The 144,179-nt window shown below is 37.0% G+C and overlaps 11 protein-coding genes and 1 long non-coding RNA gene across 15 annotated transcripts; 8 read left to right on the top strand and 4 right to left on the bottom strand.

The window, feature by feature from the left end:
* Window positions 1–464: 464 nt before the first annotated feature.
* LOC132859881 (uncharacterized) lies at window positions 465–3,119 on the top strand. The gene is made up of 2 exons (XM_060890850.1): window positions 465–535; window positions 1,590–3,119. The coding sequence occupies exon 2, from the start codon at window positions 1,695–1,697 to the stop codon at window positions 2,298–2,300; it is 606 nt and encodes a 201-aa protein (XP_060746833.1). The 5' UTR covers window positions 465–535; window positions 1,590–1,694; the 3' UTR covers window positions 2,301–3,119.
* A 6,809-nt stretch (window positions 3,120–9,928) lies between these two features.
* On the bottom strand, window positions 9,929–15,642 carry LOC132859864 (uncharacterized). The gene is made up of 3 exons (XR_009649767.1): window positions 15,597–15,642; window positions 13,106–13,266; window positions 9,929–10,098 (listed from the first exon to the last, which is right to left on the bottom strand). It is a non-coding gene; the product is annotated as an uncharacterized LOC132859864 (long non-coding RNA).
* Window positions 14,008–15,639, bottom strand: htr1ab (5-hydroxytryptamine (serotonin) receptor 1A b). The gene has a single exon (XM_060890830.1). It carries the CDS (start codon window positions 15,542–15,544, stop codon window positions 14,303–14,305), a length of 1,242 nt encoding a protein of 413 aa, XP_060746813.1. The 5' UTR covers window positions 15,545–15,639; the 3' UTR covers window positions 14,008–14,302.
* A 5,539-nt stretch (window positions 15,643–21,181) lies between the features above and the next one.
* Window positions 21,182–26,696, top strand: rnf180b (ring finger protein 180b). The gene is made up of 8 exons (XM_060891491.1): window positions 21,182–21,296; window positions 22,027–22,098; window positions 22,532–22,618; window positions 23,259–23,583; window positions 23,696–23,883; window positions 23,992–24,205; window positions 25,086–25,211; window positions 25,731–26,696. Exons 1-8 carry the CDS (start codon window positions 21,279–21,281, stop codon window positions 25,922–25,924), a joined length of 1,224 nt encoding a protein of 407 aa, XP_060747474.1. The 5' UTR covers window positions 21,182–21,278; the 3' UTR covers window positions 25,925–26,696.
* Window positions 26,697–27,386: 690 nt separating this feature from the next.
* rgs7bpb (regulator of G protein signaling 7 binding protein b) lies at window positions 27,387–32,643 on the top strand. Of its 2 annotated transcripts, XM_060891288.1 has the most exons (6): window positions 27,387–27,731; window positions 28,641–28,807; window positions 28,921–29,051; window positions 30,975–31,119; window positions 31,643–31,713; window positions 31,823–32,643. In XM_060891288.1, exons 1-6 carry the CDS (start codon window positions 27,579–27,581, stop codon window positions 31,912–31,914), a joined length of 759 nt encoding a protein of 252 aa, XP_060747271.1. In that variant the 5' UTR covers window positions 27,387–27,578; the 3' UTR covers window positions 31,915–32,643. The 2 variants fall into 2 exon arrangements, with proteins under 2 accessions (XP_060747271.1, XP_060747272.1); XM_060891289.1 differs by lacking the exon at window positions 28,641–28,807 and having other exon boundaries at window positions 27,664–27,731.
* Window positions 32,644–35,265: 2,622 nt separating this feature from the next.
* c6 (complement component 6) lies at window positions 35,266–47,998 on the top strand. Its single transcript, XM_060891286.1, has 18 exons — window positions 35,266–35,473; window positions 36,277–36,435; window positions 36,519–36,675; window positions 36,816–36,960; window positions 37,876–38,023; window positions 38,164–38,302; window positions 38,415–38,609; window positions 39,573–39,813; window positions 39,901–40,023; window positions 40,386–40,552; window positions 41,124–41,349; window positions 41,730–41,898; window positions 41,986–42,103; window positions 42,444–42,576; window positions 43,169–43,363; window positions 44,411–44,498; window positions 45,566–45,798; window positions 47,624–47,998. Exons 2-18 carry the CDS (start codon window positions 36,290–36,292, stop codon window positions 47,803–47,805), a joined length of 2,805 nt encoding a protein of 934 aa, XP_060747269.1. The 5' UTR covers window positions 35,266–35,473; window positions 36,277–36,289; the 3' UTR covers window positions 47,806–47,998.
* A 1,375-nt stretch (window positions 47,999–49,373) lies between these two features.
* On the bottom strand, window positions 49,374–60,824 carry c7b (complement component 7b). Its single transcript, XM_060891287.1, has 18 exons — window positions 60,675–60,824; window positions 59,975–60,039; window positions 59,196–59,271; window positions 58,962–59,103; window positions 58,266–58,410; window positions 57,863–58,001; window positions 56,529–56,663; window positions 55,312–55,555; window positions 54,433–54,546; window positions 54,174–54,340; window positions 53,266–53,494; window positions 52,741–52,912; window positions 52,572–52,659; window positions 52,349–52,475; window positions 51,581–51,769; window positions 50,777–50,864; window positions 50,019–50,200; window positions 49,374–49,641 (listed from the first exon to the last, which is right to left on the bottom strand). Exons 1-18 carry the CDS (start codon window positions 60,678–60,680, stop codon window positions 49,472–49,474), a joined length of 2,478 nt encoding a protein of 825 aa, XP_060747270.1. The 5' UTR covers window positions 60,681–60,824; the 3' UTR covers window positions 49,374–49,471.
* Window positions 60,825–70,333: 9,509 nt separating this feature from the next.
* ghrb (growth hormone receptor b) lies at window positions 70,334–84,486 on the top strand. The gene is made up of 9 exons (XM_060890384.1): window positions 70,334–70,683; window positions 73,890–73,979; window positions 79,190–79,322; window positions 79,487–79,659; window positions 80,299–80,483; window positions 81,413–81,554; window positions 81,648–81,738; window positions 81,902–81,971; window positions 82,914–84,486. The coding sequence occupies exons 2-9, from the start codon at window positions 73,898–73,900 to the stop codon at window positions 83,736–83,738; spliced, it is 1,701 nt and encodes a 566-aa protein (XP_060746367.1). The 5' UTR covers window positions 70,334–70,683; window positions 73,890–73,897; the 3' UTR covers window positions 83,739–84,486.
* A 2,969-nt stretch (window positions 84,487–87,455) lies between these two features.
* On the top strand, window positions 87,456–96,945 carry LOC132860090 (coiled-coil domain-containing protein 152-like). The gene is made up of 8 exons (XM_060891155.1): window positions 87,456–87,636; window positions 87,764–87,869; window positions 90,809–90,877; window positions 90,957–91,021; window positions 91,669–91,771; window positions 91,955–92,082; window positions 95,430–95,525; window positions 96,554–96,945. The coding sequence occupies exons 1-8, from the start codon at window positions 87,577–87,579 to the stop codon at window positions 96,677–96,679; spliced, it is 753 nt and encodes a 250-aa protein (XP_060747138.1). The 5' UTR covers window positions 87,456–87,576; the 3' UTR covers window positions 96,680–96,945.
* Window positions 96,946–98,500: 1,555 nt separating this feature from the next.
* On the top strand, window positions 98,501–108,493 carry nim1kb (NIM1 serine/threonine protein kinase). Of its 3 annotated transcripts, none has more exons than XM_060891158.1 (4): window positions 98,501–99,931; window positions 104,797–105,092; window positions 105,567–105,835; window positions 106,710–108,493. In XM_060891158.1, exons 2-4 carry the CDS (start codon window positions 104,816–104,818, stop codon window positions 107,457–107,459), a joined length of 1,296 nt encoding a protein of 431 aa, XP_060747141.1. In that variant the 5' UTR covers window positions 98,501–99,931; window positions 104,797–104,815; the 3' UTR covers window positions 107,460–108,493. The 3 variants fall into 3 exon arrangements, with proteins under 3 accessions (XP_060747141.1, XP_060747140.1, XP_060747139.1); XM_060891157.1 differs by lacking the exon at window positions 98,501–99,931 and adding an exon at window positions 102,220–103,690; XM_060891156.1 differs by lacking the exon at window positions 98,501–99,931 and having other exon boundaries at window positions 104,591–105,092.
* A 1,008-nt stretch (window positions 108,494–109,501) lies between these two features.
* Window positions 109,502–110,884, bottom strand: LOC132859778 (growth arrest and DNA damage-inducible protein GADD45 gamma-like). The gene is made up of 3 exons (XM_060890723.1): window positions 110,685–110,884; window positions 110,359–110,563; window positions 109,502–110,232 (listed from the first exon to the last, which is right to left on the bottom strand). Exons 1-3 carry the CDS (start codon window positions 110,825–110,827, stop codon window positions 110,119–110,121), a joined length of 462 nt encoding a protein of 153 aa, XP_060746706.1. The 5' UTR covers window positions 110,828–110,884; the 3' UTR covers window positions 109,502–110,118.
* Window positions 110,885–114,433: 3,549 nt separating this feature from the next.
* LOC132859780 (growth arrest and DNA damage-inducible protein GADD45 gamma-like) lies at window positions 114,434–115,122 on the top strand. The gene is made up of 3 exons (XM_060890724.1): window positions 114,434–114,585; window positions 114,678–114,882; window positions 115,009–115,122. Exons 1-3 carry the CDS (start codon window positions 114,485–114,487, stop codon window positions 115,120–115,122), a joined length of 420 nt encoding a protein of 139 aa, XP_060746707.1. The 5' UTR covers window positions 114,434–114,484.
* The last annotated feature ends 29,057 nt before the right edge of the window (window positions 115,123–144,179 follow it).

Raw genomic sequence — 144,179 nt, forward strand, 5'->3', positions numbered from 1 at the left:
CTATCTATATTTGTTCAGACTTCAGGGTCCAGCGCTCTATATGGCTCTCCAGCTTACATTCAAGCTGCTAGTTATACACTGATAGAGCAGGTTTACTCAACTAACTACCCATGTGTACAGCATGACTGAGTGTTGCTTGTGGTCACAATGACCAGTGCTTAATACTGTTTGTCCACCAGTGCATGTATTTTTACACAATTCACTTCATGGTGATATTTGCAGTAATAAAAGCAAGTTATTCCTGGAACCATTTCCTTTGTGTCTATCTCCTGACCACCCTTAATACTACATTTTATTAAGACTTCTAACTTTTAGAAGTTAGAAATTTGAAATAAATAAATTTAGCCATGGCTAGCACTCAGTTATCATTTGCCTATTTTCTTTATATGCCAGTGTGACCAATAACAGTCAGGAATGTGTCTAAGGAAATGCTCTGTTTCCTGAAAGCTGTGTTTCCTCCCATCCAGAGAGCTCCGGACCTGACTGTTTCTGATGGTCTCTACATTTAGGAGCTGGTTATAGCACGGCCACTCAAGTAAGTCGAGCTCTTTTACTACACTAAGTCTTTAAAAATGCAGATTTTTGTGTTTTATTATAGGTTTATCAATAGAATTCCACAGTGCTATTGAAATCTGGATTCTGATTGGCTGTGCAGTGTTGATTCGTTTTCTGTAATTCTGCTCTAAAAATAATGCAGTTGTAGTGCAAATTATAGGTTTGTATTATACTGTATGCTCATTCTAATATGTTTTTGTTGCTATAGTAACCTGTGGGTAGCAAGAGATGATTTAGCAGTGTAAACGATTGATTAACCATAATAAGTTTTGAAAAACAATGAGAGATTTGGGAGTTCAAAAAGCAAACCCACAAACTAAGAAGAGCTGTAGTTTTTGTCATGAGTTAAAAAAGTATGTAGTTAAAAAAAGAAAAAAAGAAAAACCAAGACAATGACATACAGCTTTGTTATGCCTGGAATCCAAGGAGACTAACAATCAAATAGGAAAAAAAAATTAACATATACTCTAAATCATGTTTGTATGGCCTCATTAACCAGAAGCTCTCGGATCCTGATGAGACACTAAAATAATGCTTTATAAAGACAGGTGCACTTTCAGTGTAAATAAGCTGCAGATAAAAGACTCATGCTGTGTGCCAAGTATCTAATTACAGTGATTAACAGTGAGAATTTTTCCAATTAGATCTAGCTTGTTTGTAAATAAATAAAAAAGCCACAAACATATCTCAGTTCAATTATAACATTCTATATTTAGAGAATTTTAAATGAGGTCATGTTGAAAAACTTTTAGGTCTGCCTCAATATATTTATGTGTGTGTGTGTGTGTGTGTGTGTGTGTGTGTGTGTGTGTGTGTGTGTGTGTTATAATATATTTCTTATCTGGTGAACTTGTCTACCTGTGAGCATTAACTATCTTTCCTCTTGTGAAAAAGGTGTAATTAAACTGTCCAGTAGGAACAGAGCTGTGTTTATGACATCAGAATGAATCTACTAGGATCTACTCCAATGCTTTGGTTGTTTTCCATGCAATTTATTTGCTTTCCTAATTATTCTGTTGTGATCCTATTTTTAGAGGGGCTAGGCTTAGGCTGAAGAAGCTGCTCTCTATGCTCAGCTACTCCAGCCTCTATAGAGTCACCAGTCTGCAGTGATGCGTCCTCTGTAGTGGAAACCAGCCATGCCAACTGAATCAGTCACTGAAACGACTGTGGAGTGTTCTGAACGGCTGATACATCCGCATGTAGGACACAAGTCATCCACAGAGGGTTCCCCATCTGACAGATATAAGACCTTGACTGTTTTCCAAGCTTGCTGGGATGCAAACGTGGCCTTGGTGCTTGTGGTTCTTGCCGGATTCCTCATCTTGGTGCTGTTTTACTGCGTCCTTCTCTTGCGACACAAACTGCGTTTGGCTCAGGCAGGAAATTCTTTGGAGTACTTTGGCTTCTACCACATGGCAAACTACACTCTGAAACACCCACTTGAAACCCCAGGTTTATCTTTCGTGAATATGGATTCCCTCCCTGTGGAAGCTCCTTCTTGTTCTCCACCTCCAACTGTGGTTTCAAGTCATCCAGTCATCCCCCCACTCCTCCCCCCACCTCCACCACTTTCATCTCGACCTCCCTCCATTGTGCCTCTGCCGCACCCCATCATCTACACTACCCCACCCAGCCCTCAATCTGACGCAGAGGTATATTCCCGCATTGGCACTCTGCGGCCCTCTAGGCACTCGAGTGTGAGTCAGACGCAGGTGGTTCTCTTTGAACATTCATCCCTGTGACCCTTCATTGAGGAACTCTGGCCTCTGTCTCTTCCTTGACAGTGTTTGCTAAGAGACTGCCTTTCACAGTCCAGTCGTTCAGGCAACTTTTAAGTCATGTGTTTGTTTGCTTTTTTATTTTTGGAAACTTGCATATCCTTGTTCTGTGGTACTATTATCTTATATATTTTCACATGGACAGAACTGTGTTGAGGCTGTTTTGACTGTTGATAGTATAATTTTCACTTTGGCTTTTTTTTTAGATTTGCACTAAAGCTAAAGGTTGTCACAAACAAAGGATGCTCATAGCCTCTAGTTTAACACTTCACAAATTATATATATCTTAATATCACACACTCACCTTACAGTGCTAAGATTTAATTTATAAACTGGGAGACATAATGCAGATAATCCATAAGGGATATAAGGTGAACGCAAAGTTAATTACTTTCCTGTAAAGGCACATACTAGAGTGTTTTATTCCATTAAACCACAGCAATTTGCCAACAATTGGGTTTTTTATTAATTAAATTATGTAGCTATATGCAGTCACACTTTCATAAACATTTTCCTTTCTCTCTTAATAAGAGTTAATGAGACAAAAAATAAACAGCTTGTGATGTTTTATAGATAAAGCACAAAACCAAAAAACTTCTATCCTGAGAATTTGTACATGCCACATGTACTCATTACTACAAAGAGTTCACATTCTTTCTATAAAAATGTAATAAAATTCTCCGTTCAGAAAACTTCCCCATCTCATTTTTTGTTAAATTAGTGCACTCTACACTTTTTATACTTATTTTTTTAGATGCTTTGTTGAACTACTGTAACCAGTTTTTTATTTTCATTCATTTTATTCTTCTATGCACAAATTCAGATATTGATTATGCTACAGTGGGTATGTTAGCTTTGTGGTAAGCATGTTTGCCTTACAACTCTAGAGTTTGAGGTTTTTATTCCCTATGCCATGTGTGTGTGAAGTTTGCATTTCCCCATGTTTTGGGGTTTCTTGTTTTCTGGTTTTCTCCCCAGTCCAAAGACATGCATTGTACTTTGATTGGCATCTCTAAGTTGTAAATAGAGTCTGAATGGGTGTATGAGTGTGTGAAATTGTGATCTGTGATGCAATGGCATCCTGTCCAGGGTGTCCCACACCTAGTGCTCTGAGTCTCCTGGGATATTCCCTGATAACCCTGTGTAGAATAAGTGCAGAACATGGATTAAAAGATCTAAAAAAGATTTTAACCCAATACCAAAAATTATCTCATTCAGCCCATTTATTAATGATTATTAAATCACAGGTTCTTTTTACATTTCCCTTAATGAGGGAAAACCCTTACTGCATGGCGTTCTCATCCCTAATAGTCCTGTGCATCTATTGCCAGGCAACCAACATTCATTGTCTCTAGGAGAGACATCTGGTCATATGGCAGGTTATCAAATACCTTCCATCTCCAAGCAGAGAAAAACTCCTCAATCGGGTTCAAAAAAGTTGTGTAGGCAGGGAGGAATTACATTATCATATGTGGGTGTGCTTCAAACCATCCTTTCATAGGGTGAAATGGTGGAAGGCAACATTGTCACAAATGAAAGCATACAGAGTCGTGTCAGGCCTCAACAGCCCTCTCTCTTCAGATGGGCCAACAGTCGCTATGTGGCAAAGGACATCAAGATTGGAAATGGCAGAAACATGATGGCTTTTCACACTTGGATAGTTAACCTTGGTTATAATAAACCCCGGGTTTAGTATGACACACTGCTAATATGTTAACAACTTATCCTGGTCATTTATAATCTGACAATTTACACTCTGCATTCTTAATCCTTTTCTGCACCTGTAATCATATAGTTGACCAGGTATCTCATTACAATTATATTTAATAAAATTTCTATTCAATTCAATTTCAAATTATGTTACATTTATATAAAATTTGTACTTATATTTGCTGTGGATAAGATGCCCGGTAAATTTGAAAGTACATAAATTGCAAGCATGAAACATTCCTCTACCTGGTGCGTGAAAAGACAATAACCTGAGTTTAAACACAGTGTGAAAAGCCCTATAGTGATATTGATGCCTCTGTCATATATGCCTTTAGCCTCTTTGATCCATTCTTGCATATAGCAACTAAAAGGTGGCATCTTTAATGGATAAATAAGTACTGATCACTGATTGAAGAATTGTGCAAAGGAGTGTCACACAGGTGCAATGGAGAATCATAATTCTGCAACTAATAGCTCTGCTGTACTAAGAAGATGATGTATGCATCTCACTTTATTAAGTGTGTCTCAGCAATTGAAAAAGACTGTAATATAAACATGTGATTTGCAGATACACTGATGTCTTATCGTAAGGGGGGCATTGTGCATGTTTTTGTAACTATGTACTATGTGTATGCACACTATTTCTTTAAAATATTCAGTTTCTATATGATTTCTAGGACCAGTGACCGTATTCCATTTAACAGCATTATTACTGACTTTGTTTTTGCTCCAGAATGCTCCTCTTATTTCCTTTTGTAACTCTGGCTTTCCTTCAGAGGGTGGGATTTCCTGACGAGTGTTCCATTGCATTCTTTTTCACTTCCTCTGTTCTGTCTTAAAGGAGAAATTCAGCAAAAATCCCAGGCCACTTTTTAGATTTTAGGTCACACCTCCTACACAAGTCTGATGTTGAATTGTGGAGAGGAAGACAAAAAGATCTACAACTGGTTTTATCCATATTTATAGATAGCAGTGTGTCTGTCATACTGTATTAAAAAATCCATACCAGCAAGTCTAACAAAAAAGGTTTAGACACTTAATATTGATTACACATGGCACAGCAATTTACAAGTGATTACAGTTTGTTATTTGTTTAAAAGTAGCATTGCCTTTATCCATTTGTAGTTTAATTTTGTAAAACATCAGTTCCGATTTGCATTTGATGAATTTCTTTTAACAACTGGAAAATAAAAAAGGTGAGAAAAGGTGGAGAAATAAACATTTAATAATGTTTCTTTGTTTATTGCCTATTTGATTATATATAATTCATATTTTTGTGAAAATAACAGCAGAAAGAATAAGTTAAAGGTTCAACACACTATCAATAATGCAACACATCTTCAGTGGCCCACACTGGGAAAAAACTTCAGTTGTTTGGAATAACCTGTCAAGAACAAAAGTTTACACCCCCTACTGTTAAAAAAAGGGAAATTAAAAAAGGGAAAATGCATCTACTAAAAGATGCTCCACAATCTTGATGAATTTACAGTAATGTGGATTACAGGTTGGATATTTTACAGTGACCTCTCCATTATTGTGTGATATTAAATGTGTGTGCTATATTGTGTTTGGGTTGATACGATCTTTATGTAAGGGATATGGAATTTATGTGTGTGTGTGTGATATCCTGTTTTCATGAGTGATATGATGTTTATAAGTGTGATATTATGTGTGTGTGTGTGTGTGTGTGTGTGTGTGTGTGTGTGTGTGTGTGTGTGTGTTAGAGTTTATGTGTTTTTTTATGTCTGTAACATTTTGTGATATTGTATTTATGGTGTTTCATAAGAATACTGAGACTGTTTTAATCCTCAAGTATTTCATGCTTTTTCTACAATAATAACAGATCTATTGTTCTTCTTTCTTTTTCAGTTTTAAAAAAAAATCCCCACCATGCACAGGCCTTTCACTTTAAGCTTGGAGACAGCAGGCCTTTATCCAGTGAAACCTTTCAGTAAATCATCAAATACTGGCATAGGTTTAATCGTATTTCTGATGTAAACATGGGGGAAAATGTACACAGCTGTTTGATTAGATCAGGTCCTCCCAGATCTGAGACCACCTCACCTACTCCCAAAGCATAATGCTTTAGAATGGAACAATCTATCAAAAAAGCTTCAAAAAAGCAGGTATCAACCAAAGGAGTAACTTATTTGGATTTCTTCACAAAAATAAAGAAACTAATTCTGCCTGGAAAGACTGTGATTCTTTTCAAGTACAAAGAATGTGAACTTTAGACTTGCTTTTCACCAATTAAGAACAATGTCAAAGAACATAATAACAATGAGCACACCTGTAATTTGGTGATTAAATTTCAAACAGAAATTTGGTTCAAATGCCAAAACGTGCACAAACTTCCAGTCAGAACTCCTGACTAACACATCTTTGTTGTGAGACACTTCCTTGTCTGCGCATTAAAATATCACGTTTGCTTGTGTGTAGTTTGTTTTCAGGGTTAAGTGTTAAGCACATTTGATTGCATTTGTGTAAGCACCAGCACAAGGAAAACTCAATATGCTGCTTTCTTCTCTGTGACTTATGACTTGTTTGCTAACAAATCAATTCAACAACTGACTTATAACCTACCATTCTCATAAACAGACATTCCCAAAAGTAGTGTTAGGGTGAACACACTAACCCAAAATCTACTATTATAGTAAACAAGCTAACCAACAAGCTAGCATTTTACAAAATTTAACTTAATTTAAATTAAAATGTTAAACATCATCATAGTAAACAGTCTAAACCATAACTACCATTACAGTACACTGGCTAAATCATAATTTAGCCTATGAACATGAGCTAGCATGAGTTATGAAAAAACAAATGAACAACACTTAAGGGTTCTACATTTTTTAATAGTGTATAAACTGTGCTTATATAATGTCAGCCAATAGAGATTTTATTTGCATTATGAAGTAGTATTAAAAATGCATTAAAAAGAAAAACAATTCTGTACCGATTTCATTTATATAAAGATGTACAAATATAAAATTTATATAAAGATGTACAAAAAAAATTTTTTTTTTATTTTTTCCCAAATAGACTCCAACGTTTTTAGCAAGCGTTGGAGTCTATTTGGGAAAAAATAAAAAAAATAATGAAAAGCAAGAATTAAAAGATTGTCACCTATGACAAGCCTTTCATTTTTTCATGGTGCCACATGGTGCATATGTGAATAGTTTAATTGTTGTAGCTAGCACAATTGAGTAAAGGAACTCAATGCAAACTTACTGTAAACTGAAACATACTATTGAAACTGTAGTCTCATAGGCAATACAGTAATAAATATGAAGCTTATATTTTACAATATATAGTCATTTTAATACAAATATCTGATTAGCCAATGCATAAAAACATGCTGATACAGATCAAGATTAATTCAATTAATGTTCAGCATTCAACAGATTAAATTAACGTTCACATCAAACAAGTGTGACTTTAACTGTGGCATGGTTATTGGTATCAGATGCTAGTATAAATATTTCAAAAACTGCTGATCTCCTGGGATTTACACACACAAGAGTCTCTAGGATTTATACAGAATGGTGTGTCAAATAAAATCATTGTGTGAGTGACAGTTCTGTAAATGGAAAGCCGTATAATCACTGTTTACAACTGTAGTGAGTAGAAAAGCATCACAGAATGCACAAAACAACAAACATTGAGGTGGATGAACTACAACAGCAGACGACCACATCTTCTGAAGCTATCATGGGCACAAATTTACGGAAACAGGGCAGATGGGGCAAGATTAAAAAATAAATCAACTGGCCTTTGTCCAGTCTTCAGGTGAGTCTGTATTCACCCATACTGCAGCTAAAATCACCGAGATCACACTTTTACTGATTGGTTTACTGATATATTTTTTTACATTCTGCGGCTTCCACGTGATTGGCTGATTACATAACTGTTATATGTGCAGTCGTACATGTGTTCCTAATAAAATGGACAGTGAGTGTGTCACACAGCAGACAAGTCATTTGTTATCTTTAAACTAATAGCAGATCTGATATAGAGCTCTGTGTCTGTTTTATATTATTTGGAATGAGCACATTTCTAGCACATGTGGGAATTGAGGGGAATGAGACAGCTGATATTGCAGCACTTGACAGGGAGATGTCAATGTACCGCACTGTTTAACAAAGTGGAGAGTAAAAGCCTGGCTGAAGAAATGGCCTTACAACAAGTGACAATTGATGGGAGGTAAAAAATAAAGACGGACAACAGGATTACATACTACCCAATAAGCTAACCTGAGTCACATAGAAAAAAATTTGAGTAAGTAGGTTCAAATGAGGAAGAAGTTCAAATAAGCAGATGATGATTTGGGCATTGCATTGTGGGCAGGAATGTTACTAAACATAATGGAAAACATATTACATGTATCACAATAGAAATTGTGAACCTCATTTTCCGAAGGCAAGCAGGAAGCAGCTTTCCGTAGTACAACTGGTGCTTTGCAATTCTATTTAAAGTTGTACCAGTTGTACTTCGGAAAGCTGCTTCCTGCTTGCTTTTGGAATGCAAAAAATGTGTGGAGATCTGTGTGATAGCATTTTAAAAACAAGATGTGTCAACGTCCATTCTGGCGAGAGTCAAAAAATGCTCTCCTTTCAATTTGATAGCAAACAATTTAAGGCACTGAGAAGATCAACATTGACAGGCTAACATATCAAGAACTACAGTAAACAGGCAAACCAAACTAGTATTTCATCAAAGAGGCTAGCCAAAAAAGCATTATATCAAAGAGACTAACCAAACATCATTGTACAGCATTTACAGCATTGTAAAAAAAACTTTTTAATTAGCAAATTTTTAATTTGCTTTTAAGCGAATAGACCAATCATACATACTGTAACAAACAGTAATGTAATCAGTCTAATCCACAACCTAGCATTAAAGGAAACAAGTTAAGAAGGAACTAGCATAGTAATAAACAAGCTAACTCATATCTATTAGTATAGTAGTAAAGCTGTATAGCTATATAGTTATACTGTATAGTGACAAACAGCCATTATGGTGAACAAGAAAATTCTATATCCTAGCATTATATGTAGTAAACAGACTTGTATATATAAACTAGAATTACAGTAAACAGGATCTATCATACTAGTAAAAAAGCTATCATGTAACATTACAGATTAATTATGAATACAGAATTATGAAATTTACAGCATAAATTAATGAAATTTGCAGTAAATAATTGTGAAACAAATAAACTTTGGCATATTTACAGGTGATTGCCATACATTTTAGAGCATAAGGTTTACTAGGTTTGCAGTAGTATACTGTACATTACCCAGATTTTTCATGTACTATAAAGTTGATTCAGCTATCTGTACAATATAGAACAAAATGCAATCCACTACATTTACTTTTATTCAAATCATCTTTCAATAACATTTACAATATAGCTCAAGGGTTCAAACATTGCAGTATAGCAGGGCAGGGTTTTGAAGGAAGAGGAAGAACCCCAGGAAGAGGTTTTATGTGCTGTAGTTTTAAACATTGAGCCAAGCATATACTCTTCCATAAGATACTGTTTGCGTTTGCTTGTAATAAAAATCACAAAAATTACTAATCCACTAATTAACAAATGTTGACACCAAGAGATTTTTTTTTACTGTAGTCACTTCTACAAACTGTCTGAAACGTTACTGTCAGTCCACTGCTCTATTTGTAAATACAGGTATATTATGCAATTGCATTGGATAGTTTTGGGCTCAAATCAGCTGTCTTAATTTGAACTGAAGAACGTAAAGCAATCACAACACGGATCACAGCTCTTCATTCGGTTTGATGCCAGAGGGCAAATTCGAAGCCTCTTATCTCCATCTCTAGGTCCTGAAGGTAATCACACACTTCTTGCATGACAGCTCGAATCAGCAATGAAGCTTTGAAAGGTAGATGACTTGAGGTGAAAGAGTTCTGCCTTTCGTTCTTTCCTCTTCCAAGTGCATCACCCGCCATCGGCTTCGCCACCTGATGAGCCTTCATCTGCCTTCCGAGTAGGTGGGCGTGGAGCATGCTGGGTAATGGGGATCAGGCAATGCTGAGAGTAGCAACACATTTCAGATGTCAAGAGATAAAGCATTTGCAGGAAACATAATGCTCAAGCAGATTAGACATCAATTTCTGAAAATTTCTATGCAAATCTGTAAATAAATCTTGACTCAGATTTTCGCTCAAAAAATAATTACACTAGTGCTGATGAATTCTCAAACATGATTGGTTAGAAGATGTTGACTAATTGTCTATTCAGCTGTTCTGCCCATTCATTACAACAGATGAACAACAGGTTTATATGTATGTCTTTGTTATAATGTTATTCTTTCTATAGTAACAGCTTATTCATGTGGACTTGTATCACATAATCTGTGGCTAATTATAAACTTTAAATTAGATTAAAAAACCATGCTGTTATTTAGCAAATCAAAATCACTAACATAGATAGTGAATTAACATTTATAGAAGTCAACAGCTGTTTGTAACAAGAAGTAAAGCTGTAATAAGTTTTCCAGGACAGAGAACTTACGCTTTGCATTTTTTGTCTTACTTTACTTCACAATACAGAAAAACAGAGGATGATGAACAATTGTCTGTAGTTATAATGTAATGTTATCAGAAGCTACATTGTTCCATGGACCTTTCCCCAACATTAACTGTAACTATAAATGGGTGAAAAAATGTACGACTTGTTCATTCAGCAGTTACACAAGGCTGATCTACATTAGGAGCACTATGTGTCTATTGCATGTAGCCATGTGTGAACCCTGTGTGTCTGTCCAGTTGGTGGTGCCCACGTGACACTCGCTTTATTGTTCTGTGCTTTTGATCAGATAATTGCCCCTCAAACCTGCAGTTTTCAACCTCTGAGTGTCACTATGGAGACCAGCATATCTGCCAGCTGTGTGGAGTGGCTTTTAGTGGTTTCAGCTTGACCACTGGAGTGACTCAGGAATATGAGCTTTGCTCACCATGAAGTCATGTGAGAATGTGAATCAGCTGGGAATATATATATATTTTTTTTACACCTGAATGTTGATAACAATGCTGTATGGAATAGAATAGAGCATAACAAAATAGAATAGACACACTCTCTTTAGACACTCTACATCTAAAAAAGATCATCTTAGAAATCTTAATTTTATGTAAAACTCTAGTTTCATTTCTCTCATGGAAAAATTACATGCTTTGACAATTTTACTTATTGTGTATTTTATGATTATATGTTTTTAATGTGAGAAACATGTAAATTGCACATGTTTATTCAAGTAATTACCTGTGAATAATAAAATATTTTTACCATGTGGAAAAATAAATAGCGAAAATAATCATGTATAAAACAATTAAGTTATTAAGTGAATCAAAAACAGTCTAAAAAATAAATTTACATAATACAGAAATCCCAGGAAGGATAATTTTTAAAGGATCATTTTTTGAGAGTAATTATGTATGTGTATGTAAAATGTAAAATTATTATTGTAAAACAATCAATTTACTTTTCCAGTAACATGTTTAGAGTGCTATAATATCTTGACAGATATTATGATGTTACTTTCACAGTATAGTACTGTATGTAAAGAGACAAGAGAAAGAGAGTCAAAAAGCTTTTATTGTCATTTCAACCATTAGAGTTAGTCCTAGCCACTTAAAGTGCATCTGTGTAACGGAGTGCAAACAGTGCGAACAAAACACAAGACAATACACTAAGACAACATACAAAAGCAGTCCTGGAACTGCTTAATATAATAGCAGCAGTTATATGAGGTATTGTAATGAATTGAAGTATTGTTTTGTAATGAAGTGCAAAACAGCAATTTACTGAATGTGTAAGACAGCATGTGCAAAGAGCAAAAACGGTGTGTAAAACAGCATTTAAACAGTTTGATATGGGTGTGTTGTTATGCATGATATGCTTTTAATAATTAACTTAAATTTTGCAAGTTCAATTCTTGCAATTATAAATATATCACAAAAGAATTTGGCTGATGCTTTTATCAAAAGCAGTTTACATTTGAGGCAGGATATAACTGGTGGGATTTGCTCAATGATTCCACCATTGCAGCAGTGAAATTTAAATACACGGCCTACTGATCTGTAACTCCAAACCTGGTACTGTAGCTCAACTACCTTGAACCACTTCTACTTACAGATAAATATTAATGCTTTAAAAAATCATGCCTAAAATGTTAAAATCCCACAATGCATTGCATTTAGTGGATTTTTACTGTTATCCAGTATGTTGCTCTAATTGACCAATCAATTCCAATCATCTAAAACTTTATTTAGAAATGTATTTTGCTACCAAATAAATGCTGTAAATTAACAGCATTTTTAATTGGAAAAGTGTATGTGGTTCTTGCTTCAGTGTTTGGAATTTACCAACTTATTAAAATTGATCAAACTGGTTAGTGATTCTAGTGCTAATTTGTTGGTTGGTGCTGTATTTCTACTATCCCCATGAGCAGATAGAGGGGTTCTGCTGCTCTGATGTCAGTACAGTGTCATACTGTAGGTGTTTAATAGCAAAGCAAAATGAAACATTCTGTATCAGTAGTAAGGATCAGGTTTGGTTCCTAGCCCCTGTAAACTACACAACGAGAGTTTTTTTTTTTTCTCCCACTCACAATTTCCAGCTGTATTCAACATTTATTAAGAAATGTATTAAATGTGTAAATGTAAGTATTAATAAGAAATGCAGAAGTAGTGGAAAGACACCAAAAACTAGACTCAATGTTCTTTAATGAAATGGAGCTGTTTGTACAATGCAGCTGTTGTGCTGAGCAGAGATGCAGCAGCAGAGCTGCAACTATGACCAGTTAGTAGCATACAGATGGGGAGGTGAGAGACAGATTAAAAGACTAAAGCTCTGCTGAAATTACTTATAAAATCAATCTTGGATGCCACTAAAATTCCTGTGTTAATTATAAAGATTAATATGCAAAGTGGATTAAAAGTACTTCCTTTTTTTGGATTTATAGCTGTAGAAACACAATTATTGTACTAATTAGAACCATTAAGGGACAGTAGTTTGTGTTTGGTGAACAATAAATTACCTTGTATACTTGACTTTGACCTGAAACCATTTCAGTAAATATTTGCATATACTCCACCGTCATGTATCACCCGGCATTTTGGAAGCCTGATCATGCAAAAATAAATTAAATTGCTTCATCTGTTGTTTGCCCTCTGCTTGCTTTTTGCCATGGGGATGGAGCTGAAAATGAGACAGAGATGAGTTTTCAGTGAATAAATTGAGCTTTATCAGTATATAAGCCAATTTTCTATTATATGTTCCTGTTTTCCTAATTATTCAAATAAATTGTGTAAACAGTTTAGGGATATAATGTATTTTTGAGAGCACTGGAAAATAGCAATGTTGCACATCCATGATCTTTTAAAAATATAATAAAAATTTAATAATATAATTTATATACACCACCACCACCACCAAGTACAACAACAACCACAACAATGACAATAACATTAATAATAATAATAATAATAATAATAATAACTAATCATTAATAATTAATAATTAATTGTTAATAATAACTAGCAATTCTTAAAGGAAACAATGCCCACAACTGATGACACTATATAATTCCAACTAAAGATATTGTTTAAATGTTCTCCATTATCTTCAACTTTAGTGATTATTAGTTATATCAGATTTGTAACCATTGTAAAATTGTAACCATTATGATAAACTAAACACAGGTTGAAGTGTGTTATATAAAAATACAATAATATAAAATAACATAAGCCAATAGATTTATGTTTAATGCATATATATATATATATATATATATATATATATATATATATATATATATATATATATATATATATATATATATATATATATAACTCTTTAACTGCTGATCACAATTTAGATTTATTTGTTTTGTTTTGTTTATTTTATTTCTAATCTATTACACAAAGAAGCACAGAGATGTCAAGAATTTAAAGACAGTTTATTTCACAGCATGAACACAATCATGCTTCCAGCGTGACATGAGCAATATGGGGTTTCTTTATACACAGTATTATACATCTTTTCTGAAAACAGAAACAAATTTATAATAAAAAATAATAAACGATGAGAATAATGAGCCATTTCCACCATGGGATAAACGTCATCATTCTTTAACCCACTGAAGGAATGTTTTACTATAGATTTTCCTGCCAATTCAGCATATGAACAATAGATTTTAGTCCCGATATGATTCACAAAGCAAAGCAATCCATAGTTATTTTCGACAAAAATGACATTTGATGATTTTTTTGAAGGCGCTTTGGAAGTCCTTGTTGAAGTAGGCGTATATGATGGGGTTGAGCAGCGAGTTGGAGTAGCCGAGCCAGTTGATCACGTCCTGAAGCCAAACGGGCATCCGGCACGACGGGCAGAAGGGCATCACTAGGGCTTTGATGAAAAAAGGCAGCCAGCACAGAATGAATGTGCCCATGATGATTCCCAGTGTCTTTACGGTTTTGCGCTCTCGCGCCAGCGCAAGTTTTCTCTTCGCCTCCGTGTTTTTCTCGTGGCGGTTCTCGAAGAGCGGTGCCGAGCTCGGTGTGTTAGGCAAAGGCAGGTCGTGCTTTGAATTGCCGTGAACTTCCACGATCTCCACAGACTCGCCGTCGTCCGTGTGCTTCACCGCGCCGTTGAGGCACGACGCCGGCTTGGGCTCCACGCTGCTCCTCCAGCTTTTCCCAGGCTCTCCACCTGCGCGCTTAAACAGCGCCGGGGACACAGTCAAGCATGTGACTTTTTTCTTCTCTGTCCTTCGTACCGTCTTGCGGATTCGAAACCTTGCTGCTTTAAATATGCGTCCGTACAAAACGAGCATAAGGATGAGCGGGATGTAAAAGGCGCAGAATGTTGAGTAAATGGTGTACCACGGGTCGTGGCTGATCGCGCACGCTTCCGGGTTGGCCATGCCTTCGGCTTTGCTTTTGGGCTGCGATTTCATAATCAGCATGGGTGGTACTGAAATCAAGAAGCCCACCAGCCATGTAGCGCCGATTAGAATCGCCGCACGTTTCAGCGTCCTCTTTTTCATATAGTCTATAGGCTCGGTGATAGCCCAGAAGCGGTCCAGCGCAATGGCGCACAGATGCAAAATTGAAGATGTGCAACACAGAACGTCCAACGAGATAAATATATCGCACGCGACCTGCCCAAGTGTCCATTTGTCCAAAACTTGGTAGAGGCAAGCCATAGGCAGGACGAGTACCGACACCATAAGGTCTGTCACTGCAAGAGATCCGATTAGATAGTTGGCCACGTTTTGGAGTGACCTCTCCAAAGCTATGGCCGCCACGACGCATGCATTTCCAAACACCGAACATAGGATAAGCGCACCGATTAACACAGACGTCGATATTTGATAACTAAGCGGCACCTTAGCTGTCAGTGACACTTTATCACTTTGGTCCTCTAGATTGCTGTCGTTTTGGAACAAGGAAGACGCGTTCTCTGTTTCGTCCATGTCGCTGTTCACCAACGAGCGCAAAAGTGGGGAAAAAGCGTCGGTCACCTACCTACTGAACTCCTTCTGCAGGAGCACGCACGAGCAGCACATGAACATCGTCACTGACGGCTTGGAACGAGCGCGTGAGCTTTTATAGCAGCACCGGATCATACGTCAGTTACCTACGCAGGTGGATCAGAGTTCATTCTTTGCATCCGCGCGTGCGGATACCTGTCATCAATAACAGACGTCGTGGAGCAGCCTATGATATAACACCAAAAATGTCATATACACGATACATACGGTCTCCTGTGTGCACGGCTTGGTAGTTACTATACAAAGGGTTTATAATAAAGGACAATTTATTTTGTAACCCCAAAGTTTACAGACTGAACTCCGGGGCCAGCGAGATTTACAAACCTAAACGTGCAGCTGCTGCCATCTGGTGTAACAAGTACTTTTAAAGTGTTTGTGTGTCTTTTCATTTATTCATTCATTCATTCATTCATTCATTCATACAATTATTAATTTATCTTCAACATCCGCTTTATCCTGGCCAGATTTACCAGTGAATCTGGAACCTACCCCAAAAACACAAAAACAACCAGGATGATACTCCAATCCATGACCGATCTACAAATAAATAAATAAATAAATAAATAAATAAATAAATAAATAAATACTAGTCCTGTTGCTGCTGCTACTACTACTACTACTACTACTACTGATAATAATAATAATAATAATAATAATAATAATAATAATAATAATAATAATTATTGCTATTATTATTATTATTATTATTATTATTATTATTATTATTATTATTATTATTATTATTATTATTATCAGTAGTAGTAGTAGTAGTAGTAGCAGCAGCAACAGGACTAGTATTTATTTATTTATTTATTTATTTATTTATTTATTTATTTAATAATAATAATAATAATAATAATAATTATTGCTATTATTATTATTATTATTATTATTATTATTATTATTATTATTATTATTATAGTAATAATGTCATTGACCAGTATATATTTACATCTACCATATAGTGTGATGAACAATTCGTCAGTCATTCCATTCCTGAATCCTCAAGTCCCCAATACTGTTCTTCAAAAGATGAATATGACACAATAGAGTAGAATTTCATATTTCATTTCCTGATATTTACATATATAGCTGTAAAATAACTTAGAACCTCTGCTGGCATATGACCCATTGATTGAGCAAAGATACTGGAGCAGATAGTCTTAAAATACCTTAAAGTAAATCATATGTAGTTGTATATCCATTACTTGCAATAACTACAACCCAGTGGCATCACTTAACTGATGCAGCTTCTTTTAGGTGTTTGTTTTGGTCGGTTTCTTCCTTTAGTTTCCCTTCAGGAGGTGAAGTGCTGCTTAACTGGTTTAAGGTCTGGTGATTGACTTGGCCAGTCTAAAACCTTCTGTCCTGTATTCTATTAGCAGTGTGTTTGGGTTATTGTTTTGCTGCATGATGAAGTGCCTCACCTTTACATTGCATGCATTTCTCTGCAAATTGGCAGAGAGAATGTTTCTGTAGACTTCTGAATTAATTCTGCTGCTACCATCCAGTGTCATCATCAATAAAGATTAGTGATTCTGTTCCAGTAGCAGCAATAGCACTAGCACAAGCACTAGCACTAGTTAATGTCTAAAATACTGGAAAAGCTTGTGTCTGCTCAACTGTGCACCTTCTTACAGGAGAACAATATCTTTGAAGAGTTTCAGTCAGGTTTCAGGCCCCATCATAGCAGAGAAACTGCACTTGTTAAAGTTACAAATGACTTGTTCTTGCACAAGTCATGCACTTCGAACCAAGACTGCATGTCACTATTAGTTCTACTTGACCTTAGTGCTGCATTTGACGCTATAGATCACATTTTCTTAGATAGCTTACAAAATTACACAGGTATTCAGGGACAGGCTTTAAGTTGGTTTAGATCCCACCTGTCTGATCAATAACATGTTGTAGAATTAAATGGTGAATCCTCCACTTTACTGCCAGTTAATTATGGGGTCCCTTAAGGATCAATTCTAGGACCTCTGCTTTTCTCAATATACATGCTTCTCTTAGGGAACATCATTAGGAGGTATGGGATTAGTTTCCATTGTTATGCTGATGATACCCAGTTATATATCTCATCAAACCATATGAATAGCTACATTGTCTAAATGAACTGAGTGCGTTAAATAGATAATGTCCTGTAATTTTTTGTTGTTAAACTCTGACAGAAATATCTCACATTTCAACTTCAATTTAGAGGGATGTACTGTAACTTCTAGCTCAACAGTGAAAGACATGGGTGTTATATTAGACAGCAACTTGTCTTTTGAAAATCATATTGCCCATATTACAGAAACAGCCTTCTTTCACCTTAGAAATATTGCCAATCTAAGAAACATCCTATCTTTATCTGAAGCTGAGAAGCTAGTTCATGCATTCATGACCTCTAGACTGGACTATTATAATGCATTACTAGGTGGTTGTCCTGCATCTTTAATAAATAAGCTACATTTAGTCCAAAATGCAGCTGCTAGAGTTCTAACCAGGACAAGAAAATAACTCTGAGATCACAAAACCCAGGACTTCTGGTAGTTTCCAGAATATCAAAATTTAGTAAAGCCAGTAGAGCATTTTTGTATTTTGCTTCCAAACTTTGGAATAGTCTTCCTGATAGTGTTCGGGGCTCAGACACACTTTCCCAGTTTAAATGTAGATTAATTGTAAGACTTATCTCTTTAGTCAGGCATACCCATAATACATCCCATAATCAAGTGCTTTAATATATCTGATCAGATGCACATTATCATATAGTGTTTGCCAATTTTTTGAACAGCAGCTATGTTAATTCTTCTCCACTGTTTCTCTCTTTCTACCCATCCCGAGGCATCCAGAAAGTGTACCAGCTCCGATTGTCTCCCGTGCCATGAAGATTTTGGACCTCCACTTAGATGAGGACAACCCTGGGAGGATCCTGAGGCATCTAGAGATTTACCAGCTCCAGTTAGCCTCTGCTTCATGAAATATTCAGACATACTAAGAGCTGATGCCAACTCCATGTGGTCTTTGAGTACAACAACCTCCTCATCAATACAACATTTATCAGACTGTATATTTATAATCAAACCATCCAGTGTCAGCCAAATGAGGATGGGTTTCCCTTTGAGTCTGGTTCCTCTCAAGGTTTCTTCCTTTACCATTCAAGGGAGTCTTTCCTTGCCACTGCCACCTGAGTCACCTCAGACTTGCTCATTGGGGATAAATACAGATACATTTAAATATATCTTATATTAATCTTGAATTTTTGTATTATATTATATTTGTTTTATGTTTAAAATAAATTTGAATTTGAATTTAGTCATGTGTTGGTTTATTTCTACTGAAGGATGGACAAACTCCATAGAGCAAAAGATGGGCTACACAAGAACAGAACTGTGTATGGGGAATAGGGATAGGAAACATTTATTAGGTATAAACCCTGACAGAAACATTTAGCATGTTTGGTCTTATGCAGAGGTGGGTAGAGTAGCCAAAAATTGTACTCAAGTAAAAGTACTTTTACTTCAGAATAATATGACTCAAGTAAAAGTAAAAAGTAGACATCCAAATAATTACTTGAATAAGAGTAAAAAAGTACTTGGTGAAAAAACTGAGTACTGAGTAACTGTTGAGTAACGTCTGATTTATTTTTTAACACGACAACAATCAGACAGACAAAAATACAAAATAATCTTTAGGCAAATTATGGCTCATCCAATCAATAAAATAAATTAAAATTAAGTAATTACAAAATAGCCTAAATTAAAATAATTCAGGTAAATTCTAGTACTTAATAAATAAAATAATAATAAATAAAAAATAAAAATGCACAAGTAACACAAATTTACAAACTTTTATACTTTTTTACCAGGCAGAACTAGAACGAGGCAGCCCATAAATTCTCATAAACTGTGTGTGTCTCCAGTGACAGAACAACAGAAGGAAAAACACACACACATTTCATTTCTTTTGTGTTGTGATCGTTGCACATTTGATGCCTTGATGAAAGGGCAATAATAATGAAATACATCTCTACTCCTTTAATTAATTTCAGGAAGCCTCTAGTACTTTCCTTAGTTTCAGGTAAGCTAAAGCTTCTGGTTGCAAAGCTGTTTTTGTTTCTCAAAATATCTTCCTTCATGTTCATCAGAACAAAGAAATTTATACAGGTTTGTAACAACATGAGAGTGAGTAAATATGGTGTCAGAATTGTTTCGTTATTCTGAATAAAGAATGCTTTCTGTGCATTTGTGGATTTGAAACATTTCTAACGTCAAGACGTGCACAAGAATCCACAAATAGGTGGACTCCGCCCACCGTCGACTCCAGCCAATAGACCGTGCCACGATTGGTCAGCGCCACGAGACCGTTGTCCGATTGGCTTGAGTAGACGGTGGGCGGAGTCCACCTATTTGTGCATTCTTGTGCACGTCTTGACGTTAGAAATGTTTCAAATCCACAAATGCACAGAACGCAATCCACAAATGCGTGCATTGATTCACAAATGAGCAGGAAACCATTCACAAATAAATGCAATTAAATATATATTTAGAATGTTTTTTTTTATTTGCAAATCCCATTTTATTTATTTGTGAATTTAATTTCTTTTTGTGAAATTTGTAACATATATTTACGGTTTGCTTATTGTGCATTTGTTGATTTAAAAAATATTTGTGAAACTCTTTATATTTATTTGTGGATCATAGTATATTTATTCAGAATAACGAAACAATTCTGACCCCATAAGTAAATGATGACAGAATTTTCATTTTGAGTGAACTATCCCTTTAATTAAATATGTGTGTTCGGCGCTGCAAGAAACGACACGTCTGATGTCATCTGTTTGTCGGCTCTTGCGGCGCTGAGTAAAGTTGAGCACATAAAAAAACTCGAAACAGCTGAACTCGACAAAACTGCTGTGTTGCTAACTAACCCGTCCAGCCGCTGAGATTGAGTATGGTAACGTGACGAGACTGCACAACTACGTTTGATTGGTGAAACAGTCACGTGGTAGAGCCTTCTCTATCTAAGTTTCTCTATCTGTCAAAACATTAAAATTGATGCGTAGAATAGCAAAGAGGTCAAAAGAAAAGTAACGAGATCATTGTAGCCTAATGTAGCGGAGTAAGAGTACAGTTTCTTCTTCACAAATCTACTCAAGTAAAAGTAAAAAGTATAGTGATTTAAAACTACTAGAAGTATAATTTTTTCAAAAACTTACTCAAGTAAATGTAACGGAGTAAATGTAACTCGTTACTACCCACCTCTGGTCTTATGTATTTCAATATTAAAAAGAATCGCCATACTGTGTCATCCTATTTAATACTTGTACTCTCTGTATTGTTTCACATTGTATGAATTGTCTTATATAGTCTGTTTTGTCTTGTCTTGTCTGTTTTTGTCTTGTATAGTCCAAGATAAATGTATAGTGTCATTTATGTCTGTACTTTTTATTTCACCAACAGCTGGAACCAATATGCCTGATTCTGATTCTGATCCTTGAAGTGATCGGTTAATTTCGAATCGCGTTTTAGTCGATGTTTTGTCCCCATACGGCTTCCGTATCATGCCTGTTAGGAAAGTGCCGACTCAACGTGTTATTTGTTTTTAGCTGGCTTGCTAGTTAGTTGCTTCAGTTTTGTCGAGGTCTTTCTCGACAAAAAATCTCGTCCAAACAATGGCTTCGTTTGACGCGGTATTTACATTTTGATCTAACCTTACATTATTTATTAACCTTACATAATTTTCTCTCAGGTGATTGACAATAAGTATTTTGATACTAGTATACTTTATCTGAGGCGTAGATTAGAGAGTCCTAAAGTTTCCCGGATATTTAACTCATGTGGTAGGAAAGCTAGCAGTGTTTATTTTTAGTATGTAGACTTGTAACAAATTAACAACATGGTGAACAGGTAAGAAAGACTACCATCATTTGATGTATTATAAAAAAAAGGCAAGAAACACTTTTTAGCTTAATTTGTTAAAAATGTATTTAATTGAATCTGATTTATTGTTGATTGATTGCTGGTTGCTCTTATTCTTTGTATTGGAGCCTTATGAAATCTAAATAAAACTTTGCCTATTTAAATATGCTTACACTTGAACAACCAAAAATCTAGAGACTTTAGATGTTTTTAATGAAAAATCGCTTTTTCAGTAGAAATACCAAAAAATAAATAAATAAAACACTTGTTGGAAAACTGTTCCAATGTATTATTTTTCTTCCAGCATCTTAAGAGCTAATTTCAGTCTTTATCTTTTTATGAATAGAACTTGCTTATATGAAATAAATTAGTGAGTAAGATTTCCTACACCTGTCTGTCACCTGTTTCTCATCAGAGCCTCTAATTCTTTAATGTGGCTAATGAAGAAAATTCTGCTTTTGATAATGGTCCATTTTTGTGTGTCTGACCTCATATTTTCAGTTACAGCAAACCTCAGTCCTTCGCTGTAAAAAGTGCCGAAGATATGTTGGAGACTCATCATTCCTTCTTTTAGTGAGTTTGTTTTTGATCCTGAAAATTTGTGTATATTTTCAGTTGATGAACAGTGGGAACTAAAATGAGAGCATTCACACTGAATCTCTGCACACTGGAGCCACACACCGAGGAGTAAAAGCTTCAGAATTGCAAATGCAAGAATAAGCAGTTTACTTCCATGTGGATACACAGGGGCTTCATTTGTCCACCTTCACACCGATCTGTGTGTCTGCAGCTATATAGTAGTCTTGCTTAGAGTCAATTAAAGACCTTTAGCCTGTAAAATAAAGTATATAATTGTGGGGCAGGAATTGCAGGCATGGCGGGTATAAGTCTGTATGTTAGAAGGAATCATCTGCTTTAATTTAATAAAAACTTGTTTGGATATCTCTGTGCTTGTGACGTTGATGTAGTGTATAAAGGCTGAAATTGTCCCTCTTTCTCACCACAGGCCTCAGCAGAGCTCATGGCTAAATGCACAGTGTGGCATATGGATCTTGATGCTTTACCTGATTGGGTTCTGTCAGTTGTTAATCAGGTGCTGCATTGTAATGTTTTCATCAAGTCATTTAAATGATCATTTCAAGATAGATGTCAGACAACTTCAGATCATGTGACTTAAAAACATAACAAACAATTAAGGAATAATACACAATGGGGTGTGAGTTACTGTTTCCACTCTAAAGATTGTTATTTGCTTATAACACATGCTTATAGCACATCCCAACATATTTTTTCCCTTTTTATTCTTTAAATATTAATTTAATGCTTTTATCTCTGTAAAAGGGCAGTCAGTGATTAGAACAAATATGTTCATGTAAACCTGTAATTTGCGATTCCTTTCAGGATTTTGTGGACTTCTTTGTGATTGTTCAGGCTAAAATGTTTGATTTTTGCTGCAGCTTTTTCCAAAATTTGCAATTGCACCTTTAGAGTTGGTTTTGCTTTTTATGAAGAAATCTACTTGAATTGGTCAAATAGCAAGAATAGGATTCTCCTTTTAAACTACTACCAATGAAGAAGACACACATAATAATTTGATCATTTGAATGTCACGGAATTTTTTTTTTTTTTTTTTTTGCGATTGCAAAATGTGTAAATCCTAGAGGAACTGATTTGCAGCTATACTACTTTCATAATTGCTGTTATCGAAAATTAACCAGTACTTGTTTTGACAGGTTCACTGGACAACAGGGAAACTGAACTGCCAGCACTGTGGAGCACACCTTGGTGGTTTCAACTTCATAAACTGTTCACGGTGTCCCTGTGGACATGACACAACTGTGCACCTCGTTAAAAGCCGTGTCGATCAGATTGTAAAGCATGTGGTCTACTTGAGCAGACCAAGCACAGCTAGAGTACGCACAGGGTTTCAAGTGAAACCCAGAGATTTAGAAGGACCAGAGGACAGATCCCTGGGCCATGATCCAAATCAAGTCACTAATGAACTACATCCAGAGCCTGAACTCCTGAGCAGACAAATCCAAGCACCTCATTCTAACAGTGAGTCATCTGTCATCCCTCTGCACCATCCCCCCTTTCTTTGCCTCTCGTTTGTCCTGTGAACGAGCTATCAGATTATATGCAGAACCAGAGCCTCTTGATTCTTTTCCAGCATCTACTGTCACTGACACGGTCACAGGACAAGCGGACATCAGTGATGGTGTTACAGATGAACCACAGGACAATACCTGTGCCACACCTGTAAGGATGTTGTCCAAACGGGAGAGGAATTGCTTAAAGAGCTTGAGGAGAAAGCAGAGAAAGAAGGAGCTCTGGCTTCAGAAACTGCTTGAGGAGATGGTAGTGGTGAAATGTTTTATACGTGGTTTCAAATGAATATTCACAAAGGTTGGACGTGATGTCACTGTTCCTATAGTGAACTTCATATATGTATGTGTGTTTGAGCAGAGTGTGAGCTGGAAACAGACTAGCGGTGATGAAGACGAGAAGGAGGGCTGTATGTGTGCTGTGTGTCTGGACATCTACTACAAGCCCTACATGTGTCAGCCCTGCAGCCATGTGTTCTGTGAGCCCTGTCTGAGGACACTGGCGAAAAGCCGGGAGAGCAGCACACCATGTCCTCTCTGCAGAACTCTCGTATCGCATGTGATCTTCCAGGAAGGTCAGCAAAACAATGAAAGCAATCTCTTTCAACAGAGTAGCATTGGGACTTAGATTAGTTAAATATAACAGGAACATGCAATGACATTTAAATCTAGGTATTTGTTCTAATTTTCTTCTGCTTTAGACTATCTGCTTTATGCTTAATAGTAATATGGTTGTTTCTTAGTGTTTTACAGTAGCCAGGCTACTCTAGCAACTATAGTCAATTTCAGGAAGGCTAGCTTAGTTCTTTATATATAATTAATTAAACTGTCATTAAACAGACAAGAGCTCCTCATAAAGTGAATTATGAGGTTTTGGCATCATAACTGCTAACTTGTATAATGATGTTTTTAGAGATTAAATTCAAGATAAACCATAAAATTAAACTAACATTGGACGTCTATAAGTACAATCTCTGTGCCAATGTGCGTGAAAAGGGTTTATATGCAAAAAAACTTCATATGTTTACATAATAATAATAATAAGAAGAAGAAGAAGAAGAAGAAGAAGAAACTAATAATACATACCAGCACAGGACTAAAGGAACAGCTTCAGTTAAAAACTGCAGTGGTGAATAATGGCACAAGAGACTGGCACTGTGTGTAAATGTTGATGATGGGTCTTAGCTGCAGTGTGAGTTCAAATGAACAAACAAGCTTGTAAAAAAAATCATACAGCTTTATGCAACAGAGCAATGTATGTTTGATTTAGTTGATTTGGTTTCTTTTAGCAGATTAATTTAATAGTGTTGGTCTTGTACTCCAGATCAACTTAAATGGTTTACGACAAAATTATTTATTATGTTTTAAAAATAATAGAAACAGAAACATTAGTACTCTTTAAGAATGTGCTCGTTAGCCATTTCTGAATGAGTCGTGCATGCGGTTGTGTTTCAGAGCTTCACCAGCGCATCAGGAGCCACTTCCCCAAACAATACAGCATGAGAAATGAGACTTTCAAGAAGACCAACTATTCCAAATTGCCTCTGCCCAGCTGTCCCAAGCGCTTTCACATTTTATGGGGTTTGTTATTAGAGAGATCTTTGAAGTTTAAAATATTAATCAGATGATTTTCCCTCTGTTTGCTACTCACATCAGTACAATATTGATCATATAGGGTGTTTAATTTTTTGTTGTTTTCTATAACAGCAGCTCTGAGAGTAACACTGCTGCAAATCACGTTATAAATTACTGGTCTGTTAAGCACAGTGTTGTTCTTGTGGTGATTCACAGGGACTTGTATAGCAGACCCTCAATACAAAAAGTGTAAGGTGGGGGTCTAGTAATTTATGCAAGGGGCTTTGTAAGAGAAAGTGATAACGAGGTAATGCTGTACTTTTTACCAACACAGGAAATTCTTGGTGATGTTAGCTTTAAGTGAGATTAAAAATGGGGGCTGCTGAGAGAAATTACTACTTATAGCTGCAAAAAATGTTTCATAACCTTAAATGTTGCTATAAATAAATAAGTTGTATAAGTAGTATAAGTTTGGTAATTACTTTATTTAACTGTTTTTATTAAGCATCATTCTCCACTTTTCAGGACTGCAGGGACACAGAAACTCAGCTGGTCAGTGGCAGTTCCCACTCAGAGCACTGGGAATGCACGTACTGGAACTGGGAGACATTAGGCACTGGACCTTTCAGACTAATATTATCACCTTCAGATTCTATTTACACTTGGTATTTTTCATTTTTATCATCATGTGTGGCCTTTTCTACATCCTCCTTTGGTAATATGACAAGAACTTTACCATGCCAGAAATGTACGAGGCAAAGCTGCAGTCAAGTTTTTATACAGTTCAAAGTATTTTTAATTATATATAGTGGTGAAAAAAAGGTGTTATTTTTATTATTATTATTATTTATTTTTTTTTATTAATAGTGACTTTGTGGAGTTTATATTGCTAAGAATCAAGATAGAATAGAATGTATTGGTGGTTTAAACTACTTCCTGATCTTTATTTTTTTTGTCTACACCAATAAAATTAGTGTAACAGCACCTGGAAAGAGTAAAATCAGGAGTCAAATTCCACAAATGGTGAATTAGCTATGAATTAAGTGGGTGGGAAATAAAGACCTCTACCACTGTATCCAGCACATCACACAAGAAAAACTTCAATGTTTAATTATCCCAGTCTGCCATTGAACCATTAGTCAGTCTCTTGCACACCAATGTGTTCTGCCCAGTGTTGGGCTGAAAAAGCAGGAGGCAAAGTCTCATAAGGAAACCTAATGTATTCAGGATGCCTGTTGGTTTTAGACAGCATTACAATTGCAGATTGAGACATGCCATGTAGGTCACTTATCAGTCACTTAGTAATGGCTCTAAAGTGTTTCTTTTAAAGTATTAAAAGATGCTGTCATGGCTAGTGACTAGTTTCTTAATTTATGATTTGTAAAAACTTTATTTTTTATATTTAATATTTATTTTATTAAAGCCTTTAATATGAAATAAAATGTGTGTATTTAAAAATAAACAAGCAATGTAATTCATAAATACTTGTAATTCACACAAGTGAGCAGTTTTTTTTCTTTCTTTGCTGCCTTTCATAAACTACATAAGATGTTTCCCAAAATACAAAATAAAAATGTATTTCCAACCTCTACTGTATTGTCTTCTTGAACATCAGTAAATGAATGTTTAAATGGTTGCAGTGAATATTATAATATGTTTATAGTGTGAAAAAGTCTTAAAACCAGACAGGCATCAAATATGAAGTTCCTGGAACAGCTCATGAATCAGGTAATATAAATACAGTGAGCACCCATGTAGCAGTTGTTAATTAAAGTGATAATAAATAGATGAAAATTAATTTCATTAAAGCTTAAAAATTTAAAGTTGGGGACCCTGTAAGATGTGTGTAATGCCACAATAACATTAGAAGACCTTCCTATGTAACCTCAGGACTTAATTTCAATAATGTTTTTAAACCACCACAGGTTTACATGAAAGGCACGTCCCAGCTGATGGAGTGGTGTTCAGAGTGGAAAATAAATTATTACATCATGCAGTCTTCGGTCTATAGAGTGTGTATTGCTGCAGCAGTGTCGTGCTGACAGGCTGGCTTAGATAACACGCTTCTCTTCTCATCAGTCCTTGTGCCTTAAAGGACAGAAGCATTTCACACAGACGGTTGCTACTGTCGGTTCGCGCGTGCGTGCGTGCGTTTGTGTGTGTGTGTGTGTGTGCGCGCGGTCGCTGTGTGCGCCGCTCGCTTCATCCGAGGAAGAGATGCAGAGGAGTCGAGCGCGTCCGTGCGGCTCGCCATCACGCTGAAAAAACGAAACTGCGATTACGACTCGTTACGACTCGACGACCTCTGCTGAGCACGAACACGCAGGCTAATTCATTGGCGCGGGGGGTGGTCTAGTCCGTGGACGCGTATGCATGTGTTCCGCACCGAACGGGCGAAAGAGCCGCCCCGGATCCGCAGGCCGCATGTTTCAGCTGGGCAAAGCGGCGCGCAGCGAACCCGAGCGGCGGGAGAGCACGGACAGCGCCCGCAGGGGAGGACAGCGGGCTCTGGAGCACTGCAGAGCGGTGGGTAGACTGCGGGAATACCGCAGTGTTAACGTTGCATCATTCTGTCGGCGTTTAATTACGCTGGGGTTTTCAGATTTTGCAGTGTTTTCCCAAATGCGCACTGCCGCATTTGTCGGTAATTGTAGCAATCAGTAATAGACTATATAATGACCGATGCTCCCTGATGTGATTGTTGTCAGCCTTGTTGTTGGTAATGACCCTGCTACGGGGTGTCAAATGAGCTGTTCATTAATAATAGCAAGGTGTTTGGTTGGTAATTTGCCACTGAGAATTAGCTTTCCCAGTATCGTGACTCACGCAGATTAATTTTCATGCTAGAACGCATTCATCTGGAGATGTCACATCCACAACGTGATGCATCCAGCCTTGATATGTCCTGGGAACTACACTTTATAACATAGCATCGAGTAATGTTTGTATTTTATGCCGTGTGGGTTACGATCATTTACATGGTCATATCGGTGCATGTGGACAATAAAAAACAGGCTAACCATTACCAAACACCAGGAATCGATCAGAAACCTGTGATTGGCTGTTTTGTTTGTCTCAGGCCACTGTTTATTGTCGTGAAGTAACTCTGTGGGAACGACAATGTCAAGTAACATTGCACAAGTGGTATACTGAATCAGCTGAGACACTGATTACAGATAACCACAAGCACCAAAGACGTACACCATAAGGTTCTCTGTATTACCTATAAACCACATCTATGCCCACAAGGTCACCAGACAGTGGCTGATCTTCTAAGAGCTTCAGGCCACCGTTGAAACCATTAAATGCCAGAGATAATTAGCTGATGCTCCTTCAGGACCTATCAGAAACCCAAGATAAACCATTTAATGTGATACTAATGGTCACGGTCCTGCTGTGGACATCACACTGATAAAGCTGTGTGTTCATGTTCAGGCGGTGCAGGAGTTTAACACTCTGGTGGCACTCTACCGTGAGCAGGTCATCTCCATAGGAGAGATCACGTCCGATTGTCCAGCTCTGAGGGCACGTATGCACAGCACACGCACCAAAGGCTGCACGGTGGCTCAGAGCGCCTACCAGCACCTTACACTCATCTCTGGGTAGGAAACTTTGCACTCATTATTAGTTTCATGCCCTGGAATATAATACAATGTGCATTTTATATGTGACATATATATATATATTTTTTTATTATTTTTTTCTCGACTCGTAGGCCAGAGGATGGCGAAATCCACCCTGAAATCTGCAGGCTTTTCATCCAGCTGCAGTGCTGCTTGGAGATGTACATCACCGAGATGCTCAAGTCCTTGTGTATGTTGGGTGTGCTGCAGCTCCACAGGAAAGGTGAGGTACTGCATGAGTACAGCAGGGGGCGGCAAAGTATTCGAAAATGAAACGAGTTAAGCATCAGTTTGGCCTTGTGAAATGCTCAATTGCAGCAATACTCGAGGTGTTTATACCACGCAGTGCACAAAGCTCCCTGCAGAAGTCATTAAAATTGTGTTTTAGAAAAGCATGCAAGACATCACACCCAAGTGAAACCCCTTTTCTTTTCTCACAGGCAAGGTATCACAACATTAGCATGGTCATAAGTCCTGTTGTCCTTGTCTGATGTAATTAGGATAAAAACTTTTCACAAGGTTTTTGAGAATAAACATGAAAACCTTTACTCTTAGGAAAATTATTCTTTAAGGGTTCAGCAGATTATTAAAGGTTCTAATTTTTCATAAAGGGTCCCACTGTTGGAAACCCTCTGTTGTAATCTTCAATTGTGCTGAGAGAGATAATTTGAAGACCATATAAGGATTCTTCGTATTACATGTCAGTTCAGACAGAGCTAAAAAAATCCAAATCCAGGGGTCATTATTTCCTGTTGCCACATCGCCATGTTTATGAGTTTCAGTTTTTTTCTTGCATGTCTTCCACATGTCCTCCAGGTTCTCTGGTTTCCTCCCACCTTCTAAAAATGCTTATTGTTGTCAGGTTGGTTGGCTAAATTAAATTGCTCCTATTTGTGAATGAGTGTGTGAATGGTCACTGAAACCCATCTAATTAACCCATTCTAACCCACTGATACATAAAAAGAAGAGGTTGATTAATTTTCTATCATAGCTCTGACAGTAGTGCAACTGCAAATCACTTCTTTATATGATCACATTTGTTGTAACACATTACCATTTCTTTAGTAAGCGCTCATGCACAGGTTCTTCCATGTAAATCCATGTAAACTCTGTTCAAAGATGTGTAACTAATTTGGATCCCTCCAAAGACATCTTCATTCTTGGATTTTTTGGTAACATAATCTGTATTTAAGAGAGAAAAAAGATTGCTGCTGTAAGACTACTGTACTTCATCACACCACATTGTATTCAATTATTTTCATATAACATGTTTCCTATAATCATGTTTTGATGTGGTCATGGTGGCTTATAGTATAACAAGTTTGGGGGTTTGATTCCTGCCTCTTGCCTGTCTGTGTGGAGTTTGCATGTTCTTCAAGTTCTTTAGGGGTTTCCTCCAGGTACTCCAGTTTCCTCCCCAGTCAATGCGTTGTAGGCTGATCTTTAAAATTGTCAGCAGTGTGTACATGGGTGTGTGAGTATGTGTGAGATATTGCCATGCGATTGGTTGGTATGCTGTCCAGGATATCCCTCTCCTTGGGCCTTGAGTCCACTGTTATATACTCCAAGCTCCCACCAACGCTGTTTAGTATAAGTGGTAGAGAAAATGGATGTATGAATGGATAATGTTTCTGTCTGTTTTATTCATTTTTTTGTGAGGTGGAAAGGAAACAGAGAACTCAAATTAAACCCACAGAGACACAAAGAGAACATGCCCCAAAACACAGCAACCCATGTTCAGTACTACACTATTGTAGAATGTATTATAAAATAATTATAAAATATTGCAGTTCAAAGATTTTTTTTAGGGAAATGACACTCTATGCACTAGATCAAATTATATAAAAGTTTCTTTTAAATTATTTAATTTAGATTCTATCTAGATTTCAGATTTTTTTAATGCAGTTACAGTCATGTGGCCAGCAGATGCCGTATGTGGTATTTTATATTTTAACAAGTCTTGTTTCTGCATTAAGCATGAGATTTAGAGTAACTATATCCACAAAGTATTCTGGTGTCTGGCTCTACAACTGTCCTCAAATCATTGACTCCTTACTGTAGACTCTATGTGTATATGCATATATACACAGATATATGTATATATACACAGATATAGTGCTCTGCATCTTTTTTTAACTTCATGCAGGAAACGAGTCGTGTCCTGAATCAAATGCAGACTGCAGGGTGGACGAAAGCTCTGATGTCCCCATATTGGAGGACAGGTCTTCATCACCTGTCGACTTCCCCCATGAATCCTGGCTTGTATGCACAGATATTGAGAATATAGAGAGGTATTGATTTAAATAAGTTCTGATCTCTAGAAGTCTCCATGAATCTTTTTTTAATAATCAAACATTTTATTATTAATTCAGTTCAGTATACTAAAAGTAGTTCCATTTAATTAGTCAAAAAACAAAAGCTTTTTTCCATTATTTAATTGTCAATAATCAGTGAGTGTAATAAATGTAAGTGTAATAAATCCTTAGAAAAAACCCTTTACATTAAACACTAAAAAGTATCATTTTATAGCACAAAGATTTTCAATTGCTTTTATCAACTTTTTACTGGATTACAATTCCATACAAACATCTAGTTTAAATAAAAATTTAAATGACTAAAATTTAAAATGTAATGACTAAATCAATATACTATATAATAGAAATAGAAAGATAGATAGAAAAAGATTGATCGATATAATCCATTTTTATTTTTTTTTTGTTTCAACGGTTTACAACCGTTTGATTTTGCAATACTTAAAAGCTTAGATTAAAGTGCTATTTTTATTCTGACTTATTATGGTAATATGTTTTCTAGTGACATGCGTGAGATGAGAAATCTGCTAAGCAAACTCAGGGAGACCATGCCTTTGCCACTGAAGAACCAAGGTTTGTGCTAAAACTGCATTCACTTATAGTATAATGACAGTTAAATCACTAAACTCATTTATAGTGTAATACTAGTGTAAATTCTCAGGTCTCTTCTCCTTGTATGTAGATGACAGCAGTTTGCTAAACCTGACACCCTACCCACTGGTGAGGCAGAGGAAGAGGCGTTTCTCTGGGCTCTGCTGCCTTGTGTCGGGATGAACCACCCACAGTCTTCGCCTCTCAAAAAGCAACTTCAAGTTCCACTTGTCTAATTCGTTCACTGTAAATGTGCAGCAGCAATCTAACTCTGTCACCACCATCACTACAGACTACACTACATTCTTTACTAGAGAGTGCAAACAGAAATGCCCTACCCAACCTCCATTACGCCACCACACTCTGCCCCAACCTGCCTAGCCACACCCTTCCATACACCAACACACTCTGCCGCAGCCTGCCTAGCACACCCTTCCATACACCACCACACTCTGCCCCAACCTGCCTAGCCACACCCTTCCATACACCACCACACTCTGCCCAACCTGCCTAACCACACCCTTCCATACACCACCACACTCTGCCGCAGGCTGCCCTGCCCCGCCCTCCAATACACCACCACACGCTGCCCCAACTTGTCCAGCCCTACCCTGCCATACACCACCACACTCTGCCTCAACCTGCCTGCCCCACCCTCCCATAGTTCCACTTGTCTAATTCGTTCACTGTAAATGTGCAGCAGCAATCTAACTCTGTCACCACCATCACTACAGACTACACTACATTCTTTACTAGAGAGTGCAAACAGAAATGCCCTACCCAACCTCCATTACGCCACCACACTCTGCCCCAACCTGCCTAGCACACCCTTCCATACACCAACACACTCTGCCGCAGCCTGCCTAGCACACCCTTCCATACACCACCACACTCTGCCCCAACCTGCCTAGCCACACCCTTCCATACACCACCACACTCTGCCCAACCTGCCTAGCCACACCCTTCCATACACCACCACACTCTGCCGCAGCCTGCCCTGCCCCGCCCTCCAATACACCACCACACGCTGCCCCAACTTGTCCAGCCCTACCCTGCCATACACCACCACACTCTGCCTCAACCTGCCTGCCCCACCCTCCCATACACCACCTCACTGCTCCAACCTGGGCAGCCCCACGCTCCCATACACCATCACACTCTGCTGCAACCTGCCGATTCCCACACTCCCATACACCACCACACTCTGCTGCAACCTGCCGATCCCCACGCTCCCATACACCACCACACTCTGCCACAACCTGCCTATCCGCACGCTCCCATACACCACCACACTCTGCCACAACCTGCCGATCCCCACGCTCCCATACACCACCACACTCTGCCACAACCTGCCGATCCCCACGCTCCCATACACCACCACACTCTGCTACAACCTGCCGATCCCCACACTCCCATACACCACCACACTCTGCCACAACCTGCCGAGCCCCACCCTTCCATACACCACCACACTCTGCCACAACCTGCCGATCCCCACACTCCCATACACCACCACACTCTGCCACAACCTACCGAGCCCCACCCTTCCATACACCACCATGTCCTGCCCAACCCCAAACTCTAAATTCTATAGAGACCTTTCTCAAAATCTGTTTTTTTTTTTGTTGTCCTTTTGTTTTCTGTCATTAGTGGTACACATATGAACACACAAAAAAATAGAACCAGGCATACTGTATTTTGTAAACGTAATACCATTTTTTTCTCCTTGTTTTTCGTCTTTGTCCCAATCTGCAGTCAGGAAGTTTGTCCTCAGCGATAGTGAACATATGCAACGATATTCAGTACAGGCTCCATGACTTTACTCCAGTTTAGTTCAGTCACTGTGCAAGGCTTCTTATTTAGTCTTCCATAAATGGGAAAAGTATACAATTCCAATTCATTTTTAGGGCACACAAGTGCTCTGCACTAAAGCCATTACTTCTTCATTCTTAACATGAAGACAGAATAGATTTATGTACATAATACAGTGTAATGTATACAAAACACTCAAGATGATTCATGTCCTGTTCTCTGGTTGTTTAACACATTCATCTGTGTGATTTGTGTGTGTTTTATGAGAGTCTGCAGCATGCTTTTAGTGTCCAGTATATTAGGTATGCATAGATCCAACATCCATCATTTAAAGGCCATTTTATAATGATAATAAACTTTTTTAATTATAAGCTGGTCTGTATGTTTTTCTAGGCTCTTACATCATATACAGTATATACTCTTATTATAAGAATGAGAATTTCTCTTCAAGTGTACAGTTTAGCATCATGCAAGCCACATACCTTAATACAAAATATGAGAGCTTGGAAACATTGGAGGTTGCTATACTTTTTTTTGTTGCAGTCTTTGTAACAGACTGCTGCAGTAAAGCACTGAACATTTAGAAAATACACTTTTACCAAGACCACAGCTTTGAGCATGTTTCCTCTACTGGATTACAGCAACTACAATCTATCATGCCACTGCTATAGCTTTGGTTATTTCAATGCTATAGAATCATGCTAAGGTAGGGGGTATAGAATTAAGGTATAACGTGGACTGGATGTAAAGTATTGAAGGTCATTTGTAGGATAATATGATTCGTATACAAATGTCGTTAGTGAGCAAAACTACTACTTTCAAAACAAATGGTAACTTGATACACTATATGACCAACATATGTGGGTCTTCACAGAACTCACATAACATAAGGTTTGATGCACATAGATGTCTAGAATGTCTTTATATGCTGTAGATTTCCCTTTACTGGAACTAAGACATGACAATGCCCCTGGGCACACAATGAGGACAATAAACACATGGCAGATCCTTGACGTCAACCACAATGATCACCTTTGGAATGAATTGGAACACTGACTGCATGTCAGATCTCCTCACTCAACATCAGTGCCTGACCTCACTAACGCTCACTAATGGCTGAATGAGCACAATACAAAAGCTAGTGGAAAGTCTTCCTAGAAAAGCAAGGGATGGATAGATCTGAAATGGGATGTTTAGCAGGCACAGTCCACATTTTTTCTATATTTACAGCATTTAGCAGACACTCTTATCCAGAGTTACTTACATTTTTTATTTCAATTTATAAAACTTAGGGTTAAGGACCTTGCTCATGGGCCAAGCAGTGGCAGCTTGGGGGACCTGGGATTCAAACTCATGATCTACCGATTAGGAGTCCAACACCTTAACCACTAGGCTACCACATCCCAGCTCCTGCTATATAATGTAGCTATAAACACTGATTCCTATTTAGTTTCACTGCAAGACAAAATAAAGAAATATAAGACACCAAACATGTTTTGTTCATAATTGATAATCTGTATGTGACTCCATGGAGGAGTATTTTATTCTCTCTTTACTTCCCTCTCACTCCTTTCCAATATTGATGTCCAAGAGGGTCAGAGGTTAGAGGTCGTGCAGAGTAGGACCGGGAAGAGAGCTTCCAGCTGCTGGATTTACTGGAAGTTGGAGGTCTGGCTTGATGGAGGGGGATGGAGGAAGAGGGGAAGAAAGTTGAAAAGGAAGGACGGGGTATAAGGCACTCTGGCTTGTTGCTTCTAACGGACTCTCCTTTAATCTGAGCCTCTGCAGTCAGTTGTCTTGTGAAAAGGACCAGAAAAAACAAGCAATGAATTGTGAATAAACATTATTCAGCTGTTATTTTTTGCAGAATAACCTAGAACTTAACCATAAAGCTAATCTCGACATACAAAGTGGGAGTCTTCAGTATATGGTAAGTCAATGACTATTTATCAATATTCTGTTAAAATTTTAAAAATGCATATCTAATGTAACATTTCTGTACTTTTCCTCCAGCTCTTCCAAATCATACTGTTGCACTTCTTTAGTGCATATTAATAATTAATAATAGCTGCTTCTCTTACTTCTACAATGCACACTTTTCTTAGTTTTTGGTTTTTATATCAGCAAAGAGGAATAAATCTGGAATGGGATGTTCAAAAACCACATATGGGAATAATTGACCAGGTGTTCAATAACTTTTGGCCATATAAAAAAGTTTGGCCATATTGTTGCTGATATAGCCATTAACCGTTGGCTGTGAAATATATGTACAGTGGCAGACTGAAAGCAAAAAAGGCCATGTAACACAATCTTTGATTTTATGATTCTTATCATGCATTAAATAAATGAATTTTTTTATTTTGTATTGCAACTCTGTGCATTTAGAAAATCACTTTTCTATTTGTACCTGAATTGGTAATTGTAATTGTACCACTTTTTTCCTCTTGATTTGTTTTATAAAGAAGAGAGTAGCTGAGACTAATTTAAATGTATAAAATAATGTGCACAAAATTAACAAAAGTATTTAAAAGTTATGATAATGTCCTAAACCAATACAAATACAGATAAAAATATCTGCACTACCTTTTGTAGTTTAATTTTATGTTAACCCTATAAACCAAACTAAAAATACAGCTATGGATGTTTGAAGTAGTAAATAGATACAGATAGTGGTACTGTGTTAAACACCTTTAATCAAAATGTCTATTTAACCCAAAATCTGCTCTTCCCTAGAATTTGTGTACTTATGGGTCACATCAGGTTCCTTTTTGCATTCCTTTTAATCCTGGCCTCTGCCAAGGCCATTTCTGGGTGTTACTGTGATCATTATGCATGGAGCCCATGGACTCATTGCACCAAGACTTGTGAGCAGGGGACTCAGGAACGTAGCAGGTATGGTTTATTTAACATGTCATATTTTTAACTTGAGTTTTGTCATTCCTGATTTTTTGAAAAGGGCACTGACTATTTTACAGAAATGTCCGGTATGATGAACACTGGAGCAAGAACAATTGTGCTCAGCTGTGCCAGACACATGAGCGCCGGACATGTAATGTTGAACCATGTCCCATAAATTGCCAACTGACAGAGTTTGGACCATGGTCAGGGTGTTCACCCTGTGCCAAAAAAATGGTAAGTAAAAATAGTCCAGGTTGTTCTCTCTCTCTCTCTCTCTCTCTCTCTCTCTCTCTCTCTCTAACTTTATCATTGACATTTCCAATGTGAATTTACCATACTCATTTCCTCCTGACATCATGTTATTTATTTAACAGTTCAGAACCAAGTCTGTCCTTAGGCCAGCTCAGTTTGGGGGACAGGACTGCAGTGAACCTCTGGTGGAAGAACGACCTTGTCATCCTTCTAAAGAATGCGTAATTGAAAAACACATCTGCAAGGACAAATTCACCTGTGATAATGGTACTTACCTGTTAATACAAAACTTATTGTCCACTTTGTTCCAAAACATACCAAAATCTTCTGCTGTCCAGTGTTGGTGCACATATACCAATATAGCTTCAGATTCCTGTTTTTGGCTGACAGGAGTGAAGCCCAGTGCAGTTCTTTTGCTGTTGTTGCCCATCAATCTTCAGAGTCTTGTGGATTCTGAGATAATTTTGGGCATGGTATAGCTTTAAAGAATGGTTATTTGATTAAGACTTCATCTAAGCGCCATCCGATCTGGCTATTCTCCCCAGACCACCCTCAATAAGACCACCCTCAATAACAATTCAATGTTTGTTTTTAGAGATTAGCAGTTCTGAATTAATTTAACCACAGTCAAAGTCAATGACATTACATATTATTTCCATATTTTGACATCTGATGTAATCATTAGCATTAATTCTTGACCTGAGGTATAATTGACCAGGTGAATTTAAGATACTTTCATGCATTATATAAATGATTTTGCAACTATGTGCTTTTAGCAAATCACCTTTTTTTATTTGTGGGTTGATTTAAATATGTTTTTTTTTTTTGTCCTCTTGTTATACTTAATAAAAAAGAGAGGAGCATTAGCCTTAAATCTTAACCTGTAATGATTTTATATCCTGCATTGCTGCCACATGACTGTCTGATTGTATAATTGCATGATTAAGCAGTGTTCCTATTAAAATGGCCAGACAGTGGACATGTGTCATTCATGTAGGAATTGCATGCACTACTACAGTATGTTCATGCAACTGCTGAGATTACCAGAATCCCAGTAATCATTATCTTATTAACTCATAAGTGAGACATTTTAGAGCAGAAAAGCAATAATATATGTAACATAAAATTCATACAAAATGCTACAATGAGAAAATAATTATTTTCCAAAACTTTTTTCAACAGGCAGATGTATAAAAGCTATTCTTGAGTGTAATGGGCAAAATGACTGCCTGGACAACTCTGATGAGAAGAACTGTGGCAAAATCAAACAAGTGTGTGCTGTAAAAAGAGAGTTTAACCCCTTACCTGGAGTGGATCTGATTGGTAATGGGTAAGAATCATTTAGACAGCAGATCTCATGCATTTAACATCATAGCAGATGAGGATGAGATGGTGAGATGAAGTAACAATTGATAACGCAGATTTTGAGGAATTAATGTGACAGTTGTTTCATTCTGTGTTGGACTGCAGGTTTGATGCTGTTGCAGAGAAGATGAGAGCCGCCGTCTTAGACAATTCCATCATGGGAGATGAATGTCGTTTAAACCGCAGCAAAGAGAACAGGAAAATCTACCGCATCCCAGCCAACATCGAGAGCTATGAAATGAATGTGAGGGTTTTTTCTCTTTTCCTTTTTTGCCTGTGCTTCCCCTTACCCAGTATAATTCTTTTAATTACAAATACACTATGGACTTTTTTTTATCACTACTATGATATATTAGGTGGAAACTATTGAGGATATTAAGGTGAACCTGGCAGTGCACTCTGAGATAATCACCTTGAAACAGCAACTCTCAAATTCTGGAATAATTTATCCGCCTGGCTATTCCTTGAATATTCCCATTATTCTGAGCATTTTCCGAAACTCTGCTCAGTCCAATTCCTTCAAGAAAGAATTGAGTGCATTTCAAAAACAGGTAAGGAAAATGATGTAATATGTTATTTTAAGAGTTGCAAAAACAATTACAGTGCTGACAGAATTACAGAATTACAGTCTACAATTTAAATTCAAATAAAATGTAAAATTGTATTTGTCACCTACACAGAATTATGTTAATGAATTTATGTTCGGTTGTTTCTGTCATAAAAGTAGAATAAAAATAGGATAAAAAATAGAGTTACAATATAAAATAGAAAGAAGTACATGCATAGTAGCAAAGGGAAAAAAAATGATTATGGATTGGATGGCAGAACAGTATAACTATTGTGGATAAAGTCAATGTAATGTGTGCTGTGACAAAAATCTGTCTGAGGTAGTGAGTGTTGTGTATGGCGTTTGTCCTGGACACAAGCAAAAGATAAACTCCTCAAAGATAGAAAACAGATATTATTATTATTATTATTATTATTATTATTATTATTATTATTATTATTATTATTATTATTATTACTTGTAGTAGTAGTAGTAGTAGTAGTAGTAGTAGTAGTAGTAGTAGTAGTAGTATTATCACCATCATCCACCTAATCATCCATTTTCTGCACCGCTTATCCCAGAGTTTATCCCAGGATTTAAAATGTAAGTCAGCCTTGTCTTTGGACTTGGGGAGGAAATTGGAGATGCATGGCAAACATGCAAACTACTAAGCTACCCTGCTCCATTTTTGTTATTAATTAGTGAATAATAAAGTACTTACTGAGAATGAATGAATGAATGAACCAAATACATGACTAAAAAAAACGAAAGAAAAAACTTTTCCAAAATAACAGTAACAAATGATAGGAGACTTCCATAAATCCATAATGAAATAATAACAATTTTAACACATTCGGAAAAATCACAGTGGCATTTTGAAAGTTTTTTTTTGTATGCAATCATATTTTGTATTAAAGATTTGAATTAGAATTTCTAATTCTATAGTATTTCCTAACATGCGTTGCAGGACTCTGAGTATTTCAGGCTACACCAGGAAATAGTCACATCCACTTTCCGAACAAAATCATCTGACCTGTACCTCTCACACTCCTTCCTTACCTTCCTCACCAACCTACCTCTGGACTACAACTATGCCCTCTACAGGCAGATCTTTCAGCAGTTTGGGACTCACTACTTCAGCTCTGGTTCTCTGGGAGGGCGGTACGATCTGCTTTTCCAATATAGTCGTGAAGAACTCAAGACTCAGGGTATCTAACACATTGGCATTGTTGATATGTTCGACAACACTACATGCTTTATCTTTTAGCTTTGCTTTTGTTTTCTGCCATTTTCAGGTTTAACACAGGAGCAGAAGAAAAGTTGCATCCGAAATGAATTTTCTCTCTTCCTGTTCATTTATTATACAAGTTCACATAGCAATAGATGTGGTACAAACACACAGACCACCAAATATACAGGTAAATGTCTAAGTGCATATTTTTAATTATACACATTTAACATTTTATTTGTAAGAATTTATTTAGGGTTTTTATTAGATATTAGATATTAGATTTATTTGTGCTATAACCCCAGGTTTTATCCAACCCATTGTGCTATTTACACACACACACACACACACACACACACACACACACACACACACACACATACACACACACACACACACACACACAATGTGTCTATAGCAGGGGTCTAAGAGGGCAGCGTAACACCAGCCTAGCTGAAGAAATGTCTAAACTTCACAATCAACACCATATTCACCAAACGTTTTCCTTTATACATATGCATGCATAATGCATTTTATTGGGATCTGCCTCAGGTTCATTTTTACAGACATCAGAGAAATCTATATCATCTGTGAAGGGAGGAAGAGCAGAATATGCTGCAGCTCTGGCCTGGGAAAGGAAAGGTGCTCCACCAGACAGCACGACTTACAAAGACTGGATCAGTTCCACTATAGACAACCCCAATGTCATAGACTACGAGGTGAGAAATGTTCCGTTCAGACTAGGCTAGATTTATTGTCCTCATTAATCAAACTCACACACAGTAAGTAAAAACCTTCCCTTTCTGCAGAACCTAAAGTTCAGTAGGTTGAGTCAGAACTGATCCAGCTCCACCTACCTGGATGGAGCCAAACCAAATGTCCAGAGAGTGGAATGTTGCTTCTCATGGGTTAAGGGCTAGGGAAATATGGGAGAATTTAGATTTTTCTCCTTTCATTCACTGATTGTTGTATTTTTGGTTTGTTTAGTATATGCAGTGTGAAACCTAAGCAAAACAAGAAAAGCACACTTTATTTTTTGTGCAAGCAAAGCATGGGAGAGGACTGAGCTTTAAGCTGGAGCTTCCACTAGCTAATAGATTTCTCAGTACATCTTTGTATACCCATGTATCCTACTTATGTTTTTCATAAGTAGGATACATGAGTATACAAAGATGAACATAAACATATACAAAAATATACAAAAAAACATACGTTATAACATTCATATATAAACATGTTCATAAGTTTGCTGTCATGTTCATGTGGTCATTTCCCTACATTTTTACCCAGCTGAAGCCCCTGGTTGATCTTGTACGTGGTATTCCCTGTGCCGTGACTAAGAGACGACACATGCTGAAGGCTCTGGATGAGTATCTGGCATCCTTTGACTCATGTAAATGTGCCCCATGTCCCAACAATGGCCGTCCCACCTTGGTAGGGACGGAGTGTGTGTGTATCTGCCAGACTGGAACCTACGGGGCCAATTGTGAGAAACGGGCCAGGGACTACACTTCAGGTTTTTATTTTTTCAACTTAATTAGGTGATGTACAGTAAATGACTGACTTAAGTATGTGGTAGATATGTATAGATACTTAGATATATCTTCTTTCTTTCTGTCGAGTTATGTCATATGTATGATATTACAGTACTTTACTGAACATATGTTTAACAGGTGATTGCAGTTGATTGTAAAGTACTTTAATGGAAACCCTGCTGCAAGTAATTTTTTTTTGCAGTGCACAAAGTTTCTTAAGAGATATATAGATGATTCTAGTTAGAAATCCTCTGTTAAAAGCATAGAAATTGAAGATTAATTTCCTGGATTTTATTATAGTATAAATAATCATGTTCTTATGAGTGTCTGTTTGTTAATGCATGTATTTCTCCATGCCCAGAGGCAGTTGATGGCTACTGGAGCTGCTGGAGCTCATGGAGTGCCTGTGATTCAACCTTAAAGAAGCACCGGACACGCTCCTGTAACAACCCTGCTCCTCAGAAAGGAGGGAAACCCTGCCAAGGCCCCGAGTTTCAGGAAGAGGACTGCCCCATCTCTATCTTTCAAGAGTAAATGGTGCACTCCGTTTTCAGCAACATGAAGAAAGTAGCTGTGTTTTTCTAAAGCACTTTCTATGTCCTCTCTTTGTTTCACAGGAAGGATGTGTGCATCAATGATGATGAATTTGAGTCTGAGGGAGAGAGTGAGAGCATTCTCCCTTCTGGAGCTTCTGGATGTGCCAAACCCAAACCACCTGCTCACAGCTACCTGAGGGTCTCGCTCTCTCTCTCTCTCTCTCTCTCTCTCTCTCTCTCTCTCTCTCTCTCTCTCTCTCGCTCTCTCTCTCACACACACACACTACATTTGATTATACTTGTACTGTTAGAAGTGCTTTTAATTAGGGTCATTTTATGTTCACATTATGATAAATGTATCCAGATTTTGAGTAAGTGAATGTTTCTCTTCTTAGACACACAGATGTGTTGCGTAATTGAGCTCCGTAACAGAGTCTCCGTAACATGTCTTAATGCTTTTATTCACTAGTTATATCTCTCTGCACCTTCTTTTCCAACACCTTTTCCATCACCATGTTATTCTTCGTCTCCTATTTTAGATCAATAAGCGAGTGTATGATTTTGGAGATCATGAGGAGTTTGTGTGCTTCTCTGGATTCGAGCTGGAAGGTTACCAGCTCATTCACTGTAAGAAGGATGGAACGTGGGAGGATGCAAAGGGCAGCTGCATCAGTAAGTCCATGAAAATCAACTAATCTTAAAAGCACATGATCAGCCATGAGATTACATGTTTGATTTCAAAAGGTGTCTGCGTTTATTTCTCACTATAAGGCTATGAGCCCTATGTTGCTAACAAACTACAGCAGAAAATGAAGCACTATTACAGGAAAATAATCAGTCATTTTTATAACTGCTTGAACTTAAATATTTTATTTCTTACACAATTTGATATATTGTTGAAAAACAAAATCTGTGTCTTAATTCTTTAATGAATATTGTAGTTATTTGGTTATAGTTATAGTTAATGTCTTGGAATGCTGGTGAAACATGTAAGTTCATCTCTTACATTAATTATTACTTACATTATAGCAGGTATAAACAGTTCCCTGATTTAATTTATGAGCCTGTTTTGTGGCTGTCCCACAACATTAAATGTAACTATAAGGGGATAAATAGTTGTAAAAAAAATTATAAGTTAATAGTAATTAATAGTCAGCAAAACACCTGGCTATAGGAAAATGTACCATATCCAATCCATTAAAGTCCTCTAGAGGAACTGTCCTGTGCAAAATGATGACCATGCTCTGCATTCACTTGTTTCCAGAGAGGTTGTGTTCCAGACCTATTGTTCCACATGACATGAACATAAGCCCAAGTAGAGAGGAATACAGTATTGGCTCCAGTGTCTTTCTGATCTGCTCGGACAGTGCCACGAGTCCCTCAGGACCAAGTTACTTCACCTGCACTAATGCACTCACCTGGGAGCCGTCCATCCCTGATGACATACACTGTAAAAATGGTACAATTTCAATTCCTAACATGCTGTTTGCTTAATCAGTGTTGTTCCGTTTCTGTTTAGTGCTTGTTTATCTGATTGCATGTCCAGTGAGGTTCAGTAACCTTTGAGGAAGCGTTTGCATTTCCATTGCTGCAGGATGTAATATATCCACACAAGATAAGAGCACATTAACACTGCAAACACAGAAAATTTTTATTTTTTGGAAGAATAATGTGTTAACCCATATGTAACTTTCTAATCAATTTTAGTATTAAAAAAATAAATTACTATCATATCACCACACCACTCCCCACAGGGTTCATTTAGCTTTGTAGCATTAATTATAGCATAATCTCGTAACCATGACTGAGAAAGAAATCTCCTATTGCAGGTTTCTACACAGAACTTTAAAGACCTCTCTAAGAAAAAACAACTTAAAATGACTGGTTTAATTTTTACTTTTATTTTACTTTTGCTTTTAACCAATCAGTGCTGTTAAGTACAGCAAACTCAACAAAGGTTCTAAGCCATTAAAAAAAAAAGAAAAAAAAGGAACTCAGCATGATTTCTGAACTCTAGAATTTGTGGTTGAAGATTTATAGGATTTTGATTGATCATCGCAACAAATTACTTGATTAGATTCTGCAATCGATCAAAAAGACGTAGGTGAATTTTTATAGAATTTATAAGGATTTTTCATTGTAACCATGTCTGAAATAATTTTCCTCTTAGTACATTGATGAAAAACTCAATCACAGAAGGGGCCGAAATTTAAAACATGGTCTAAGTTGTGGGCCAAACCAAATAACCATTTATTCAACAATTCAAAACTGAATATGATTTTTTACAGAAATGTGAATTCGAACAGTCAGGACTAATAGAATTATTGATAGCCATTAATAATAGACATATGTCATATGGATGTGGCTCGCAGGCCTTGAGTTTGACATGTCTGTTTTAGAGATTTCTATGTTTTTTAAGATATCCCGCAGAGGAAACCTGCTTATAGGTGTGAGTTGTTATTCCATTTGATTAAAAAATATAACAGACCTTATTATTTGGCCACAGATGAGGTCTTTATACCCGACAGCAGCTGTGAGAAGGGAAAGTGGCGTGTGGGTTCCACATGTGTTTGCATTCCTCGAGAAGACTGCAGGTAAGTGCAGGTCAACGCACCACCAAGCTGTTCACCAAGCAAATTCTTAACCTTAGGCTTAATTATGTTGGCTTTGTAGAAGCCAACATTCTGTTTTCCTATTTCAGCTTAGACAAAAATTTATCAAGAGTAACTCCTCCTAGGGCTTTCGAACCACATGCACCAAATTCGGATATGTTGTACACCCTGGTCTGAAGTTTGTTGCTATTACTTTTCTAAGCGATCCAAGTACCGGTACTTCCTGTACTGGGTCTCAAAGTGGCCTTTTTCCCCATAGACTCCCATTATAAACTTTGGAGGTTTATTACTCGGCAAGCTTTCGAACTATCTACACCAAACTCGGCCAACTCCTTTAGGGTGATACTCTGAACAAACTTTTAAATTCGTGTACCGACTGGCCTTCCGGTTGTGCCGCAGCCCCGCCCCCAAAATATGCAAAATCAAAAAACTTTTTACAACATGGACATGTGACATAAAACACTCAGAACAATGAGGGGAACTTCCTCACGTGTATTCTGATGACGTCACATGACGTCACGTGATGTCACGTGAAAATAAAAAAAATTGCGGGTATTCTGATGACGTCACGTGACGTCACGTGATGTCACGTGAAAATAAAAAATTAGCACAACATGAACATGTGACATATCAAAACAGTCAGCCCAATGAGGGGAACTTCCTCAGGAGTATTCGGATGACGTCACATGCTCGTCTCCACTTGCCTCCAAATGTTTTGGCACCCTATCTTTCTGTCCACTTGCCTCCAAAAGAAACACTGACCCTTATGTCCACTCACCTCCAAAAAGCACTGGCCTTTGCGAATACTTGCCTCATCAAAGCCAACATCAAAGTTTGTCGCGACGAACTTTACAAATCTAGTTGTATCCTAAATTAGCAAATGTATTGTGTATGTTATTATGTGTTCTGCTTCGAGTTGGGTCATATCCAGCCATACTGGTGTGTTAGTATAGCTCATGTGTTATTCTTAATATTAGCAATTATTTTCTCTACATTATTTGGAGAACCCGAATTTATATATGTGTTTGGGAAAATCCATTAATCTCTAGGAAGTATAAGAGCGACATTTGTGCTTTGGACGTGACAAAAGACCACGCCGTGATGATGTCCTTCTGCTCCTTTCATGCCGACCGTTGCCATGGAGACAAGCTGCACTTCATTAATGATGGTCCATGTAAAGGTGATGTGAACTGGGCCAGATTCAGGGCTAGAATTTCTGAGAAGAGCTCGGTGCAGAAGCCATGTGGATCAGACACCTGTTACGAGTGGGAGACCTGCTCAGGTACATGTGCTCACATGAGTAACATGGTACACACATTTCTGCATACAAGAGTCATTTATATACAGTAATTAACAGAATGAATGACAGATGCATCATGTAAAAACACATACGATGCCAGCTCTAAGTGTTAATTCACAGCTGAGGTTTTTTCTGTGCAGCAAATCATCTTATTAGCATTTCGTTCATATTAGATAGTCTTTCTGAATGAGGCAATACAATCAATACTGAAGAAGTATAAGTCACTTCAATGGACATCAGAAGTGATGGAGTCATTCCTTTAATTCAGTTGCTGATGGTTGGATTTACAATTGTGATATATAAAACATTTCAGAACACACATATACATCTTCATGTGCTATATGTTTATGTCAGTATTTTTTCTTGTGAATGAGATTTCATACCTGATTAAGGCCATTTAACTAACTGAATCATTTTAACCACTATGGTCCTATAATGTCTCCTTGATCCAATATGCTACAGTACAACTCTAGTTTCTTTATATATTTGTGATCAGAGATGGCATAAACATAGACAAAGCACTGTTTAAATTATGAATGCAACAGTGCATAGCACTTTGTGGATGCACTATATAAGTCCTTCTTCCCCATTAAAACGAAACAATTGTTGTTGGTTCAGACGTCAGGTTCTTATACTGTTCCACAGATATTTAGACCTTCCCTACTCATACAGTATACAGTTAGGGAGAAACGTGCAAGCTTACATGATATCTGTGCAAAAAGGTTTATGTTGTCTTTCTTTATTTTGAGTTTATTTTTTATTTCAGAATTAGAATGAAAAAAACTTCTGCAGTTTTCTAATTTGAATTTCTAGCATATTTTCAAAATAATAATTCTAATAAGATACCTGTAGGATCTGTTTTATAGAACAAGATTTCTGAAGAATTCTGAAGGTGCACATTTCCGCTATAATTTTTCTTTAATATATAAATAGTACTTTGTGTTTTGCAAATTACTTGAACTCACCTAAATGTAGACATTTTGCAGAGAATATAAACTGAAGCTGCAAACTGATCAACTTGCTGTAGCATCATTAACAACATAGGGGCCAGCAGAGAGAGTAGTGATGTCTTTTTTCAAATTCCAATTAAAATTTTATTTGTCATATACACGTACGACATGCAGTGAAATGATTTAAGATTTCGCATATCCCAGGTTATTATGAGCCTGGGGTCAGAGCACAGGGTCAGCCATAGTGTGGCGCCCCTGGAGCAGGTGAGGTTAAGGGCCTTGCTCAAGGACCCAACATTGATGTCTCAGCAGCTTGTGGGCTTGAACCCCGACCTTCTGATCAGTAACCCGAAGCCTGACATGCTGTACCACTAAACTGCTCGTTACATTTCTGCCATATAAAGTATAATATGCTATTTATAACACAGCACTAACTAATATACTACCTAACAAAGGTAAAGCAAATATAAAGAACTAGCTAATGTACTAGCATAGCAAATACATTATATACTAGCATACATTAGTACCTAATGGAATGTGCTAATATAACTAATTAACTAGGTAATAAATTTTTATAGATAAAGGACTAGCTATTATACTGTACTATTAGATCAGCTAATACTGTGGTTTAACTAATGTGCCTGCTAATGTGTAGCTAATTAAGTAGTTATAACTTAATTAGCTTAAATAGCATTATAACTACTTGACTTTTAGCATAGACAACAGCTAATATATTTTCAAACCTAGTTGATTAGTTAATTTTCTTTTTATTATCTAAGCACAATACCCATCATTCTATTCGCTATTCTATCTATTCATTTTTTGTTATATTTTTGTTTCCATGTGTTGATCCCCAGCATCAGGTATGTGCATGTGCATACCTCCCAGAGATTGTCCAAAGACAGATGAACAAACTTATTGTGTGAATGTCGTGAGACTTCAGCGCCAGCGGACCTTCAATCTGTGTAACATGGCTGCTATGAAGTGCAGCGGCTTTGACTTGGAAATTCTTCATGAAGGTGTATGTTCAAGCCCTTAAATCGATTTATACTAATTATTTACACACAGAACCTTTTATTCATGACATAGCCATCCTCTATGTATACCTAATCACTCATTTTCTTCTGATAGCACTGAGATAACAGTTTATAAACACTTTCACTTTGAATTTGTCCGTATGAAATATTTATGTGGAACAATATTGTGAATAAAGTTTTTTAAGTGTAAACCTTCCGAGTGCTAAATATGACATCCTTTATTATTCTTTACCTCTGATACCTAATTCTTTAACCCTAATATTTAGTAAATAACATGAAAACATGAACTTTAAATAACAGAAATAAATAACAATTTTATTACAATTTTATATATTGTACATTTGAAAGAGGCCTTCAGACTCACACTGCATTCACTGTCAAACCAGAAGAATACTATATATTTATTAGAGACAATGAAAATGCATTGAACGCACTGCAGCATTAACAAAACTCTTATCAGTCCTTGCTAATACTATCTATTGTCATTAATAACTGATCAAATATTAAATACAGACTAATGAACAGTAATAAAGATGAAAGAAGATGGAGAGAGAAAATGAAAGAAAGAGTAATTATTACACTCTGGTGTAATGAGAGTGATGAGGAAGTTGTTTGCCAACAATGTAGCTGTGAAGAACCTAGAGAACTTGAGCTTCGTGTTAGACATGACTATATTCAGACACACGTACATGGTTGCAATGGCAGAATCAGCATGTCGTATTAAGGCTTTTCTAACACACTTAACCCTATGTAGAGGAGTGTTTCGCACTTTTATTTTAGAGGTGGGGTTAAATGCAGTGTGTTTTTTACCCACTCTGGCAAACTGTGGTGCCAAATATGTAAAGTGTGAATTGATGCAGTGTCAGGCTGGATGCTTAGCAACCGGCACAGAAATTGAACAGGATGTGCTGCATATCACATGCTTCATACAGTCACAGAAACCCTGTGTGCTGTGTAAACAGTAGTCATAGCATTTGAGGAAATAAAATAACATCAAATGGTGACAGAGATTGAGCAAAGAGGAGACTTTTTTTACAATTATGGTCTGAAAAGTCCTGGCTGGCTATCAACCAACGCCTGGTCAACTACAAACTTAAACAAAAAGAATACAAAGATGTAAAAGATAACAAGCACAGTAAGGCAGACCTGTCTTTTTTAAATTTTAGACAAACCTTTATTTAAACAGGTTGCATGCTGTATTTATCTAATTATGGTTGTTGAAAGTGCAAATACGCAAATAACATAAACTCAGGGTTTGGGAATGTACAGTGAGAAGCATCATTTTATAAAAAGCCAGGATTAATTGTTAACGCCGGGTAAATTATGAGAAATATATAAGGATATCCCCGGATTCAGTTTACCTGTGGTTTAGAATAAACCAAAGATGAAAATCCCTATTATGTGTTTTAATACCAGCATAGGACTCTGCAATATCTGCAAAATCTGCAATCTTTGCTGATCAAAACAATAAAATTAATAACATCCAAAACCATAGCATGTAAAGCCGTCTTTATACTAATCAATGCTGTCTGATACAAATTATTACGTAATAAAACAAATAGTCACAAGATACAAAACACAACTTTTATTTGCAGCCAAAACAGCAATGACACAGCAGGAATAATAAAAAAAAAGATAGAGATCATATGAAAGTTATGCTGATTTAGTTCAATTTATACATTTTCCAATGTTGATGACTCTGATGTTGTTTCCTAAACACCTCCAAGCCCCAGCCTCACATTCTGTCATAGACTCATGGCTGCCGTTGTCAACAGAGACACAAAGGTGAGCAGGTTCTTCTGGACAATCCTCTGGGTCTTTACAACTACACCCCACACCTGAAAACATACACAGTAGCATTCAGTTCAATCTCGGCCCTCTCTGTAGTGCCTGTGTGTTTTATATAATATTTTATACCACTATGTCAGAAAGCAGATGCAAATCACTGAAAATATTAAGATTTTACATAAACAGACTAAAAACGTGTGGATTTATTTAACATTAATGGAAAGAGTCATCAGTGTCAGTGATTTGTAGCAGTCAGAGGTGAAGCTGTAACTTTTAAGTCTTCCAACACTAGTAAAATATCTTCAGGACATAATATTTTATATGTTTTTTACTAAAATGACAAGTTTTAAATAAAAGTTTTACATTTGGCAAAGAGGAAAAAAAAAGGAATTCAAATATTCTTAAAATAATAATCAGAAAGTCATACCAGTGCACTCCTCCCATGGCTTGCAGTCCTGACAGGATGTGACTTTGGTCTCTTGCCAATCACACGCAGTGTCCTGGAGGAGAGAGAGTGTCCGGCCCAGACACTGCATGGCACCAAGCTGACACACGCCCATTTGTTTCACCAGGCCTGGACGCACAGAGGCACACACTTGCAGAGAAGTCCTGTGGAATGAGACACTCAGAAATAATACAGGTTTTTCTTTGCAGAAGTATATACAATAGCTATAATAGGTCCACAAAATAAATGTTTTGCTCAGGCATCCAAAAAGGGCATTGTTAATAACTAACAACCTACTACACAATATATGTATTCGGATCAAGGTCTATGCATAAGACTGTGGCAAATATCTGTATTGAATCATTACAGTAACATGTATACAGTATAAATATCTATCTATCTATCTATCTATCTATCTATCTATCTATCTATCTATCTATCTATCTATCTATCTATCGGTATGCATGCATAAATTTATGTTTGCATTAGTAGTTTCAGGTTACACTGCTACTACGGACTTGCTACTGTTTTGCAGGTAAACTCTGACAACCTCTTTGTGATTTTCTTTCCTCTGAAGTGTTAACTGGGCTCCAAAAGAACTCTGTTTCACTTATCCAATAATGCATAAAACATCAAATAAACAAAAGTCAAAATTTCCACATAAAATATAGGGTGGCTAAGACTTTTGCATACTACTATATATGACATGATACAAGAACTGAGCCTACAAAACAGCTTACCCGCATTCATATGGCATTTTGCACACACATTGGGCCTGTCCAGGTTTCTCCCACGGCTTGCAGCCCTTGGGCACCTTTAACTGGACCACTAAAACACACAATCCATTTCAGTGTAAGAAAATGAGAGGATATTATTATTTCACAACAACCGAGATACACTCCTGCACTCTTCTAAAAGGGCTATGCCAAAACATGTGGATAAATAATGGCTGTTCCACTTAAAAAGCAGCTGTGCTCTGAGCTTGGCCAACAGTATTTGGAACATACATGTGACTTTCTTAGCTTTTACACTGCTTTTTTTAGGATGACAGGACAAATATTGCACCAACTAACAAATGTAAAACACTGTGTGTCTCATAGTCAGCAGTCCAATTTACAGATGTGTGTTGCTAATTTAACATAAACTAGTTTAAGTCAGTTAGTGACTAGTGAACCTTTGTGAGGTTCAGCAAAAGGGAGTCAACACTAGAAAGTAATTTCTTATGTCATTATATAAATCTAGAGGGAAAAAAGCCTTTGGATTAAGTCAAAATAGTATGAGAGGAACATGAATTATTATATTAAGTATTTCATTATTTCAACTTAATACATAACATCGCATTATCTATTTTATAATAATAATTACATTTTTACTGCATGCTGCTTTTGATGAAAATCCTAAATCACAGTTTGTGAAAAATTAATGAAGTGCTATAGATTCATTTCTGGCTTCTGATGAAGATTCAGATATTTTGTAAGGTACAGTTTCAAAACTGGATTAAAATACCAGCTAGCCAGTGCAGGAAACCTACTTAAATTTTGTACCTGGGTTGCATTTAATATTGTTGGGTATTGGGGACCAGCTGAGACTGGCACGGCAGATTATCTCCTGCTGTCCCTCGAGCTGCATGCCACTGGGACATGACAAGGACACTGTCTCTCCTATCGAATACGTCTGCTTCAAGGGTGAGGCTATGACATGATTCAGGAGTGGTGGAGCATCACATGAAGTTTCTGGTACAAAGCATAAAGGTTAAATTGAGGTTAAATTTTTTTAATCACAATCATAATCATTTCATTTCACAAATAAAGCTGAACTATATCTGAAGTTACAGTATAAAGCTAAGACCTTTTTATGTTTTAATATTAATACAGAAAATTAGCATAATGTTGGTGACAGTAAGGATAAAAATATAGAAAATAATGAATTATGGGGTGGTTTGACGAAGTGGAGACACTCCAATACTTTTCCTATAACAAGATGTCCGTAGGTATGATTTCTTTCTCTTAAACCACAGCAGATTGTTTACAATTACAAATGATTTATTGATGTTGAATGCTTATATGGTCAGTTCCCTCTCTAGTCTCTCCTTTTTCTTTCTTTTTAAGTTAACAAGACAATCGCCTGTCATTTGTGGGCCACACCACTGTTATAGAGGGTTTTTTTTATAGACAATTAATCAACACATTCTGACAAATCAGAATGCAATTCAATTTGTAAAATCTTTGCACTCATTCGAAGTGTTTTTAAGATTAAATAATCTACAATTCTGAAACCCTTCTGCAAATATACTGTTCAGTTTTCTGACTTACTCTTGCACTCTGTTTGTCCTCTCTTCCAGTTCAAGCTCTCCGTACATTCAGCTACAGGATCCCCGGCATATCCTTCAATGCAGGCGTATTCAATCTTACTGCCAACTGCATAAACATCTTTAGGGCTCTAAATAGTGAGGGAACAGATTAGTAACAGGTAAGCCAGTCTTCCAGTTTGTTTATCAAAATGTTGTGTTGCATCATGACAGTTGGAGAAGCTCACCAAAACAAACCCATTTCGCACAGGAGGTGGAAGCTTGCAAGACTTTACCGGGGTCAGGGATGAATCAAAACAATGTGGCTCCATAAATCTAAAATGTCAATCACTGTATTAAGGCTGAATATGATGTAAAGAATAGCGTTTTACAATGAAATACTTTTCACCATCACACCTTAAGTGTTCAAGGTCCGGGTCCTCACAGGCTTTGTGTTCGATGAAAGGGCCTACACAATGTTTGCCCCCGTTTTTCGGTACAGGGTTATTACATATGCGAGTCCTTGATTTCTGACCCTGAGAACAAGTTCCCCAGGCTGACCAGCAACTCCAACTGCCATGAACAACTCCTGCAAAAAATAGTGATGTTCAAAGAAAGCAATCAATGGCGGTATGGTGTGATGAAACAGAGATCTTTTACCCCACAAAGTTTCTGTCCTATAATATATTATAATTCATATAATACTACAGCAATTTTGCACCAATTAAAATTGATTTCTTTATTAAAGAACAAAACAACATATCGGTGAATCTTTCTATCCTTTTATAGATACATTTATTGTTGAAACTTCCAGTGTTAGATAAATGCTTTTCTACAATATTTATCTGATCATTTCAATAATGATTGGCTTATCTCTGCTGAAAAATACCACATTTAAATCCTTGTTAACACCGTGGCAAAAAATATCATACTCAGCTATACCTGTCTGTTCTCCAAGGACGTGACCGTTTTGGCAGGATGTGCCGCTGGTGTCGGGTTTGCACACACAGGTACACACTCCATCACTCAACACAGGCCTGCCATTGTTGTGGCAAGGCTTGCAGTGGCATGGGCTTTGTTCCTCAAGGTAGGCCTCCAGTGCCCTCTTCAGGTGGAGCTTCTTCAGCTGTGCACATGACACCTCCTTCACCAGCTCATAGATTGGCCTCAGCTAAAGATATTATGACAGAAAAAGCTATAAATTTATTCTGTCTGGAATATCTACTCAAATCAAATATGAAAGATATACTTATACTTACGTATAAAATAAATTTTAGAATATATATTATAACTGACCTCCTTTTATCCTCTGAACAGTGCTGTCATTCTCTCTCTATTTTATTTATTTTTTTGCCTTCCTGTAGCCCACTGCACAATGCATTGATTAATATTTGAATTTAAATCAACTGTCGATCAATTGTATAAGTGGTGGAACAATTTTCTTTCTTTTTTAAAAAACACTTCACAATACTGTCAACGAATGAATGAGTAGATTTTCACTAGCCCTTAGATTAAAATACAAAGAACTACTAGTTAAATGCTAGTTCATTTGTAAATACATTAGAAGGACTTCACAATTAACAAGCATCAATTAACTGAATATTAAGCACCAATTACTAAATAGTTCAATATAATAATGGCTGTAATAACTACTGATTAATTACTGATAGGTACAGGAAAAATGTGTACAAAGAACTACTTATTTGTCCCTGCTAAATTCCTGCATAACTACCTATAAGTTGATGAACAGTATGGTGAAGTATTACAGGAATTCAGAATTAAAAAATTATCCTTTACTTGTATGTTAGAAAACAAATTGCTGAATTTTATTACATTTGTTTAGACAATACCTTTGATTTGATGACCTGAGGGAAGTCCTTGACTGAGCCAGCCCATTTGGCATACATGGCATAGTTATTCTCAGGGTTCTCCATATCCAGCTGGCCTAAACCAGCCACGTAAGCACCATGACCTCCAATTATGCTGGTCTTCACTTGCAGTGTTTTGCTGCTTTGTTCTGTGAAACAACATTTAGAGATTAAATTAAGCTGCAGATTTCTTTGTTACCTTGTGGAATGTACAGTACTGTATGAAAAGAAATAAATTAACCATTGGAGCTCCTAAGTGACTGGACCAATTTCTCACACTTGGTCGTTCTCTTCTTTCGGAACAGACGTCTCTTGACACGTGTGACACACTTGTGAAAGTCAGTATCTGTTTGACCTGCATGTTGAAACAAAAAAGATATTAACTACATTAGAACCAGTGGTACATATAAAGAATAAAACTACCGTTACCATCCCAAAGCTGATTATTTACTTATAACAGCAGTCGACAAAGCTTGATTTACAATGTTTATTAAAGAGCTGCTGTTGTTAAAAAAATGATGTTATGTTATGACTAATCAGATTTGAACATTTAAAACTGTTGAGGTATAAATTCCTATGTTGTTAATGTCAAAGAATCATTTCATAGGTTAAATCAGGAGGTACACATTTATATGAACTGGCTTTTAAATAGTTTTTTAAGGGTTTATTGGATTCTTGGTCCTAAAAAGCCACTTGGATCCACTTGGAAGCCTCCCTAATAAGAAAACCCTCTCTTATAGGTTTCTCCACTGAACCTATGCAGGGTTTCTACATTTCTATGAAAATAGGTTAACTATTAATTAATCGGATATTAGTATATCAGTTTGTTAAACAGACATGCTAAAGGTCCTGAGTCAGTAATTTACAGTGGAGCTAATATGAAAGGTATTATTACACTAAAGAGTTCTTTGCCTTTCAAAGAACATGGGACCCTCTCTGACCCCTTTGACATGGGACCCTCTCTGACAGGTTTATAGTGTTGAGGGAGTTATATAACTTTTGTATTACAAGTGTCTTATGAGAGTGAGCAGCATTCTGTGAATTTTAAGTGTTTGGGTATAACTGGATGTATGTCATCCCCCTCCGCTCAAATGGAGAACAGCAATTAAATGACACATACTCATTTCACTCATAAACTTGGAATCAAACTCCAGCAGGACTTGATACTGTCCACCCAAAGAGCCCTCAGCCATGAAGTGTGTGCCATAGAGTTGCAGGATTGAGCGGTAAGCTGCTGGATCGTAGGTGTTGGGAAGAGCAGACAAAGCTCTCCAAAACTCCTCAGAGAGAGGGAGGTACTCTGGGATGTTATTCTGGAACTGAGCTACTTCCACTTCGTTCTTGATAATCAAGAGCTGGTAGGCCTGGGGGAAGAACAGCAGATTTTTTTGTCCTTGTAAATCATTGGTATATATTGGTGTGTTTTTGAAAATCATGACTTTATTATCTAAAAGTTATATATCCACAGTAAGACAAGCTGAGCGGTTTTACAGCTACCTAAAGTGAAAGAATGCAAATTTCATAGTAAAATTTTGTATCCAACAACTTTTCAGTATCCCAAAACTCAAGCTTATCATCTCAAGATTTCTGAAGATAGATTGTTCGCCTGCAGAAACCAGAGTTCCTCAATGGTTTTTAAATGGCTACATGTTCTTAAGGTGCTAGATGGATAGATGTAGATGTATACAGCTCTGAAAATGAATTCACAACAGTAAATCATTTTTTAAAGACCATGCCTGAGCAGAGCTAGTTTGAGTCCCAAAAACATATATGCAGAACCCTGAATGGCACATTTGAAATTCTTATCACATGCTTGGAAACATTTTTTAATTACAAACTCCAGCTTTAAATGAAATATATCTTATGTAATGTTGTAATGTAGCCTATAATAGGGTTTCTAAACCTTTTAGGTGTTGTTCAGTTGTCTCCTAAAGGCTTTGACATGGGTATGTTACAGCTTATGCCATTAAAAGTTCAACTTTTGACCTTGTAACTTTGTTGTGAAAAGACAGTGGTGCATCTACACGTGTTGTCCATCAATGCATTCACAATGAAATCAGTGGCCAAACAATGAACAATTAACAATACACACAACTTCAGTTATTCATTTCTGCATTCAGTCATGGTGAAAATGTTCACAATCATTAAATAATGAAATCAACACATTTTACAAAGTGACCAAAGTCTTAATGATTAAGTTGAACCACATCAAAAGAAAGGCAGAATTTTTTGTCACTGCATATAAGGTATAATTAAACAGTGTTAAGTACTTCAAGTATTTTCAGTTTACTAAACAAATCACACTGAGTACATTACAATACATTTACATTACGTTACCTTGTCCTGCTTCAGTTCATTGTGGAAGGTTTTGTGATCATGGCCTCCTTGGATTTTATAGCGCTGCTCTACATGGTCAATGTAAGACCAGGAGCTGGTGTAGAACTCATCACTAAAGTCACTGTCAACAGCCACCTGATAAAAATATGAAAAAATTGATTTTAATAAATAAGATATTAATTTTATCTTTAAATTGTGAGCTAGCTTTAGTGTTTCTCTATACTGAAATAATCAATCATGAATTAGTTAGTGCTCCAAATAAACTAAGTAGGTCTTATTTAAGCTTACAGTATGTACGCTCCATTTAAGTCAAATGCTGCTGATTTTTAAACTGCTACAGGCAGCACAACATTTTACAGTATAAACAAACCTGACAAAAAGTATACCTGACATACTGTAGCTGCCCTGTTATTTTAAGTTTATATCATCCCACACATAACAGACTTATATCAAGATAAATATGACAGGTGACTAAACTTGATATCAAAGTTTACAAAAAGAGGGCTTGTAAAAGGTGACACCTGCTGGATGAAGGATATCAGTATGCAATTTAAACGGGTTATGAATGTCAGTTGTCATAAACATGTATAGCGGTCTAATGTAGCCTTATAAACAATGCACTAGTTCATTAGGCTTTTTTTAAGAAATTAAAGCAATCCAAATTTTACTACATGTTAAGCATGAAAATATAATGAATGATATGTTTACTGATAAACTATGGAACACTACCAACTCTTTTTATTGTCTTTTTAAAAACATATAAGAGTTTTAACTGAATAACAGAACATGTCTGCTTATATATACAATTATGTCATAATATAAAAAGTTTAAATTATAAGGATCTAATGTGGCACACTGAAAACGGTCAGACTCGCTTGGATTGTTAACATATTGTTGACTTTTTTTTACACCTTTCCATAACACAGATGTAGTGACAATATATGTATCTGTTTATTGCTTCAAATGCTATTATCAAATCTGCGTTTGGATTTAAACCAAGAGTTGGTGTGGCCTAAACCAGAGGTTATTATTATTATTATTATTATTATTATTATTATTATTATTATTATTATTATGAACACTAGCACTGTGCCTTTAGAAACACTAGTGACCATTCATATGTTGAAATGTGAGCACTCTCTGCTTGATGAGTGAATTCCTGCCACATGCATATGTTATATCTAACCGTTCACCCACATGAAAGTAAAAACCTCCCACTGATGACCTAGAATTGAACTTGTATGTTTAAAACACAATATCTGTTCAATCCAAATATTTAGATTCAGTTACACTCAGTATACTTGCAGTATATTCATTACACAAAGCTTTCTCACCTGAAAGCTATATCTGAGGATACTTTCTGAGAGTCTGTAAAAGTCTCTGTGGTCCCCACTAAACAATTTCCTGCACTGGCCACCGAAGCTAAGGGTGTTAATAACACCAGCCTTCAGCTTGCCTGTCAACACATCAACCCTGTGGAATACAGCAGCAAGTAAACATTATAAATATAAGTTTTCTAGTATGCTAGAACACACATTTTACTTTAGGCTTTAAAGGAATGCACCATTTCTCAAATTAATTCAATACACCCTCCGAGTTCACCCAGTGATACTGTGTTTAAGGGCATTAAAAGGTATATTGAATTCTTATTTGTGTTAGTACAGTATGATGTGCTATATGTAAAGTAGAGATCAGGTAAATTTTCTTGAAGTATTTTTAATAAGTAATGTGTCCTACCCTTTTCCAGTGAGATCAGAATTGGGTGGGGTTTTATGCAGGTTACACATAAGAGTGTTGTATTGTGTACAGTGTTGCTCATCTAAACCATCCTCCTGGCAGTCCTGATCACCGTTACACACAAGAGTGGAGCTGATACACTGACCTACACACACACACACACACACACACACACACACGTCTTATTTTCACAATGTGTTTAACTGTAATAGATTATCAACAAAATCAATCTGCTTTTTAGCTTTAAACTGGCTTTGAGTCTGAGGAAGTCGAGTAAAGGAAGTATGTGTCACACAATGAATGTCAACCTCTTTATGTTCTTCACTATGTAACAGAATGTTTGGATTCTGAAGAACGTTCTGTCCCAGACAAACAAATTTTGTCAAATATTGGTATGATTTCACCAATATTTCAGATTTGTCTCCTAAATTTGGGATTATACCAGAAAGTGATGCAAAAGATAATTTAACTAATTTACTAATTCTATTTAAAGAGAGAGAGAGAGAGAGAGAGAGAGAGAGAGAGAGAGAGAGAGAGAGAGAGAGAGAGAGAGATTACATCCTAAAAATGTTGTATGAATGTAGTATTCAAACCATTTTAAGTTTTTAGGTACTTTTTTCTTAACGTTTTTAATTACATTTTTCTTATTTATGTAAAACTTCTTATCTTATCTTATCTTTTTGCAAGGTTTAGTACCAGAAGTGCAGCGGAACCGATCTCCACATCCTTCTTCCAGGGGACAGCTTTTAGTAGGCACACAAGCTTGTCTTTCAACAGCCTCCCCTGTGCAAACACTCCCACCGAACTGAGGGAAAACTTGTATGGAGCGAGTTCTAACCTAATAAAAGCCAAATACAAAGGAGAGAACATTTGCTTTATTGTTTTGATGCTTTATTTTAGCCATTTCAATCTCCACTTGATTCTGTGTACCTGTGTTTTGGTGCAGCCATCACACTCTGACCAGCCTCCGTAAGAGCCCCATATGCAGTTTACAGGCTGGTCACATCTGTCAGAGTTAAACACAAAACTGATTCAAAAAAACAAAATATTTTATGGATGACCAAACAATCCTATCTTCACCCAAATGTCAGTTAAGATATTTTAGCTTACTAAAATGAGCTTCTTTTATTTTTGCAATGTTGCAATCAGGCTATTGTTAACCACTAGTGTAGCACTATGGTGCTAATGGCTTTGTGGAGTAGTTCAATGTCTCAGACAGACCTTTAAACAAAGCTGATCAGCCAATTCATTTTGGTGTCTGACGTTTGCTCCTGCTGCTAAAAGACTAATAAACTAAGGTAACAACTAATAGAAGTTACAGCTACCAGCTTCATGCAAAAACAGTTGCATGATAGAGCAGAATAAATCCACATTCAATTCTCATTACCTGGCTCGTTTACCAGTAATATTGAGTTTAAATAGAAAAATGATTCATTGAAAAGACCTGAGTCATCTTCCTAGAAGAGCTGACTTGAGTACCTGTTCTGGATAACACTGGACAACTCCACAAAGCCATTTAAAGCACAATAATAAACTGGCGCTTAATATTAGCACTAAAGAAGTAAAGAAGAAACTATTAAACAGCAAACATATCTTGACTGATCAAATACATGTGCAAAAAACAAATTTGTTTTTTGGACAAGCTAATCTTTTAAAGAGATGTGAAATTGCCACATTTAATTTTCACAGAGTTGCTTTTTTTAACCTACCTGATATGTGACAAAGACATGAGCAGGACTAGCAGGGAGGATGAAGTGTCACTTATCAGAGGTTTCTGGAAACACATACAGTGATGAAGCACACAAAGCCTTCTATTCTTTGCAGAATGAACCACAAATGAACCAAATATAAGGCTTCTTAAAGAAGGTGTTGCAGTAGGAAAAGGACAGTGGAAAAGTTCCTGAGGTAATTCTGGGGCACATACTATATTTAAAAGGAGTGTATAAAACAATATAACAATTAGTGTAGAATAAAACAATTAGTGTAAAGAGCTCCACAATTAGATCTACTTGGGTATGTACTGTACAAGTGAAATACAAATATTTTTTACTTGAAATTATGTCTGACCTGTTGTCTCAAACTTTCAAATCCAATTTGCAATGCTCAATTCATATAAAAAGGTACAAACTAATAATTTCTTTTTTTTAAAGATTAATCTTGTATAAAATATAAATAATTTTTTAAAGAATTTTAGTTCCAGTCAACAGTTACGTTATATTGACTAAAAAACAGACAGTTTCTCTTTTTGTGACATTAATTAAACTGTTTCTCATGTCACTGAGAAACTACATAGTGTAGACTCCTATGTCACAAACGTTACAGCTTTACTTCTGACTGCTAAAAACCTTCCATAAATGTTAAATTACCACCTGCTTAAAGAAAATATAATGGTTTGAATTCAGTACTTACCTTCATGCTAGAGGCCTGAGTTACTTTGTTATCTGTCAAAAGCAGAACAAGGCCAATCTCATATAATAGCTACTCAGAGATTACCCAACCCAGTGATTCCCTGCACTTACTCAATCCAAAGGTTTGTGTTTTTCTTTTCCTGTGCTGCTTTTTTTGTTTGTTTCTGAATTGGCATCAGCATATTTTCACAATCTGTCCTCTGAGCAATCTGAGCTGTAATTTCCAGAACATTTGTTGAACTTAGCAGCATGTGATGAAGAGTGTAACGTAATATTTTTTTTTTCCCCTGAACAATTTGGAACAGCCAGATCCAGACTTGAGCAATAACTGTTTTTGTTGGATGATGGGGTCAGAAGTCTAAAGCTAGTAAACTGAAAACTGCATGAAAAAGAAGATAAAGATCACTTTAATTAAATACCATTCTAAAAATAATTTAAGTTCAGGACAGTTTATGCAGAAATATAAGACAAATACATTTCTAAATACAGAGTTAAATCAGGCAGGGTTACGCTTCTGGAGCCACTGACAAAAGACAAAATAAGACATCATACAAACAAAGAAACAAACATAGAAACAACAAAAAGTGTACCTATTTATATCTAGCATGTATACTGTATATACTGTAGATGGCATAATACATTTTGTGTTTGTTCTGCAAGCCCCATACTAATCTCCTTCAAACAAAAGCCTGAAAAATCCTCTAGCTAGCATGATTTAATTTAAGATTCTTGGGAAAAGGAACCTTTTCGAATCTTTATCAGTATCTGTTTACAACTTGTTATCTGTTCCGTCTGAATGTATGTGTATTTGATTTTTATCTTTGTTTAGAACTGCCTGCTATATTTTATTCTGAATTTAGATAGTGCTATTTCCCAAACTATAAGCATACACAATGGCAAGGCCAAATTATTTGTGCTATACACCAAAGACATTGGACATGAGACAAGACTTTAATATTTCAGCTTTCATTTCCTGCTATTTACACCAAGATGTAATAAACAACATCAAACATAGAACCTTTTGTATCAAACCACTCAATTTTTAAGTGAGCAAAAGTATAGGAACAAATAAATCTAGAAGTAAAAGTAACACTTTTGGCTGCAAACGTATCCCTTGTTTGCAATAATCGCATCAAGCTTGTGAGTCACTGGCATCATCAAATTGTTGGTCACTTCTTTTATGATGCTTTCCAGACCTGTACCACAGTTTCTTTCAGTTGTTGTTTGTTTTGGTGGGTTTCTTTCTTTACAGTCTCCTCTTCAGGGAGTGAAATGCTGTTCAGTTGGGTAAAGGTCTAGTGATTGACTTGGTCAGTCTTAAACCTTCCACTTTTTTCCCCTGATGAAGTCCTTTATTGTGTTGACAGTGTGTTTTGAGCATTGTCCTGCTCATGACAAAGTTCCTCCTGATTAATCTGGATGCATTTCTTTGTAAATCGACAGACAGAATAATTCTGCAGACTTCTGATTTCATTCTGCTGCTTCATTCTGCTGCTATCAATATGAGTGCCATCATCAATAAAGATTAGTGATTCTGTTCCAGAAGCAGCCATGCATGAATGACACAACCTCCACTGTGCTTGACTGATGACCTCATACTGTATGTTTTGGATCATAACAGATCATATCTTCCTCCACACTTTTGTAGCCTTCTCTTTATTCATTTGTGAATTCCAGGTGGCTTTCTGATATTGCTCATGAGACGATTAAATCTTGTGCAATAGCCTCTAAATTTCTGCTCTCGATGTCTTATTTGAACAGTTGATTGTTTATTATCTTCACCTGTCATGTGAAGGTTGTATTTCACATCACTAACTTTTCATTTTGGGATTTTTCTTCACAGCTTTCACAATATTTCTGTCATCAGTTGTTGCTTTCTTGGCTGACCTGTTCAGTGTCTGATCTTTTTCAGGACATATGCCTAGACCCTATGTTTGTGCAATGCCTTCCAATTGATTTTCACTCTTTTCAGAAAGGTTTTCTTTTCTCAGATAGATAGTGTTCTGATCTTCATGTTGGCTTATCTAGTTTAACAACAAATGGAGGTTAAACTGAAGGCAAAAACCTTGAGAAGCTGTTTAATTCTATTTATAGAGCTATATAGCACATCTACATAACATCTTACTAGGTTCTGTATTAACAGAAACAACAAACAACAAAACTACACTGAGTGCAGGCTCATCAAAACTATACAGTTGAAGATCGGCTAAATACCAGCAAATAAAAGCTAAAATTCTAAACTCTAAGCTACTTCTCATATTCATCTTTTCATTTCCAATCTAAAGTCTACAGCAAAAACAAATGAATCGTTCCCATAGTTTCGGATGAGAATGTGAAATAAACATAGAAATTAAGTATAAATTAAAAGCCTAAAACCAGCATGATCATAGCCAAGAAGTTACTGCCACAAGCTCACAGTAATGAATGTGATCAAAGGACCTACATACTTGCACCTCATGCAACAGGAAAATAAATAATACATGTAAACCCATCTTACTAGGTTCTATATTTATAGAAACAACAAACAACAAAACTAAGTTGTCTCTGTATTTGTGTTGAACACAAATTGTTGTTCATTAACAGTTAGGACTACATGGGAGCATCAAAATCAGAAAGCAGCCCTTAGACATTTTATTTGTTCTTTCAAACTTTTACTACTATTACATAAAAAAAAATAAAAAATAAAATAACAATTTTAAAAACAGCAAAAAAAAAAAAAAAAAAAAACTTACATTTATTTTAGGTTAATGAACTAAACAAGACTACACTGCCACCTAGTGGACATAGTGGAAAGAAATTATTAAAGCAATTCTATCTTCTATCTATCTATCTATCTATCTATCTATCTATCTATCTATCTATCTATCTATCTATCTATCTATCTCTCTATCTATCTATCTATCTATCTATCTTGGACTGGGGAGTGTGCCAATTTTAGAAAATGTAATAAAAAGGATTTTCTGAACTTGTGTAAATGGGAGTTATTAAATTAATAGATGTTTTATGGAGCTGTCTAAGCTATCTATGTATAATTTTGGTAGATATTTTATAAGTCTACACTTATGAAATCATTTTGACCATTTTCCTATCACAGCAGATCATGTTGTAATGTTTTATTACTCTTAAACCTTATATAACAATTTAATAATAATTAATAATTTTTTTCTTTTGTATTTTGAACTTTTTACCTGTTCATAGTAGTTTAGCTGATAAGGCTCGTATGCTCTCACTGCCAAAAATAGGATCGGTTTCTGGACAGGGAACCAACCCAGTCACTGTGGGTTGCAAAACCAGTGCATGCTCAGTGTTGCATCAGGAAGGACATTCTATGCAGAATTTATTTTATGCAATATGCATATTTATTTATGCAAAACCTGTGCCTAACCATCTATATCATGGAATATCTGCAAAACATGCTAGTTACTGTTATCACTAAAGTTATACATACATACACACATATAACAGTATAATTATTATACATACACACATATAACAGTATAATTATTTTTCTTCTTATTAATGTTATTATTATTCTATATCTTTGTATATAATGTTTTACACACACACACACACACACACACACACACACACACACACACACACACACACACACACATATATATATATATATATATGTGTGTGTGTGTGTGTGTGTGTGTGTGTGTGTGTGTGTGTGTGTGTGTGTGTGTAACATTATATACAAAGATATAGAATAATAATAACATTAATAAGAAGAAAAATAATTATACTGTTATAATACCTGATCCATCCTGATGCCCAACCCCTGGCTGGAGTCTTGCATCCCAAATAGATCTACATGGACGGCCCATTAGCCCATGGGACTGCTGTGGATAAAACTACTTGGAGACTATCACGCAGTCTGTGATCTGCCTTTGCAGATTTGTTCTCAGGTCTTCATCAGTGAACATTTGAAGGAATTAGTGTTTATAATGTGTATATAAAGTCTATAATGAACTCAGAAATTAAGTTCCTCAGGAGCTCTTGACTGCATAAATCCACTAGATTACAAACTGTTGTAGAAAGGACATTATTTACATTTATAATGTATACTGTCCAGTGTCACCCAAATGAGGATGAGGTTCCCTTCTGAGTCTGGTTCCTCTCAAGGTTTCTTCCTCATATCATCTCAGAGAGTTTTTCCTTGCCACCGTCAGATATGACTTGCTCATTAGGGATAGATGTTTCAAATTTAATTTTTTTAAACGTTATAATTTTTATTTTGTTTTTATAAAGCTGCATTAATGTAATGTCCATTGTTAAAAGTGCTATACAAAAAAAAATCATTGCATTTTCACTTATTGAAATTTGTTTCAAAGTAAACAACATTAAATTCGACCTTAATCTCGAAAATTAACTCTATATCAGTCCTCTACTCCTCTACTTTTCCAGGTCCCATTTTCCTGTGCTCAGAGCAGGCCGAGTGATTTCCCTCTCACATTGTCCAACATGATTGGACAGGAAGCCATGCTGAATCTGTGTTGTAATAACACAATGTTTACTCCATCATTAAAATAATAGAGACACATTGCTCATGCTGCATTGTTACTGGAGGCTGTGAGATGTGAAAATTCACTCCTATTTTCAGCAGACTAGTGACGAGATTCTCTAGTACGCTCCTCAGATATAAGCCTAGAATAGAAAGATGGAAATAGACGCAACATGTGTGTTTTGTGTGGGAACAGCGGTAGAGGAAATTACAGCAAAAACAGTAGCTTATCAGATTGGAATAAGTCCAATCATATGACTTTATAAATATGAGGTCAGTTGCATAAGGTGGAAATGTTACAGTTCCTTTGTGTATTTTATAATGCAGTGATTTATTTTGCAGTGATTTGATTTAAAAAATCAAAAGTAAAATAATTTAATGGAAATTAATTTTAGCCTATAGTGTTGTGTGAAATGATACTATGATACACTTCCACTCTCAATTAATGTGTATTACTGTGTACTAGTGATTTAATAATTCTATATTGTGTGGTGTTTTTTGGTATGTTCTTCCCATGTGCTTCCTACTTAGTCTCTGTTTTCCTTCTTTACTTCTTTACAACAAGCAAAGATAAACTTCCCCTAGTTAAGAATACAAGTGTCCATTTATATATATATATATATATATATATATATATATATATATATATATATATATATGTATATATATATATATATATATATATATATATATATATATATATATATATATATATATATATATATATATATATATATATATACATATATATATATATATATATATATATATATATATGCAATAAAAAGTTTTTAGGCTGATGGTATTTACATATGTATGTGTGTGTGTGTGTGTGTGTGTGTGTGTGTGTGTGTGTATGCGCGTAACTTTTCCCCTATATATTTGCATACCTTCTAGCAGCAAAATAGAGTCATATGGAATTTTCTGTCATTGCAGACATCTATCTGCCGTCTGTAGAAACACGTTCTTCTAGAAGGGGAGGTGGAGAACCAGCAGCTGCTGCATTCCTACAGAACACACAGACACATGACACAAATCCACAAAACAATGCACATATTCAGAGAGGTCAGTCTGAATAGTAAGCTCTCGTTGCTTTAAGAATAAACTAAAAGATTAATTTGCTTTATAATTGTAAACACATGGTAAAATAGATTAATAGTAATTTGCTAATAATGGCAGATACAATGCTATAATAGATGAATGACATGTCATTTTCTTTAAAGTTTTTGAAAGGTTCTTGTTAAAAGCCTGACGTGTAAGCATAGACATAATGTTCGCTTGTGCAAACAATGTTTCTGTTTGAACAGTGGGTCCATGCTCTGACTTTAGTTCAGGAGTTCACATGAAACATATCTAGTTGTTTACTGAGCATTCAGATTAGCATAAAATGATTGTCTTCTATCTTTAAAAATGTAACATTTGCAGTCAGATATTTTGTTTGACTCTAAATATGCTTCTATTCGTATTTGGAAAATAAAGATCATGATTAAAACCAGCCACATAACCAAATCAATCCAAAAGTCACACATCACTTCCCTTATCACACAGATAGCAGCTACTCTGGCTTGAACTGCCACGGATATGCTTCTAAGAACTGCATCTGACCTGAAAGACACTCAATATATCATGTTCAGGACAAATGACACTGGCTTTTAGAAAAATTCCCTTTGTTTATGAAAATGCCTGGATTCTACTCCAAACTAGAGTTCTTTATTTATCCCATGTATACTGCATATCATTCATTTGGGATTTTGTGTAGAATGTTTGTACAGATATGGTAGAGACTTGGTGCATTGTAAATGGTAAACAAAACAACAATTGAAATCAGGATAATTATTTATGTTATACTACCATAATTGTTCTCAAGTTATCTGGAGTTTATTTAAATCTTATATTGTTTTATTTTCCTTAAATACACAACACATATAACCATGAGGCAGACGAGCCACAGAAGCAGAAGATCACATCAGGTTTCAATGCTGTCAGCCAAGAACAGGAATCTGAAACTACACTGGGGGCGGGCTCATCAAAACTGGACAGTTGAAGATCGGTTAAAGATCTCCATGTCACTTTCCAAGACTGCTCACACTTCTGTTCTTGGCTGAAAAGAGTGTAACCCAATGTGGTCTTCCACGGTTGCAGCCCATCTGTTTCAAGGTGTTTTCATGATGAGATGCTTTTCTGGTCAGCTTGGATGTAAAGAGAGGTTGTTTGGGTTACTGTCCACTTTCCCCAGACCTCTAATGCTAAAAGCATTTCCACCCTTAGCACTGCCACTCACTGGATTTTTTTATTCTTCTTGTTTTTGTTTTTGTTTTTTTTTATTTTTTTTTTTGTTGTTTTTTTTTTTGCACCATTCTGTGTAAACTTTAGATCTCCCAGGAGATCATCTGTTTCTGAAATCCTCAAACAGCCCATCTGGCACCAACAATCTTACCATGGTTAAAGTCCTTTCTCATGTTTGATGTGAACATAAATTGAAGCTGATTAGATAAAATGCATGAATGAGCAGATGTAAAGAGCTCAGAAAACAGTGGGTTATAATACTGAACATCATCTGTTCTGTTCTGTTCTTGGAGGACTGTCTATTAGACAGACTGAGATTCAATAGTTGATCTATACTCATATAAAAAAAAAGGTGTGACTAAAGGTATAAATTACACATTAAATAGAATATTAAATACAATGCTACATTTTAACAAGTTAATTTTGTTCAAACAGAAGTCACACAGATAATAGACTATTTTATGACATAATAGATGGTACTTTGATTACAGTTTGTCAAAAAAAAAAAAAAAATACATATGTTCTTTATTAGGCCCTGATCCCTGAAACTTAAAAACAATAATGACAATGACTTTAGAAGGTCACTGAAAATAAGTTAAAAAGGCAGCTGAAAAAACTGCTGTTCTCTTACTGCCATATACGTGATTAATAGAAACGTTGTAATATTTTATCTTTCTTATGAGAGAATTTGAGACATTTTCCTGTAATGTTATATTGAGATTAATTTACTTTCTGAGAAAAATACCTACTTAATCCACAAATCTTCCTTTCCTATATTAAATACATTACATTAACATTGTGTTGACTGAAAATAAGATGGGGAGATTTACTGAAGGTGAGGCTTAAGATCAGTAAAGACAGTTTTTGAGTACAAACGACTAAAGTGCTTTTTATGAAAATCAGTAACATCTTTGTGATCTTCATTCAGTACCATTCTGTACAGTTCCCATGAATTCATGATTGTGATGTAACTACACAAACACATATACATATATGAATAAGCGCAAAGCACCTACTCAATGAAGCATGTTTCTCTGTTTGAAAAGACTTCCACAATTAGTTTTGTCCCACATTGCTGTGTAGTTCAATCCAAATGTAATTCTGAATAAGACCCACGTTGTTGCTAATGTACTAGCTTGTTATCTGCCACTTTGTGACATTATGTACATTGTCAATAATAATAGTACTGACATTAATCTGTTTATGTCTAGGTAACTAGGTACAGTAACAGTGCTATCAACCTTGAAATTGGTCTGTGCCTGGTTTTAGAGTGAGATTTGTAAAATCAAGTGCTGGAAAGTTTTTTACATACATCAACTGGTAGATTATATGGTGGACAGTTTCCTATAACACTTATATGTGCTTTTGAAAATCCAGTCCAGATTTAGTCTCCCTGTGCTGTTATAGTAACCTCTGCTCTACTGGGAAGCCTTTTGACTAGATGTTGGAGCATGGCCATGATAATTTGTTTATTCAGTTACAAGATTATTAATGAAGGCCTAAGGTACATTCAGTGATGCAGTTCATCCCAAACATGTTCAGGGCGGTTGAAGTCAGGGGTCTAAATTTGGCACACCATTTCTACATAGAAATCTCTTTGTGCAAAAGGGCATTGTCATGCTGGAACATGTTTGGGCTGGTCCCTTATATAGTATATACAATAGGTCATCCAGCACAATTGTGTGCTTAAAATTGTGTGGTAACAGTTTGTGGAAGACACACACATGGGTGTGATGGTCTGGTGTCCACATACCTTTGGCCATATAGTAGTGTACAGGATGGTACATATTGAGATTAATAATTTTCTTGAAACCATGAGCTATATATAGCAAGAAAACTGTAGAACAGATAGCTGATGCATACTGCAATTAATAAGTAATTACTGTAAATAAAATAAAGCATGCTTTGATAGAACACCAAAAGCATCCCCAAAACAAATAAAATGCATAACTAGTGGTTTCAGGTCAGATTATGGTCAGGTAATATGAGGCAAAATGTAACTACATACATTGACTTCTTTGGGGAATAAATGATAATGCAATAAAATAAAAATAGGTGCCATTTTACACTTAATATTAGCCCTGAGTTACTCCCTTGAGGAAAGCTAAACATGGTTATATAAAGCAAATGTATTACTTAATTGAAAGTAATTTCTAGCTGCTGCTATTCAAGACACAACGTGCACTAAAGGCAATTTCGTGTGTTTGTGGCCTGAGGTGGAGTAAAATCACAGACCGGTTCAGAGTACTTAATTATACCCGTGTATAGTTTAAGATAAGAGAACAGTAAAGCAGGTCATTTGTTTGTTTTATTCATATGGTACAGTATATTCAGTGGTTAAAGATCACATCAGATCTGTGACAACACAGTGAACAGTGGGTTATATCTTGTACCACAACTTATAACACAAAAGTATTGGCATCCTGTAAAGACTGGATCTACATTATGCTATACAATTGAGGAAATATTTACTTTAACAAAGATTCTTCTCAATGTGACTAAGAAATGTAGAGGTTTTTCCTGATCCCAGGTCCTTCTTATGTATTTAAAATGAATGCAAAGTAAAGTTTTTCATGTTTGAAATAATCATGAAAAAGTCACATCAAAGACAGAATACTTGATTATTTATTTTGGTTTTTCATCAAGGGTGTTTTGTCTGTTTGTGAAATGTTTATGGTCCAGGTAATGCACTTAGAAAATCGTGCTTGTACTCAGTCATTAATACGAACAGACTTCATTACTGAAGTCTGTTCGTATTAATGACTGAGTACAAGCACGATTTTCTAAGTGCATTACTAGAAAGCAGGCGAGGGCTTGAGGGCTGAGGGCGGAGTCACCGCCTCGTTTAGGACACGAACACGAAAACACGTCTCAGCTGTATCTCATGGGAGAAGGTTGGAAAAACTTTACACGCCGTCTGATCCAGTTGTACTGTGTGTATTTACCTTGTATTTATCCAGAGAGTCTCAGCATTGAGGCGATCGCAGGAAAACCAAACGGATTCGTGATGAAAGGGAGAAAAACGCGGAATCTAATGTAGATTTACAAGCTCGCGGAAATTTGACAAGGAATCCGATACTTACTCTGTTCAAGTGGGTTACATGCTGCTCCTGGTGACTGGATTTCACACAATTCCCTGGGAATTGTGAAACCTGCCCCTGTTGTGTTTGAAGGCTTAATCACTCTGTAACGGTGTCACTCAAGTACTACAGTAACGGTGAGTTTTATATTGAAGTAGTACTTTGTAAACATGGTATTTAAAAAAAAAATGTGGACATTCCTAAAAATAAGGAAATAAAAAACAGTGTGTGTTGTGTGTGTGTGTGTGTAGTGTTGTGTAATGTGTGTGTAGTATGTGTGTATATACTGTTAACCAGAAATTTTTTTTATTTTTTTTTTTTACATATGTCATTATTTCCCACATTAATAAACCCTCACTATCATGATCTCTACATTAGGTGAATTAAGCATAGAAACAACAAAAGTCTCTTTTCCCAGGAACCCTGTTTTTTTTTCTGTTGTTAGTTATATCAAAAGTTAACCTAACCTTCTGTAGGGTAAACACACTGCTTTAGGTTATTGCCCAATACACAGAAACATGACGGTTACATGGTTACAAGGTTACATACTGGGAGCAGATGGGGAATATTTGTTTGTTGGTTTGTTGCCATTTTATTTTCATTTACAGAGTTCTGGGAATATGCACATAGAACTTGAGTTAAGTACTTAATATGAGTTAAGTACTTATAGCATAATATGTACAGCAGCTCCTAAGGTGCAGTATTGCCCCAAGTGTAGTTGGCTTCTGCTTCAGCATTTAAATGACAGAACCAGAATGATTTTGAAGTTTCATGGAAATCTGGCATTTGGAGAAGTGTTAATAATTAAATAATAAATATAGTTAATAATAATTAGTTGCTAGCACATTTAAAGAAGTTGGAGGTTCAACCTATTTATGGAGTCACTGACATGCATACATCTACACAGAGTAGTATGTGTGTAGTATGTCAAGTATTGTAGTCATGCAATAATATTTATCTTTATTTATTTAATTTGCTTTTGCATTTTGATTAAAGAGACTATGTGGATTTCTAGGTTTCTTTTCAAGCCAATATACATGATGCATAACGTAGCTGCTGGTAAAGCTTTTAATGGGATTTATAATGCAATGATCCTAAACTTGTGAAGTAAATTAATAATCATAAACTGAACAGTAATTTAATTTAATTCTGAGATTTGTGTGCTGGAAAGATATTTCAGAATGCGAATCTATAGTCAATGCTCACAATGTTTTTAGCTTTTCTTGGCAGGCTTTGATTTTTTGTCAGTACAGCATTCATCAAGCACAGTTTTTTATTTATGCAAAAAATAAATGTAGTGTAATGTAGTGCAGATGTTAATTGTAAATTAACTTGGAGTTGATTTGGACATGGTACTGTATCTAGCCTTCTTCATGAGATATTATTCTTGGTTTGTGTTCAAACTGTAGAAAATAGCTCTAAGCCTCCTTCACCGTGGGTGTGTCTGAAACGCTGCTCCTTATTTGTTCAGAGGCAATAGCTGCAACTGTGAGATGCCGTTTCTAAGAATTGACTTTCCAGTAGCAGGAGAGGACAGAAAACATTTCACAAGCTCTCTACACAGCTCAGGGCTCTTATTTAAAGCAGTGTTCTCTTTCATGCTGACTTGTTTACTTATGGTCATGTTCAGTTAATGATCCTATTAACACCATTAGAGGTGGCTAGAAATGTTCTAGGACATTAGAGGGTTGGGGATTGGTGCATGGCTTGATATTCATTTAACACATCCCTCCATGTGACTTCAAAGTCATCTGTCTCTATATCTTAAAGTCTGAATGAATTTGCAATGGGGTTTTTTTTTGTGTAAAATTACTTCAATTTGTGAAATGGCTAGTGCAGGATATTTCTTTTAAACCCTTACCAGTGAAAAGTGTAATTACTTTCTATGACAGCTGTACTCATGTTCAAAGCACTTGATTTGAAGAGGGTTTTTGGGAGAATATGTGTTGCGATGTCATGACACAAAGGATCTTGGACCAATTCTGATAAATTTGCTTTTTTTTTTTTTTTTTTTTTTTTTGTAAAATTGCAAGGTCATCTGAATATTGCACAGCAGGAAGTTTAAAGACCAATGATGGATTGTGAGCAAGTCTGAGCAAACAAATCAGATTTGCCCCTTAAGATTTCTTACTGGTACATCCTAAGTATACAGAATATGATAAGAATCCCCAAAAAACACAGGTTTTCTTTGTGGATATGATAGGATTTGAAATCTCCAACGTCTTTAATTTTACAGTTCACCTTTCCACATAGGGAAGCTTCCTTTCTGATTGAGAGCATGTATATTTATTTAAGCTTTTGTAAGTTTATATTGTCTTTAGTTGTTTATTTCTATTGTACATGTTCTTTGTCGTCTTTGCTGTGAACTCTGTCCAACTGCTAAATTAACTTTTCTTTAAACAAACCCCTCCACATTTCCTAGCAACATCTGGTACAGAGTTCACATAATTACTGTGTCACGCTGTGTGTCCCTTCCTAACATCCAATACACGTGAATGGAACAAACAGGAATATACATCTATACATCAATACAGTACTGTTTTACTTAAACCTTAAAAATATATATTGTTTATTTTTATCAAAGTGCAAAGAGAGCTAACAGGAGAAAAGGCTAAATCAAATCAATATTTGGTGTGACTACCCTTTGGCTTTAAACCAGCAATTCGTTCACTTGCAGACTTTGTACCTTTGTACCAAAGTCAGTGATTTTGTAGGATCAGAATCAGTTGTACAATCAATTATACCAAGCAGGTGGTAATGGTTGTCAAATTTATATGTAGGTTGCAACACACTCATTAACTGAAACAGCTGTTTAAGAGTCTTAAGCATTCTTATTTTATAGCATTTTTCCACACCTGGCTAAAGATTTTGCACGGGGTGTGTATATGCTGTTGATTAAATAGTCTGAGTATTACAGAATTTTAAAAGCTCTATGGATCCTGTCTCAATTTATGCTTTAAGCCTTTAAAATATCTAGTCCCTATACTTTTTTGTATTTACAACAAGCTGCAAAAGAACAGCATTTTTAACACAGGGTAACCTTTTAGCTCATTGTACTGCCTGTTATGGCTGGCATTAGTACACAAAATCTAAGTTTGGAAATTGTTTGAAAATTAGTTGGGCCAGAAAATGTAATATAATATGATTACCTTAGTCAGTGATATCCTTATACGCTTTTTATTGTCATGATTTCCCAATTGCTCTCTGACTCCTTTCTATCTTTGCTGAATACCTTGTTATATAAAACTTGAACAAAAATAATTGAGACCTTTTCCATATTAGGAAAATGTATTATGTATATAATGCATTTGCAAAAGTCTGAGTTATTATCTACTGTCTGTAGGAAGTGCCATGGGGATCCATCGCTACTTTTTCATCTGCATCTTCATTGTTGCTGCCGTTGCAACAGAAGATCTACAAGCCTTAACGCAAGGTAAAGTCTTGATTTTTACAATTCTTATGGATGATTCCAGCATTATGGCTGTGACGTTGGAATTTGTTTTGGTTTACTAAGCTCAGACCTTGGCAAGACAGACAGTTTGTATGTCTAGTTATGTGATTCTTTAAGATCCATTATTCAAAAGTATGAATCAAACATTGAGCTCAGAACATATTTCATTGTATTGTAATCCTGACGTTTGTATTGCGTTGTCCATCAGTATATTCCTGTATATAAGTTCAATCATGGAAGCGTCCGGCTCATTTGGACTACAAAAGTGTGAAACTGCACCAGAAACAGGATGTTTTGATCAGTAAGCTCCTTTGAATACCAAAAGAACAGTGAATAGTGATAGTGAGAACCAACCAAAGAATCCCTCCTCCCACTGAAAGCAAAAGCACTCTATAGGAATTCACTTTCCCCCTCACAAGGCCACTCTGTTGAGCTGCTGCAATGACGCTTACACTTCAAGTACCCCACAAGGCGTAATTCACTAATGTTGTGTAAAATGTGAAGTATACTTTAACCCACTTTATTTGTGTTAATAAATTAGTATAACTAATAGTTGGTATCGGTGCATACTAAATATAGGATTATTTGGTCCAAGGATCAAAGTAGGACAGGACAGAAAATCTTGCAGTCCATACAGTACAGTATATGGGATATAAAAAGGACAACGAGGTATATCTTTAAGACAGAATCTTTTAGTCTATTAGGACTAAGTGTTCATTTTTTAACCTCTACTTTAAGTATTTTTGGGCATTAGACAAACTGGCTTTATAGATATCCAGATAATAATTTAAAATGAATCTCTTGCATTGTTTGCAATCTCCTGAGGTAACTGTTACCAGCTAATTGGTACATTATATTACATGTAAGCCTAACTTAAGGGTGGATTGTTGTGTATTTCCTTGACATCTTCCACCAAACAAGTTTAATTCTAACTTGAAAATGAGACAAAATACATGTGTTCTTGATGCTAAATATAGCAAGTTTTCAGTCTAGTCCAGGACTTTCCCCCATTTTATTTAACCATAATAGATTTCTTCAAGGTGACTTGGTGAAAACATTCATCTCAGAAATGTAATCTTCACATTGTTGGTTTTGATAAATGGCACACTTGTAGCCTTGATAAATGCTCTTTCTCCTTAGTTGTTGATCTTGTTCAGATATTTTGTGGTAAGTTCATTTTAAGTGTGAATTAGACATTCATTTTACTAAGATGTTAATCTCAGATACAGTCTTTAAAAAATAACCTATAATTTAAAAAATTACCCATGATTTTAAAAAAATCTATATAAGAACCAAGCATCTTGAATATTTTTGTGTGAGTGAAAATTGGAGGCCATTAGCAGTTTTAGGCATGTTGCTATATATATTATAGCAGTTACGATACTGAGGCAAGGGTGGCCGATACTATCCTTAAAGGGCTGGTGTGTGTGCAGGTTTTCATCCAAAACGAGCAGGAGCCACATCTGATTCCACCTGTTTTGTCAGCTGACATTTGCTTTCATTAGATATGTTTTTAATTCATTTCATCGGGTGTGGATTTTGCTTGGATGAAATAAAAAACCTGCATCAACACCAGCCCTTTTAGGATACAATTGGTCACCTCTGGATTAAAGATGGTGGCCTACATTCTATCTTGATGTTAAGATAAAAAAGAAGCTTAAATATCTGTTACAAAGCCCTGACACTGGAGGCTCCTTCCAACAATGTTAAATAAGCTTAACATCTCATTGAAGAAAACATCACTATATCAAACAATCACTTTGTACTTTCTCTTTGCTAAATAACAACATTTAATCATTATTATTAGAAGTCATTACGTGTCCATCATACAAGTTTTTATAAATGAGCTGTTAGTATATAAATGAAAGCATATTGGAACCAAAACATTCGTATAAACTAGTGATTTAAGACAGAATTACCGTATGTAGAGAAAATGTTCTGTGCTGATTTAGATAATTAATCAACACATTCTGTCAAAACAGGTGTGAAAATTCAACAGCACTGTGGTAAATGTACCAGTAATGTAGTGTAGCTTAATAAGATTAAATGGTTAATGCTGATAAGAGCAGACAATACATATTCTTGGTGAAATCAAGTACTAGCATGCAAACAAACAAAAAACAATAACAAAGAAATAGTAAAAAAATGCTTTTGCTCATTCAAAAATCTCCAAATTAAAAAAGCACCAAATTGCATTAAAACATGTAATGTATGCATGCAAAAAAAAAAATAAAAAATTAGCATATTGAATTACAACTTCTAAAAATCTGACACTAAAATTTACTCTGGATTCCCTTCCTGAGGGATGCAACCCTTGCCAATTTATTTGGACTTGCGACTGGACACTGAGAGTACACCAACGCCCTAATGGCAGGGTTTGCCCTGGGTCATGGTAGTCCTGGGTCACTAATTCTGCAGGGGCTTGCTTAAATTAAGTACAACTATCCCTTTTAATTCATTCATTCATTCATTCATTCATCTTCTACCGCTTATCCGAGCTACCTCGGGTCACGGGGAGCCTGTGCCTATCTCATTTGTCATCGGGCATCAAGGCAGGATACACCCTGGACGGAGTGCCAACCCATCGCAGGGCACACACACACACACACACACACACACACACACACACTCTCATTCACTCACACAATCACACACTACGGACAATTTTCCAGAGATGCCAATCAACCTACCATGCATGTCTTTGGACCGGGGGAGGAAACCGGAGTACCCGGAGGAAACCCCCGAGGCACGGGGAGAACATGCAAACTCCACACACACAAGGTGGAGGCGGGAATCGAACCCCGACCCTGGAGGTGTGAGGCGAACGTGCTAACCACTAAGCCACCGTGCCCCCCCTTTTAATTCAAATAATAAAAAACAAATTGTTTTAAAAAGCATACATTACATGCCTGGGTGAATACTGGAGAAAGCCTTTTATTATTGTACCTCTTTAACATACTTCTAAAATGTTGGTTTAAAGGTTTTAAAGAGTAAGAATTTATACTTAAGAAAATAATTATTTTCATACATGTTTAAGCATTTATTTGAATTATTGCTTAAAATTTTATTGGCGTCACATTAAGGGGTGGCTCAGGTGCTTAATGCTGTGGAAGATTGGGCATCAATCTGCCGCTGTTAAGCAAGACCCTTAACTCTCTCCGCCCCAGAGGTTCTGTATCATGGCTGACCCTGTGCTCTGACGTCAAGCTCCAAAACTGGGATATGAGGGGAAAAAAAGCGTGCTAGTAACGTGTGGCAATAATAATGCTTCTGTGTGTGTGTGCATGTGAGTGAGATTGCGTCATGCTTGATTTGCCTTCTGTAGAACAAACTAAGAACTTCAGATCTTTGAATAAACAGGATATTAGTACTTTGGCTCTGCCAAAAATGGCACTGTTCCAGCATGCTCTCTTTCTCCACATCACTCACAATGATCCAAACTCCTATATGGAAGCTTTAAAAGGATCTACCTTCCATATGAAGGTGTCTATAAACTATTTCACTATTCTCTGTTTGAGTTTAACTATAGGCTTATATAAAAAAAAAATCTGATCTAAATCTGCCAAACAGTATTATTTGTTTGAGTTATACTTCACATTTAAAGCTCAGGGTACAGAGGGATTGTGCAAGCTTTGGCAGAAGCTCCATGCTGACACCCCACCATTTTTACATGTAAAAAACACTAGCCAGCACTTCCAGGAAAAAGCCATCCGCTGTCTTCTGGGGCTGTGATTCAGATGTGATTTATGTTGCATCCTGTCACTCCTGCAGTGGAAATAAGGGCACAGGAGAGCTACTGCTTTCTGAGAACACCATGATGAGTGTGTCAACATGTCTACAAATAGGCTGGGCATGGATACACTCTACTTCAAGTCCTTTATTTCATGGATTATAAAACATGTTTAACAGCAGCGATTTGCATGATGCTTCTGTTCATTTAGTAAGGCAATTCATTTTTTTCACATGGTCATACGGAATTAAAGCAAAACTGAATTTTTTAATCAGCATTATTTGTTTGCCAGTATTATTGATAAGCAAGCATCAGCAAATTATTTTAATGCACAGGATAATATATAAAGCTATAAATATAAGTTGAGCAAATTAAAAATGAGGAAATTGAATAGGTATATAAAGAACAATAATTCAGCTCTATTGTGATTAATTTATTATTTTGACAAATCTTCTGAAAAAATCCCATCTCATAACCCATTTTTAATCTTGCTATGATGAAAAACAGAAATTTATTTCATGTCCTATTATGTTACGTATCTAACTGAGTAGACAGAAACAGATGGGCAAGGGGGCAGACAATTAGAGAGACATAGTAAGGCAGTCGACTGGTAAATAGACACGGGTATACAATACAGCCAAACGTATGTGGACACCTGACTCTCGCATCCATATGTGGATTTCCCAAAACAATATGAAAAATCACACAATTCTCTAGAATGTCTTAGTATACTGTAGCATAAAGATTTTTCTTCATTGATATTGAGTCCAAACTTGTTCCAGCATTTAAGACCACAGAAGACTAGTGTGTCAAGGTCAATGTGGAAGAACTCGAGTGTCCTGCACAGAGCCCTGACCTGATGAACTGGAACACAGATTGTGCTCCAGGCCTCCTCACTAAACATTACTGCCCAACCTCACTAATGCTCTTCTTTCAGAAAAGCTAAACTAGAACTCATGGTCTCTGCTTAATTTTTAACCAAATGAAATTGAGCCTGGGGGGCACGGTGGCTTAGTGGTTAGCACGTTCGCCTCACACCTCCAGGGTCGGGGTTCGATTCCCGCCTCCGCCTTGTGTGTGTGGAGTTTGCATGTTCTCCCCGTGCCTCGGGGGTTTCCTCCGGGTACTCCGGTTTCCTCCCTCGGTCCAAAGACATGCATGGTAGGTTGATTGGCATCTCTGGAAAATTGTCCCTAGTGTGTGATTGCGTGAGTGAATGAGAGTGTGTGTGTGCCCTGTGATGGGTTGGCACTCCGTCCAGGGTGTATCCTGCCTTGATGCCCGATGATGCCTGAGATAGGCACAGGCTCCCCGTGACCCGAGGTAGTTCGGATAAGCGGTAGAAGATGAATGAATGAATGAATGAATGAATGAAATTGAGCCTTAACGTATGTAGTCAATCAGTGACAAAATCTTCATATCTCTCTGACTATGAAATAAACCCAAACTGTTTACTTTCCAGCTCAGAACAAAACTCCGCCTCGTATTATTGGCTGCTATTCCCGTGAACTCATAACGTTCCGATGCCACTGGGATGTTGGAACTTTCTGGAATCTGACGGAGCCGGGCGACCTGAAACTGTTCTACATGCTGAAGTACTGACAATCTTGTACTATATTTATTTTTATGATTTGTTCATTAAAGGATTAATCAAGGATTCATCAAGGATTAAACCACAAGTTTAATGCTTAAAAGTTTCAAATGTTTTAAAGAACAGGTTTAAAGCCCATGTTTAACATCCCTCATTTCTGTCCTGCAGGGAACCGAAGAGTGATGGCAAATGGCAGGAGTGTCCAAACTACAGCACGACAGTGGAAAATGAGTGCTACTTTGATGCCAAGCACACAGTTATCTGGTCACATTATTTCATCCAGCTGCGCTCACGAACCAACATTGTTTACGATGAAATGTTCTTTTCAGTGGAAGCAATTGGTAAGTCAGGCTTGTAAATGTAGGTTTGGTAGGATCTGTAAAATATTGCAAGAAGAAAGACAATAAAAGTAATCACAGTATCTGAACGCAAGTGTGGTGTGTTCACATTTGGTGGCTGCTTTTAGGACATAATGTCTCTGGAATGCTTTGGCCACAGCAGAGCTTATAAAGTTGGAGAAATAAAATCCATTGCGATATTAGCAATAACAACATAGCAACAGTGAAAATATGCTTATGTATGCATGGGACATTCATTGGACATTCATCCCATGCACAAAAGGTAAATACTCTATGTTCTACTTTAATTGTGATATTAGTCTCCTGAATTTCTGCCTATAAAGCCACAACCTCCTAATTATTAAACAAACCTTATTTCAGCTGCATTATTACTAATAATAAATCTAATATAGCAGGCAAGCTAGACGATAGTTAGCTAATACTAGCTAGGACTGGTAAGTCTTTCTGGGGTTACAGTGAGTGAATTGCATTAACCACTTTATCACCTCAACACAAAAAACCCTCAGCATACTTAATGCAGAGACAACATTTGGCAGCTTCCGTGAACATGATACAATTTCTACATGACTGAGCTTATGATTGGTTGTTACAAACAGTTACAACTTTTTTTTGTCTTTGTAGTATTTCCAGACCCACCTGAAGTGCTGAACTGGACTTTGTTGAGTGTGGGCCCAACTGGACTGTTCTGCGACGTGATGGTGAACTGGGACATGCCCCCTTCGGCAGCAGACAATGTGAAGATTGGATGGATGACGCTTTGGTATGAGACCCAGTACAGAGAGACAGGCTGTGAGCAGTGGAAATCTGTGAGTCTAAATGTACTCTTATAATGAACTATACTCCCTATCCACTTTATTAGGAACATGTGCAGATTTCTTCAGTTATTTAATCAGCCAATCATTTGGAAGCAGCATAATGCAAAAATTATGCAGATACTGGAGAACAGCTTCAGTTAATGTTCACATAAAACATCAAAACAGACTGGGAAAAAATGTGATCTTTGTGACTTTAACCGTGTCACGGTTGTTGGTACCAAATGGGATGGGCTTATGGGATTTTCAAGCACAACAGTCTCTAGGGTTTACACAGAATGGTGTGGAAAAGCAAAAAAACATGGTGTGTGTAGATGATCTACAGGCCGAAACGCATTGAGAGAGAGAGCAAAAGAGAATGACCAGACTGGATGGGGCTGACAGGAAGTCTATAGTAAGTTGGGGCTATAACAGCAGAATATAGCCTCATGATAGCCTCAGGTTCTTTGGTTTAATGCAGCACTACTGTTTTGTATTGTAGTGGTATTACCCATCCCTAATCATCCCATTATCACGTACATTTTACCCCTTACCTAAAATCAGCCAAGACGTTGTCCAATAATCTGTACTCCGTAATATTTTCCAGTAGAGCTATGAGCCTAATGTCGATTAAAAAATAACTTTAGATAATAGCCTTCATTGTGTAAATTTTGCGTCTAAACATTCATATACCCATCACTTCATTTGTCTTTTTGAAAAAAGGTTCTAAAATTTAAAAGGCACTCAAGTTTAATATACAACTCTATTTTCCATGTGGAAGACAATTGGTGCATACGGTTGTTAAGATTATGGATTTCTTGATAGTCATATGTCATGTTTGTATGATTTCCTGAAATTGATTAGGATTAACATTATTGTACTCAATAAAACAAAACAAATGTAATTTTACTTAACACTGGCTTTATTTGTTGTTGTTTATCCAGATTGAAAATGGCAAGGACATGCAGGCAAACATCTACGGCCTTCGCACAAACACAGAGTATGAAGTTAGGGTGAGGTCCAAAATGAGGGGCTACACCTATGGGAATTTTGGTGACTCCATCTTCATACTTGTTTCCAACAAAGGTGAAATGAGGCTAGACTTATTGCTAAGCATGTAATTACATGACATTCCATTCAGGGATTATTACAGTGAAAGGAATCTGGTTTTGTTTTTAGGCCCAAGAGTCCCCATATCTGCAGTGTTTATACTTATGGCTACTGCTATTGGAATCATGCTGATCCTGATTGTGGTGTCACGTAAACAGAAGTAAGGGACTTTGTCAGTGTTAACCACAGAATGATTGTTTGGCCATAAAGTGGCACTCGGGTTCATCTAGTGCTTTAAGTGCTCACTAGTATGATGTGTTATTAGCATTTATTGGCATGAAAAGTTCAATCCTGCGTTTTAAATATTAAAACTGTTGTTTCAGGCTAATGGTGATTCTGCTACCACCTGTTCCTGGACCAAAAATTAAAGGAATTGATCCAGTCCTCCTACAGGTATGGTATACAAACTAGGGGGTGGAAATGTATTAGAAATCTATAGAACATAACTGTAAATATGAATATCTCAATTTGAAATTGTGTTCCATGACAGGACACAGAGCCTCTCACTGTGAGGGAGTAGGAAATGCCTTGTACAATTCACCCTTCAGAATTTTTGGCATCCTTAAAATGATTGCAAAAAAAAAAAAAATTAATTAAAAATAAATTTACACTGTGGGGAGCACGGTGGCTTAGTGGTTAGCACATTTGCCCCACACCTCCAGGGTTGGGGGTTCGATTCCCGCCTCCACCTTGTGTGTGTGGAGTTTGCATGTTCTCCCCGTGCCTCGGGGGTTTCCTCTGGGTACTCCGGCATCTCTGGACAATTGTCCGTAGTGTGTGATTGCGTGAGTGAATGAGTGTGTGTGTGCCCTGCGATGGGTTGGCACTCTGTCCAGGGTGTATCCTGCCTTGATGCCCAATGATGCCTGAGATAGGCACAGGCTCTCCGTGACCCGAGATAGTTCGGATAAGCAGTAGAAAATTAATGAATGAATAAATTTCCACTATAGGAGAAACTGTTGATCTTTTTTCTAATAAAACATTCTCAATAAAAAAAAATCTTCATATACATCTAAGAATACTGTTTTTATTCATACAAAAATGACTGAACCCCCTAAGAAATATTTTGAATAAATGCAGCCAAATTGTCATTCTTCTCTTTTTTATTTGCCCTCAATCTCTAGAAACTCCGGCATTGCCTTAAATCATGTCCTGTTTCCCTGAGATATAAATATGAAAAGCATTGCCATTACTATGGTTGTCATTATAATAATGGAGGGTATTATATGTACTTCAGATTGCTTTATCATACCAATATACTATTGAATATACCATGCTAGTTGTCTCATAAATCAGGTTAAGAATCTGAGATATTTTCACTTTTTGTCTTCATAGAAGGGTCAGATAACTGAGTTCACCTCTGTCCTGGGTGCTCACCCAGACCTGCGTCCAGAGCTGTACAGTAACGACCCATGGGTGGAGTTCATACAGGTGGACATTGACGAACCGACCGAAACGATGGAAGACTTGGACACACCACTCCTCTTCAGCGAATCCCATGTCTCTGACTCCCCTCCGACATCCAACGTGTTCCAGGATGATGACTCAGGACGGGCCAGCTGCTGCGATCCTGATCTGTCTGATCATGATCACCATGATGCTCAACACCCCTCAGTCAGTGCCCAAGATGGCTTTCACACTTTGATCCCTCCTGCTAATATGCAACCTGTGGTTTCTCCTGCTCAGGAGCCTGCATGGCAGAATTCCATTTACTCTCAAGTAGCTGAAGTCATGCCGTTTGGTGAGACAGTGTTGTGCCCAGAGCAGAACATGACTGATGACTGCAGTATTCAAGATAATGCTACCAAATATAAAGAGAAAATGCCCTGCTTTATGGTGACCCTCAATGAAAGAGGTTACAGTGTCAGTCAGCCAAGCTCATTCACTGTAGACCCTGGCTCAGAAAGCAACAGTACTCCACAATCGTGTCAGAACACCAGTGCAAAACCAGAGGTGACACACATCGTCTCTGCTTTTCCTATCCTCACTATGCTGACTCCTCCAGAATACACCATGGTGGATGAAGTCGGCTGGAAAGATAGCCTTCTTTTGAAGACAAGCAGCGCAGCAGCTTCTATTGTAGCTGTGCCAAAATCTGGACCTACTCCTGAGGGATATTTGACTCCTGACCTACTATACAGCATTACTCCAAATAAGTAGTGCCAAAAATGTACTGAGGTGGGATTTGGAGATTAAAATGGATTAACTATAAAACATTTTGCATATCGTTATCCAACACCAAACAAGACTGAGCTAAACCATTGGAAGCCAAGCAGATTTCTTATTGACTGAAATTACATGACCTGTTTTATTTTCTGAGCTGTATAAATAGTGCAAATCATAGCTGATTTCTGTTTACCACTTTAAGGGCTGATGCCTTTTTCTAATGGTATACTTTATCTACGTGGATTTGTATTTGTAAAATCTTGTGGTTTGAGTAGTGAACTTTTACATTTATAAGGAACCTGCTAATTTGTTTACATACAATAATTCTGACGTCTAAAAGTAGCAAGCATAAGCTAATTTCTCCTAAAGTGCACTTGTAAGTCCAAAGCTTTGTCTTTTAAAACCCAGAGCAGTATGTACCCAGGATACAACTGAAATGCCTCTTCTTGTTGCGCTACTTTACTTGTGGTTTTCTGTTCTGTGGCTCTGCTTAGCAAGTTTGTAACAAATGTCAAAAGGTATGACCCTCTTGGTGGCTTGTAAAATTATATATAATAAGATATACTGTGCCTTGTAAAAGTATTCATACCCACTGTACTTTTCCACATTGTCATGTTACAACCACAAACAAAAATGTCTTTTATTGGGATTTGATGTGATCGAGCAACACAAAGTGGCACATAATTGTGAAGTGGAAGGAAAACAATACATTTCTTTCAAATAAATATCTGAAAAGTGTGGTGTCCATTTGTATTCAGCCCCCTTTACTCCAGTGGAAACAACTGCCTTCAGAAGTCACTTTATTAGTATATGTATATGTCCACCTGTGTGTATTTTAATCTCAGAATAAATACTGATTTTCTGTGAAGCCTTTGGAGGTTTAATAGAGAACATTATGAGCAAACAGCATCATGAAGACCAAGGAACACACCAGACAGGTCAGGTATAAAGTTGTGGAGAAGGTTTAAGCAAGGTTAGGTAATAAATAAATATCCCAAGCCTTGAACATTTTATGGAGCACGGTACAATCCATCATCCGAAAATGGAAAGAGTATGGCACAACTGCAAACCTACCAAAACATGGCTGTCCAGCTAATTTGACAGACTGGGCAAGGAGAGGATTAATCAGAGAAGCAGCCAATGGTAACTCTGGAGATCCACAGCTCAGGTGGGAGAATCTGTACACAGAACTATTAGTCATGCACTCTACACATCTGGCCTTAATGGAAGAGTGGCAAGAAGAAAGCCATTGTTGAATGAAAGCCATAAGAATTTGCAGTTTGCAAACGTGGAAGAAGGTGCTCTGGTCAGATGTGAACAAGATTTAATTTTTTCACCTAAATGCACAACACTATGTGTGGTCAAAAACCTAACACAGCACATCAACCTGAATACACCATCCCTACTGTGAAACATAATGGTGGCAGCATCATGGTATGGGGATGTTTTTCTTCAGCAGGGATAGTGAAGCTGGTCAGATAGGAAGATGGATGGAGCCAAAAACAGGGCAATCAGATAAAAACCTGTTTGAGTCTGCAAAAGACTTTAGACTGTCCAGAAAGTCCAGACCTAAATCCTTCGAAATCACTGATCACAGACAGTTTTTTTCCCAATCAGGCCGAGCCTGAGCTATTTTGTAAAGAATAATGGGCAAAAATTTCTCACTTTAGATGTGCAAAGCTTGTAGACATACCACACAAGACTTGCAGCTGTACTTGCAGCAAAAGTTGGTTCTACAAAGTATTGACTTGGGGGCTGAATACAAATGCATGCCACACTTTTCAGATAATTATTTGTAATCAATTTTGGACATTTATCATTTTCTTTCCACTTCACTATTATATGCCACTTTGTGTTGGTCTATCACATAAAATCCCAATACAATACGTTTTTGTTTGCAACATGACAAAATGTGAAAAGGTTCAGTGGGTATAAATACTTTTGCAAGGCAATGTATAATATATATACACACATATAGTTGTGCTTTAAAGTTTGCCTACCTTGGGAGAATGTGTACCATTTGTATATACCAGGAAAACATGAGTGAGAAGGCAAAACAAATTTATTTTATTTCTTTTGTTTCTTATTGTATTTCTTACATATCTTAATATGTAAGGCATAACAGAAAGGAACAATAATACAAAGCATAACAAATTAACAAAAAAAGAAAATAATCCCTGTTCAATAGTTTTCATACCTCTAGTTCTTAATATCTTGTATTGCCTCTTTAGCATCAACGATGGCATGCAGTCTTTTGTAATAGTTGTGCATGAGGTCCTTAATTCTTTCATTTGGTATATATGCCCATTTTTCTTGGCAAAATGCCACCAGTTCCTGTCATTTTTTTCAGGAGACTGTTTTTGGAATATCCAAGTGCGGAATATATTTCGTGCTGCAGAATGCAACTTGTCTGTCAGAAAATACTGGCAGACAAGTATTTATGCAATCTTTTGAAGTTGTATGAGCTCCAGTGACACAGGGAGCTCATACAATTTCAAAACATACGAGACCCACCACCATGCTTTACAGTGGGGATGGTGTACTTTTCACCGTAGGCCTTGTTGACTTCTCTCCAAACATAGCATTTATGGTTGTTACTATAAAATTTTATTTTGGTCTCATCACTCCAAATGACTCTGTAAGGCTTGTCTAGGGCTTTTTTGTGGCATGGGCGCAGTAACAGCTTTTTCCTGGTAACTCGACCATGCAGGTTATTTGTGTTTAAAAACTGTACCTCCTTATTGAGCTCCGTGTAACAACACTTTTTCCAGAGCAGCCTGTATTTCTCTCAAAGTTGTTTGTGAGGTTTTTTTTTGTGTTCCAAACAATTCTCCTGGCAGTAGTGGGTGAAATCTTTCTTGGTCTACCTGATTGTGGCTTAGTATTAACAGAACCTCTTATTTTCCATCTCTTTATCAGAGTTTGAACTGGCATTTTCAAGTGTTGAGATATCATTTTATATCCTTTTTTCAAGTTCAACTACCTTATTATGCAGGTCTATTGGCGAGTTCTTTTGTCTTCCACATGGTGCAACTCACTGATTGTGCAGAAACTCACTGATTATGTATGCAAAGGTTCAGTTCGAAGATGATGTGATAGTCTCCAAGTGTTTCTATCCACGGCAGTACCATGGGTGATGGGCTGTCCACAGGGAACCATTCCCAATCCCAGCATCAGTGTGCCACACCAAGCAACGAGACTCCAAACAGAAGTAGGCACCAGGATAGACCCTTTACCCTTTCAACAAGAAGAGAAAGAGGAAGGAACCATGCATTAGTAAAGTGTGTAGCACTAATAAAAGCTTTATGAGGTATTGGTAAATACGGATTGTAAAATAATCCACTACACATGAATGTGGAAAACATGTCTGCTGGCAAAAATGGTAGCACAGAAACTACTTAGTATATGTATGTTAAAATGTTTATGTATTTCTAATTTAATCTCCAAATGCCTTCCTTGAAAATCTATGTTAAATTTTAATAAAGCATAATACTAAAACCTTTAATATTTTTTAAATAAACATGTTGAATGAAAAAATGACTTCTAGTATACTTATAGTAATATCTTAAGATGTACTCAATAGCATAACCTACTGGTGTAAATATGTAAGTCATGTAAATTTACGGAGTCACTGAATCATAGAACGGAATCAAATGATTTGAGTCACGGTTGATGATTCAAAATGACCTCCGCTAGTCCATAGTCATGCGAGTCGAGTATTTGGGAATTGATTCAGATAGTTAAATTTTTGGATCTCAATTCCTAACTTGTTCCCAGTGATTATTTGAATTCATCGGCCATCTGCAACTTATTCGTGAATTTGCAAGTTAAAATGAAGAAAACAGTTGTCAACCTCGACAAACTAATTCAAGATTTCAGCCTACTGGAGCAAGTATTACTGCAAATGATGTTTTATTTCCTGAGAGATTATTAACGTTAGCATTAGCATTAGCGAGCTAGCTATATGAGTTAGCCATGTTTGATTTACCTGAAGCAGCCGTTCTGCTTGTGTTCATAAGAAAATAACAGAGCTAACGGGGAAGAACAACATCCATGAAATAAAACTGGATGAAGCCAATAGACTTCTAAAATTGTCAAATAGCAAGGAAAAACGTTTAATTGAAGGTAAGTAGGGGTAATATTTAGTTAAATTAATTTTATGACGCTTACCATCCACTTTATTAGGAACACCTGTGCATGCATTCTATCTATTTAGCCAATCAAGTGGCAGCAGCACAATGAAAAACAATAGAAATACAGGTCAAGAGCTTTAGTTAATGTTCACATTGTAATCCCTATGATTGTACTATAGGTCATAATAAAATAGGATATGAAGGATATAGTTAACTTATAACTTACTTAATTTATCTATCTATCTGTCTGTCTATCTATGTATCTAGAGTGATTGTGATCAATGTTTTGTTTCATTAAAACAACTTATTCATGCCAACAGTCCAAATGAATGCACACTCTAACTGATCAAATCTTATACACATCATTTATTGTGGGATTTTTTTTTTTTTTTTTGTACTGATTGAACATGATTTGATGGCACTAAATGTCTACTTGTGTCTCTCACAACCAGCAACAAATTGTTGGCACATTAACTTCCTTACCTAAGAGGTCTAACTTGTCTTGGTGGATGTGACAAACTGCCACATGTCTGACTATTTAGTAACATACTTGTGCGTAACCATGTTTTCAGCTTTCTAAGGGCACTAAAGCTACTTTCTGCTTCAGAGAATGGTACAACGAGGAACAACATGAACAAAGTATCCACTTCACTGAACAGGCCACAGACTTCTAATGACAAGAAATTAAGAATTTGTGGTGCCTCCACACTGTGTTCAATCTGGTAGGTATTTGAACTCCAAGCTCAGGATACTCAATACACACTGAATAAATTTGTCCAGCATGCAAAGTGTACTCCAGTTTCTTTAGGGTTACTGGACCTTCCCGCTGAAGACGTTTATGAGCTGTGCCCCTGAACCTGATAACACTATACTGTGTAGTGCTCTATTGCTGTTTTTGGCTTGTTTGCTTCTTCTCCACCTAAACATTTATGTTGTCTCAGTCCTGGAACTTTCATAGGCTATATGTTTAGAAAACTCACAACCACAGTTGCCTGCTCCAGAAGACTCCAATCTTCCTTTTTTTCCTCTTTCAAAAAACACTGAATATAAGAAACAGCAGCTTTCATGCCAGAGCTTTGAGTTTGTGTTTTCCTTTAGAGACAAATATTCAGATGTTCTCCAGTTACAGCTCCTGCCAACACAAAGCCCAGTACGTTCCTGACATTGAGAAACTTTTGGTGGAGGAACTTTAGCTGGCTGTGCTAGGAGCATCGTTGTTTGAGGTTTTGTCTAAGGAAGTGAGCACACAACCATACTGCTTAAAGAACAGATGTTATTGTTTGGTATCTAAAGTGTTTGAGATGCCATAATCTGGTGTAGCAATCTGGTCAAACTTTTCTTTGAATTTTCCAGACAGGCTACACAGATTTTCCATCTGATGTATCCAGTCAAGAGAAGCCTGCATGCCTTTGTGTAACTAGGTTCACACAATGTGCTCCACAAAGCACATATAAATATTAAGGGCTGTTTCTTTCTAAACAGTCTGTTTGCCAAAGTTTCTGCCAGACACTGGCTGCACCATCTGGGTGCACATGGGCAGTAAACTTATCCACTGCCTTTTTCCAGTTCTTGAAGCCAGTGCTCACAAAGTGGTTTTCTTTGACAGGACATCCGCATAATAAAAGCATAAAGCCACTTTTAAATTGGCACTGTAGTGCAGCCAGGGGAACATCTGAAACCAATTTTGCTGAATGTATAACACATAGTGAGCTTTAGTATGTACTCTAAACTTGGGATTAGGATTTACAGGCATTAAGCAAGCGGTTACAAATAAGCCAGGCAAAAACAAGTACTCATCTGTATCAACACATTTAAGAAGAACTTGAAGTTATGGATTAGCCTAACTATTATGTTAAGCAAGTTTTTGAATTGTTGCGGGATTCTCCATACAAATGAAATGTCTTGTCTTTTCTATATTGTTTTCTTCAGTATTTTATTTCCTGCATCATCATCTTTATCTGATCAACTGTTCATTTCCCTCTTATGATGTCCCCTCCTTCTTCAGATGTTCACTTACAACAGTGCAAGTGGAAAAAAGTTGGAAACTAAGTAAAATTGTATTTTGTGTTTGGAAGCATAGGGAGGTGAGTAATTCAGATGCATCAGTTGTGTCAAAGCTTCATGCTACTCCAGAATGTTTAGATACCTGACAACAGAAGAAATCTAAAGTAGAACTGGGCTGTATGTCGAAAGAAGGAAGCATACAGTAGTATCCACTGTGAATAACCTTGAATCTTGATTATTATATGAGGTATTATATTATTTTACTTTATTTTTATTCTTGCACTCTAACCACCAATGCAAAACTTTGCTTTGCAGCCCTTCCTTTTATCTTCAAAGCCTCCAGTGTCTCGGTTGTAATTGGCGATTATGATTATTGGGGGTTACCTTCCTTCCCTCTTCTCTGGAAATTACGGTCCTGGTTGTGTGTGAAATTCTGGTCAGATCAGCAGTATTTGAAACACTCATACCAGACCATCCTGCAACAACAACATTGAGATGTTTAAAGTCAAAGAGATTACTCTTTTCACCATTTTCATAGTTTTGCACTGTGCTGTGGCTGATTGAATAACTGCCTTTGCGAGAACATGTACAGGTATTTCTATTAAAGTGGACAGTGACTACATAGTTTTACTCTAGGTTGTAACAAATGCATACAGAAAATCAGTAGCTGGGGTATTAAAATATCCTAGTAAATAATACACAGCTATATAAGCAATATAAACAGCTTTGTGAACTGACTGTACAGCTGAGTGCAAATCTGATTTAAATCTTTTATTTATGCCAATAATACGTCTTTGTAACTGCATTAAGTGTAATATTTGCCTTGTGATAGACTTTGTTTCCCTCTAGTGGCAGATAATATTACAAACATTAGTGCAAATCCTGCTTTTGACTGTGATGATAATATAATTAAACCTGCATCTGTAGAGAAAGCTGGATTGTTGGGGAGCATTAAATGTCTTCAGCACAACTTAGAACAACAGTGTAACCTTCGAGGTAGGCTTTAGTTTTGTCATTAACTTGGACAGAAAATCAGATTGCAGTGGGTTCTGGTTGAGGTCCGTTTTTGTCTTAGGTGAAAATGAGAAGCTGAAAAATGTCACCTTTAATTTGAAGAAGCAAAATGAAGAACAAGTGGAGGTAATAATAAAAGAAAAACAGTAATAGGTGAGAAAATAATGTTTTGACAGTTATAATAAACTTTAAAAAGTTTAAAAATATTTTCACAGTGCTTAACTATAATATACTTAAAGATAATAAAAAATATTATTGTTATTCATTTGTTGTCATTTAATTTTCATTCTTTTTCGACTTTTCGATCTTCAAACATTATTTACATTGTTTACTGTTCAGTGTCACCCAAATGAGGATGGGTTCCCTTCTGAGTCTGGTTTCTCTCAAGGTTTCTTCCTCATATCATCTCAGGGAGTTTTTCTTTGCCACCATTGCCTCAGGCTTGCTCATTAGGATAGATGTTGGGAATAAGTAGTAGCATAATTTTAAAGTAACTTTTTATTCTGTTTCTATATGTCTATAAAGCTGCTTTGAGGCAGTGTCAATTGTCAACTGTTCTTTTTATTTATTTAAAAGAACCATAGGTTGCTTTACAGGAACCTAACATACTTTAGATACAACAACAACCTCTCTCAAGAGAAGACAGGAGGGTGAAAAGTGTTGAAAAAAAGAATTTTGTGATTTTTATTTTTAGAACGTTTACCTGGAAGAACATTCCAGTTTGTATTAAAAGTTTTAATGAGATCTGAAAACGTGCCTAATTGTACATTCAGGAGAGCAGAGCTTGTGTACAGAGGCTACAGAGTGAGATGAGATCTTTGCAAGAGCAACACCAGAGGGAGTTGGAGGACTGTGCTGCAGATACAAAGAGAAAATGTGAGCGCAAACACATACTGACTATATCACCCTCAACTCTTAACACATAAATAAACTAACAGACTACATAGTATCTGTGTTTTCTTGTACAATGATTATTATTCTCTGTTTAAATGTATTTGTTTGTATTTTTGTCTTCAAGTAGGTTGATCATTGATGTTGCATGCTGTGTTCTTTTACAAGTGGAGGCTAAAGATGCTGAAATGAATGCAGTTCTGGACAAAAAGGAGGAGGCGATAGAAGCCATGAGACTGAAGATGAAGGACCAGGAGAAAGAAAAGCAAAGTGAAATTATAAAGCTGCAAATGGAGGTATTATTTATGTAAGGTTTCTGCTTTACATGTGCCATGGTGTTGAGTTACAGCTCCATGTCCAGGTCTCTTTTAATCACACAGTTTAGTATTATTCCTATGTGAATAGAGTCCTCTGATAATTACACATCTCTGTGCCATCTGAAACATTTAGGTTTATTTGATTTAGCAAACCATGCATCCCAAGTGTAGCTTACTTTCTATCTGAAGAAGTGGATAAAATGCTGATACCCTTTCCTTAAATTAGTTTAGGCTTTAACCATTGCACGTTCACGTTTCAGTGGGAAAGGAAATGGACACATTACATTCATACTTAATGTAACTTAATAACCCCTGGATCCAGCTTTATTCCTTCTAGGTTTAAAAAGTAGGGGAAATGGACCCGAGTAACTGAATAACATTGCTGTTATTAATTTGTTTAGTATGGATTTGTGTAAAAAGTCAATAGCTAAGGTATGCTTCAACTTGCAAATTCACTACACCACATTTTACACTCAGCGGAGATTAAAATTACAGTTGCAGTGTGGCAAAATTTGGTTCTGCAAAAAAATCTAAAACTAAAGGTTATACATATTAACTTAAACTTCTTAATTTGAAATGTTTCTTGGTGTTCAAAATTTAAAAAAGGTTACAATGTCCTACTGATTTAGGTAAGTTTAAATGAATAGATGAAATGAGAGATATTTAGTAGGTTATCATTGTTGCTGACCTTGAAGTTAAGTCTGGTCAAACAGTTTGTTTATTTTTACACCAAAGAGCTTTTGAAATTTTGTATCTGATTGGCCAGGAAATGCTGATTATTTTTCTATGATTACATCACAGGTTTATAGTAATACAATCATTCTAACATTATCATTTCTATAGTAACAGATGCATAACTATGGCATGTATGCAGTGTTGTAATGTAACGGAGTACAAATACTTCGTTACTGTACTTAAGTAGAAATTACACATATCTGTACTTTACTTCGCTATTTAAATGTATGTCAACTTTCACTTTTACTCCACTACATTTCTTAAATAAAATGTATACTTTTACTCCGCTATATTTCCAATAAGCATCTTCGTTACTCGTTACTACAAAATAAAATCAGAAGAAATGTGTGTGACTGCAATAAGGGAGGTTTGGCGAATCACTGCGCCCAGATTGCATTACGCACGTCCGCACGCTCTACGGAGAAGCACAGGGACGCGCAGCGTGCACGCACAGTCAGAGCTGGAGACATATATCTATAACGTTAATAGGCGGAAAACCACAAAGACGGCAACCAAAAGCAGTGAAATTTCACTATTCTTATTACCAGAGTTGATAGCACAAACAAAATATTAATGCAAACAATCCATTCAATACTAAATAAAAATAACATTTATTGATTTGGTCTTCGTCTTGTGAATATTTTTTTATTAATGACTGCATTCATTGGACACACTGTTTGTAGAGAATGCACACACATGAACTGATTTGATTGAAGACTGGCATCATTACATCATGCATAAAATTTTGGTGTCCACTTTTGCCATTTAATAATACCATAACTTTTGGCTTACTATGTAGTCATATAATATATAATATAAAACTCTTCTTGTTTTAAATTCTCACTGAGGGCTAAAACCCCCTAAAGATGAAATCCTAGAACTGCCCCTGCTCTTATGCCTACCGAAAATCACTGAAATTTTACTTTTTACTTTTACTTCAAATACTTAAGTACATTAAATATCAGAAAATTACTTTTGATACTTAAGTACAGTATATATCAGATAATTTAAGACTTTTACTTGAGTAATATTCTAAAAGGTAACTTTCACTTCTACCAAAGTCTTTTTCTAGTACGATACTTTTACTCAAGTATTGCTTTCTAGTCAGGGTTCCCACGCGTCCTGGAAAACCTGGAAATCCTGGAAAATTAATGACCAATGTTCCAGTCCTGGACAACACATGGAAAATGAGAGAAAACATAAATTGTCCTGGAAAAAATCTTGTTGTCCTGGAAAATTATTATTTTTAAATGTTCTTGATCATTTAAAGAACAGTTTACAAATGGTCGAAACAATTAACGTTAGTAACAGAAAACGCTCTATTCAGGGACGCTGAGTTTTGACGTTTTTTTTGTTATGCTGTTTAATCTCGCTGTGACAGATGACGCTGTCTTGTGTTGGCGGTTTCAGGTGCTAGGAATGGTTTAAGTGCTTGAATGTTTTCAGCAAATGGTGACGGGTAAGCAGGTTATATTAACCTTGTTAATCTGAATATCATGTGCAAGGGGAATGTACAGCAAACTAAAGCATGCATGATGGCATTGGCCTGAGAAAGGAAAGGGTATTAATATGTGCGGTCTTTTTATTTTATAAATGTTGAAATTTCATTCACATGACAAATCGTCTTTAAAAGTAATCCATCCACACAGTCCCCAAACCTGTTTTATGGGCGATATAAGAAGTCAAAATTAGATATTCTAATGACGCGATGCACAGCAAATCATACATTGAACAATTATTTGCATGCTCAAAGTGCAGCACAGACTAGTGTTGTAAACATAAGGCGAAGGCCGGTAATATATAATAGGTTTACTTATATAAACTTAAAAACACGTTTGCAAATGTGATATTGATTTTTGCAACAGTTCACTAAACAAGAAGTTAAGTCACTTCCTTTCTATCCTTCACTAATCATAGTAGTTCCAAACAAAGCCGGAGCAGAACGTTTTTAGCAACATACAATGGCGTTTCTTTGAATATGCATTTATTAACGAATTGTTTGTGAAAGTGAATACTGTCATAAATACCGTCATTTTCTTTATTCCTAAATGAATATTTTGAATGACTCGTTTGAAAGAGCTCTGTGTGTGTATCTGGTGTTTTTCTAATTTTATAGTTAAGTAATAGCCATAAAGTGTACATTGTTTTTAAGACTTCTGGAGAGAAGAACATACTACTTTAGGCTGTGAATCGGTGATCCTTGGCTTTTGTTCCTAAATTTGAAATGTCCTGGAAAAGTCCTGGAAAATGATCTCTGAAAAACAGTGGGAACCCTGCTAGTACTTTATACAACACTGCATGTATAGTGGGCACACTCCATAAAATATGTCTGTTGGTAAACAAACATATTTTTGTTTAACAAAGAAAATCTGTATAAATTATATCTATAAATGTGATGTGCTGTTATAGGAAAAAAGTTCTTGGCTGGTGAATCATCACTCCACCCCGTTACTGATTGTTTCCCTATCCTGCTTTTTATTCCTTAATTAGCATAAAGACAACCAGATCACACTGGAAGCGTAATTGTAAATGTAAGCTCACTTAAATGAGCTTTTGAATGCAAATAATACTGGTTTCCTTTTTATCTGTAGTTCAGCGCTAAGCTTGCAAGAACTCAGAGTTTGTCAATGAAGAGCCAGCTGCAGCCACCAGCATCTGGGCTTATTCCTCAAAACATCTTTAAAAGAGTAAGCTGTCTTTTCTGTGATAAGAAATGTGCACCACCATTACTGGACAAGAGAAAACAATGTATATAGATGTACCTTTGGTATTTAAATATATTGGGTAGAATTACATATACAGTAGTTAATTACTTAAGTTTGTACATAGTGTATGGTTTTTGAATATGGTGTACTAAAAACTAATTTGGTTCATTCCACTATTAGGTGTGAAAGTGCCATTTTAATTGTATTAGTATAAAAATTGTGTCAACGGTCTGTCCTAAGTCAAGTGGGCTGAACCAAAACAAATCAGTAACACAATAACACATCAAAAACCACTCTTAAATATGATTATTTATGTGAAAGGTACATTTTCAATGCACAAACTTTTTATCATCTTCATGCAGATTCTGTATCACAAAGCAGTTTATTGTCAAAAACTGACCAGGATTTTATGTCAGAACTCTTCAGAAAGTAGCATATATTATTGAAGTGATGGAAATCAATATAGTTTGCAAAATTGTTTACAAATTATTTCTCCTCCTTATTATTATGCTCTCTTTTAATCTCTTTTAATTTTAGTGTTATATAAAATGTATTTGGTTTTATTTACTTTTATTATTTGCGATTTATTTAGACATAAATTGACGTGAGGATGTGATGGTTCAGTGGTTAAGGCTTTGGGTTACTTATCAGAAGGTCGGGGTTCAAGCCCACAAGCTGCTGAGACATCAATGTTGGGTCCTTGGGCAAGGCCCTTAACCTCACCTGCTCCAGAAGCGCTTCACTATGGCTGACCCTGTGCTCTTACCCCAGGCTCATAATAACGTGGAATATGTGAAAACTTAAGCATTTTACTGCATGTCGTACTCTGTATGTGTATGTGACGAATGTGACATACCTTTTATATAAAGATTTTTATCTAAGCAGGCAGAGTTGGATTTTGTACGGACATACAGTAAGTCAACATCCTTAACATTCATTAAGTGTTATGTTAAATGTTATTATTAACCATTTTACTGTCACTAATTGCACACAATCCTGTTGGTCTTTAGAAGCTGCAGTTCCTGCAAGAAGAGAAAAATAAAGAGGTTGAGGCTTTGCGTCAGAGAGTTAAAGAACTGGAGCAGCAGAGCCTGCGCACCTTCTCTGAGCCCCGTCTGAAGAGGAGGAAGATCTGAATGGTTGTTTCACCCAACGTAACGTAGCCAATGTGGCATGAAGTATTTCACATAAACAGCACAATGTGAAGTAACATAATACTGAATCATATGTTTTATGACATTGTGAAATTGTTCCTGGATTGGAATTCAGAATATTAATACTTCTAATTTTTTTTTTGTTATTCATTTTACTAAAAAATGGCAGTATATGAAAAGAGTATTTGCAAAGGTTAGTAAACACTGAAGAACATGTGAGTTGAAATAAACACGCAATCAGTGCAGGATGTAGCCTCAGCATTCAGTGTTTCACATGCACACGAAACCTACACAATATGAGGACCCTGGAATGTGTGGCCTGGAGTATATGGGTTATATACTTAAACCAGCCATGGACTATAAATCATTTTGGTCCACAGTGGACTAATCCAGTGATTTGGATGACAATATAATTTCTGAATAGTTTATCCAATTACTTTCAGGGTTTGCGGGGTCACATACATTATACTAAGCTTGAAGTGGAAGAAGTCGAGTGGTGTAAGCCCATTAAACACCTTCTGACCCAACATGAGTGTCTGTCCTTACTAATGCTTAAATCAAACTGATTGTACAAGATTTCACAGCTCTCAATAGAAGGCCTCACAGCTGACAATGCATATCATAGCAACCAAATCTTCTTCTGCACCAAAGAGTCTCAAGGGCACAGTGGCCTCTATTATTCTTAAATGGAACAACCAGGACTCTTCCAAGAGCTGGTTGCCTGGCCAATCTAAGCAATCAGGGAGATAGATCTTATTACGTGAGGTGACCAAGAACCCTATAGTCATGCTGACTGAGCTCCTAGAGATCCTGTGTGGAGGTGGGACGAAGTTCTTGAAGTACAACCATCAATGCAGCCCTCCACTTATCTGGGCTTTGGCAGAGTGGCTAGATAGAAGCCTATCCCCAGTGCAAAACACATGAAAGCCTGCTTAGAGTTTGCAAAAAAGCACCTGACTGTGAGGAACAAGATTCTCTGGTTTGATGAAGCCTCCTCCTCTGTCTGTCAGTGGATCACCAGCTTTCTCACAGATAGGCAGCAGCTATTGCGACTGGGGAAACTCAAATCCAGCACCCGCACCATCAGCACTGGCGCCCCCCAGGGCTGTGTTCTCTCCCCACTGCTCTTCTCTCTGTACACGAATGACTGCACCTCTCATGACCCCTCTGTCAAGCTCCTGAAGTTCGCAGACGACACCTCACTGATCGGCCTCATCCAGGACGGTGACGAGTCTGCTTACAGACTGGAGGTGGAACGGCTGGCTGTCTGGTGCAGCCTTAACAACCTGGAGCTAAACACGCTCAAGACAGTGGAGATGATCGTGGACTTCAGGAGAAACCCCCCTGCTCTCCCCCCACTCACCATCATGGACAGCATTGTGACAGCAGTGGAGTCATTCAGATTCCTGGGAACCACAATCTCCCAGGACCTGAAGTGGGACATTCACATTGACTCCATTGTGAAAAAGGCTCAGCAGAGGTTGTACTTCCTTCGCCAGCTGAAGAAGTTCAACCTGCCACAGGTTCTGCTGAAACAGTTCTACACTGCTATCATCGAATCCATCCTCTGCACTTCAGTGACTGTTTGGTTTAGCTCAGCCACCCAATCCGACCTCAGGAGACTACAGAGGGTAGTCCGGACAGCTGAGCGAATCATTGGCACAACTCTCCGTACACTCCAAGACCTGTACTTCTCCAGAGTGAGCAAAAGGGCAAAGAAAATCACTCTGGACCCCTCACATCCAGCACACTTACTATTTGAACTGTTGCCATCTGGCCGACGCTACAGAGCCCTGTAAAATTGAACTGTTTGGCCTCAGTTCTAAACGTTATGCCTGGAAGAAACCAGGCACTGCTCATCACATGCCCGATACCATCCCAACAGTGAAGCATTGTGGTGGCAGCATCATGCTGTGGGGCTGTATATTAGAAGCAGGACTGGGAGACTGGTCAGGTTTGATGGAAAGCTGAATGGAGCAAAGTACAGAGATATCCTCAATAAATACCTACTCCACAGTGGTCACAACCTCAGACTGGGCTGAAGGTTCACCTTTGAACATGACAACGACTCTAAGCACACAGTCAAGACTACACAGGAATGGCTTAGAGACAACTCTGTGAATGTCCTAGAGTGGCCCAGACAGAGCCCTGACTTGAACTTTATTGAACATCTCTGGAGAGACCTGAAAATGTCTGTTCACTGTCAGTCCCCATCCAGCCTGAACAAGCTTTAGAGGATTTGCAAAGAAGAACAGCAGAAAAAATCATAGCATCAAGCTGCAACATAACAAAATTGAAAATAGTTAAGGGTTTCTAAATATTTTAGAAATTCACTGTATATACATGCAGTGCAAAAGCAAAAGTTGTTTAAAAAAAAATTACATGTGTTCATTGTTTATCAATTTTCAAAATGCATAGTGAGCAAACACATAAAAAATCAAAATCTAGTTATGTTGGCTTTGTAGAAGCCAACATTCTGTTTTCCTATTTAAGCTTAGACAAAAAATGATCAAGAGTAACTCCTCCTAGGGCTTTTGAGCCACATGCACCAAATTCGGATATGTCGTAGACCCTGGTCTGAAGTTTGTTGCTGTTACTTTTCTAAGTGATCTGAGTACCGGTACTTCCGGTACCGGGTCTCAAAGTGGCCTTTTTTCCCATAGACTCCCATTATAAACTTTGGAGGTTTATAACTCGGCAAGCTTTCGAACTATCTACACCAAACTCGGCCAGCTCCTTTAGGGTGATACTCTGAACAAAGTTTTAAATTGGTGTACCGACTGGCCTTTCAGTTGAGCCGCAGCCCCGCCCCCAAAATATGCAAAATCAAAAAACTTTTTACAACATGGACATGACATATCAAAATACTCAGCACAATGAGGGGAACTTCCTCACGTGTATTCTGATGAAGTCACGTGACAAAGTAACACTGACTCTTATGACCACTCGCCTCCAAAACGCACCGCCCTTTGCAAATACTTGCATTGTCAAAGCCAACAACAAAGTTTGTCGCGACAAACTTTACAAAACTAGTTAATATTTGGTGTGACTCTCTTTGGTCTCAACCCAGCATTTAGAACACTTTGTACACTTGCACAAAGTCAGGGATTTTGTACGGTCAGAGTCAGATGTATGATTGATCAAATATATATCAAGCAGGAGCTAATGATCATCAATTTCATATGCAGGTTGAAACACACCAGTGCAAGATTGAGCACAGCAACAAGACACAAGGTAGTTATACTGCATCAGCTAGGACTCTCCCAGGCAAAGCTTTTAAAGGAGACTGGGGTTTCAAGATGTGCGCCTCAACTATACATGAAAACATAGGAACTACTACTTCTTCTACTTTCTGATTTCCCCATTAGGGGTCACCACAGCGAATCATCTGTTTCCACATAACTCTATCCTCAGCATCCTCTACTCTCGCAACAATTACATTCATGTCCTCATTTAACACATCCATATATCTCCTCTTTAGCCTTCCTCTTGACCTCTTACCTGGCACCATCTCCAACATCCTTCTAACGATATAACTACTTTCCCTCCTCTGCGCATGTCCAAACTATCTCAATCTAGCCTCTCTGACCTCTGACCAAAACAACCAACCTGAGATGTCCCTCTGATGTGCTTGTTCCTAATACTGTACATCCTTGTCATCCTAAAGAGAACCTCAACATCCTCATCTCATAATTTCACCTGTTAACCCGTTCACCATCATAGCAAACAAGAAGGGACTCAAAGCCGATCCTTGATGTAGCCCCACCTCCAACTATTCTGTCTGACCTATAGCACAACTCACTGCTGTCATACTCCTCTCATACATATCCTGAATTACTCTTATGCACTTCTCTGCCACTAATGACACACTCATACAGTAGCATAGCTCCACTCTTGACAACCTTCATACGCTTTCTCTAAATCCACAAAGGACAGGGCACCTAAGTTGTCGGCACCTAAGCTCTTGTGTGGCTCATCAACTTTATACCACTGTAGTTTCTACAAATCTGCAAATCACTTTTGTTCTTAAATATCGCACTAGATTCGATTTACACTCGATTCTTTGTAATCCTGTCTACTTTCTTCGTTACTTTCTACGCTGCACTTCTTTTTAGCCAGCCTCTTCCTCTGAATGCTGTCCTGTACTTCCTTGTTCCACCACCATGTTTCCCGATCTTTTCTCCTTCCAGATGACACACCTAGCACCCTCCTAAATGTCTCACTGATTACTTCTGCTGTAGTTTCCCAGTAATCTGGAAGCTCTTCCTGACCACCCAAAGTCTGTCTCAGCTTCTGACTGAATTCCTCATGACATTCTGCCTTTTTCAACTTCCGTCACTTGGTCTTCTTTTCTGTCTTTTCTCTCCTCTTCTTCCTGACCACCAGAGACATCTTACACATCACCATCCGATGCTGTCTGGCTACAAACTCTCCTACAATTACTTTACAGTCACTAATCTTTCTAAGAGTGCCTTGTCTATATAGAATGTTGTCTACCTGCATACTCCTACCTCCGCTCTTATGCTCTATGTTCCTCTCTCTTCTGGAAATAAGTGTTAACTACAGCCATTTCCACCCTCTTAACAAATTCCACCATCATCTGTCCTACTATGTTCCTTTTCTCTAACACCAAACCTGCCCATCACCTCTTTTTCCCTCACCAACATGCCTATTGAAGTCTGCTCTAATCACTACTCTCTCCCATCCCATCTGGGAATACTCTCCATCACCTAATCTAACTCACTCTAGAATCTCTCCTTTTCTTCTAGCTCACAGCCTACTTGTGAAGCATAACCACTGACGATATTCAACATCACCCCTTCAATTTCTAACTTCAAACCAACTACCCTGTCTGACACTCTTTTTACCTCTAAAACATTCCTCACAAAAAAACATGAAAACAGGGACTGAGGTGCAGAAAAATGGCAGCAGGTGCTCTGGACTGATACAAGGCTGTAGCAGGAGGCAGGTTGTTTATTGAAGGGCTGGAGAGCAGTACAATAATGAGTGTCTACAGGCAATAGTGAAGCATGGTAGAGGTTCATTGCAAGTTTGGGTTGCATTTTTGCAAATGGATGTGGAGATTTGATCAGAGGTAAAGGTGTCCTCAATGATGTGAAATACTGTCAAATACTTATCCATCTTGAAAGTGTTGGTTTGGCCCCAAAGAGCCTTGATCTCAACATCATCCAGTCCGTCTGGAATTACTTGAAGTGATAGAAGGATCTGAGACACCTACATCCAGAGAAGATCTGTGATCACTCCTCCAAGGAGTTCCTTCAAAACTGTGCAATTATACCTAAAATATTTGATGCTGCTTTGCAGACAAAGGGTGATCAGGCCAAATATTTATTTGATTTGAATTTCTCTCATTTTCATTTACTTTTCATCAGTGAATTAATTAAAATAAACTATCACTTCAGAGGAAACCCCTGAGCACAGAGAGAACATGTAAACTCCACACACTGGGTGGAAACTCAACCCTGGAGGTGCAAGGCAAACATGCTAACCACTAAGCCACCAGAAAATACTATTTATATTCTGAATATTATTTAAGGGGGCATGGTGGCTTAGTGGTTAGCACGTTTGCCTCACACCTCCAGTGTTGGGGGTTTGATTCTTGCCTCCGCCTTGTGTGTGTGGAGTTTGCATGTTCTCCCCGTGCCTCGGGGGTTTCCTCCGGGTACTCCAGTTTCCTCCCCCGGTCTAAAGACATGCATGGTAGGTTGATTTGCATCTCTGGAAAATTGTCCGTAGTGTGTGATTGCGTGAGTGAATGAGAGTGTGTGTGCCCTGCGATGGGTTGGCACTCCGTCCAGGGTGTATCCTGCCTTGATGCCCAATGACGCCTGAGATAGGCACAGGCTCCCCGTGACCCGAGGTAGTTCGGATAAGCGGTAGAAAACGAATGAATGAATATTATTTATATAATATTATTAAGTTATTAAATATATTAAAAATAATTCTTAATAATAATATTCATTGAAATGCATAAACAGGTTACTATTTATTTGTTACATTCACACGAATAACAAATACAATCAGTTATTTTGATATTTTCATGTTAATAAACTATTCCCAGGAAGTCGCTATTTTTATGCAGGATATCTTGGAATTTTACCTAAAAAAAACACTACTGTATGTATCTGTTTACAATGTTGTGCATTTCTGTAGCTTACACCTAATTCAGGCTTTCAGACTTATACTAAAATGTTCAGCTCTGGCTCTGGGTATACATTACTGAATCTAAATCATAGCATGCTCAATGAAACTGTTAGTCAGAATACTCAGTTAATATATACATGCATTTATTGTACCTTGTTCATTTTAAAAGTGTAAGTCTAACTCGAAAGATTATGAAGCTAAGGATAATCGCATTGTGTCAAAGAGGGACAGCCCTAATCTTATTTAGCAGTTACATAACATTAGAGCCTTACACTGAACACAAATCAGAGATCAACCTCATTACAACTTTAAAAGTGATTTAATAACTGATTTGATTACATAGTTAAGGTATTTTTCTCAGGATTCCAAAGATAGACAAATTAGATATATAAAACAACTTCCTGTGATACTTGAGTGCTTGTGTCCCTCAATTCCCCTCACTTTCTAGAAATTAGGGGATTATAGAAGACCTAAATAAAGCTGAATGGTTAAAATGCTTGCCAGGAGTGTAATCCCTCAGACAGGTGATGTGAGAGAGAATAAATTAGCACTGTAGGTCTAGTACTGTATGTCCCCCATGACAGCTGATATTTTTCATACTGAATGGGTAACAACTTGATAAAATGGGGAACAGCTGATCATCTGAGGATCCAAACATCTTTGAAAGACTTTGAGTTAAGTGATTTTCAGGAAAGCTGTCCATTGGAACATGATCAGAATTTTATGATTCTACAAAAACACCTCACATCCCAGAAAGTTCATACGATTATGTGGAAATCCATGCTGGAAAGAGTTGCCTTCATCTCACTTGAGAAGCAGAATGCAAGGGTGAGACCTGAATTAGATTTAGCATTTTTGGTACTCATGATTTTAACTGTTTACAGCTGCTGATTTAAATTATTATAACTATTATGATGTATATATTATGATATATCAGAGGATAATATCCTATCTCCTAATATTTAGACTATTTAGATTTAGTATGTATTTTGATTAAATACAATGGTTATCATGATTATTTCTAAATGCACTGCAAGAAAATGACTTTTTAGGAAGTGGAAACTATTTGATATAGCCAGTGCTGTCTATTCTATGTAGTATATCTAGTAATCTAAAAGAAATGAGAATTACGCAAGTATAAGACAAAAAAACAAATATAAAAGATTAGAAAGTTTTTTTGGGCTTTTTTACTTCAATCAAGCTTGAAATTTTGTTCTACTAGCAGATAATTCTGCTGATTTTTAGTATCTGTTCCTAAAAAGAAGTATAGGAAATGCTTGAAAAACTGTCTAGAAATAGTTATGATATTTGGGTTATTGCAAACTGACAAAAGGAAATATTAGACTATATAAAATTTACTATATTTAAGTTAGTCTAATTCGTAGAGATAATATATGCGGTGTGTAATATATATATATATATATATATATATATATATATATATATATATATATATATATATATATATATATATATATATAATGTATATGTATGTATATATATAATGTATATGTATGTGTATACATTATATATATGTATATATATAATGTATACATATGTATATATATACATATATGTATATATATATATATATATATATATATATATATATATATATATATATATATATATATATATATATATATATATATTTATATATATATATATATATATATATGTATAGTGATATATGTATATGATACTGTATGTATATGATATGTATACTGACATATAGTGCACATATATATGTTAAAAGAATTAACTAAGATACCGACTCTGGGCTAATGCTGTGAGAAAATAACATTGTGGCATAAGTTATTACAATATTGCTATATTTCAATATTTCTTGCAGTGTACTTTTCACCATTAGCTTGTCTCAGTACATGTTCAACAATGTTTTTCCATAAGATTCTCCTCTATATTTGTCATTTTAGCCTTAAAGAGGAAACAACAATGCCTTCAAGCCTGACTCGGGTGTCTACACATGTGCCTCGGCACAGCCTGTACAGCCTATCAGACAGCTCAGACTGTGATCCAGATAACGAGGCAGAAGAGGATTCATCCAGGCACCTCACACCTCTGGAGAAGCTAACACTGGATATGTGTCATGATGAACAAACCATCAAAGAGCTGAATGTGGGAAGAAGAGTAGGATTCTATAAAGTCTGTTGTGAGATTGGGTGTGGAAACTTCTCCAAAGTCAAACTGGCCTTCCATGCTCTTACCAAAGGTAGGGGGATACATTCTGAAATATATGTGCCAAATTTTATTTGTTTAGAAGCATTTATTTGTTCTCTTGCTACACTGATACAGGAGACACCTGAAAACTAAGTTATGATGTTTGTAAAGCTTATAGTCCAGTTCAGACTAAATGAAAATAATACACTCTCTGAAGAAAAGGATGTTCACTGAAGGAGAAAGCATGTGAAAGTTGTTGATTTTGTTAAAAAACTTTCAGCTCTTTGGATGGCAAAAATGGAGGGGTTGCTAATTATTAAATAGACATCACCACATACATTTACCTTGTTGTTTTCTTTCTGCTGCTTGGTGCACATCTAATTAAAACTTATGTATGTCTTGTCTACATATGTTCAGGTATATGTGATCTAATTCTCAGTTTTCTCTCAGACTGCTAAGATTTTCAAAAATCTGATCATAAAATGATCTAATTAATAACAACCATGTCATTATGTTGTCCTTGCAGACAAAGTTGCTATTAAAGTTTTGGATAAATTGCGACTGGACTTACAGACCCAGAGGATGCTATCCAGAGAGATCTCCATAATGGAGAGCTTGCATCATCCAAACATTCTTCGGCTCTATGAAGTGTTGGAGGCACCGAGTCGATTGTACCTAGTGCTGGAGTACGCCGGAGGAGGAGACCTGCATGCCAGAATCAGCTCTGAGGGAAAACTCTCTGATCTAGAAAGCAAACTTGTGTTTGCCCAAATCCTGTCGGCAGTAAAGTACATGGTCAGTTTAGTAAAATTTTGAAGATTTATTCAGTTGCATTTGTATCTTATGACCATTGACTAGAACATACTGTATGATCAGTCTGAGAGCCAGATAGTAAACACTAACTGTTTTTAAAATTAGGTTTGATTCTTTAGTTTGGCTGTTATTGAAGACCACTGAACTGGTCATGTTTATGAAACAAGTTTGAGACAACTTTTGCTTTTTGACATTATGGTGCTGGAAGTAGCTATAGGTAGATGGATAAATTGTGGCCATGAAGGCCTGCTGGATGTTTGTTATCGCACCATTCGGAGTCTAGAGACTGTGAAAATGTGAAAATCTCAGATCAGCAGCTACTGAAATCTGTCATCAACAGTCATGCCACTGTCAAAATCACCCTGATTCCATTTTTTCCTCATTCTGCTGGTTGTTTTGAACATTATCTGAAGCTGCTGGCCTACTGCTTAACTACATAATTTCATACATACAGTAGCACTGTGCCATATGATTGGCCGATAAGATAATTTCATGAATTGGGCAGTGTAGAAGTGTCCCTTATAAAGTGCTCTCTGAATGTACATTTCTTCAATTCCACACTCACAACTTTAGTTCTGACTTGTGGTTAGCTACTACTAACTTTCAGTAAAGAATGTATAAAGCCAAGCACATAATAAATCAGAATCATAAGTGGACCTCTGTATGTCACATAGGACTGTAGGCAAATACCTACACATAAAAACACTGGATGGTGCAATCTAAAAAAAAAAAAAACAGAGGTAGCTATACAGATCTTCAAAACTTGTTGCTTGCTAGTCTGAACAATATTTGAGAAACTTTCTTTATATGTTCTCTATATATATATTATACATCATACATTTCATCCATTTTTCAGCATGACAACATCATCATCCATCGGGATCTAAAGGCAGAAAACATCTTGTTCACCAGCAACTCCTGTGTAAAGGTAGCTGACTTTGGCTTCAGCACAAAGATCAGCAAACGCAGCCAGATGTTGGACACCTTCTGTGGCTCCCCTCCATATGCAGCACCAGAGCTCTTCAAAGACGAGGCCTACTTGGGGCCACCTGTAGACGTATGGGCTATGGGGGTCCTTCTTTTCTTCATGGTGACTGGCACCATGCCTTTCCGTGCTGACACTGTTTCTAAGCTGCGCCGTTTTGTACTACAGGGAGTTTACGTTATTCCCACTTGGGTGTCTGCTCCATGTCAGCGCCTGATCCGGGGGATTCTCAAGCCAGAGCCTACTGAGCGCTGTGTGCTGGATCAGATGCTGGGCTGCGAGTGGCTGCTGCCAGTGGAGACTCTGCGTCCCTTTCCTCATTTCTACCAGCTTAACCCTGTCAACTTGCTGAAGGTGAGATCAGGATGGGCAGAGCAGGAAGAGGTGCATGCTACCTTACAGAAACTTGGAGTCACAGAGAAACACATTCTCAACAACCAGGGCAAGAACAGTCGAAGCCCAATAACAGGTATCTATCGCATTGTACTCCATCGGATCCAAAGGAACAAAGGTGCTGAGTGTCTGCCTTCAATCACAGGTGTAGTCAGAGACCCAAAGCGGGACAGTCTTCGCACCTACAGGAATTTACGACACACTTCAAAACTGTGTGTCCTATCTTAATGAGCATAACTTATACAGAAAATGGGTTTTCTTTGTTCTAGTTCAAAAGGTTAGTTGTCTTTCAAAGGGAGCTCTACTCTCATCACTGATCTAAAACACCACTACCGTAGACTTCAAGCTGAGCTCTGTAGCACAATAATATCATATTATTGTTTTTAGTCCTATTAATCAAAAGAAATTGCAGTATTTGCTTTTGCACAGTATTTGCATTTCTGGATATAACAAAATGGATGTAAACATAATATTCACATACTGACCAGGTTTATCATGTCCTTTTACAATATATATTTCTTTGTAAGTGCGTAAAATTACTGACAGTCTTTTACTATGCAAAATGTTTTGGCCTCACCCTCTCATCAGAAACTGTCTCTACTGAATGGTATTGAAAACAGGTAATTTCACTAAATTGGTTTAAATCAGGCTGTTTTTGATTTAAAAAAAATAGTGCTCTCCTTGTCACAGTATACATTGGAGACCATTTTAACTATAGAGACTCAAAAAAAGAAAATTAACTGTTTACATCACCACTTATCATGATCTGAGGGCTTGCAGAAAATAGTAAACACAAACAAACATTTGGGTGCTTCAAAAAATAAAATATTTCTGCCCATTAGCATGTTTTGTGAACATTTTGTCAACATGTTACTGTATTTGTAGCTGTCTTGTAAGTTTGGTGTCATCCTATTTGTGGCTTTTACTTGAGCATCATAGCACTCACTATTCACACACTGCGACTTAATAAATAAAATCACAACCAAAATAATTGAATATTTTGAAATCTATTATCTTTTGCTTGCAGTGGGACTAAACTGGTTGATACTGAGTATGTGATGTTATTAGTAGAATGCAAATGTCAGCTCATGACTAAAGAATTATTTTATAGTATGTGATTATTTTTGCCTGTGACAGCTAAATTGTGCTGAATGTTACGTTTCTATAGTACTTTTACACAGATTCCCTACAACACTGTAGTACTTGAGCTACTAAACCACCACCATACACTATACCATGTTATTGATGCTGCTGTGCTGAGAATAAACCACCATCCATGTAATATCTGCTCATTGTGATCCCTTTCCAATGATAGACAGAAGCAGAGAGGACTTGAGTGCAACAGATGGACTAACTGTGTAACTACAATGTATGTCTGAATGGGGGCAGGTGGTAAAGGGCCAGAGAGTGTAGACTCTATGTTTTTATTATATAAAGGTTGCACAATATGTCAAATTTAACAGTAAAGTTTCTATAAAGTCCTGCAGTACCTAAAAATATAATCTATCATAGCACACTTAACGTTAAAAAAAATAGCTACTGAAATGTGTGGAACCAGTGAGTATGTAGTATATTTGCTATAAATCACTGAGAGCTTATAGTACATTTATTCATTGCACTCAGATTAAAGAACTATTGAGTTCATGTAAGTGCTCCTGGAAAAACATCAACACAAATTTAATGCTAGATATTCATCCAATATTGTCTCTAATTAAACACTTGTGTTTTTTCATTACTAGCTGTTTCAGTGTGCATGGTCACACTACCGTGTTCAAGCTAACTTCCATTTGAAAAGAGAGTGCAGTCGCCCTTGCACATGGTACAGGCAGATGCAGATTGTACACAATGCAGCAGCAAACTCGAAAGTGAGTTCAGCATTCAACCACCCACCCTCCTCTTTCTTCTTCTCTCCCCCCAATGCCTGCTCTTCACCTCCCATCTGCTCCCTGTGGCAGATGGAGTTTGCATGGCAGCTCGGACATCTGCCGCCCCAAACAATGGCTCCCTTGTGCAGGCCCCCAGTCTGAGCCAGAGGCGTGCTGCTATTGTGTTCGAGTCATACACATGCAGATCAGCGGCCAATGGGGCCAGGATGGGGCCAGGCAGCTGACAGTACATACACCGCCCCACAATGCAAGCATTTGTAAGTACCAAAACTTGACAGCACTTACATTTAGGCACAGTGAATGACTCGATTGCATAAATAACACATTAGGCAGTATTCATTTAACCAGTTTATTCATTTTTGTTCCATTCAGTAAAAAATCACAATCACATTAGTTAGAATTAAAATTAATGCCTTTTTTTATGATGACATTTCTAAAGTGAAACCTTTAGAATTCATTTCTTGTCATATATATTACTAAAGTTAAACCTTTAGAGAATAAGACAATTCTGGAAAGTGGAAAGAAGCACATTGCCGACAGTAAGGTACGTTATACTGTGCGGCAATTACGTTTTTTTTTTTTTTAAAATGTCCCTGATGTTAAGTCCATTTTTCTGAAAAACGTCGCTACGACGCACCACCGCGTCCTCTCGTGTCTTGATGCGAAGTTTGCGCTGTGAAACACAAACTCGCTTTCTCCTTCCTCTCCAAACCTCATCCGCACAAAGAATGAGGGCCGCTGGGTCGCTCTCGTGGCATGCCCGGCCTCGTTCACATAAAGAAGGAGGACCATCTTGGCATGGACGGGACGAGAAGCGACGGAACCGTGAGGCGAAAGGCCACTTCTGGCCTGCATGCCCCGCGCTGCCTGGACTGCATTAAAGCCTCTTCAGAAGCATCCAGGGATGTGAAGATACATCATCATCATCCTTTATTCAAAGGATGCATGTATTTCCATTAAGGGTTAACAGCCTCTCGTGTGAGAAGAGTCCCATCAGCAGATCAGCGAGCTGGCAGACTGATCTCTGGAAGCCAGTCGTTGGAGCGGCGGCTTTCCTCACAGAACATGTGCAGCTTCTCCAGAGCTGGATCTTCCCACGAACCGTCAGCTGGACTCTGTGGAAATACAATAAAAATGATGATGAGAAACTCTGTTCGGTTGTTCAATACGTTAAAATGTGTTGTCAAATGTTCTGATTGCCGCTGTAGACATATTGCTTTAGCAGGTACAGCATGACTTACCGTGATAAGGAGGCAGTGACAGTCCTCAGTTTGATCTTTAGCGCCGACAATTTCACCCAGACGCTGCACGTCGTCCACTCTCACGATGCTGATGTCGTTATCGAAGCAGAAAGCCTGGATGAGAGTGAAGTGGATTTGGAGCGCGATGTCGCACTCGAACTCTTCATCCATAGCCAGAACGCAGAAGGACACGCTGTCCGGATCACTGCAGAAATAAAAAGAAAACAGTGCATGAGTAAAATTGCATGCATCACATGTATGACTCAATCAACCTCAGTAAGGTACGTTAGTGATTCTAAAAGCAAGTGCGCGGACCGGATACTTACACATTCATCAATTTAGCAGATTCATACACGCCGATGGTGAGGCACTCGTTCGTTTTGGCAGACACCAAAAGCTCCTCTAGTGCATTACCGGTGCCCTGAGCTCTCTCGCAGGGTTTCTGGATGGCAACTTCCTCAAAAGTCATGATGTTGGAGTTAAGAGTCGTTCCGAGACGTGCACGGTAGAGATGTAGAGATCAGGATAGTCCGAAAAAGACTGGTGCTGAATCAGAGCCAGGCGTCGGCTTTTATACTCTTGGGCTCGTGGTGCGCATGAAAGGCGCTCATTCTGATTGGACCATGCTGCATTGGTATGCTAATACTATTGTCACACTCCGGCTCGTGGCAGATTTACAGAGATCCCTGGCCTTTTTGTGCTCTGGACTGCATGGTTCTTTAAAACATTTTTGCATTAGAGGAGCAAAAAATCAGAATCTTCTTTAGATATGGAAATACATGTCGAATGCATGGTTCATGAGAATTAGAGCAACACTTTATTTGAATGTTGCGAATTTGTTTAAAAGTGATTTAGAACTTTTAAACTAATACAACTTTATAATCAGTCTCTGTCATAGGATATACAATTTATAAAGGTCTAAGTAAGCTAATGGAAGATAAATAATGACACTTCTAAAATTGAGAAACTTTTTCATTTATAACAAAAAAAGGCTTAAATATGAACCTAGTAAAGTTTTATGAGTAAAAATGAAAAAGTATGTTTCTAAAATTCAGTAGGTTTATCACAGCTGCTGCACATAAAAAAGAAAGTGTGCATATGAACCCCTCCCCGTGCAAAAGGACAGGTGGAGTGTGGCCATCTGTAGATATTCTGAAACGGCCCTATTGTCAGTTCAGAAACTTCTATTATTGGACGCCTATACACATGCAAATGAGTAACGCGTGCCATGACGCCCTGCCATGCAATCTGCCTGGCTCTGTGGCCCCGAGTCACGTGACACACAGAAGCTTTGCACACTGGGATCACTTTGCAAATGCATCTGGAAAAAAAAAAATGTACACAGGATGCACTTTTTATATTCAGCATATTCGGAAGAGCACAAACTTTTTGGAGGGTTTCACTTCGCAGTACTCTAACAATACTAGCTTAAACATGTTTTGTAATGAAATGTGTTGCATTTGCAAATCAACAATATTAAGCATACAAAACAACGTTTAGGTTATAGGACCATTTCTGCTCAAATAATGCATCGGTGTAATAGCATTAAAGATCGCACACAAAAATCTAATGCAAAACAAAACAGGACCGCAAATAGAAATGTCGTGTTTGAGAGAACTGAGAGCAGATTGACTCTGACAGATTCAAGCCTATTGTTACTGTGCAGAACAGGAGCAGATGGAGGGGCCTCACTGGGATACACCCTCTCCACTCACTCTTTACCTCTCACCCTGCAGCACCTAACGCTATTGTTGATCTACAACACAAAAGTATTTATAATAAAGCAGAACAAGTTTGTATTGAAATTTTCTGTTGAATTTTTCCATCGAAAAAAGAAGTGCTAGAAAACATAAAGAACAAAAAATGAACAAAATGTCATTGTTTTTATCACTATATGATAGAAAACGTTTTATGAATTTATGGGAAGTTAATACCTATTTATATAAAAAATGTTTGTATAAATCCCTTCAGCAATCTGCAACGTAATCTATAGGTTAGTTCACTTGAATGACCATTTTACGTGCCTGTTTGTAAAGAATAAGTATTTGACAACTTTACTTATGTAAAATAAAGGCATATATAGGCCACTGGAGTATCGCAGAAATCGGAATAAAACGCACTCGTGCGATCTGCATGGACGTGAACCGCAGAGTTGACCTCAACAGAGGCGCGTGCAGTTCGTCTGCCTCTCTGTATTGTGTGCGCGTCACATCTGCAGCCCGTCCGTCTCGCGCTGCTGCGCTGCATGCGTGCTCGCGAGTGACAGGTGGTCCTGTGAACAATTACTTTTAGTACCCTCCCTATACTCTACTCAACACACACACACACACACACACACACACACACACACACACACACACACACACACACACACGCACACACACAAAGAGTTGTAGATTAACCCTCATAAATTGGGCTCTTTTTAATGGGCTGCTCTGCTTCTTATTGTCCTAAACGCAACAGCAGGCGCGTGCTACTGTCAGACAGGAAGAGGGACGAGCTGCCTTACAAAAGAACACCTTTTCAACTGATCACTCTGTATTCTGCTAATATTACCACTACTATATCTTATACTAAGTTTTAATTAGTGGAATACTAAGTTGTATCAAAGCTTCAACAAATCAAACTTGTGTTGACTTTATGAAGAAGTTAAAGAATGAAAATCCATTATATTACCTCTGTTATAATACTATATATCTATTCACTGTTTCTGTATTGTCTTGGAATAAAAAAAAATCCTTCGTGATTAAATTTTATGATCTCTCTTGTCTTATTTTCAGAGACGTAACATGCATTTCCTTTTCCAATTAACATATTTTATAGCTATCTCTGTGAAACATCGAGCTGTTTATATATGACTATTTATATAAAAGTTGTCATTTTCTTCTTGGTCTTCTTCTTCTTCTTCTTCTTCTTCTTCTTCTTCTTCTTCTTCTTCTTCTTCCTCTTTTTCTTCTTCTAATGCATCTCCACCAAATCACTGCATATGCAACAAACTGCTGATTAAACAACACATAAAGTATCGAGCACGAGCATAATGGCTATAGTTTAGACATTATTGATCCCTCAATCCCACACGAGCAGATGTGCTTTATCTCTGCTAGAGAGAGAAAGAGAGCGAGAGCGAGCGAGCGAGAGAGAGAGAGAGAGAGAGAGAGATGGGGAGAGAGAGAGAGAGATGGGGAGGGGGTCGTCTTAATATGCCACGCGTCCAAAAGTCGGGCCACCTTTGCGTATGCAAAACAGCCGCGCGTGTCTGCTGTTATCAGCTCCAATCACATGATATTACCCCTGATTTCAATTCCAATGTGCATAAGATCAGTTCTAATCACACTTTTTATATATCTATCTATATTTTTTCGGAGGGTCGTGGCTTTGTTGGCATGACAGTCACCCAAAATAAAAGATGGGATATGAAAATGTAAAATGTAAAACATTTCTTCTTAAGCATGTTTTTTTTTTGCAGTTGTTTTTAAAGCCCAGTAAAATGCCTGCAAATGAAAATATAAGAAATAATTTTTCTTACTATTAGTTGTTCTATTAATTCACATGAAACGACAAAATGGGTACAGTACTCTACTTTTTTCTTTCCATACTGACAGGTTTACACACTGAAGCACTATTTTAAACTGCAAGCAAGTACATTTGTTTTAATAATAGTTTTCGAAAACTTGAAATGTTTTTACATTATCGTATTACTGAATTGTTGTTGGGGCATCTGAACTTTTTTTTTTTTTTTTTATTAAATCTTTGTAATCTTCGACATGAAAATATCTAAAATCTATTGTAATCTGTGCAAACTTCTGTGCATCTTGCAATGCACGTGCCTATTTGTCTACAGTCAACAAAAGCCTTCTATTAAAATTGATGCGAATTAAAAGTCAGCAGCTTGCAAAATTGACCTTTTCCCATTATTAATTCTTTGATACGTCGTGCATGTCTATAGGCACGCGCCTCCAAGGGCTCGTCCCTTTATTGTCCGGCCTCAGCCAATCAGATTGCAGGCGCGTGCCGGGATCCGAGTATAAATATGAGACGCGTGTCACCAAAATATCATTCCAAACTGTGCAAGCGTGTTGGAAGGATACTTTATACCACTTTTACAAATACAAAAACCCAACCCAAGATGGTTAATGAAAGCAAATCACTGGCTGAGGCTCTGAAGTCCGCTGAGGCTGAGGGTCACGTCACCCTAGGTGTCTACGAGTGCGCTAAAATCATGAATGAGTGAGTATTCCTGATACATGGTCAGAATTGAACATTATTCTTAACGCTATGTGAATTTAAGCTCATGCACTGTTTTCTTTTTATTTCTGCAGTGATCCGGACAGCGTGTCCTTCTGCGTTCTGGCTATGGATGAAGAGTTCGAGTGCGACATCGCGCTCCAAATCCACTTCACTCTCATCCAGGCTTTCTGCTTCGATAACGACATCAGCATCGTGAGAGTGGACGACGTGCAGCGTCTGGGTGAAATTGTCGGCGCTAAAGATCAAACTGAGGACTGTCACTGCCTCCTTATCACGGTAAGTCATGCTGTACCTGCTAAAGCAATATGTCTACAGCGGCAATCAGAACATTTGACAACACATTTTAACGTATTGAACAACCGAACAGAGTTTCTCATCATCATTTTTATTGTATTTCCACAGAGTCCAGCTGACGGTTCGTGGGAAGATCCAGCTCTGGAGAAGCTGCACATGTTCTGTGAGGAAAGCCGCCGCTCCAACGACTGGCTTCCAGAGATCAGTCTGCCAACTCGCTGATCTGCTGATGGGACTCTTCTCACACGAGAGGCTGTTAACCCTTAATGGAAATACATGCATCCTTTGAATAAAGGATGATGATGTATCTTCACATCCCTGGATGCTTCTGAAGAGGCTTTAATGCAGTCCAGGCAGCGCGGGGCATGCAGGCCCGAAGTGGCCTTTCGCCTCACGGTTCCGTCGCTTCTCGTCCCGTCCATGCCAAGATGGTCCTCCTTCTTTATGTGAACGAGGCCGGGCATGCCACGAGAGCGACCCAGCGGCCCTCATTCTTTGTGCGGATGAGGTTTGGAGAGGAAGGAGAAAGCGAGTTTGTGTTTCACAGCGCAAACTTCGCATCAAGACACGAGAGGACGCGGTGGTGCGTCGTAGCGACGTTTTTCAGAAAAATGGACTTAACATCAGGGACATTTTTTTAAAAAAAAAAAACGTAATTGCCGCACAGTATAACGTACCTTACTGTCGGCAATGTGCTTCTTTCCACTTTCCAGAATTGTCTTATTCTCTAAAGGTTTAACTTTAGTAATATATATATGACAAGAAATAAAGTCTAAAGGTTTCACTTTAGAAAAAAAAAAAAAAATACAACAATAGCTAAACGAGTTAGAGAAAATGCATTTCTGTAAAGTTTTCACTTAACTGTTATACAAAAAAAATGAATAAAGAATAGTACATACTCTGGTTTCATTTGTATATATTTTGTCATGCACATTCTGGGAATTTTATTTGAAGTCTAGATCTCTCAGTTGATCAGACAGAATAAGACTGAATAAGTCAAGTTATCTTAAATGTTAAAAATAAAAAAATGTGATTACATGGCACTATCATTAGCCAATTGATACTGTGTTTACATTAATATTCTACCTGTGCACCAAATATGTCCATTTCCATTTGACAGATGACATGATTTTTCCAAACTATAGTTTTCCCAAATGCTTAAAAAAGACGCTGAGATTTTGTCAACTAACAAATGTAAGTGCAGCATATTCAGAAGAGTTGAAAAGCTGAATGCAGCACTTGGATTAAACACTAATAAGGAGAAGTGTTACAAACTTTGCAATCAGTAAAGCAACAAATGAATGGTGTAATAGCATAAGTAGACACATGAGAAGAGAACACACTAAGATACAGTATAAAGTGAGCATGTCTGGAAAGACCTAAGTTTCCACACAGTGAAATGGAGAAAGTCAAGGTTGTTGCAGAGTTCAAAATCTGTATCTTTAGGAGTTCTTTAACTTTGTGAGAGAAAATTGTTATGAACACTAACTATTAACAGTTCAGATGTATGCACATCTAGAAAATACAGATGTAGAACCCAGTTTGGTTAGCATGGTTTTAAGTAAAATGATAAGAAAGACTCGTAAAAGGAGTGAGTGGCAGTGACTGGTTCTGTGTGAAGTGCTATACAGAAGGCCCATTAAAAGCATTTTACACCCATAGTTTGTTTATTTTATCATTAAAAACCTCTTAAGTTTAATTTAAATGATGCTTATTCTAGATGCTGGCATCAAACTACTGCCCTGTACCTTTTTTTAAAAAAAGTGAGAAACAGAGGCTGGAGTAAAGGTTTATGTTTCACTCACATCTTACACTGTAACCAAAAGGTCAAACGTATACTTTAATGTAATGAAAAACAAAAGGTCATGAGATCAAGAAACAGACTGGATGAGGAAAAAATAAAAGAGACAGCAATAACAAACATAGGTGGAACTGGATAAATAAGCATCAAGCTCATCACTGTGTTAACCAGACTTAAGACTTTGCAAAGAACCAAATTAATTGAAGATATTTAACTGGTGCAGTTGAGTGCAAACTGATAATTGCAAATGAGTCAGTTATTTTAAAACAATTCCATTAGTTGAATATTGTGAGCTAATTTGCATATATTCTCTAAATTGTTCCACATTCTTTTTTTTTTTTTTTTTATTAATGTATTTGATGAAATTCATTCATTAATTCATTCATTTACTCATTTATTCATTCAGCTGAACTTTGCAAGATGATTCGCATATATACTACAGTCTGTTGTTGTGTGTTAATTATTTAGTATCATTCATCTGAGCTGTTTGTTTGAATGATGAGTTCTGTGTTCGATATAGTATAGGTGAATTAGTATATTAGTGAAGGTGATCAGTTGTCAGAATAAATGGAAATGAATCTTGTTAATAAAGCAGAAACACAGACATACTTACATTAATGCAGGAATTCCTCCTGTTCTTAATCCACATTTGAAATGTAATATTACTATGTTAATGATATTAATATAAAAACAAATTGATTAAACAGGCACAATAGTAAGGCAAAGAAGAAAAATCATGGGTCATATTGCATAATTTGTCTGTTCTAATATGAGTCGTTTGGAAGCTAAAAGATCAGTGAGCTGACAATGAAAACTTCTATTTCTATTGTGTCAGTTCATGTGATGAGGCTCTGGAATCAAGCATGGCCTTTAAACTTGATAGCTTTATAAATAGGCTAGATTTTATGTGTCAGGCCTAGAAATGTTCTGCTCAATTTTAGATTTTTCATGAGTAATTCACAGAAAGCAGATTCTTTAGTTACGGTTAGGATCATTTAGGTCAAAGTGGATTGTGGGTCAAAATTGTTCCAAATCTGAGTAGCCAAAATGGCCCAAATACAATCAATCATCCCAGCAAGCACTGACTGACCAAAGACGTCCATCAATAACTTAAACTGAAGCAGGAAAGGATCTAGATCAAGTTTTGATTGCATTCTTAAACATGTGTTTTTTGAAATTCTAATTTCGGGTGTCCTATGTTTTCATCTTTTTGTGAATTTCAAAATTTAAAGATTGGGTCTGGACAAAATGACATTAATGTAAAACATGAATTTTAAAGATGGAGTGCTCAGTGTTTATGCATGGGTCGCTTTCATTTTAGCCAAAAGCAGACTGTAAATTCCATATCGTATCAGGCCTGAGATGCAGCCTCATACAAGGAGAAGCACTGGGCCCATATAAAATTGGTCATTGGTAGTGGATTTTTAGGACTTGTCCCTGAAATAGGTCCATACATCAATTTCCCTGCAAACATTTGCACTAAATCTAATGATTAACTAGAGAAAATAAAACCTAAAAAGTTACAAAAGTTAGGAGCAAAAAATTTCTTTTACAATCCAAAATTTCTGTTAAAACATAAATGTGCAATTATGCGATAAACAAACAAATTTTACTTTTATATTAACACTTAAAAATAAAACGGTCTATATGAGTCAATAAAATAAGCTAAATTATCAGTGATGTGGATTTCACTTTTGTGGAATAATAACCCTGTATCTGATTGCCCTGTATGACTAAAGGCCTTTCTCCTCTGACTCAGATGGAAACAGCTTGTGATTGGCTGAGAAAGTGCCATCTGGTTGATGAACAGCAAATCCCCCATGGTTTCAAATGTCTGATCCTAGAGTAGGATGAGAAAAGACAAGAAAAACAACAACATGCACCATAAGAAGATGGCACACGTTGCACTTTATGTGGCTAGGACTTAAGTCCTTAGCTCTGTAGCTTAGTCCTGGAGAAATTTTGTTTCATTTCACTGTGTACTGCATCAGCTATACTGTATATGGATAAAATGACAATAAAAGCTTCTTGACTTGACTTGAAGAAACAATAAATGGAGGACACACTCCTGGAGCCACTTAGTGTTTAATATTTAGTATAGATTAACATAACTTATACAATTAACTTATACAATTATACTTAAACAATTAACTGCATAAATATTGAAGAATCTTTACCACAGAAAAATGGTTACTAGTTTAATGCTTGTAATATTAATCAAAATGTGTAAAGAAAGTAAAGAAACAAATGTGGTCTGACTATTATGTTGTTAAACTTTTAATATATTTTTTGCTCCAGCATGCCACCTTACATTTTCCATCCAGCTGCAGCCTGATTGGTTAATTTGAGGAGAATGCTTAGCTCATCTTCCTGTATCTTTGGGTTCAACCAGGAGTATTTAGATTCTACTAGGAAACCCTTGTGATAAAGGAAACATTCAATTGAAGTTTTTATATAGAAAAGAGCCCTTAGAAGCCACAGAAGGCCTTAGAAGCCCTTTTATGTCATCAGCACAACAGCAACTACCTTAATATCTATGATGTTCATCAAATACACATATTATTTGTCTCCTTGTAAGCTATACTGTTGGCACCCATGCACCATGTTGTGGGAGTAAACAGCTGAACTCTGAATGCATCTGAATGACCTCTGGATTTCTCCAAACACCCAAAAGGTTTAAAATATAGAACTAATCAAATGAGCCAGTGCAGAACAAAGCAGTAGCATGTAGGCAGCCTTTATTGTCAACGAGCGTCTGCTGACTGAAAAATTGCAGCCGGGCCCCCAAACATTGGACTCCTCAATCTACCCAGCAACTAGGCCACAAAACCTGCTCCATCTGCTGCCGTGCATAATGAGTTGGAGCTTTAGGTACAAGCAAGCAAGGGGGTAGGAGGAGGGGAAGAGGAAAGGGATGACCCTGTGCCTGGCACAAGCCTTCTCCTTTTAAGCTACATTCCCTCGGGGGACCTGCTGCTGCGTCCCCTGTAATCATGGAGCACTCTCTAAAAAGACCTCCTGTCAGGCATACTGGGTGTTCTTCTAGTGGTTTAGGGAGCAAGGGAAGGAGGGTTCACACATGCTGCTGAGATGAGGCCTGCTGTCATATAGGCACTGATTGATATAAACCTTAGGGAGGGACCTTGACTAGGATGAGGGTCTGCTTTTGCCACTGCTTTCAGCTGTCCTGGGGCTTGAAAGAAGGCTATAGCTGCAATGTCACAATATTTCATTCCATATATGCCTTGGCCCCTCTTTTGGTCTCCAGTTTTACAAGGGTCTTTGCTACCACATGACTGTCAAGTGCTTTCTCCAGATCCCTGTTGACCCATCCAGAGTAAAACAACTAATAAACCAGGGTGGGGATGTCCCTTGAGCCAGAGCAGATGGTGGTGAAGGGTGAAGGGTGATGGAGAGGACAGGGACACAGGTCACAAGGGACACAGACATCGGTATTCCATGTTTTCTTAACAGATACCTTATCAGATACAAGCTCTGTTTTGGTGGAAAGTGAGTTGCCTCGCTTTAATTGTGATGCAAATGAAACCAAATCATGATGACTGTGAGTAGTTTTTTAGGTGCTTATAATCATACATGGAGAAAGAGTACTGGAGGGGAACTTGACTATTCTTAGTGTAAATGGAATGCAGCATATTTCTGGAAAAACATCAGCAGCAATTCATTTCCAAAAGCCAACCCCTTCTCTTGTCAACTTTTATCGATGGCGCCTGCTGCCATCCCTCCATGGTAATATGTAGAACTTTCTTAATTGGCCAGTTGCTGTCCCCCATCCTGCCATGGCGGCCTGGCAGATTATGGTCTGTAGATTGAGGGGCTCCAGTCTGCACGCTATGGTAATCACTCATTATGTGGGCCAGCTGTCTCTTTGTGTGTAGTCAGAGGGTCAGGCCTCCTGCCTAATGCTGGCCTGCTCGTCTCTGCTCCAGTGTGGGCCTCTCCTCCTCCACATCACCTGCTCTAATGTCCATCTGCGAGTGGAGATCAGCCTGATAGAGTTTGGCCGTAGCTGATTACTGTCTTACACTGCCCACAAGTACTGATTCACACAAGGGTTCAAATTGTGGTAAAAAAATGTAGTTTATTGTGGCAACCACTAAAATGTTTAAAGTATCATGGACTGAAAATTCCTGAACCAAAAATTTTGTTCTTTGTGGAAACAAAATGGTATCACTCTAAGGCACTGTTTTAGACAGTTTCTTCTCAGTTTCTTCTTTATGCAAAGGAAAAGGTAGATTGTCTGTGCCCTAAAAAAAGTCTTGCGAAAAAAGGGTTCTCTAATGGTATTTTTTTAGATAGTTAGAAATTCTTAGCTTCCTAAATGGATTCTACTGGAAAGATCTTACAACCACCAAGCATTGATAAAATGTCGAACCAATACTGTAGCCATATTTTGGTTTATATGTAAATATTTCTAGAACTGTAACATTCTTATAATTGTCATTTGTTAGCTAAGATAAAACAAAAGGATGCAAACACAGTATCTAATCTCCATCCTTGAAGGAGAAGTAAAATGATTATTACTATTTTTACATGAATATTATCTCTGCTGAATAAACACAACTAAACTCTGAACGGGGCAGGTAGCAGGTGTGAGGCATTCCAGTGAGCATTTTGTGGGTGATTACTTGCACATGCAGGTGGAGGAGTAGATAAGATTTCAGACTGAACTTTCATGCTGAAACTCAGAGATCAAAGGTGTGTAGTGCTGACACATGCTGCCAACTGTTGCCAAAATACAGATAGATATTGCTATGACTCTGGGGATCAGCTGTCCATCTGAGAGGCCTAGAGAGGCTGTGGTTATGGTTTGAGGCAGTGTTTGTAGAGGGGTGGGGTAGTCTGTAAGGAGACAGTCTGTAGTGGCCAGCTGTGCTGTGGTTGGCCCTCAGGCTTGCATAGGAGCCATATCAGATGCCCCCCTTCTTCCCTCCACTCCTGTTTCTAGTAAGCACACAAAGGCTGTAGCTGCTTCAAAAAAGGGCTCGGGTAAAGGGAGGCGGGGCACTTGCACACAAAAGTGCACCGAGCCCCCTCGTCAAAAGGAAAAAGAAAGGAAAAAACTGCCCTCTTTTGTCAGAGGCCTGAAAGAACGGCATGGCACAGTGGCAGCTGTTGCGCCTGCACAGGACATTTGAGACGCTCCCTTTCACAAATACAAAGTCTGGAGTGTGGAAAGAGGGGATGGTGCACTGGGGATTTGTGTACAAAGCAAAAGGCACACTTTGCAGATACAAGCACCTTGTAGTAGTAGAAGGCAAAGCTGGTTGATATAGGGGGTAGCTAGGACTGCTATTGGAATAGAGAGAAAGAAAAAACTTTCAAAGATGACAGCCATTAATGTGAGTATATCCATCACCTTACAAAAGAGTCCCGCAGGGCAGCCATATGGAGGGAGACACTTTGCCTATTGTCTAGAGATCGCAGGCAGCTCTTTCACTATGTCTTAACCAAGCATCAGGAATTCAGGAGCACATTCACCATTGAGATATTTATGAGTTTATGTTACTTAAGTGAAGCCAATGAAGGAAATCTGCAACACAACAGCAGCTGTAACTGTTAAGGTATAAGTTAAAGGCAGAGATGTAGGGCATTGTGGGGAATAATACATGATTGTTTTTTTTTTTCAAATGTCTTCCAGCTGTGGTTTTAATCCAGTCTCCTTTTTTTTCAGTGTGAAGCATGCTTCAGATTAAATAGAGGGAAAAAAATCACTTAATTCAACTGATCAATTACACAAACCAACAATCAAGCCAAAGAAAAACTCATTGAGATTGTATGACAAAGGAGATAGATGAACAGTACTTTAGAGACTTATAAAAGGCACTTTTGTAAGTCACTTTCGATAAGGGAGTTTGCCAAATGACAAACGTAAAAGGAAATGTATTTTGTTGCATTAATTGAGTTGAACATATATACACACATTCTACCACATGTTATGTGTCTTGACATGAGCATAGCATGAAATCGGATAGGAGGTGCTGTTGGTAAGTCTTATGATCAGGAGGATCAGTGAAGGATTATACATCACAATATATTTGTAGCAGGTGCATTCGAGTTTGAAAAAAAGCCACTAGGACTTGGCCCAGTGTGTTTACTTTGGTTAGGGTGCTGTTCATTCAGGGACCTCTAGTGGACACTCTGTAGCATGACAAGAAGAAATCTTTTTATTTATTTTTTTCCACACGCAGGAAGCCTGATTTAAATCGTGAAACTCTACCTTCTGCAGAACACCAAGGTTAGGAACATGTGTCCTAGATTAATTATCTGTTTTAAGCATACAAAAGCTCATAGCCTCACGTCGTGTAATGCTAGGCTATGCTACACATTTTAACGACTGATCCGTTGAATGACAATTTCTTCAAACAGAGGTTAATAAAATACTCTTATATCTTATATCGTTTATGAGAGACATGTATTATTTATTATTTAAAAAAATTAAGAAAACGTTAAAACTAAAACAGAATAATTTTATCGAAAATTAAATTAGATTTTCAATGAAATTATAGTTAGAGGGTGAGTGTTTTACCCATAATGCAATGCGAGCAACTGTAACGCAGGGGGCACACCGTTAGTGGCCATCAAATGCCTTAGGATTTCAATTATAAAAAATTATATGTAGTTAAAATGGATATATTCAAAGGATATTCAAATGGATATGTCCGCTGCGACCTTTCTGACACACTGCATTCTATATTCTTGTTTATTCACGAATCAATTATTACAATAAAATCTACAGTTTGAAACCTGAGTTGTGGCGCCATCTAGTGGTTGTGTCGCAAAATGTATTGTAGTAAATTGCATTCACGCGCTTTCACCTCCTAGGAAGTTAAACAAAAACTTATTTAACCAGGGAACTAAATATCATATTCTAAACATATGAGTCACTCATTGTGATACGTAAGAAAAAGAAATGTTTTCCATGACAGTTGGCTCATTCTAGAGTTTGCACCTGGTGAAGCTCCATTTTAAGATGAGCCCAGTCCAGATCAAGAATCCTGTAAAAGCACTGATTAAAAGCATCAGGATTATTATTAGAAGCATAAATGTTGTGGTTGAAAACAGAATATTTTAGGAAGGGGACTGAACTTGAAGGTACATGAAGATTTCTTTTGAAATTTGGATAGACAAGATAATAACAATCAGAATGTAATAATACAATAAATACAATTACCTCAAGAATAGTGCATTGTGATTTCCATTACTGTAAATAACTAATTATAGGAAGTGTTACAACTTAATCAGGCGATAATCTAATGTGCTAATTTTTATTTTATTTTATTTTATTTTACATTGCATTATGCTCTACAACCTCTAAAATGGCTCTGGATAGGGAATCATATTTGTTAAAAATTTAGTTTTTTTGTCCTCTAACTCATCTCGCAGTTTTCAAACAATGGAACAATTCCGAAAAACTTTGTCTTCTTTTATACAGATGTTTTGATCGGATGTATGATTTTCACACAGCAACTCTTTTTCTCACAAGGAATAAATGCCATAAATCTGTGGGCAAAAGTTTGCACACCTCTCATATTTTCTGGACACAAATACACTAGCAACACCATAGTAGCTACCTGGGATGCCATAGCAACACCTAGTAACCTATCGATTAGGCTATGCAATCACTCAACATTAGAAAATGTCTTTTCCTATTTATTAACTTTACTTAATATTGCTTATGTTTTTGTTAAATTACCACAATGTCATGAAGCTACTGAAATATTGATGTAAAAACTACCCTGTGGCAGAGAATGAAAATGATAATGTTCTATAAAACACCATCCAACAGAACTGGAGGATGAACTCAAGACTTTTTACACTTTCTTCAAAGCTGCAGCTAACAGCTCTAATAGCGAATGTATTGCTCACTGGCTATTTTCAAGACCTACTTATTCAGGAAACACTTCAATTAGCACTTCTTTCCCTATCTTTTGCATTTATTAAAAAAACTTTTTCATTGTAACTTTGAACAATGTTTTAAACTCGTGGTATCTTAAGTAACTTAGTGAACCAGCATTAATGTATCCAATGATAGAGATTTAAGCACTTATGTACGTCGCTCTGGATAAGGGCGTATGCCAAATTCTGTAAATGTAAATGTATTGCTAACAGTGCTAATGCGAGTGTGTCTGACTTTTAGAGTGTGGAGCAGGGCATAAGGTAGACTATTAGGCGAGTGAACACCAGGAAGGCAGCAGGACCAGATGGCATCTCTGGTTGGATAATTAGAGCCTGCGCTGACCAACTAGCACTGGTGTTTATGGACATATTTAACCTCTCCCTGGCACAGTTGACACCATGGACCTGTTACAGTTTGTATACTGAACCAATCGCTGACCTGAATACATCCACACAGCCCTGAAGCATATGGGCACCAGAAAAGGAAATTATGTTAAAATGATGTTGACAATAGCTCAGCAATTAATGCAAGGGTTATTCTCCAAACTCACCACCAAGCTGGAGGACATTGTACTTAGCCTGTCTCTCTGCTAGTTGATTTCTATCTTCCTGAAAGAGAGACTGCAAGCATTACAGGTAGGCAGGCATGTCTCACCCTCCCTCACCCTCAACACTGGAGTCCTGCCGGGTTGTGTCCTGAAGCCACTGCTGTACTCATTGTTCACTTATGATTGCATGATAACAGCCTCCTCCTGCATGACAGCAAAACAGAGTTGACAGTGGATTTGAGCATGTAGCAGGAAAGGAAATACCACCCGCTTATGATAAACAGTGCCCCAGAAGAGAAAGTGGACAGTTTCTGGTACATTCACACAGGACCTGTTATGCTCCTGTCACACAATTGAGCCCTCAGTCAGGACATACACCCACACATACACTCCTAATTCCTATTTCAAATACCAGAAGATTTTGGCACTCTCACTTTTGGCCATGATTTAAATGATAAGAAAAGGTTCTGGTCATGTATCCAGTTTTTACCATGTCCTTTTTATGATGCTATGAACAAGAAATGGGGGTGTTTATATTTTCAGCTCATCTCAAGACATCTTAGAATGTTTCTGACATGTGAACAGAGAAAACTGATTTCCCTCTCAGCCACAGCCCGCAACCTTGGGGTAACCATAGACAATCAACTGTCCTTTTCCTCTCATGTTGCTAATGTGACTCGATCATGTCGGTTTCTTCTCTACAACGTTAGAAGGATTCGGCAATTTTTGTCCACACAGGCTGCTCAGGTACTTATTCAGTCTCTTGTCATTTTTAGACTGGATTACTGCAATGCACTGCTGGCAGGTCTACCTATGAATGCAATCCGTCCTCTGCAAATGATCCAAAATGCAGCTGCACGGCTTGTTTTCAACCTGCCAAAGTTCTCGCATACCACCCCGCTGCGATCCCTCCACTGGCTTCTGGTAGCTGCACACATCAGATTTAAAACACTGATGCTGGCCTACAAAGCCAAAAATGGACCAGCTCCCTCTTACCTCAAAGCTCTCATCACTCCTCGCACTGCACCCTGCACCCTCCGATCTACCAGCACTGCTCGACTGGTTCCACCATCTCTCAGGGTAGGAGGCAAGTGCACTACAAGACTCTTCTCTGTACTGGCACCAAGGTGGTGGAATGAACTTCCCCTAGAGGTCCGGACAGCTGAGTCACTGGCTATTTTCAAGCGGTGGTTGAAGACCTACTTATTCAGGAAACACTCCAACTAGCACTTCTTTCCTAATCTTTTGCTTTAAAAAAACAAAACAAAACAAAAAAAAAACACACACAACCTTTGACACTTTTTCATTGTAACTTTGTTGAACAAATGTATTAAACTGATGGTATCTTAAGTATGTAACCTAGTGAGCCAGCATTAATATAATCAATGTTAGAGATTTAAGCACTTATGTACGTCACTCTGGATAAGGGCGTTTGCCAAATGCTGTAAATGTAAATGTAAAACTGGAGGCAGGCTTGAGGACCTTAATAGGTGCACTTTTATACTTTGACTTTTCAGTGTTATTATTTAAATGTACACAAGAACTCGCATGGCTCTGTAAGCTATTTTAAAGAACATTTGCCAGCATGAATTGGCATTGCACACTGATGATTGTTTTGAACTTTTCAGTCTTAGAGTAATTCCTGTCTGTAACCCAATAGATCTCAGAGCAGCACTGGGTGATTTGCTCTGAACATCAAGCAACGCATTATGAGAAAGAGAATGGTTGTGCTACATGTGTACATGCAGTTGCAATTTTTTTAGTTATGCCTACCATATTGGTCACTCTGTAGATGTTAAACTACCAGCTTTAGCCACTGATGTGTCAGAGACCATCAAATGATGATCACACTGAAATGATTTGCCTGGTAGTGGTGGTTTATTCTCAGTACATCAGTGACACTGACATGATTGTGTGTATGTGGTGCTCTTACAGTACAAGTGGAACAGCTAAAGCCATGTTGTTGATTTACAAAGATTTTGAACACTTTAAACACTGTATTTCTTTTTTTTCCATACTCAGGCAGTGATAATCACTTTCCAACTTTCATCAATGCTTTTTTCTCACCACAGCTGTTTTAGTTGTTGGCTTTTAGAATATTTGTCAATCAAGCAGACATTCAGGGTTTTTAAAAAATTGATCTACCTGATTGACTCTTGAGATTCTACAAAAGAATTGCATAGACTTCCTGATGTGACACTGTTTTAATGCTACTATTAATAATTATTATACTACAGCACAGATGAATGCTGGATTCTGATTGGTCAGAAAATGTTGATGAATTTTCTATTATTAACAGCAGCTCTGATAGTAGTTCATCTCCAAATCATGGGAATATGTTAATGTGCTTCTTCTAATGCATAAAGGGATTTGAAAATGAGTGTGCTCTTTAATATGGTTAATATGGAAATTTTCTGCTTGGAGATTTATTTAAGTTTTATTTAACATTTACAGAGTCAGAGCTTGAGTCAGAGCTTAGTCATAGTAGGAGGTAACACTGTAATTTTGTTTTTTGTAAGTTTTCTAACACTGGAATGTCTTCAGGACAGAACTGATTTGATGTTAACTTATGTCAATTTATTAATTTCAGGAAAGAGGGACTGCTGCTATAATGTAAAAGAATTTCTATTACACTTATAATAACTAGAAGGGGATAGAAGGTATATTGCAGTGTCAAATTACAGAGGTGTAATAGGATTAAAAACTTTGTTTAGGATTAAAAACTTTGTTTAGCATGTTTAGCTAGCTAAATTTGTTCAGATTCCAAATTAATTTGTCAACTGTCTGAGCAGAAACTCAGCTTTCTCACCCATGACAGCCTCCATGTTGAAATCGTACAACATTACATCTTGCATGTACTCACATAATAAAGCTGTAAGCCTCAAAAGACATTTTTAAGCCTTATATAATCTGAAAATATGATAATATAATGTCAGGGCATTACAGGCTCGGCAATCTCTATATCTGACAGGATGTCAAGCCTTAATAATCCTCTAGTTACACTATTTGAAAGTGTTGGCATGGAAGTGAATAGCATTCCTCATCTTTTAGTGGTAGTCCATAATAATACATGGATAACATTTTAGCTAATGTAACTCTGATTTCTACATATGCTGGAATTCATTGTTGAGTCCTCAGTTACATTATAGCGAAGTATGGCATTTTTCTAAGCTGAACCAGTTTCTGTCTTCCTCAGCACATCATCTGGTGTCACTCGACTCCAGCACCAGACAGCAAGGAGGCATGGCCCAAATGTACTCTAGAAATTATTTGGATGATAATATAATGCCATTTGATTTCCATCTTTAATGCCATGTGTACAAGCTAACAAAATCTAATCTAAAGTTAGCTAAAAGAAAGCTCTGCAGTGTGTGTGAAGAGTATTGTTTTTGGCAGTGTTAGAGAATGAAAGCACACACTGTAAATGAAGCCAAAATTTGCAGTAAAGTGCATTTGTGTGTCTGTACATAAACTTTGATATACTCAGCTTGATGAGCTCCGTATTTTCCACCAGCACATCTGACACGATGGCGGTTATTCTGACTAATGAGGGAGAGAAACGGCCCACAGTGGCACATAGCTTCATTAGAGATGTTTAGGACACGATGGCTGTGAACTCGCCGCCAATGTGTGAAACTGATCTGATGAGTGTTGACCTGACTCACCCAAAACATGTTTGAAGTGCAGATAATCTGACAGAAAAGATCAAATTCTCATTAAATAAGGGAGTTATTTAGAACTTAAAAAAGGAGAGTTAACTAAGAAATGTTGTGATCTAGAAACTCATTTGTTCACAATCAGTCAACAAATGCACAAATGTCTCCCTTTATACACAAATGATATCCTTCACTCAATTCATTTTGCATAGGACCTAGTAGAATAATGCAGCATAATAATAAATCATTAAATGTCTCAGCATATTTGTGCAAAATAATTACAGAATAAATTTATGTTAAAAATAAAAACAGCTTTCTTTGTCTTTTCTTTTTGTCTTTTCATCCAGTAAATCCTTGTGCCCTGTAGGTGGGGGTGGAGTCATCCTGAAAGAGACCATGCCCACCTGGAGAGAAATGTTTTATCATAGGACAATGCAAATCAGTCAGAAGAACTCTGTATTAATTTGCAGTGACACTTCCCTCCAAGGGAACAATAGAGGATGAAAAAAATAAATAAACTGCATAGCAGATCCAGATTTCTTTTTAAAGATCCCTTTAATTTGTCAGCTGTCTGTATGCCATCATTTGAATTACTCAAAATTTTATTCCACCATTTTTAGGCCACACCTTAATACATCAGTTGGATAATGGAATAGTGACTCTATGTGCTGCAGAAAAAAAGATGAATGTGTTTTTCTCCATATTTATACATAACTCTGTCACACAGTCAGAGTTTTCAGTGTCATCCAACTCACCTCACATGATTTAAACATGATGCTAAACTGGTGGCTTTTCATGTTAGTTTGAAAAACTAAAGAAATCAAACTTCACATGCTAAAGATAGACGACATTTAATTTTCTCTGATCATTAAAGTGTATTGCCTGTAGATCGCTGGTGTTTTGGATGTTAATGTGTTGCTGTAGGCAGTAAAAATGCCACCGTTGATGAATGAATGCAAAACAAATCTGAACATGTTGCATTTTTTATCCTCTGATGAATGGTGTGCTGATGGCCTGTCACTGCAGCACTGACACACAGGCCTTCATGCGCATAGGAGAATATTTCTGATATTTATACTGCTGCAGGAGGTCCAACATTATGTAAAAATGCAACAACAATCACATATAAGCAAACACAAGCACATACTTGTACATAAAATGACACATACACACACACACACACATACATACACACACACTCCTGCATTTTTATCACTGGCCTAGATATATTCCAATTACCTCATTTTGTCATGATAATAAACTGGAGAACATTATACAGATGAAAAATGATTAAACACATTAATGCTGCCTGTGATCCTGCTTCCCGCTTCTGAAGTGATTATTACTAGAGATGAACCGGATACTCGGCTGAAACGAGTATCCGGTACGGATAAAGCACTCCGAGTAGGAGTATTATACGAGTAATACGAGTCAATATCTGTGCTCGGATTGAATGAAAATCATCATTGGGTATCTGATTGTGTCAGCGTTCTGTGATAGGCTAGTCACAGCGCCCCTCCCCTACACACATACAGATGTATTGTGTTGCTGTGTCTCGCTCTGCTCACTCACAGTCACACACAGAACAGCTCTCTGTCTCTCCCTCAGTCACTCGGGTTCGCGGGTCTTTTCCGTTAACGTTTAGGGTTTCTTCAGCTTTTTACTTCAGGTTGTAACGTTAATAATACGTACTTACTAACCAGTAGAGTTCTGGTAAATGTGGGTTCGTTCAGACGTGGTGCTTGCTTGGTAGAATGCGACTCGCATTGCCTCTCTGCCTGTCGGAGATTTTTTTTCTTTTTTAAACCTTCAGCTGAGGGGGGCACGGTGGCTTAGTGGTTAGCACGTTCGCCTCACACCTCCAGGGTCGGGGTTCGATTCCCGCCTCCACCTTGTGTGTGTGGAGTTTGCATGTTTCCTCCGGGTACTCCGGTTTCCTCTCCCGGTCCAAAGACATGCATGGTAGGTTGATTGGCATCTGGAAAATTGTCCCTAGTGTGTGATTGCGTGAGTGAATGAGAGTGTGTGTGTGCCCTGCGATGGGTTGGCACTCCGTCCAGGGTGTATCCTGCCTTGATGCCCGATGACGCCTGAGATCGGCTCCCCGTGACCCGAGGTAGTTCGGATAAGCGGTAGAAAATGAATGAATGAAAACCTTCAGCTGTCTCTAACCAGTAACCAGACACCGAGTGTCTGACACATTTTTGCTGTATTTCATAAAAACATAAAGGTAGTAAGCTAGTGTTATAAATATTACAAATTAATTATTACAGGTTAAAGCCCCGCCCATTTCAAGACAAGCCCCGCCTACTTCCGGGTTAGGCACCACCCACTCCGAGTACGGATACGGATACAGATAATTCATATGGTTAACTGATACGGATACAGATACAGATAATGCTGTACTCGCTCATCCCTAATTATTACAAATATGTTGCATTCACATGCTTCACATGCACATGGATGATGCCAATTTCATAAAGTACATACATATTTCTTTTCTCTTTTACTTTATTTTGACACCATGGCCCATTACGTATACGATAATGGAATTTTGGTCAAATACAATGCTGTTTTTTATACAATGCTACAAAGACAAAGGAATATTAATAGTGTAAATGGTAAGTGGTGTAAACATGGATGCTGATCTATATAAATGAATATGAACAAAACAGCCAGTAGTAATAATTAGCTACATTCAGAAAAATCAACAAAACCTATCATTACAGATAGCGTACTTTCCATTGCTGTGTTGTTTAGGTTTTGCTTTCCCTTCATAATTGCTACCCGAATTCTGGAAATGTTGAGACGTTTTTTTTTAATTTGAATAAAATAAAAACTAAAAGACTTTCAAATCACTTGAGCCAATATTGTATTCACAATACAACATAGATAACATAACAAATGTTTAAACTGAGAAATTTTACACTTTCATCCACTAAATGAACTCATTTCCAATTTGATGCCTGCTACAGGTCTCAAAGAAGTTGGCAGGGGGGCAATAAATGGCTGAAAAAGCAAGAGATGCTGAAATGATTCAGTTGGGAGAACATCTACTTCAGGGGTCATTCATGTGCAACTGCCTAGTGGGAAACGTGTACAATATGTACAATAATTCTGAAAGCTGGTGAAAGCAGCATCAAACACAGGCATCAGAAGATTGTGCTGCTCTTATTAATGTTGCTACACCTTAATAACTCTTATACTATTCAGTATAATATGCACATGAACCTGAGATGCCATTTATGGCTCAGAGTAACATCAATCATTAAATCAATAAACCAGCAGAAAGATTTAATAGTTCTCAATCTGCTAGACACAAATAACCTGAATGCTGTTGGTGTAAAATTACTATATTATTTGCCATTGTTTACTCCACCAGAGAGTACTATTTGTATAGTTGTGTACACTATTATTTGTAAAAAAGGGTGATAAATTGCATGGATCAAGGGATGATGGGAAAGAGCTCTCCACACAGTGTCTTTGCCTAGGATACTGTGCAATGTCTGAGTTCCATAACATTACTAACATAACTATAAATGGATAAAGTATTTAAACACTACAACTTTCCCAAGCTTAAGGAAAACACACAAAGTAGAACATCATATAGAAATAACCAAAAAAAAGAGAGATATATTTAAATTATGCCAGAGAAGAGGTCCTGAATTTGAGTCCTAGGGAGCCCTTGTCTGCACAGCATGGGGTTTTCTCTACTGCTGTCACATCTGATCCAACTGATCAGCTAATTATTAAAGCTGTAATGAGGTGGGTCATGTATGTTGAGCGTTTAGAGAACTTCAAACTGAGAGGTGCAGGGGGTCCTGACGACTGGAGTTTTGATGGCATGTGGTTGCATCAGAATTATTTTAGAGGTTTCACTCTGTTGGTAGTGAATACTAACACAATCATAACTTTTACAAGTTTTATTTGTAAATAATTTCATCAACTCTTATGACTTTTTTCTTTCCTCATAAAAATCATTGCCAATTTTGTGTAAATATTTCAGTTCTAGGTTGTAACAAATTGTGGAAAACGGGGTAAATATTTAGGATGACACTGCTCTTCAATCCAAGTAATCTGATGACAGTTAAAATTAATTTATTATAGAACATCACATCATATTTATCCATTTATAGTTACATTTAATGATGTGGAACATCCAATAAGTTACTTCCTATAATGTAATCATTTACATTACAGTAGCTATAAACAGTGATTTCATCATAAGCTTCATTCCACTACTGTTGGAATAAGTTTCTGTCTTGCTCTGACACTGGAGACTCCTTCCATAACTGCACACAGAAAACTTCATAACATATAAACAATTACATATATTAGTTTGTTTATGTTGATTGTCAGTCATACATATCCTTAGGTTTTTGCTTTAGAAATAATTGTATATGTATTTGACATGGAATATTAATATAACATGATTTACAGCCGCACTATTTTTAGGAAAATTAATTAACACCAGAATCCAGACATCATTGGAAAAACAATAATACCTACTAAGAGCCAAATGGCCTAGCCTCTCTATCCCAATTATGATTAAAAAAAGTGAGTCAGCTTTTTTTCAGTAATGTGTTCTTTGTGTTTTTAACATCAAATTTTTGTAATTAAAAGATGAAGTATTACAGGATGAGACCATAATGTTTTGGGCTTTTATATTTTTCTTGACACTGTATCACTCTATATAAAAGAGGAGAAGCCTTGGCACTATAAATAAACGAGCAACTCGGACAGTTTGAGGGGGCGGTAAATACGTTAAAATTCTTAATCCTAAAGAGACATGGGCTGTTGGGTGAGCTGACAGGATGAGTGGCAGCTCTTCAAGCCAGAGAAACTGACAGCATGCATCTTTGCCAAAGCAATAAAACAGAGAAAGCAGAAAGCACATTCCACAGGTCAGCGCAAAGCAGCACACGGTTCTCAATGAGGCCTGAGCTGAGCTTTAAATGGCAGGACCACATGCTGCAAGGCCTGTTCATCACCACTAAAATGTCTCTATATGTTTGGAAAGTTCTGAATTCTGCTATATGTCAGTCAGTAATGACTGTAACAGTACCTGTAGACACACTGCCAGAGCTCAAAACGCACCACTGCATGGGTATGCCATAAATCCATGTAATTCTCAACTGCGTTACATTTACATTTCTATATTTGTTTTATTTGTTTCTTATTTTCATTGAGCAGTTTTATCATCTGTCCTCACAATTACACACAGGTGTGATTATTTTGCTTAACTTGGTCATTTATTTCATTTAGTTTTAGACAAATTAAACATCATATGATAAGACATTAGACAACAACTGCCTATTTAATATGATGTAGCTTCCTATCAAATGTTCAGGACATTACATTACTTCTTTTAAAGATGAAAAACATTCTCCCAAGTCCAGGCAACCCATTCTGTCACCATTCTGCATGCTGTTTTTTTTTTTAAATGAGGATATTTCACATTTGTGTAATTGTGTAAAAATCTTTCCAGCTGATAATATTTTTCCCCTACACCACCCCACTTAATCTTTAGTGCACAAGTCATATGGAAACACATTGTAACACAGCCAACACATATAAACACACAACTTTCCCTCTGAACAGATGTATTTTGCAAAAAGAACAAACAGAGGAGAAACTGATGATGAATAATTAGTCCTGATATTGTTGTTAACATTAAAAGATTTATGACGGGTGAAAAATGTAAATTATTAATTCCCAACATTCCTAAAAAAAACAATGTCTTTTCTGGAACATTCACCAGCACACAATGTGACATCTGTCTTTAAGGCAAATAGATAGGTTTATTTTAATGTACTTGTTCTAATCTAATGCTTTCTATATTTACACATAATAAACATATACTTCACACAATTTAAAACAAAAATGGATTAAACTGAGTTATTTAATTAGGACAAAAGTTGTGATTAAAAATTGAGTCTCAGTATCAAGATAATGTGTTATATTTGGAACAAACAACATAAAGTGAAAAGAAACAAAGTGTGAAATCATTCTTTAATAAATAGAAAAAAACAGGAATATGGTATATGAGGAATAAAGCACATTAAGATGTGATAAACAAAAATGCCCAACCATCTGCTTTCTCACAGTGTTGTTAATTATTTTCCTCCAACACCACAGCACCAAGTGGTTTATTCCTTACTAAATATTAATTGACTGGATAATCTGTTCCTGTCTTTTGTCTTTCAGTTTGCTTACAAATTTGAGCCATTAGCTGGTGCATCTTTAATTTAAGAATTAAGAATACGTCTGGGCATTTTATACATTCACAGCACTTCACTTCTTCAGTATTGAAACTGAATGGAAACTTGGTGGAATATGATATCAAGCAAGAGTTCTCATATCTGTCATGTTGAGAAACTCCTCAGGTCTGGCCAACATGGTTATTTTCACTTATTAGTCAACCTTTTCTTCTAGATTTATGAGTTGTGCAAGAATCTGATCAGCATTGTTTCAATTACTGAAATGACCAAATACCAAAATTTGGTTCTAATTACATAGAACTGTTTGATATTTAGAGTTTATGGGAAAACAGATATGTGTCAGGTATGAGCGCCAGCCCAAGAAGAACCTAAAGTAAGTGCAATTCAGAAAAAATGTTGTCTAATAGAGCTCTATAAACTAAAACTGCACCAAATCTGGGCCACAAACACTGGAAAATTAGATCTGCTCAAATACCATGTATTGCTTTTACAGAATTATTTTGTGAGGTCTAAATATATGATGCTGAATAAATACAAAGAGCCACAGCAGAAATCTGTAATTTCAGATTATAATGACAAATATATAATATATAAAAATGATATATTTCTATTATATACAGTTATATATGTAATTGTAGTAGACTTTTGCTGGCCAAAAAAGATTCACTAACAAAGAATTAGACTTAGACTACTGAACTGATTAATAGATATTATTGCTAACTGGAGAATGTAAAAACAGTATGTATAAATTGATCACTGTATGAAGTATTGAGATTACATTAAGAAATACACGTCATATTAGTGCTTTTCGCACTTGCAAAATTAATATTTCCCTGTGAAGTTTCTTTGACGTTTCACACTTCTCATATTTTACCCAGGGTTAACAATTAATCCTGACCATTCCTAATCTGACATTTCAGACTGTACATTCCTAAACCCTGGGTTAATGTTTTTAGTCTCATGTTTGAGGTGTCAGCAGCCATGATTGGATAAATACCTTTTAAACAATATTCTTCTTGGCTGTTTTAAGCCTCCTGAGACTGGGACAATTCCCTGCCAGACCACCAGGGGGAGCGTGGTGACAGGCGTTTTTGCTCGTTTAAATTCATTCATTCCCACCTGTTGTCACCTGTTTCTTGTTATTCCTAATGTGTTGCTCTATTTATACCTACCCCTTTGTATCTGTATTTGTCCATCATTGTTGCATGTCGCCTTTAGCATTTTAGTGTTGCATGTAAATTAAAACACCATAAATACTGTACATCTTGCACTTGCTGCTTATTGCACTACTGGTTAGATGCCAAACTGCATTTTGTTGACTTGTACTTGTACATGTGTAATGACAATAAAGTTGAATCTAATGTAATCTACTCTAAAAAGCGAGGAATGTTATCCTGCACATCAGTCCAATTGGCAGTGAGTAAAAACGAAATTGACACTTTTTAGCTATTGTTTATGCAACATGCAAGACTTCTATGACTGTACAAAGCATGTAATATGAGCAAGGTAAAAAACAAATGCAAGGTAAAAAACACATGCTGCTTCAGGGCAGGATTTCATAATCCTGCGTAAAAAGTGTTGGACAACTTCCTTATCTCCCTTCAGCGACTGTATGTAACCTTGAGGTAAGAATGGACAACCAACTGTCCATTTCCTCACATGTTGCTAATTTGACACGCTCCTGTCAGTTTTGTCAGTTTGTCTCTTGTAATTGTGAGACTGGATTAATGCAATTCACTCCGTGCAGGTTTTCCTCTGAGTGCAATTCAACTTCTGCAAATGATCCAGAATGCAGCTGCATGACTTGTTTTCAACCCTCCGAAGTTCTCTTACACAACCATATTGCTGTGCTCCCTCCACTTGATTCCGGTACCTGAATGCATCATATTTAAAACACTGATGCTTGACCATGACTATCTTACCTCAAAGCTCTTATCACACCTTACACTGCACCTCGCTCCCTCAGATCTACTAGCACTCCACTGGTCCTACAGTATCACGTCTCATGGTACAAGAAAGGTATGCATCTCTTCTCTGTTTAACTTCTCCATTTCCATTAGATGTCTGAAGAACTGAGTAACTCCCTGCCTTCAAATGAGAGGAGCAGGACAGCCTGCCTGCTGTATTTAATCCCCACAAAGTTTTAGACTGATGGTATTCTTAGTCTATGACCTAGTGAACCAGTATCACTGTATTGATTGATAGTGTCTTCAAAGCAAAAATCGCGTTGCCAAATGCCTTACATGTAAATTTAAATGTAACCCTACTTCTAAACTGCAACTATAGCGTGCTAATATGCTAACACTAAACTCTTCAACTTTTTCAACAGCTAGTACATAGAAATACATCCAGGTGTGCACTAATACTAACTGAACATATCTTTATAAAGTCCCCCCAAAATATTTAAACACATTTCAATTTATTTTTCATAAAATAAACTATTATTAACTATTACTATGATTAAAAGGATGAGATAGAAAACGCTGCCAACATTCTCTAAAGTCTCTGAGCTCTAAGTAAAAATAAGTAAAATTAGTAGATACTCCAGGCTCAGCCAACAATGCTAGCAACAGGCAATGCAATGGCAGGCATATTCAATTAGAGAAATTGATTAAAATAAGATTAAAAATGACATTAAAAATACATAAATATGCATGATTGCATAATATGCTTATGCACACAAATGTGAGAACACACATTCTAGACATGCTGTACAGCTTGTTCTATAACACATCTAAGAAGAGCATAAGGTGTTATAGCCTGTTTATTAAGACTGTCACCAATTTCACGCTGCAACCTCTACATTATACATTTTCACTTCCATTCAGAAGTATGTCCCTTTTTTGTACTTAACACTCACAGGCCCTGAGGTACTAAGACTAAATAATGTGTGCAAGAGGCTTAATCATGCATGAAAATTGTGGATGTGTTTGCGGGTAATTTACAAAAAAGAAATGAGTGAATTACATCACATGCAAAGTACAGCTAGAAAACAATATGTAAATGAGGTGTATGTTTTATTCATAGACTAGGGTCTTGTTTCAATGTTGTAGGCATTTGAGGCAATTTGCCACTTTTATATCAAGTTATTTTAAGGAACTTTTAGAAGCATAATCTTAAGAGTTAAGAAATGACTACCAATGTTAAACTTTATATGGCACTATTTATATTATGTGTTATTAATACATGAACTGTCATGCCTGTGATTCTTCACAAAACGTGGCAACAGAAACATGGCAACTGCCTTAGTCACTGTCAGTATTGAACAAATACTAGAGGCTCTGCTGTGGAGAAAATAAACAATATGGAAATTCTTAGATTAGATTATGTCTAGATCAATTTGTAGATGTTGTTGTGCTGACTGTATGTCATGTTTCACTCTGAACAATTTCTCCTCAATCTCTACCCCATCCATCAACAGAAAGAGACCACCTCTGTGCAGATCAGATTTTATAAAGTATTAGAATATGCCAGGTACAGCAGAATCAATGCTGGATTGGAAAACAGACAAACAAGCAGAAATCACCACCAAATAGCTCTTAGACAGTGGGAAACTGACAAAGCATGACGAGTTGAAAATGATTAACACACGCTGTTCATGGAAAAAGATGAGCTTTAGGCTCTGACTCCACACCTTCAAGATGAACTGACAAGATAGGAGTGCGTAATAACATGGCCAGTTAGTGTGAAAAGCAGTTTGTCACTGGAAGGATTTGAAGGTCAGGATATAGAGAAGCTAGAATGTAAATGAAAGGTGTTGAAGCTAAATCTGTAGGGCATGCGTTGTCAGCTGGTGGACTTTAGGAGATTGATCAATGAACTGGCATGAACAGTTTGAGATTATTATCTCTGGTCTGAATAATGAATGGATTTCATTAAAACGTACACAGTAACATATACACATGTAGTATATAAACCTGGTCAAATGGTATTATTTCAAGTTCATGTTTTGGATAGCTAAAATACTGCATCTGGTGGTCAGTATTTGGACCACAGTTGGTCAATTGACAATTACTGCTTTAAAATGTTGATCAATTACAGGCAGTAGAACCTCTAAAACCACAATAAAAACTGTAGCGTTTCTAAATCCATCTTGAACCACATAACTCTTCTGCTACTTTAATTATCCTTCAGTAATCCAGTACACTTACATGGAGGAGCTCTTAATCTTGGAGTTAGTTAATATGCAGCCATGTTGCTCAAGGTCAGCCTAAGTCAGCTATTGACAGTGGTGAAAATTGAAAAGCAAATATAGCATCCATTATTCATGGGGCTTTAGTGAGCTGAAAGATGAAGTCACAGCTGCTGTATCCCTCACACCCACCAAAGGAAACCTGGGCTCAGCCCACTACAACTGACTGGACATGAAGAAGAGAGTGTCTGAATGCTCTTGTTGCAGACACGTACAGCAGGCTTACAAAAGCATAATGACAGAAGAATGTGAAGTTCACACAGGCATGGTTTGGTCCAAAAATAACACCAGCACCACTATATAAACCATATAGAATCCAGTAAATAAACTGAGGTCATGCGGTTGAATGGTTTTTGCTTTGAGAACAGATGGTGGCTGAACTTTTCCCAAAGTTTCTGTGCTTTTCAGTTGTGTTTATTGAAGCACAGGTAATGAAAAAGAGAAACAGCTAATTATTTCTGGTATGGTGAAAAACTAAGCTAAGATTGACTCACTAAGTGAAAGATGAGCTTCAGAAATCATACATGATTATCAATAACACACACACGCACACACATACATACATACATACACACATACACTAAAGCCTCACAATAGGTAAGTGAAATGTATGACACTTGACAATTGAGTAAAAAAGCTAAAAATAAATGGCTGTGAATAAAGTTCGGTTATGAGGTTTTGCATGTAATCTGATTACAAATGAATTTTGTAGTCAGTTTGATCATTTTGGATGGAAACAACTATACTTCCAATACTAACAGAAATCTCAGAGATAACAAAGTCTTATTATTGTACATAACTCTACTTTTAAAAAACAAAATATCTGTACTTTAGATCACTACATTTAAAAAGAAAATATATCTACTTTGTACTACATTTTTCTAAAATAATATATTTGTAAGGATACTCTAGCATCAGTTAGCTTCTGAACCAAATTCTTAACCAGTGTAAACTTTAACAGATGTGGCAGTGAGAATGTACTGTAAGCTAATACAAGGGTGTAAACCTCAGGCTTTTAAACAATGTGATACAATTTCGATTCATAAAGAGATGTTTCAAGATTTGATGATAACACTGCAACAGTGTGTGACCAAAATGTGACCAACTGGTTCGTAATCTGGTGTAAACCCTAGCATTCATTAATTAAGTATAAGAGTAATGGTCTAATCACCTTGCTAGCCTGTTAACACATAAAAATAGTAACTGATTTTTATGCACCGGTTTTGTTACTAATCCATTTTTAATCAATAACAATTAATTTATGATAAATTTCAATTGTTAAACTATTTGTGATTGTTCTCTTGATTTATTTTAGTTAGTGCCTTTTTTAATCAATGCAATTCAATCGAAGTAGATGTCTTTTTCATAGTGTTTAAATTTTAAAAGTAAAGTAAACCTAGGAGTATATACTATAATTTTAGAGAGGAATTTACTGTATTTCTTTTAGCACATGATTTATTTAGAAGAGTAATTGCCTTTTTACTTGAGTAAAGAATTCCAATAAATTTACTACCTCTTTTGAGCCTCTGTTTCAATTACACCACCCTGTAATTAACACTGCAATTCACAGACCAGCTAAGAATGTTCAGTCCTGAATGTTTGGCTTTAGTCTCAGGTTTTTGGGGCACTCAAGTTTCAGGCCAGTCAGAGTTTCTTTAATCACACTGGATATAGACTGCCATGACCACACAGATGAGGGAAAAAAAGCTTTGAACTAATCAGAGGAAACCTACATGTTGAGCTGTGTAATATATTATATATTAATTGTGAAACATTTAAAAAATTAAAAACAAAAAAAACAACACAAACAAACAAGCAATTATATTTAAATTAAGGGTTGATGTTTAATCTTAACCTACTTTAAGCTGCTGGCCCATTCGCTGCTACAGGTTTTTGTTTATGATCCTTCAGAAGGAATATTTAAATGTAAATCTTTCCAAATATTTTTTAATAGAGAGCTGTCCCACATATTTAGGGGAAGTTGTTAAATCGAGTACTCTAATACAGTATATGTTGGTTCTTTCCCTTTTCACTTTTTGTTTCCCTTCCAAGAAATTTGACTCTTAAAATATAATCTTTGGCACTTCTTCTTTGGAGGCACTCATTAAAGTGTCTCTGTCAAACTTCCTGATAGAGGGTTTTCCTTTCTGAAATGGTGACAAGGGCAAAAGAAAATAAGCTAGCAGTATAAATTCTTAGAAACAGTAAAGCATATGTTTTGTGTAAGTTTGATATTGTCAGTTTGGCTCAGCAAAGGTTTTTCAGTGACCATAAAATATCTGCAAATATCAGTGGGAAAGTGTGAGATCTTTTCCTAAAATTTTAGGATCATAAAAGTCATATAGAAAATCCAAGGATTTAGTCATGCCACTGGCAACATGAAGAGGCTTTGATTGGTGAAACAGCACAGGCCAAAAACAAGAACTGTCACTTCCCACCATGAGTGAAAAGAACCTGGCAGCTCATCTAGGACTTCATTCTCCAGGGCTTTTATTCGGAGCTCCACTGACTTCTTCACGGGCCATGGGCTTGGAAGCAAAGCTCAAACCACAGATGGGCCAGGACACAGATCGCTGAGATTCCCTTCCCTTTGAGATGTTGGCTGATGAATTAGGTGCAGAAAGAAATACAGAAGATGGAGCAGAAGAGCAGTCCAGGATGGGAGGTCTTGTACAGGTGCTGGCCTTCTTCATTCAGTAGTCAATATTCTCTGTGGTGGAGTTTTTCAAATTGTCATATTAAGGGAAAGAATGACAGCAGAGTTTGAACTGGGCCTAGATGACCCATTAGAGGACCTTCAGCGGAACCAGACACCAGACATTAGTTACAGTGATTTTGCTCTAATAGTTCCTTTCTCAATGAAACTTAAAGTGTTGTATTAACAATTTAGTTTAGACTTCTCTTTCCTTGGCTACAGATTCTTGAAGGATCCCCGGGAATGTCTAATGTAATGTCTTATGTAATGTAATGTCTAACTTCCCCTGGGAGCTGAACAGAGGGTAACTATGTAAGGTACCACTATGTGTGGAAAACCCAGCAAACGAGAGCAGTCAGACAATCACTTACTCTGTAGAAACTAAAGAACACACTTATTCTGTAGAATCACACAGACACAATTATTCTGCAGAATGAAAAACACACACTTATACTGTAGAACCACAGAGAAGACCCTTATTATGTAGAACCACAGGGACATACTCATTACATAGCACCACACAGACACACGTATTTTGTTGAAGAACAAAGACTTATGTATTTGAAACACAGAAACACAAATATTCTGTAAGACCACACAGACATTTGTTTTTCTGCCATATTTTCTGCAATATTTTTGAAATAGCATTACATGCAATAATAAGTGAAATATCTGTAAACTAAACTTAAACTTCTAAATCTGTTCATGCTCTTAATTTTCATTAGCGATTGTTTTGGTTGCTTAAATACAAATAGGTTATGCTATTAAAAGTCTTTTTATAGATAATCAGATGCTGAGCATGTCATGTTATTATTGATATTTACAGTTTGAAATTTTCATATTTTGAAGCATTTTTATGTCATGGTACAAAAAGAGTTTTTTAAAGTCCCTTTTTAGAACACCGTGATAGAAAGACTGCATTCATTTTTATTTTTAGACCACTGGGTGGAACTGAAATTGAATCATTTGATTTGTTTGCTATCTGGTTTATTTGGATTCACACTAAATACATTAAAACAAATTAAAATGTGCAAAGACAATGAGAGGGACTGAATACATTATTGTAAACAAATCTTTGACAAAAAGTACATAAATCTGGGAAAGTCAACAGTGGATGGCGCACACAAAACCAGGCCTGTTTGCCTCTGGGGTTAGGGGTTTGATGCTTGCTTCTGCCTCTTTTATGCAGAATTTGGATTATTTTTCAGTGCTTTGGGAGCTTACTCTGGGTAATCTGGTTTTCTCCTCCAATCCTAAGAAATGTGCTATCCATAGTGTGTGCGTGTGTGTGATTGTTCACTGTGATGTGTTGGTGGCCTATTTAGGGTGTCCTCTGGGATAGGCTCCAGAATGTAATTATTTTAATATCTATCTCGAAACATTAGTAAGTTTGTGAACTGCATCCAGCGTTTCTTTGTTTCTTTTTTTTTTGGCCTTTTGGTCCAGATATCAAGAACACATCATATTTCTGTAGCGCTCCAGCTCTTTCCAATTGGCTCAATTTGTGCCTCATGTGTCAGTTTAAGAGCTCCCATTATAAAAAATGCTGCTTGCAGCCCAAAATACACAGCATGTTTGCTTCAGTTCCTTAAGTTGGGTTAAATCTGGGTTAAGGCATGGTCTTACTTTGTTCAAACTGCAAAGGTTTGTTTGTAATCAGACTGAGACCACCACTCTTTAATGCTGTGTGTTTACATCGGCCTCTATTTTTTTTAATCATAGCAGAGTATTCAAAATCTAAAAAGTCTAATATTTAAGAAAGCACTAACAGATGTTATGCATTTTTTTTCTCTAGACCAATCACTTTGCAAATTTGGAGGAAAGCAAGAAAAATAAACAGGACAGAGTGCTGGTAAAAAAAAAAAGAAAAAAAAAAAAGTCAATTTGTTCAATTTGTGGCATGTTGAAGATAAAATATTTAATGCCAGTAATGAAAGCAGTGTTGTAATGGTTACAGTGTGTGTCACTTGAGCCATAATAAGAGTGTGTGTGTGTAAGCACCATATAGATTTTATGTTAAGCTCTTTTAAGATGATAAAAGTCTTTGAGAAGCTTATTTATTTGTATAGCGCTTTTAACAATTCACATTGTCTTAAAGCAGCTTTACATAAGTTTGGAAACAGATTTTTTTTTTTAAAGTTTCAAATAAAGTTATGATATATCTCTAACAATAGTGCCTAATGAGCAAGCTGGTGGAAATGGTGGCAAAGAAATACTCCTTGATATTATATGAGAAAGAAATCTTAAGA

The sequence above is a fragment of the Tachysurus vachellii genome, chromosome 17 (assembly GCF_030014155.1).
Source record: "Tachysurus vachellii isolate PV-2020 chromosome 17, HZAU_Pvac_v1, whole genome shotgun sequence".
NCBI lineage: Eukaryota > Metazoa > Chordata > Actinopteri > Siluriformes > Bagridae > Tachysurus > Tachysurus vachellii.

Bases quoted from the DNA above. Each gene is read 5' to 3' on its own strand.
- LOC132859881 (XM_060890850.1), top strand. From the start codon at position 1,695: ATGCCAACTGAATCAGTCACTGAAACGACTGTGGAGTGTTCTGAACGG.
- htr1ab (XM_060890830.1), bottom strand. From the start codon at position 15,544: ATGGACGAAACAGAGAACGCGTCTTCCTTGTTCCAAAACGACAGCAAT.
- rnf180b (XM_060891491.1), top strand. The intron at 22,619-23,258 runs GTGCTGCATTGT...TTGTTTTGACAG, and splicing joins TTCTGTCAGTTGTTAATCAG to GTTCACTGGACAACAGGGAA. The intron at 24,206-25,085 runs GTCAGCAAAACA...GTTGTGTTTCAG, and splicing joins GCATGTGATCTTCCAGGAAG to AGCTTCACCAGCGCATCAGG.
- rgs7bpb (XM_060891288.1), top strand. From the start codon at position 27,579: ATGTGTTCCGCACCGAACGGGCGAAAGAGCCGCCCCGGATCCGCAGGC. The intron at 29,052-30,974 runs GTGAGGTACTGC...AACTTCATGCAG, and splicing joins GCTGCAGCTCCACAGGAAAG to GAAACGAGTCGTGTCCTGAA. The intron at 31,714-31,822 runs GTTTGTGCTAAA...CCTTGTATGTAG, and splicing joins TTTGCCACTGAAGAACCAAG to ATGACAGCAGTTTGCTAAAC.
- c6 (XM_060891286.1), top strand. From the start codon at position 36,290: ATGGGTCACATCAGGTTCCTTTTTGCATTCCTTTTAATCCTGGCCTCT. The intron at 38,303-38,414 runs GTGAGGGTTTTT...ATGATATATTAG, and splicing joins TCGAGAGCTATGAAATGAAT to GTGGAAACTATTGAGGATAT. The intron at 39,814-39,900 runs GTATCTAACACA...TGCCATTTTCAG, and splicing joins TGAAGAACTCAAGACTCAGG to GTTTAACACAGGAGCAGAAG.
- c7b (XM_060891287.1), bottom strand. The intron at 58,411-58,961 runs GTACTAAACCTT...GTGTGTGTGTAG, and splicing joins TCGGTTCCGCTGCACTTCTG to GTCAGTGTATCAGCTCCACT. The intron at 51,770-52,348 runs GTAAGTCAGAAA...GCTTTGTACCAG, and splicing joins AGGACAAACAGAGTGCAAGA to AAACTTCATGTGATGCTCCA.
- ghrb (XM_060890384.1), top strand. From the start codon at position 73,898: ATGGGGATCCATCGCTACTTTTTCATCTGCATCTTCATTGTTGCTGCC. The intron at 73,980-79,189 runs GTAAAGTCTTGA...TTTACTTTCCAG, and splicing joins TCTACAAGCCTTAACGCAAG to CTCAGAACAAAACTCCGCCT. The intron at 81,972-82,913 runs GTATGGTATACA...TTGTCTTCATAG, and splicing joins TTGATCCAGTCCTCCTACAG to AAGGGTCAGATAACTGAGTT.
- LOC132860090 (XM_060891155.1), top strand. From the start codon at position 87,577: ATGAAGAAAACAGTTGTCAACCTCGACAAACTAATTCAAGATTTCAGC. The intron at 91,772-91,954 runs GTGAGCGCAAAC...TTCTTTTACAAG, and splicing joins TGCAGATACAAAGAGAAAAT to TGGAGGCTAAAGATGCTGAA. The intron at 95,526-96,553 runs GTAAGCTGTCTT...GTTGGTCTTTAG, and splicing joins CTCAAAACATCTTTAAAAGA to AAGCTGCAGTTCCTGCAAGA.
- nim1kb (XM_060891156.1), top strand. From the start codon at position 104,756: ATGTTTTTCCATAAGATTCTCCTCTATATTTGTCATTTTAGCCTTAAA. The intron at 105,093-105,566 runs GTAGGGGGATAC...TTGTCCTTGCAG, and splicing joins CTTCCATGCTCTTACCAAAG to ACAAAGTTGCTATTAAAGTT. The intron at 105,836-106,709 runs GTCAGTTTAGTA...TCCATTTTTCAG, and splicing joins TGTCGGCAGTAAAGTACATG to CATGACAACATCATCATCCA.
- LOC132859778 (XM_060890723.1), bottom strand. From the start codon at position 110,827: ATGACTTTTGAGGAAGTTGCCATCCAGAAACCCTGCGAGAGAGCTCAG. The intron at 110,564-110,684 runs GTAAGTATCCGG...TTATTTCTGCAG, and splicing joins TCTGCTAAATTGATGAATGT to TGATCCGGACAGCGTGTCCT. The intron at 110,233-110,358 runs GTAAGTCATGCT...GTATTTCCACAG, and splicing joins GTCACTGCCTCCTTATCACG to AGTCCAGCTGACGGTTCGTG.
- LOC132859780 (XM_060890724.1), top strand. From the start codon at position 114,485: ATGGTTAATGAAAGCAAATCACTGGCTGAGGCTCTGAAGTCCGCTGAG. The intron at 114,586-114,677 runs GTGAGTATTCCT...TTATTTCTGCAG, and splicing joins TGCGCTAAAATCATGAATGA to TGATCCGGACAGCGTGTCCT. The intron at 114,883-115,008 runs GTAAGTCATGCT...GTATTTCCACAG, and splicing joins GTCACTGCCTCCTTATCACG to AGTCCAGCTGACGGTTCGTG.